Source organism: Podarcis liolepis (genome assembly GCF_965112155.1).
Source record: "Podarcis liolepis genome assembly, chromosome: 9".
In the NCBI taxonomy this organism is placed as follows: Eukaryota; Metazoa; Chordata; class Lepidosauria; order Squamata; family Lacertidae; genus Podarcis; species Podarcis liolepis.
The window spans coordinates 40,871,957-40,990,818 of record NC_139564.1 but is presented as its reverse complement, the minus strand read 5'-3'; the positions used below and the strand labels follow the sequence as shown (position 1 = coordinate 40,990,818).

The window sequence follows — 118,862 nt, the reverse complement described above, 5'->3', positions numbered from 1 at the left end:
AGTAGTAGAGCATCTGTTCTGCATGCAAAAGGGCCTTAGGTTTAATACCCGCTGTCTTCTGAAAGAGCTAGGAAAGACTCTTACCTGAAATCCTGGAGGGCCTCCGCCAATCTGTGTAGACAGTGCTGAGCTAGAAGGAACAATAGCATCAAGCTATATAGCCCTGTTCCCATGTGGAATTCTGTCCTTAATTACAAAAGGTATGCCTCAGGGAGAAGCTGAAGTAGTGATACAGCTTTTTTCTGTTAAAAAGAAAAAACAAATCCCCCAACTACCTCATCTTCGAGGACAGGCACACCTTCACTTGAAAGTTCTTCCATTCCTCCTCTCCCACAAAAAATAAATATTATTTCACTGAGTTGGTGTGGGTGTGTATCTGGCCCAGCTTGAGTTGTAATACCTTTAATACTTATTAACATTTGATCCAAACAATCAAAGTGGCATCTTGCTCTGGGCTCTAAAAGACACATTTCTTCTGAATAGCCAGATGCATAGGGACCTGGGGCAGGAGAATACTCACAGGAACACATTTTCTTGAGAGCGGTTGACATTTTTAATTGCTTGGATTTGGATCCTAATTTTTATTATCTGTTTAGAATACCAAGTGTTATATCGCATTCCTTGCTGGGAACCACATATACACAAAGGCTGGGTGGAGGGGGAAGAAAGAAACAGCTGTTTCCCCAAACTTACAGATATGTAAAACATGGTGTCTTTTATTGATATCACAACCATCAGTCCTCTTCATTTTGATCTGTGTTGATGAGTATCTACCAAAATGCATGCAGCTGCTAAAGGGAGCTGTTTTAAAGCAACATTTCTTCAGTCTCAATAATACCACAACACATAAAATTTAAGAAGGCATTTCTTTAAAAAGTTAAAGCCTGGGTTATTAATGCAGTGTAAATATTGTTGCAGCTGTAGACATATTGCCTTCAGCAGTGGAAGCAACTACTGATAACCTTGTATTTGTTTGTGCAATTTGTCCAGCCTAGTGGCCCTAACTACCTCTTTCCTTTAAGAAAACCATTTTTATACTGAATTCCAAAATCACTGGGCCACAAAAGAGGCACAAGACACGAGACTATCTTGTGATTAATTTCAAGAAGCATAAGGACTTTGTTCAATACCACCGACCGTACAAGGGACTCTGGGGATGGCACCATTCCTCAAAGTGAACATGCTCCATTTGCTGTACCTAGGTACCATTTTTGCTGTGATCTTCCCAAATACAGTGGTACCTCGGGTTAAGTACTTAATTCGTTCTGGAAGTCCGTTCTTAACCTGAAACTGTTCTTAACCTGAAGCACCACTTTAGCTAATAGGGCCTCCTGCTGCTGCCGTGCCGCCAGAGCACAATTTCTGTTCTCATCCTGAAGCAAAGTTCTTAACCTGAGGTACTATTTCTGGGTTAGCAGAGTCTGTAACCTGAACCGTATGTAACCTGAAGCATATGTAACCCGAGGTAGATATTTCCTTGTACCCTGCTGTTTCTCCATGGATCTCTACAATGTTTCCAGGTGCATGCAAGCCTGTCAAACCCACATAGCTTCAAAGACAGAATTTAATCAAGAACATACAAGGCTATCTTATTTTGGTCTAGCTAACTCTACACCGTTATAAGCCACCCCAATCTCTGAGTGGTGCAAGATTCCAGGAGTTGCAGATGCACTTCAACCCAGGGTCTGTGTTTCCTTTTGGACAATGAATATTTATTTATTTATTTATTTATTTATTTATTTATTCATTCATTCATTCATTCATTCATTCATTCATTCATACCCCACCCATCTGGCTGGGCTTCCCCAGCCACTCTGGGCGGCTTCCAAAAAAATATTAAAATACTGCAATACATCAAACATTAAAAGCTTCCCTAAACAGGGCTGCCTTCAGATGTCTTCTAAAGGTCTGGTAGTTGTTGTACTCTTTGACATCTGGTGGGAGGACGTTCCACGGGGAAGGCGCCACTACCGAGATGGCCCTCTGCCTGGTTCCCTGTAACTTGGCTTCTCGCAGTGAGGGAACCGCCAGAAGGCCCTCGGTGTTGGACCTCAGTGTCCGGGCTGAATGATGGGGGTGGAGACGCTCCTTCAGTGAGGCACAGTGGAGACTGTGATGTCTTTATGATTTATTTACACATATACACAACCTAAGTCTACCATGGAGGGATCTCCAGCATTACATTCCAAAAGACTTTGGCTTCTCCCACAGCCATAGCATTGGATTCAAAACAGACATCAGCATCCTACTTTTTGACTCTCTCTCCAGCCCCTGCTTAGTAAATCTGCTGCCATTCTGAACTCAAATGTTTCTCAAAACACTGGCATTGTCTTTTAAACTAAACCCTCAAGTTGAGGGAGGGACAAAACCCACTCATTTGCAAATGAGATTTGCCTAAACAGCTCATCCCCAGGCTATCACCTCAAAATGAAATTATCTTACTTAATTAGCTTTTACACTTGGCTCACTTAAAGGATTAACAAGGTCTAGCACAGGCTTAGATACATACTGGCTCTGGCTTAAATACACACCAGTCTAGATATCACCTCCAAGCAAATTAGCTTTCACACCCCAAACCTTAATTAAATTCTAGCACCCATAAGGCTATAACTATGCTGACTGGAAGTAGCCGTCCAGGGTTTCATGAATGAATCTTTCCCACTCCTGCCATAAATTACCAGACATGGAACTAAACCTGTATCCAAAGCAGCTACATCCCCTTCAAGAGGGTTAGGTAAAGGTAAAGGACCCCTGGATGGTTAAGTCCAGTCAAAAGCAGCTATGGGGTGCGGCACTCGTCTCACTTTTCAGGCCAAGGGAGCCGGCGTTTGTCCACAGACAGCTTTCCAGGTCATGTGGCCAGCATGACTAAACCATTACTGGTGCACGGAGGACAGTGACAAGTGCCAGAGCACACGGAAACAACCATTTACCTTCCCACCACAGCGGTACCTATCTACTCACACAGGTATGCTTTTGAACTGCTAGGTTGGCAGAAGCTGGGACAGAGCAACAGGAGTTCACCCTGTCGTGAGGATTTGAACCACTGACCTTCCAATCGGCAAGCCCAAGAGACTCGGTGGTTTAGACCACAGTGCCACCCACTTTACCTTTATTTGAGGATTATTATTATTCCGTCCATATATTTTCCATTACTTTCTCCTGAAGGAGCACAACATGATGATGGCATGCAGGATGTGTGACTTATTTTAAACTAGTAAGTGGTCTGGCTTTGCTGTTTTTCAGCTGAACAATCAGTTATTTGAAATCCTTAAGGAACAATGGGAAACATGATGACAGCCTACGGCACGTGTACAACAGTTAGCTTGTGGAGTACACTGCTGCCTCTTGAAATGTAACAGCACGGCCTGTGACTTTCTGCCATAGTTTAGCTAACTCAAAAAGTCACACAAACATAACCAGTGATCAATGGAGCTTACTGTTTACTGATCAGTTAAAATAAACAGATTGGGATCCAAAGGCCAGGTTTCCCACAGAAGCTATTTACATACCCTGAAATGTTGCTCCTGAAAGTCAGGGTAACTCCAAGAGTGGCATCAAGTGCAAGTCAGAAGCAAACACCAAAAAAGTCCCTGTGTGCATGCAGATGCTATAGGTGCACACAAGGGCTGTTGGGAAATATGCAGGAAGGCTTCAGTCTAGTAGATCATCCATTTATTTAAATACTTTCTGGTTTCAAACAAGCCAGTGCACAGTTCTGTTTATATGGAGAATTGTCTTTATGACACAGTTTGTAATATCAGCACCAAAATCTGAATCACCAGTAAACACCTCACCACTTCAAAATAGTTTAAATTACCCATATGTCATGCCAATTTTGAGGTACAAACATTGTACAGAAGAATTGATTATGCCAGCAAGAGCACACAGCAGAAGAACACATCAACTAATGGTTAAATACCATAATGACAACTCAAACAGGCCAGCTGAATAAGAGAGAACATGACTTTTACAATAGGTATTGATTCTAGCCGGTCCTCCATTCTAAAATGCCAATATGCTTTGAATAGATTGTCTGCTGGGTCTTTTACTGACTTTTAAAAATCCCGTTAATTATATAATATTATGGCTTCAGGACAATAATATATCTTTCCTTATTTAGAAATGAAACGGAGTTTTTTGTTTTGTTTTGTTTTTGTTTTGGCTTAGCAACCATCTTCACTGAAACTGCCTGATCTCACCTCAGAGTGTGAACACATGTCTGCATGTGGTTTTTCACAGAACTTCTCGAAAGCAGTGAGGAAATGACCTTTCAAAAAATTCAAATATGTTGTGAATTGATATCAGCTATTCTCAGTATCAGGCTTCCCCATACCTCTAAACTTAACTTGCATTTTCATAGCAAGAACCTAATTATTACTGGAAAGTTAGATATGCTCCAATTTTAAAAAAAAGTTTTCACAAGTATGCACAAGCTCTCCCCATTTGCTGTTATGCATATCCTTTTCTTCCGTTCCTGTGAAGTGTACTGTTTTAGCTCAGCACAAAGTCCGTGGAATCCCAGTATCTTGACATGACATCTATTTAAACGCTGTATGTCAGTTATTGTTTTATTTCCAACTTTACAACCCACTCACAATCAGTATTTTCACGTTGGCTATTAATTTATAGACAAGTGGCTACCTGTGAATTTTTACAGAAATGAGGGAAAGACCCACTTCTGTTTTTATATTGCAAACAACTCAGCCAACTGTACAATTAGGCAGAGTGAGGCAGATGTTTGGGGGTTGAAGGCAGTGGCAGCTTTTCCCTGGCTGGTCCTCCTGAGGTCATCCTCCGGCAGCTCTTGTGCTTGTGGACTAGTGGCCTGGTAGCAGCAATTCTTACTTGTTGCTGTCCAGAACTGGCTGGCTGTCTCACTCAATTGCCTGCTGAAGAACAAGTCATCAAGCAGTGATGAGTTAGTGGTGGTCTTAAGAGGACAGAACTGAGTGTGCATCACGGGCAGCACTGCAGAACCTAAGCTACTTTGCTGCCCTTGGATGTGGAGGACGTCGATGTCCCTATCACCACTGTTGAAGATTTTACTGCCACCCTGGGTAGCTTCTATTCCTGGAATGTGGGTGAGGGAGCACAATTTTCTCTTCCTGCAGGAAAAGTTCTTGGGGTGCCTCTGCATAAGGCACATACCTTAAACATATCAGTGGTTGCTTTCTTTATGTGGCAAGGGCAGCATGATTGGTACAAATTGAACTGAGCAGCTCTTATGGGACACCTGACATCACAGTTAGCACTGCAATTTATGCCATGCTACAATGAATCTGATTAACAGTGCATTTCTATATACACGTAGTTCAGAGTTGGCCCCATTGCACTCAAAATGATTTATTTTTAAGCGACTATTCATAGGATTGTACTGTTAGCTCTATCGATGGCATGGTTCAGACTGTTGCATGCAGGAATTTAAAATGAGAGTGGTGACCATCTTTTTTTCAAAAGCAATTTAGTGCCCCCAGAAGCATGGTTATAATTAAGAAGTGTGTAATAGATTTGCACCAATGTTAAAGGAACGATGGTGCTGGAAACCTTAAGGCTCTTCGTATCTTGTACCCGCCATGATTTGTCTCCAGCAGCTACCATTCCTGTCATTTTAAAGGCTTTGAACAGTTGTTGATAGCAGCTGTTTCTGGCATTAATCAGCTCTGCAGTTCTGATGCAGTATTATAGATTGTAGTGCTGGAAGAAAAGAAAATATACTGAGCTGGTTTAACTTTTATAGAAACTAACCTTATGTGAGTTTCTTTTTTGATGCCTTGTTTTGCAGGTGTGGAAAATTCTAGTATTTGGTTCTAATAAGGTTTTCCTTTGGAACATAAAGTACAATGAAAATATGGACCTCAGCCAACATAGCACACAAATGTGAACACTCAGACGTCAGTCCCCTAAGTAAGTGTGTTTGGGGCTGGAACGTAAATGAATAATGCAAAATGAAAGTTGTGTGCCGTTACAGTACAAATTTAAGCTCTATTATAAACAGGCTGGATTTGAAAATTCTACTAAAGTAGTGTGGAGGGAAACCTCCCCTTCCTAGGAGATGCAAAAGTGGTGACAGAGAAAGCAGGGGTCACATACACTTTCCTCTTGCTTAGCAGAGCATCCAAATAGACCCTAAAGCAAATGCAGCATGACATACACTAGCAGGCCCAATCTGGCCTATAAAATTCTTGAGATTTTTTGCGTGCATGATTCACAGATTTCTGGAAATCAACCATCAAAACCTCAGCTCTACGGTTTGCAATGGAATGCAGCCTATGGATTCAGTGAGTCTGAGATCAAGCCATGGGCTACAAGAGGGATGAATATAAACCTTCTTCAGCTTGAGGGCCACATTTACTTCTGTCCAATCTTCTATGCGTCATGTGCCGATGGTTGGTGGGGGCAGAGGCAAAAGTGGGAGGAGCAACACATGTAAATGTTCACCTTTCTACAGCAGGCTAGCTTCTATGCAAACTCACAAACGGCATCCGAACAAGCAAGAGGCATCACTCAAGGACACATTCCAGCCAGGCAAAAACTCTTGATGTGTGAGGCAGGGCCTAAGACTCCCCACCCTTGGATTATGATCTACTTAAATAAGGGAGACTCAGTTCAGAAGATAGGGGATAAATTGTATTTATTATACCGTTTCCAATATTAACATATGGTTTTCCACAGGGAGAAACCCTTTCAGTGAGAAAAAGCCCATAATTTAAAGACCTTCCTTATACATGTTGACATAAAACATTTATACATATATTTTATGTTGGTTAGATATATATATATATTTATATAAACTAGAGACTGACAAATTTTATACATTACATTCATATTTATGTATATATACATATATGTACATGTTCATATCTTATAAAGGTATCATCAAAAATATGAAATGAATTAGGAGTCAATGTATATATTCCTACAATGTATCTAAACTGAGCTCATTAATTCTGACAGGTTTAGAATACAAGATAATCAGAAGTTCATAAAAATACAAGTGCAGCTCACATTTACACTGGTCTATGTAGACACACATATGATGAACCTGGATAATCAAGGTTCTTTATATAATAATGGACAAACTTTTTTTTCAAGCAATAAAACAAGTCTTTAAAAAAGAGAGGCTAAAAAAAAAAAGGTTTTTCTTGATAACCATATCCAAAACATGTCTTTCACTTATAGGGAAATAGTATAAAATAATACTGTTGCCTCAATTTCACCCAAGAGAGCAGTCTGACCAGATCCTGGGGAAAGCATATTTCAAGGGGAATCTTCAAGAACGCACAGCAGGTTTTGCCACCATGCTAATTGTGGAAATAGGCTTCTTGCATAGTGCACATCTGATCATTCCTGGTGCTCTGCCCAGAGGGACAGGGCAACGGAAAAGACTGTATGGTAGAAGCCTAATGTTTTAAAATTCCTAGTGCCTTTGGAGAGTGACTTCTTCCTTTAAAAAGTACAAAGCATGGCATTTTCTTCCATAACAATCTTACTTGTATTCTTGGATACTTTTGTGGAGAGGAGCAGCTATTTGCCTTGCAATTTAGAAGTACCTAATCCATGCTTTGTAGCCTAACCATGCTGTGCATTCAGGGTCATTTTGCACATGCCTATACTGTATATGTCACATGGGACAGTCTTTGCCAATGCCTCTGTATGGGCCTTGCAAGAAGCAGAATGTCAGAGACCTGTGACTTATTATAGGTCCCCTAATTTCAGGAAAAAAACTTGGTCAAAGCCCCAGAAATTCTTCATTATTATGGACCTCAAGGTTGGGTATCCAATTTTTTCTTTGGAATGTCCCCTGGTCTAAAAAGCAATAATATCATTATGCATTATATTAAAAGTTGTCCAACAACGTATTATGCAAGTATGCATGAATCATCTTTACCCCCAGAATTCAGTAGGAGAAATAGGAGAGAACACAATTAGATTTAGAACAGAAATTGACTCACATTTCCTACTATAACATAATATTAAACAACCTACCCTTCTCTTCCATGTACAAAATGCGTATGTTGCATCAGCAGACAGTCAATACATAGTAAAAGAGCAACCACCAGCGTACTGAAGCTACCTTCTAGAACAAACTGCAATATTTCACAATAGCAGATTGGAGGAAAGCAGATGGATTAGTATAAACTTTACAACAAAATGCCAAATCACGGCTATAAAAATATCAGTTCTCTGAGCTCATGATGCTTGCTATCAATTGGAATTTTCCCCTCGCAGAAACAGTTTGAGTTACAGCATCATAAAGATCGTGGTGATTAGTCACTAAAGATGTAGATGAGAAGCATATGTGTGAAGCACTACGTCCCTTATGGCATGTGAAAAAGTTTATGTTAGATAAAGAATGGGAGACCAAAGACATTGAGATACACAGACCCACAGAAGACCTACTACAATATCAAAAGGGGAGTGACCAAAGAGCAGCACGGTGGGGGGGGGGGGCAGAGGAGCTTAGTGAAAATGTTATTGTTTGGCACAGATTGGATGAACAAACAGAAGAGACACAAATGTAGCAACAGCAGTCACATCTAATTACAAACAGGCTGTATTAGTGGCAGGACACAGTGTTCCACTCTGTTCTTTGTCCTCTTGCTTTTCGCCTGGCTCAGTTAGCATCGTGCGTTACATCCTTGAAGGCATGCGAGAAAAGTTTGAAAAGGAAACAGTTGAGCTTGTGGTAATAATGTGTAATAAGTTAAGATATATTCTCACATGGGTGAAGTGGAACAAATTAAAACGGTGTTTGAGGAAGCACATACTTTATGTATCTTGGTAGTGACACTAACCCATATTTAACCATGGGAGTTACTCTCAAGTGAACTTGATAGTTTCAATTCCTATAAAATAAGAAAATACCTCCAATTGCCTTGTGGAATCTGGAACATTCCACAATATCCCATGTAATGCAATTCAGTACTGATGTTTGAGAAAATTCCCATTTTAAAACAGGACTCTGCCAGCAATAGGACAGCAATAGGCCCAATTCAGGCACGTTCTCTGGGAGCTGGTGCAATGAAGGGTCATTTTATTCCTGCCACCCCCTTCTTTTGCCTTGGGTGGCATAAGTGCTAGGGATGGAGCACTGGCTGTGCAGCTTCATCAAGCCCCCATCCCAGCAAGCCAGGAGTTAGGATTGCAACCTAAAGCAATTAGTTAGCTACTTCTGCTAGTAGTTCACAATCTGTTAGAATATAAATCTATTGCTCTATAGTAAAGCCTGCTCATTAGGATGCCATAATTACTATGCACTTTACCAATTTAAAACAATTTATTTGGAGTGAAGAGTTTTCAACTTTAGAGCTTCAACAAATAGTGGCTTTCAATTTTACGTCAGGCTAAATTGCAAATATGTTTTGGTAAAATCAATCCGTTTCTGAAAACAAATACTAAGGGGATGTTGTGTGCATATTACAGGTGACTGACAGCAATATCGTTTTAAATGAAGAGAAGCAAGGTTAGAAATTTCTGCTACTCCTAGCCACAGACATTGCATAATACCAGTTCCAGCAAAGTAGGACGTAGAAAGTGTGTGAGATTAAAATTTAAAGACTTAGCGCTCTCTCGTTGACTTTTTGAAGCAGAAAGCCTGATTTCTAACAAATGCATAAACACCAGGGACAAATTAATATATTGTCAAGAAATATATTAATGGGTTTAAAAAAGAAGGTTAACTTATTCGAGGGAACACTGAATTTTGCAAGAAAAACAATGTCTGTCATGAGTCTGACTGTTCATACATATTCTGTGCGTCTTCTTTTTAAAAGCACTTTTTGATTAGTCATACCTCTGTCTCTGTGCACTTTCTGGACAAAAACCAAACTTGCATTGGTTCTTTTTTACCCTTCATGGAAACGGGACCTCTGTGTTCCAGATGGAATTGTGGGTCTGAATTTTCAGGAGCCATTAGACACCTGCAAATAAAAAGAGATATAACTGAATCATTAACTGCAAAATACACTTTCATGAAGTGCTTTCAGACCAAGACTTGCAATACAGTAAAGATGTCAGAATACGTCTTAAAGAGACTATAACACCCAGAGTATCTGAAGGTGACTCTCTTTCCCCGTATGGAATAATTGCTCACACTAACAATGCAACTGTAACCCCCTGATCTTTGTAGCTGCAGGGTTTTCGGATTTGGAAGAGTTGACCTTCTTATGATCTCTGATGACAGGGGAGAGCTCCATCACTACGGAGGTCCTCATTGTACCCAGTCAGATAGGAAGCCTCCAGCAGCATTTTTCCTGCTTGTGGTAGCCTTTGGGAAGGCCCACAGTGCCAGCAATTTTGTATCTCCCAGATCCAAAGTTTTATGGATCTATCAAAGGTCACAATTTATGTACCTCTTAACTGTGGTAGCCTAGAGTTGGTACAGCAAAAAACAAAAATCTCCCACCCCGTCAGATATACTCTCTCCACTCTGTCTGACTGTTCCCCAGTCAGGGGTAGAATTGCTCTGTGATGCAAGTATTGGCAGTGTGCCCCCCCCCCAAAAAAAACCAACTGATATAAGGCGCTGTCTCTAAAATCAATGAAAAAGTGAGCCCATTGTTCTAAGAAAGCTGTTTTCTGGATATTGCAATAAGCCATCTGTACACTCAATTTCTCACCTGTAAGTATATTCAGAGATATTGATTCTTCCTTTCTCTCCAGTAGTTTCTGTTCTGCTTGTTAGATTAACAGTGTTTCCAAAAAGACAGTAACGGGGCATCCTTTGGCCAATGACACCTGTGACTACTTCTCCTGTGTGGATGCCTATTGTTATCTTTTAAAATGAACAAAAATATAGATGAACAGTAACAATAATAAAAAGATGTTACCAAGTTGTTTGAAGTGAAATGCATACAGCATTTCAATTTTGCATTTGCACAATAAACAATTACATAAGTAGTGGGTAGATGGCTTAGCATTTGTGGGAAGATAAATGTAGCCATTGCACAACTGCTTCTAAATTGTTTTACTGATAATTTTAATATTTCTGTAAACGACTTAGAAGCTTCACTACAACAAAGACTTTGTTAAAAAAATAAAACAAACGAAGCCACTACCTGAGTGCTTGTTAAGCAAAAGAGCTTCCAAAAGACAGAGTTATCCTACAAGAGGATGGAACAATGTTGCTGTATTATCTCAACCCACATTCTCCTAATGTCCCCTTCATCTGTCCCAAGCACCAGTCTTGAGGGAAGGAACAACCTAATAACCTCAGAATGATCCAGACCACCAATCTCAATGCACACTATCAAGGGGAAGGGGAACCACTGATGAGAATGGTGGGAAGATATATGGAGTAATTCTCTCATGGAAGTATATTTAGTTTGGTGGTATTGCTCAACCATTCCCTATTGCATTCTGCATCAGTGCCTAATACTGGTCTTGTACGATCTTGCCCCATGGTTTCTAAGCTACACACACCTGAAAGTTGGCACTCAGATATGTTTGAAAAATCTAGGTATGAATTCTTCTTGTATAAAAACTCCCTGAGGACCAGTAGCATGTTGTCAATTACTAACCTGTACAGACTCTCCATCAACTTGAACCTGTCCGGCAATTTCCATCATATCCAATGCTAAGTGGCAGATAGAACGCGCATGGTGGATGCATGGCTCTGGCAAGCCACTTACTGTCATATACTTGTCTCCAACTGTCTCAACCTAATAAAATGTGAAGTTGGAAGTTATTCCATTTTCTTGGTTACATGGAAAAAGTGTTATTACAAACACTATTCATACCTTTGAAACAGAAAGGGTCCTTGCACTAGCAGATGGTACAATTTAAAGGTTGCACAACAAAGGAATCCAACACAACAGTTGCATTGCACATTGTTGTGCAATCTCTTGTGCAACTATCTTTGGTAATGTGCTTGTGTTTTCCCTAGTGTATCAATGTTCCAGCAGCACAAGTATACCGCCAAGTGACTTTAACTTAGCACTCCATTGGATGCAACCCATTGATCTGTGTCCCATCGCAGGATACTTTCTAAAAGCAACATATGGTATAAATATAGAAGAATCAGAGAAAAGTACATTATTTTTTAGATGGGTAGCAAGTGTAGAGGCCTAGAAAGCTTAATGAAGAAGGAAAGGAAGGGTGGCACCAAAAAGCAAACAAAAAATGAAACCCAAGCAAAATTTCAGATTGGAAAATATAATTTATTATAGCATATGATATACCCAACCAAATACATTTAGAAGACAATCTTCTTCAGAATCTTGCTCTATCTAACTCACTATCAGCTAAAACACTTGGAGAATGTTCTAGCTATTGCTGCATCAAACAAACAAAATAAATTGGGGGGAGGGGGAAGGAGAGAGGCCCAAAGTGTGAACAAGTAAACATGCAGGTTCCTGGAGCAAAGACTGTAGTGGCTGCATTCCTCTCTCAGTCCTCCTACTATCACACTATCCAGAAGTAAGCCATGGTTTGGCTTAGCATCTGAACATGGGCTTATGGTTTGTTTCTCAAAACATGAGTAGTAAACAAAGAACAAACCTTGGCTACAGCTGATTTCTTGTCTTAAGTGAGACAAATCATGACTTGGACATGACACTAAGAAATCACAGCTTAGCCTCAGGTATTTGAATTCAGAAAGAAGCATCAGTAAAGTGCTTTGGAGTCAGGAACTCACTTTCCCCAATTTCTGTAATCAATATTGATGCAGCTATTTTGTCTTCAGAATAAATTTATTTCAGTGCAATGTTTTCTCTTGCCAAGAATTAAACCATTATTGCGTCAATAGGAAATTCTAATACTCCATAGAACTGAGCTCAGATAATACACCTCTTTCATAATTTCATCATTACAGGGCTGTTTCGACATTAATTTTCATTTAATGCAGCATTATCTCAAACAAACAAAAAATCAGAAATGAAGCAGTGGTGCTTACCTTATAAACAAAGGGGTTCCTTCGTGAATCAGTCAGGATATCAAATCTTGTGTAAAGGTCATTTAAGAGATTGACAATTTTCATGGCTCCCTCTCCAGAGGCATGTTTACTACAGAAGGCATTAAACCCAACAATGCCACTAAAAAGTATGGTCACATTATCATAGCGCTTTGCTGGCACAGGGCGCTTGTGCCTCAGCTCATTGGCCACAGATGGAGGAAGGACAGAATACAGCAAGCTACATAATGTTGGACAGTAATAGTAGAGAAAGAAAAAGGAAGAGAGAAACATGAGTCATTTTTTTGTGTGTAATAAGGTTCTCATGTGAGAGCTGATTTAATACATTTTAGGTTTCCAACAGTCACTTATTAAAAAAAAAATATTAATGGCAGAAGTAATACTCTTTAAGCACCAGACATTGGTGTGCATTAAAAATGTTCCTAGAATACTGAAAGATAAAATGGGCAAAACTATATAGGTATGAGAAAGCACTGCTAAACACTTAAGGACGTGTGCTTAAATCACTGTAGTTGAAATTGATGGTACATAAAAATACGTAATGTTCCATGGAATGTGCCCTTAATCTTTTGCAAAGAAGTCACATACTCTAGATTTATCTGGAGAATGGATGGGGACAGGCAATAGCTTTAAGAAAAATGAAAATGGCCCACAGAGGCAGAGTTAACCATGTTATATGTATTCATTTCCCTTGTCACCAATGCCTATGGTCAAACAAGCAACAGTGAGATGAATATACACACCCACAAGCACTTCCAGTCTGGATAAATTGATATTTCAGCAGAGATATCCATTATCAGCTAGAGGGTTATAGGCTCACATTTTATTATTTACTGTCTCCCCGCACCCAAAAAAATTGCAAAGCACAATATTCACAAAAAGTGAAATGTTTCATTCTAAAGACTACACATAAAAGGTACTTAGACTGTATGATTCAGATAAGATGAGATGCCATTCACACAATTAGGAATTATATGAATGGCTTTTTAAAAGCAAATTGGAAGTGTGTGGGCCCTGATACAGATCAGAATCTTGACATGCAGCATTAACCTTTTACCCCTAATAATTGCTAATTGTGTGAATCTCGTTTAGCCCTTAAGTTATGTGCATGCAAATTAAACAAAGATCTCCCGAGCCACCTTTTTCCTAGGTTTTTATGGTATCCAGAAATATTTTATTATTCTGAAAGCTCAACTGATTCAGGTTGTGATAGATAGATTATGTGCCAGTAAACAAACATTAGGATCCAAGACATAAAAGCTAATGAGACGTTGAGGGAAAACAGACAGAGGGAAGAAAACAGAGGGAAGAAAGATAATGAAGGGAGATAACAATCAAAGTGGATGCATTTCCTTCAAAGACTAGTACATGAAGTCTTCCAGAATTTCGAGCCCATTGAAATACAGTTTACACAGCTATTCAGTGACTTAATATAGTATTCTGAATGAGTTTAATAGGTATTAATTTTAATTTAACTTGTTTGTGTCCTAATTTTCACATACCAGCTCCAATTTGTAATCATATTCAGATTGTCAGAAGGCATAAAACTATTAAAGAAAATCAGTGACTATGTCAAATGCTCACTACTGTAAACAGTGACTCCTGGCCCACCTATGACATTCAGAACAGCTTAGAATGTGGGTGGCCACCATTACAATAAGGACCCGCATGCACCTGCTGGAATCTTCTGGTGGCTGCTATCTCTACAATCAGTGTGATGTGTGAATCAGCCCCACATCACTGATACCAAGACTGAGAAGGCTATCCTGTCTAAGGTAGGAACTCCTTAGACCAAAATGTCAACATTTCCAAAACGAAACACCATAGTTTCATAATAGTGATTCATAAAATATTAACTATTCCACTAACTATTCCAGTTAAACTGATAATCATTAGCTCAATGGCTGCCTCATAATACAGAAGGTGGGAGGAATAATACAGGGACATGCATGATCTAAAACTTTTAACAGGTCAGAATCAGATCTTAGACAGAGGTTGACATGGACATCCATTCAAAAAGTTCATCTTGCACTGATAAGAATTATGTAAGAATTATGGCAATAATGCATGTGGCAAAGAGTCACTAACTAACAGGACAATTCAAAATAAGATGTGTTTGTGAAGCCTCAAAATACAGCTTAAGACGGAAAATAATTCCACTACTTTCTACTGTTTCTCATGTAAACTTGAGAGATAAGCTCTTACGTGTCTGTCTTTTTCTTCTCATCTTCCAGTGCTCTTAATGTGTGCTGAAGCCTGTCTGTTAGTATCTCCAGCTCTTGAGTCAGCTTGTATTCCTCTCTGAACTGCTCTCCCAAAAGGACCAAATCACGGGTAGCATCATGCAGTGGAATGTCACTCAGGTATAGCCCTCTTCTAGTTAAGTCATCCAAATTCATCACACTGTAATGCAAATAAACAATCAAAAGACCAGATGGGGAAATGGTGGGTTAAACCTGGCACTCAGATTTGCCTTGCACAGCCATTAAAAACACTGATCAAGTTAATTTGCAAATATATTTTGACACCACCCCAAAGTAAGAGAGAACCTCAACCTCATTATTTAATATGCACTGAATATGCCGCCTTTTCTACCCTGTCAACTCAGGGAGGAGAGATAAAGCTGAGAATGGAGAAGTGCGATCAAACAATTAAAATCACTACAGAAACATCCATGATGTGCTAGTGCTGTGAGTTTGCCTGCTACTCAAAGACCTTCTTTCACATATCATAACAGAGGATTATAGGGAATAAGAAGACACAGAGCAGATACAGATCACTATATCTGAAACTAGCAAGTTCTGCCATCAATGGGCTTATGTTACTGTGCCAAAAGAATGTTGTCCTGGAAATGTTTAAGCCAAATGGCCAAAACAGAGGTGATTAAGGAGATCCATGTCTAGACCTCCCATCAGAGCAGTGGTGGTGAGAAAGAGGCTTTGACCGTTTTCCCAATCTAAATCATTTCATGAAGCTCCTTGAGGGGAGGGGGAGCAGTGGGGTCAACAGCACCTTGAGAAACAAGCTTAGATTAGGCAGATGGTGCAGGGTGAAAAGGGTTAAATACTAAGTACAATTGCTCTGCCTGAATGGGCACCCCCAATGGCTTCATTAAAATAAAGTGTTGTTGTTGCTGCTAATACACACACAACCATTTGCATTATGGATATTTTGGCCCAAAGAGTCTGCAATACAGGTAATTCGTATCTGATGCTTATTTAACTTAAGTGATCACAGATCAGGTTGGGGGGGGAGGTTAAATAAATAAATAAATGGAGAGCAGAGGAAGCCCACCCTACATTTATTTATTTCCCCCTGAACCACCTGCACAAAGCTGTGATTGTGGGCTTACTTGGCTTAGGGAAGGAACTGTAAGGCAATGCCCCCTTCCCAAATCTGGGCAAGAACTTACTGGGCATTGGAAAGTAGGTAGGGGAGGGACTCTAGGTCCCTACCAGAGCTCTCCTGCTTCCTTCCCAAAGTTGAGTAAGCAGCTCTCCACCTTGCAGAGGACCTGGTTCTGGGAGTTCCTGGCTTTATGCATTTTTAGGGCCCTTGGACGGTTAAGTCTAGTGAAAGGCGACTATGGGGTTGCGGTGCTCATCTTGCTTTCAGGTCAAGGGAGCCAGTGTTTGTCCACAGACAGCTTTCCGGGTCATGTGGCCAGCATGACTAAACCACTTCTGGAGCAATGGAATACAGTGACAGAAACCAGAGCGCATGAAAACATTGTTTATTTTCCTGCCACATCAGTACCTATTTATCTACTTGCACTGGCGTGCTTTCAAACTGCTAGGATGGCAGGAGCTGGGACAGAGCAATGGGAGCTCACTCCATTGCGGGGATTTGAACTGCCGACCTTCCAATTGGCAAGCCCAAGAGGCTTAGTGGTTTAGACCACAGCACCACCCACGTCCCTGTGCATTTTTAGATATACATGTGGACTCCTAGAACCAAACCCTCATGTAAGATGTGAGTTACTGTACAAGTTTTTGTAACAATGCACTGCAATATACACAAATTGTGTTTGCTTACCTTGGGGAACAAAGAAAGAGAATACTATCTGCTTCTGGTAGGTAGATCATTTGACCCTTAAGGCGTAAGCAGCTAATTTCTGTTCCAGTTAATTCATCTTCGCACTCTAACTTTTCCACATCCAACAGCCCTTCCTTGTAAAGAAAAAACCAAAACCCATAACTGCAGCTACAGGTGCCATAGTTATGTCTGTATGTTTTCATATCTTTCCACAAAACTACTTTAATGCCATCCACAGTCTAATGTTGTTTTTACTTCTGTTTCACCCAAGCAGAAACATGTCAAAATGTGGTAAAGAAATTTGAGGTTCTATTGTTCATCCAAGTAAAACATTATTATCCATTGAAAAATGGCAGGTGAATAGTGTGGTTACCTTGCTCCTCAGCACAAAGACTGTGTTGATATGTGAGAGGATTCCATGGAAACTAATATCAATATGAGGCCGAACCAACGAAAACACTGACAAAAGATTGCAATACCCTGGCTGGAGCTGAAATATAAATGAGACAGACAAATTTCATTTCGATGACCTGACATTATTTATACTCTATATAATGTGTAGCATTTGAATTCTGTTTCCCAATGCTCTAGCTATGCTAATTTATCAGTACAATATTGAGGAGTACCCCCCCCACACGCACACATACACAAACACATATGTACAACACTAGATTTTACCATATTAGTAAACTGTCTGACTAAAGACGGTCAGTTCCAATCAAGGAATGATTTGTTGCACCATCTTGAGATGCATATTCCACATGACTAGTCATATGACTCAAATTATGGAAGGATTTGGGACCTATGTGGACTTTTGATCAATTCCAACAGATGTAAAATAAATTAAAAATAAAAATGTTGAAATATTGGTTAAAAGGCTGTTGAAATGAAGGACTGTGATACTTTATGAAGACAAAGATGGAATTAGTTAAAGACATTAATGTAAAATGTCTTTTGGAGTTCTAGCAGTGCATACAAAATTTGTCCATACGTAATAAATACCACAACCAATATAAGTTAGTGAATAGCATTCACTAGTTCACCGGGTGTGGTGGTGGGAGCACAGAGGAATAAAAATGTATACGGTTTTCAGGAAAAATAATAATTCTCACCTGTGGAAGGACTCTGTATATTGCATTGCCACACTGGGTGACAACTAGATATCTATCAAATATAATATGGAAAGGGAAAGCTTTGCAAAAAGTATAAGGACTGATGCGAGACTCTTGAGTGCCATTCTCTTCAAATCTGTCCAGGTCTTCATAAAAATCTTCTTCCTTAGACTCCTTCTCTTCAATTAAAAACTGAATGTGGTCACACTCTTCATTTCTCTGTTGAATAACCTGAATAAGAACAACAAGAACAACAACAACAACAACAACAAAAACCTGAATTACAACAATAATTATGGGCAATTTTACTTTTAAAAACATTTTTTTAGGGTTATTCTTCTATAGCAAGGAACAAGAGCTATTCTTGATTTTCATAATTCCAGATTTTGACCCTGGATTTGAGGGTCCATTGACCACAACTCTGTTTCATTGTTTTTTCGAGCAGGATGTCTATATAGAAATATGTTCATTTTTATTTATTTTTTTAATGCAAACATAGCAGAGAGGAAAAAAATATCAATAGCTGACATTAATACTAAAAAATGCTCCATCAATCCTGAATTAAACATACAAATTAATATAGACAATCAATGTGTACAAATAGGTATCCAAAGAAGATTGACACTTATAAGATTGACGCTTATGTTCAAATGTAGAACGGGCAGTGAGAGCATCAGACCACTGAGCAGCAGAAGAAATAATAAATACATTCCAGGCCATCTGAAGTCCAAGGCTGGTTTGAAATGAAATGGAACCCTAGGCAGTGCCACAACTTTAAGAAGTCTTGACCACTATGCATGGCATACCTGTCAACTACCCCGATTAAATTGGGACAAGCAAGTTTTGGACATCGTGCTCTCAGCATGGCATCCTGAAACACATGAGACTGTGACCTCACAAGAGATTTGTGATCTCGCACGGGTCAAGTGACTCAAGTGGGAGCAGGGCTGGGAAGATGCATGTCCTGGTTTCCAGCGTCAATGTATTGGAGGGTATGACATGAGGGCCAGGTGGATTAAAAGTTACCCCAGTCTTCTGAGGTCAGACTCTCAGTTCCTTTCTCAGAATGGAGAGGAGCCAAGGGTAGGGATCCAGTTTACAGCACAGGAGGCTACAGAAGCACAGGGCTTTAGAAATTAACGGGCAAGACCAGTTCCAAAATTAACTAAACCAGTTCCACCTGTGGTTCACTCCATTGTAGTCAAGTCTCATAATTAGGATTGTGGAAAAGCAGACAATGCCCTTTTAAATGCCAAGATTTGAAAATCAAACAATTCATCTTATCAGGCAAGATATAACTGCCTTTAAAAAACCCCTCCTGATTATATTTTTATCCCTCTTTTAATAATCCATTAAAACATAGACTGCCACTTCATTAACAGAATCTTAGTTGACTAACTATATAAATTAGTGGTATTATTAACTGATCAATTTATAAAATCTGCAGAGACTTGTATATTAAAATAAAGCTACTGAAACACACTTTCATAGTTTTTAGGTAATCATGCACATGTCACAGCTTCTACCATCTTATTATTCTGGGATATAAAAAGGGGATGCATTTACTAAGATGGTGCCTGCCACCCACAGCTTTTAATAATATAAAAACAAGAAATGAATAAGGGTTTTAAAATATATAAAGAATCTGCTGCCTAATTCACCGGCTGCACCTTTTTAGATAGACGTGGGTTTATTGACTCTATTAATGCAACCAATTAATTTACTAAATACTGCAACCCTAATTAAAATAAAATAAAAACAATACAAAAAGCTTTTACAAAAACAATATGGTTGAAGTGCTTAGCCTGCAATGTTAACAAATATTGCTTATTGGTGGTAGGTCTCTTTCTATTCAAAGTCCCTCCCTCCTGGGATAATGCTGAAAATATAGCGAAAGAAAACATGCAAGCCAAATGATTTGTACATTATAAAAGCCCCTGCAGAATACTAGCAGCATCCCCCCCCCCCCGCGCGCCACTAAACTTATGAATCTGTCTAGTCTGTTTCAAAAAGTGCCACTATTAAATAGCAGCAGGTCGCCACAGTTTCAGAAAACCAATCTGCTGTTTCGTGCAAGTGCTCTGCAGTCTCCAATGACCTCTACCGAACGAGTATGTGTCAATAATAGCACAGTTGCAACTGTAATTCACAGTGCTGAATTGAAATGAATAAGAGCAATTGAGATAAAGGAGGAGAGGGAAGAACATGAAGGAGTCGGAACACTAAAAAATAAGTAAGTGCTTGAGCCAAAGCACAACTGAAATCAATAGAAACATTTCCGCTGTATTCTGGAAAAAAATGAAAGCAGTTGAGTGTCTGTTAAAAAAGATTATGTGATTGGCAGAATACACGCTGCTGGGGGGGGGGTGGCTCTTAAAACCTGCAGCTTAAGTAAATAATGCCTCTTAAAAAGAATACTCTAGAGTTGAATGCAAAAATGTGTTTGAAAACTCACTGGGGGGAAATTTGTATTTTCCCTCAGGAGTACAACGAGTTTCACATCGACTTCATTCTCTTGCACTTTCTATCAAGAATAATTATTGTTAACTTCATTTTAAAGACGTATGTGCCTGTGCTGCTTACATGTCTACTCAGAAGCAAGTTCCACTGAGTCCAATGAGGCTTGCTCCTGCAAATACTGAATTTCTGCCCCAAACCTCCTCATGTAGAACACCTGACACTATTATTTTTATTAGACTTGTTACTTGCTTATTATTCAAAGATGTTCAAGTAACTAATAACATTTTCTTTTTTAAAAAACATAAAATCAAAACACCTAAGTTACACACACACAAAAAAATCTGAGGTTCATAGAAGCAGAATTAGATAGCTCCTTGCTTCTCAAGTTTTATATGACTTCAAATAGGTCCGGGAATTTGCTAAACACCCGACTGTGGAATATTAAATAAATGAAAGAGCATCACCAGCAGCGACACAGCCAGAAATAAAGTTTGATTTTTGTTTCCCTCTGTGGACCTAGCTACCAAGTTACGTCAACCAATCATGCGTACGTACTCTTTCACCATGGTAACAGCAATAAAAATGAAGACAAATCACTCTTTAAGTTTCAAAGAGATATCTAGCAGATTCTTTCTCCTGTGCTTTGCAATAAAATCTTCTGCAAAACTGATGTTCCCACTTGGCTGTGTGAAAAGTGGCATTTATAAGGGAGAGAGTTTTGAAAATGCCTTCAAACCGCTATACAAAAGGCCTTCAGAACAATTTTTAGATTTTGGGGAAACATAGATAGTTTATATAGTTTCGTGCTTATGTCCATTGTGTTGCATTAAAGTTAGCTTTTGAAAATGCTATGCAATAGTACAGTATGTTCTATGTTTTCACTTTTTTCAAGAAAAACACATTAAGTAAGATAGGTATATGATTGTTTACCATCATGGAACTGGAGATTTGTGGGGGAGGCAAGGATATATGTGAAGCAGCATTTTTACGTGAATGCATTTCCTTTGAGTGTGTGTGTGTTGCAGTGGAGGGAATTCGCTTGCAAAGAAGGAGCCCTGTTTAGGCCAGACATTTTTATTATAAAAATTATAGCCCACCTTTCCTTAACATACTCCAAGGCAGCTCACTAACAAATGATGGTGGTGTGTGTGCTTTTATGGTTTAAAAGAACAGATATGCCAACTAGATTTTGAAAGAGACGTTATGCTCCTGGCTTATACAACCAGAACAAAGCTCCTGAGCTAAATTTAACTCAGTTCTCAATTGTAGTAGTTTAGATCAATGGCAGCTTTAAAAGAGGCCCAGCACTAATGAAACACTTCACCAAAATGGGTGTCCTTTGATGAGACAAAAACATCTCATCAGAGGTTTTTGTCTTATGGGCCGTAAAGACTTATTGATTTATCATTGATTTAACACTACATAAGATAAAGTGGATTCTAGTCCACAAATGCTTGTATTAGAATAAATCCTTTGGACATTATGGTCCCACAAGACTGTCGTTTCAGCTGCAACAGACTGACAGTGGTATTCCTCTGAAATGTCATGTGAGAGGGCATTCAAACATACTGTAACAATAAACTACAGTTTATCATTATAGGAATGAACCTTCACAAACTCTCTTCCCCTCTTCCAGAGACACCTTGAAGAAGAGAAGCACTTCAATTACATCTGAAACCATTATGTCTGTACTATGGTTTACTGTAGCAAACCAACTACAAACCTTGATTTATGAAGCTGATTTGTTTCAAAAAATGTTAGTTCTGATTGACCATAGTTTATGGCTCACATGTCAATAACATTGTTGTTTGCCTGTCTGCTTCCTTCAGGTCAAAGATGGTCAGGGTCCCTACCATAGGAGCCAACTCCAGGGGGCCGTGGGTGCCTGGGCACCCACAATAATATAATTATGGGAGCCGGGCACTGACAAAGTCATTGAGAAAAGCCGGCAGGTGGCAGTGGTGGTGCCTCCAAGAGAGAAGTAGTTCAGCTCTGTCCTCCAGAGTCAGCCAGCGAGGCACCCTTTTCTGGATGGGGGAACTCAGACATGGGGGCAGAGTCTGCCTCCAAGTCTGAGCACCTCCCTGTGGAAAAGGGTGCCTTGATGGCTTCAAAGAGGAGCCACTGCTGCTCCTGCCAGCCGCTGCAACGTGAATGTGCGATGTCACACACACACACACGCCTGCACATAGTGTGTGTGATGTCACATGTCCGTGTTGCGGTGGCGGGCACCCACATTCCCTACGTAAATCATAAGTAAAGGTAAAGGTACCCCTGCCCGTACGGGCCAGTCTTGCCAGACTCTAGGGTTGTGCGCTCATCTCACTCTATAGGCCGGGAGCCAGCGCTGTCTGCAGACACTTCCGGGTCACGTGGCCAGCGTGACAAGCTGCACCTGGCAATCCAGCCACCTGGCAGCACACGGAATGCCGTTTACCTTCCCGCTGGTAAGCGGTCCCTATTTATCTCCTTGCACCCAGAGGTGCTTTCAAACTGCTAGGTTGGCAGGCACTGGGACCGAATGACGGGAGCGCACCCCGCCGCGGGGATTCGAACCGCCGACCATGTGACCGGCAAGTCTTAGGCGCTGAGGTTTTACCCACAGCCTAGCAAGCCCCCAAAATATGCAAAGAAAATCAAATGAATAAAAAATCAACTATTTTGGCAATCTTCCTTATACCGTGATAGCCTGTCCTTTTGCCCTTGCATGTCTCCCATCCTACAGCTGCCTCTGTTCATTTTGCCTGAAGCTAAAGGTGACAATCAAGGTGAAATGAGTATCAAGCATTCTGATTTCTAGGTGTCTTGTCAGGCTAAATTTTTTTTTGCAATTTCCCCGAGTTTAGTGCTATTGGGATAATTTTCTTGACATTTAGCAAAAGAAATGAATAAATCCCAACCTTTTAAAAATAGAAATCTATGAAGGCTGTAGACAAAACAAACTCTTTGCCAACTGTGTGAAGAAAAATAGGAAACCAACAAAGATAGGAGTATGTTCCAATCTTTGTACAGCTCCAATGCAGACTTTTTTTTGGTTCCTTTAATTTCTTATCCACTCAAAAGGCTGTGTGTGTTTACTTCCAGATCATACTGACTAGTATTTCTGTATTTCCACAGTTATGTGTCACAATTCTATAGATTGAGTTATTAGACATACTTTGACTTTCACATGGCCTCTGTGTTTGTGGCAGGCTGTAATTTGATTTTGTCATAGCTGTCTGGTACACAGTTCATCTGGCGTGGAAAATTTGAGCCTTGCGATCATACAAGCTCCTCTGCCTTATATTCTCTATATGAGCTCTCTTCTTTGTGACACACTATGATTTTGACTATATATAAAATCCGTTTATATGCATTAAGATAAAGGTAAAGGGACCCCTGACCATTAGGTCCAGTCGTGACCGACTCTGGACCGACTCATCTCGCTTTATTGGCCGAGGGAGCCGGCTTCTGGGTCATGTGGCCAGCATGACTAAGCCGCTTCCGGCGAACCAGAGCAGCGCACGGAAATGCCATTTACCTTCCTGCAAGAGCAGTACCTATTTATCTACTTGCACTTTGACGTGCTTTTGAACTGCTAAGTTGGCAGGAGCAGGGACCGAGCAACGGGAGCTCACCCCATTGCGGGGATTCGAACCGCCAACCTTCTGATCAGCAAGTCCTAGGCTCTGTGGTTTTACCCTGCTGAAAAATCTACAAAAAAATCCGAACATGTGTCTCTTCCCTCCTTATCTGCAGCATTGGTACCACATTTTATGATACCAGAACCTAGGACAAACCAGTTGAGCTCCAATCCAATGTCAGTGAATGCTGGAAGATTCAGGACAGGCAAAAGAAACTTCTTCCCGCAGCACATAGCTAAGCTATGAAATTCATTCCCACAAGATATATAGTTAGACAAATTAATGGAATATAAAATTAACAATGGCTACTAGTCATGGTGGCTGTGTTCTACCTCCATGCTCAGAGTTGGTATGACTCTGAATACTAATATCTAGGATATTAGGAGCTGTGGCGCTCATGTCCTGCTTATGGGCTTCCCATAGGCACCTGGTTGGCCACTGTGAGGCTAGATGTGCCAGATCAGTCTTTCAGCTGGGCTCTTCCTATGTTCTTTTGTTAGTCTGAAAAAGGAATACAGTGGTACCTCCTGTTAAGTGCTTTATTCGTTCCGGAGGTCCGTTCTTAACCTGAAACTGTTCTTAACCTGAAGCACCACTTTAGCTAATGGGGCCTCCTGCTGCTGCCGCTCCGCTGGAGCCCGATTTCTGTTCTCATCCGGTTTATATAGGAAGCAAAGTTCTTAACCTGAGGTACTATTTCTGGGTTAGCAGAGTCTGTAACCTGAAGCATATGTAACCTGAAGCATATATAACCCGAGGTACCACTGTACTCTTCTTACCAGGTGAGGATACACTGCAACACTTTGTTGCAGATATCACTTTTTAACATTCCTGTTGCTATTCCTTTGACTTGGACACTAGTTTAAGCTATGCTAAAGCCATTCTGATCCACTCTTTCATAACCCCCCCCCCCAAGTATCCAATTCTACAATGGTGGGTTGTGGCGAGTTGCCAAGCTGCCATAAAGTGGATACTGGAGAAAATTGAACATTGTGAAAAGAGTGTGGAATGAATAAATATTCTGCATCATGACCTAGGACTACTGATGCTTCTATAAATCAGTTCTTGAACTTTTGACTATAATAATTAGAGCAATGGAAACAGGCATGTAACACATAACACAGTGCATTTTTGTGTCTAACAATGAGAAAACAGCACATTGAGGCTGTGGTGTTAATTCTTTTTCCCTCTGGGAACAAAATATTTTAAGTTAAACAATATTAAAGCACCTGTGGAATATATATTTGTGGCATGTGGAAAGTTGGTGAAACTTACCTTCATATCTATTTCTGTGCCGTGAATTTGTTGAGCGACTGTTTTGATGATTCCAATTACAATGTCTTGGAGTCCTTCTCTCTCGGAATAGTAATGCAGAATGAGTCCCTTCCCCTTTTCTGCATCAGTACATCTAAAGGAAGGGGCCCGCATACCTGGGTATATTGTAGCAAGGTGGTCATGAAGAGCATCAAGGTTCTGCAAGGAGATTATTTAATAACACAAAACGATTAGAACCTATTTTTCCAGCATTTTCACTGGAAAAATGAATAGTGTGTGAAGGCAACATAACTGCCTGAAGAATATTTGTACCAAATTCTGCTCCATACAGTAGCACAAGCACTGTTACCTGCTCTGTCTCGTCCTTCGGCATTTTCTAATGCCATTAATGTTCATAGGGGCGCTGATGTTTTTAAAACATAATAGATGATGACAATGTTTTATAAGAGCAAGCTGTATTACAGAGCATCTGTAGATCCTCAAAACTTTGGAAATAGCTTGAACTTTATTTTCTGTGAGAAATGAAAAGCCTCAACAGCTGCTTCTTCTCTTGGGAGGTCTCCAAAGGAAATGAGTATCTTGTAAATTAATTCCTTGGGCTAAACTCAGCTTAGAGCTTCCTGGTTTACTTTATTTGCTTATTTGAAATTTACATTTTATTGAGATGGTTTTTATCAATAGCCAGCATACTAACCCATGCATTTGTCTGAATGGATTACTATGATGGCTGTAGGGAAAGATCAACCCATTCCAAAGGCCTGTTTCAAGACTCTTTTGTTACTGAGAAATTCAGCTCTCAAGACTACGCTTGTACGTTGGTTTTGTCTGGCTAAGGAGCGTGGCACTCTTCCAAAGGAGTCAGAGAAAGTGACCATATTTCAAGCTAAACCCTTCACAATAAAGAAAGCTCAAACTAAGTATTATGGGATAGTCCAGTGGCTCCTCTCAAGAATCCTCCTCAAGTGTTGCCTGTACAGGAAAATTTGTGTATATGGTTCTAAGATGCTATGAAGAAATAACTCCACGAACATGGGTTCAAGATAACAGGTTCATGTACACATGTGTATAGACACTCAGAAAGATATGTTAACAGTTTCTTAGGGCTTAAGTGGAATATGTATGACCATGCCATGTAAATACTTCAGGAAAGCAACTTCCAGCTTCAACGGAGAAATGATGGGAGAAGGGGCTAATTAACTGTTTCCCTTTCTGCCATTTGAAAACTCAAAATAATAGCAGCTCTTTAGGCTAGCTTCTTTTCCCCATACAATGGGGGAAAGTATACGGGGGTCTGATATATCTTCCTCAATGGGTGGAATAGCAGCTTGGGAAGGTGCAAATTTTGAATGGGAAAATGGCAGGAAAGGGGCTGGGTTAAGCAGCACCTGCTCCTTTTGCTCTTGAGTTTCCAATAGCAGCTTGTCGATCAAAAGGGGAGGGTAAATAAGTAGGAGGTAGGAGTCTGGAAGGGGGATAATGTAAGAGACATTAGTAACAAACCAATGGAATATTTTGGATACAGTTCTTTGAGCAAATGCAAATTACGACCAGTGAAAGGTGAAAATGTGGGGAGAAGAAGGAAGTCAGTGCCCCATGCTCTTATTGGCTGGTGTTGAATGGAGCCAGTAGGGCAAAGATGTGGTTAGAACATCACCTGGGTGATAAAACTCACCCCAAGCCATAGCAGCCAGTGGGGTGAAGTCATGTTCCTTACCTGGCTTCCCAACACGGAGTTCACTGTCAGTAAGCAAGAGTACAATGGAACCTCGGGTTGCAGACGTAATCCATGACAGAGGCACGTCCACAACCCACAGCGTTCGCATCCTGAAGCACCGTGTTTGTGCAGGCACCGACACGATTCAATGCTTCTGCGCATGAGCAAAGCGTGATTTAGAGCTTCTGCGCATGTGCAAGCAGTGAACCCCGGAAGTAACCCGTTTCGGTACTTCCAGGTTTCCCGTGGTCCATAACCCAAAAACACGTAACCTGAAGCATCCGTAACATGAGGTATGACTGTACTTGCATGTTCACACTTAGCCATGGATTCGTGTTACACATAAACTGGCCAGTGTGTTCCTTAAGTAGACAGGTTTGGGGTATATGCAGCGAAAAATGGAAAAATAAGCTCTGGGGCACAATGTTGAACATATACTGCAAGCAATTCTTTTGCGTGCTGTAAAATGCCATACAACATATACTGCGTTGCTAATTTTAAAATATGAGAAGGCAAATAAACTACTCCCTAAAGTATCTTAGGTTAAGCACCACTTGGTGTCTGATTGATTTTTGTGTGTGTGGTTATAACATAATAATGCCCTTGGGATTTCTCAAATTGCACTTATCTAAAAGCTGCCTCTCTTTTACATTCTGCTTTGTATTTCCATTATTAATGCTTTCAGCCCTACATAATATAAAAATGAAGAATTGTATATTAAAAAATACTAACGACCGCTCCCCACATCAAATGGGGGGCGCCTTTTGCATGGTCACGTGCAGCCCCCCCCCCCCACGGATCCCATGCGGCTCCTGGCAATATGGGCTGGCTTCGCCCTCCCCAGGCTGGAAACCTGGAGGTATCCACCTACCTCAGCCAATTGCCCAATCCCACCTGGGGAGGCGTTGCCAGGGGATGGGCCAAGTAGGGCGATGGACCGCCCTGCCCACACAACAGAGGGTGGATCTTACCTGGGAATCATCAGTTGGCTCCAGAATTGTATATTTTTAAAAATAGTAATTATATTTCTTTCTTTCTTTTTGCTTGCCTTTCAAATTAAGTTTCACATATTTGTATTCCTTTTAATTTAAAGAATGTGTTCATGTGTAATTTAGTGTGCAACTGAAGCCTTAACTTGAGATGGTACAAATGCAAACTGGTAGGTAGGTTTTCCTGAATGAGTGTGTTAATTCAGTTCTTAAATTGTAAAATCAGTTTATTTATGGAATAGAAAGTGCAGCAAAGCACTAATTATTGCCTAAGAGAATAGCCATAAATAGATTTCTCATTTGAAATTCTATGAACATGTACTGCAAGAGTTAAGTCCCATAGAACTCAACAGGCTTGGTTTTACTAAACATACAGGCCCAAACACAACAACCCTGAGGGGTATAGGAAACAATAAATGACGTGGTAACCTTTGGGGGATTGAAATGGCCACAACTTTACTAATTACAGTTGCAAGAAGGCTTTGGCTTAGGCATCGGGTATATCTCCTGGATCAGCCAAAAGTAACTTCCATGGCCCATTAGCCCACATGTGGGCATATGGACAGAATCCTTCCCCTTGGACCCCTTTACTGGCTGGGGCCGATGATGCTGACCAACCAGATGCTTGGAAGGTTTTTGCCTCCCCACCTCTAGTTTGCCCAAGGGCACACTGAGCCACAACTGCTGCTCCCATCGAGAAATTACACTGGAATTTGACCATTAATGGTTTGCCACAGATTTCTTACCTGCAAAAATTCTCTAACATTGGAGCCCAATACACGCAAGATGGTGTCATAACCAGATTCTTGGCAAAACACAAAAAACATCTTCCCAAACATCTGAAGGATTTCTCCAGCGTTAAGGTCTAAAGAAAACATGAAATATTATATAATACCTGAAGGCACTGAAGCCCTGCAGAACCAAAAAATAATAATCACATTTAATACTTCCTAATCACACTGAGGAACATGAATGCATTGGGCTTTTAATATTTTATTGCAAGATACCACTGTCAGAATTCTGTGCGCTGTATTTTTGTGTACTTCAATTTTGTTTTGATGCATTTGAAATGCAAGCACCTTCTCTTTCTTTTAACAATGAAAACTGACATTCCCAAGAGGCTTGTGTGGCATGAAAAACTACAACGCAATAAATGCATTAATGCAAATCAACAAACATTGTGAACTAACTACACGTAAACTTCAGCTTTTCCTTAAATGTTAATCAGTGCTGAAGGAAATAAAAATATACTTACTAAGGACTTTGCTTGCCGCAGCAACCAGATCGTATGTTTTTGAATCATCATAAATAATTCTAACTAGAAACTGCCCTTCTTCATCCAATTGTGCCTCCCTCCTAAAACAAAGCACAGCAAAAATATAAAATAAATCTATGTATGTGGGAAACATAGCCAAATAATAAATATTGCAGTTGCTTATTAGCTGAGAAGGTTCAGAGCATGCTAGGTATAAAGATACCATACAATCCAGAGACAGCAATCTTAAATTATTTGAAGGCAGTCTGGAATAAACAAACTACAGAGTTGGTTTTCATTTTATATCAGCAGCTAACATATTAAAAGGGTGGCACTGTGGGTTAAACCACAGAGCCTAGGATTTGCCGATCAGAAGGCTGGCGGTTCGAATCCCCATGATGGGGTGAGCTCCCGTTGCTCGGTCCCTGCTCCTGCCAACCTAGCAGTTCAAAAGGACGCTAAAGTGCAAGTAAATAAATAGGTACTGCTCCAGCGGGAAGGTAAACAGCGTTTCCGTGCGCTGCTCTGGTTCACCAGAAGTGGCTTAGTCATGCTGGCCACATGACCTGGAAGCTGTATGCTGGCTGCCTTGGCCAATAAAGTGAGATGAGCGCCACAACCCCAGAGTCGGTCATGGACCTAATGGTCAGGGGTCCCTTTACCTTTAGCTTTAACATACTAATTGCTCAAAACTGGAAGATGCTCCCTCAATAATACCTTGAGAAATTATTTTAATTTTACCAATTTTAAAAAGTTTGGATAGTGAAAGAGATAGTGTGCTGATACTATAACATTTTTTCAATATAGAAATGAGAAATGGATAATAGTTGGATTGATTTTCTAATTTTGTAAGTATAATGAAGTCTGCAATGTACTGTTGTTCTGTTTGCTGATGAACAGATAAAAGGAAAAAATAAAGTAGGCCAAGTCCCGGCTCTTTGGTACTATTAATATCTTTATCCATCCCTATCCTATGGACAGAAAGCAGGTTTTTTTGCAGCTAGAAGGCAAGTTTCTTAATTCTCTCACATGGAAGATGTCTGTTCAGAAACATCCAGGTTTCAACCAACTGAAGAAGAAATGGAGGAACAGAAACAAGTCTCAAAATGGCTGTATCCCATTTTAGCATATGTGTGTGTGAATAGTTATATGAGCCACCCCGCTTTTCAGGTGCTATAACACAACAGCATTCAGCCTCACCATTAAGGAGAATTACCAAAGTAACAGAATCTAAAACTTTCCCAAAACTACAGTATGAGGAGTTGTTTCCTTAATCACTTGGCTGTATTACAAATGTCAAGATGTGCTTAGGAGCTTCACTCATCCATATCCCAGACATTCCACATTTATCAGCTGTGCAGGGCAAGGAACTTGCATTTTTCCTAGCAACAAAATGCTGAGGAAATGCTATTTTCCTAGAGGAGTGTTATGATGGAAAAATACATGTTCACCTCATTGCATATCCTATTTAAGAAATATTTTCAGCCATATTATGTTCATTTTGGTCAGAAATGACCTTTTTTATATATATAAAAAGAAAAAGATACTTTTAAGAAAGCAAATGTTAAAAACAATAGCCACCATAAATGGAGTTAATTATTAACTTGCAGGCTCCTGCACCTGCTTCCATTGTTTTTTTCAACCAATAAATCAGAACACACAGGTAGCATGGTATGAAAAACCACAGCTTTATTTATGCAAACATTTGGGGCTGAAAGTAAGGCAAGGCAGCAATGAACCCAGAAAAACATGCCACTCCCAAAGAAAAGGAATCCGTTGTAATCATAGTAACTAACTTTTTTGTTTAAGACTGGAACACGTAGATGCATGCCATCTCCTCCAAACATGTTGCCCTTGGGCTTGGAAACCTAATAAGCTCCATCAGTGATTTCATACAACTCACTTCTATGTAGTACTTGAGCATCAAAGAACTCTCATCTGACAAGCAAAAAGTTGTTATCGCTGGAAAGTGCTCATCAAAAAGGAAGGATTGCTTGAGCAAATTGTCAATGGAAAAATTATTTCAGTTTCTTGGATAAAATGCTGGCCCAGAAACCATCTCAGTGAAGCCTGAGGAATTGCATGCAGAACTGCACAAATGAGCGATGCCCCAAGCAGAATAGGAATACATGTAGAAAATATAATACAATTCTATAGAATAGCTAGAATGCACAAATCAGTGCTGACAAAGAATGCAAGACATAAATAATTCACTGCCCTCCAAGTGTTGCCAGGAGTGTGGAATGAGATGAGCTTCCTTTCCTTTGCAATGGGAATGTCCAGAGAGATCGTGGTTTGCAGTTTATAGGAGTTTCTCAGATACGATTTAAACAAGTGCTCACCTCTGAATATTTGCTAGCATTTCTGTCTATCATGGGCCATTGAAAAAATATCTCTACATGAATGTGGTGTTATTACTTTAAGAGGTTGGAGGCATGGAGGCAGCATGTGACTGGGAAGTATAAGCAGGTTTTGCTGCCACAGGCTGGCTTGCCAGGACCTGGCAACTGACACTGTCAGAATGATTAACTCATCAGAATAGGCTGGACAGAACTTCTTAGAAATATAGAGCGGTATTCAGATATGTTTTACTGTGTGCATCTTTCCACACTAGAAAAATATCTTTGTAAGAGTTGTGGACATTAGCTGTTTGTTGTTATGCCCCAAAAATATAATAAAATGCATTGGGGGAAACAAAAGAGAAGGAATGAACAGTTATCACAAGCAGGGTGGTTATGTCTATCCTCTCTCAGTGACTCCTGAACCTTAGCAGACTGTAGACAATCTCATCCTACGTCATCACAAAGAATATGGGACTAACATATCATTTAGGCCAACCCTTCATATCATTGTGTCTGCTTTGGAACGAGCGTCACAATGCAACGAATCAAGGGCACTGTTTCTCAAGTAGATACACACTTTCTAAATATTTTTAAATTGTGGGAACATGTACAGGGACAAGAAGAATTAATTGTTTGCAGTAAGGGTTTGCATAGATAAAAAACAGTGGGCGGTGTACCAAGATCCTGCAGAATACTTAGGGCAGGCATTGCGGATTGCTGAAAACAAACTTGTAAAGGATGACTGAACACCTCTGCTTTCCACACAATCATGCACACATATGATTTCCCTTCAAACATCCTATCTAGTCCATGGATTAGAGTGATCAAGGGGAAAGCATTTGTGTGTGTGTGTACACAGGAACAGGAGGGAGTTAGCATTTTTTGGCAAAGGGTTGCATCTCCTTCTGGAGGCTATGTGCCAAAGTGGGTGTGGCTCCCCCATGTTCTAACACACACACATCAGGACATCAATAACAGGACACACACAAACACACACATGTTCAACTTTCTTCCCACCCCACCACCATTTTCTCATCATACCACCTGGGATACAAAATAAGTCCAGTGCAAGACCAGGTGGCTGTGAGACCTCAGTTGTGAGCAACATAAATAAAAAAACTTGGTCTTAAACAAATTAAAATACATTTACACTAGTTAAGTATGGCTATAATAGTACTAACTTTCTGTTTACGTGTAAAACGGCCCACAACAGAAATCCAGTGGCTAAACCCAGCAAAGCCTTTAATTTTTATTTCATGTACAATCTGCTTTGGACTTTCCATGGGAAAAAGCATTTTTGTTTGTTTTGAAATACATTGCAATGTTTCTGAAAAGCTACTCTTGGGAACATAGTGCAATTCCCACTGATTAGAATAGGAATTGCAGACTAAAATGCCAGTCTGGCCAGTTGGCTCATGTGGTCCTGTTGATATTAATACATTGGAGCAGTTATGGATATATATTCATAAGAAATTGAAAGGGATAAGTCAAGATATCATGCACAACAGAGTGTTTGATTCAGGCCTCATGAGTTTTCAAAACCTTGCTTGGCCACAACCACATTGTATCTCTCATATTTGGTATCTCATTGTATCTCTCATACTCGGGATTAAAAGCAGACTCGCTGGGGGCAGAACACCAGAGAGTGGATACTTCCAAGGGCAGAAGAGGAGATGGCGATTCCTGTCAATCTCTCCTTCTCCCTGAAGCCCCCTGTAACTCTTGATATCTCCTTTGTATGATTGGGATACCCCTAGAACAGTCTGACAGGTGATGGAAGGAGCAGTAGGGAACAATCTATGAAAAGCATCTCTCCCCGGGTCCTACTTCCATAGGGAAGCTCTAATGGATCTTGAAGCCATTTGAAATGAAAGGAGCCCTTGAACCTGCAGAAGGGGAAGTCTAGATCCAAACCTAAATACTGTATTACAAAGAGAATATTAGCAATATTACCACATGGAAAGATACATGAAAAAAGCTTGTCATAGAAAGTAAGGCTGAAATCTCAAAATAGAAACTTTTGTGAGGGTCATAGTCTTCTGAGATTTCATCCATACTTTTCAATGCAAAATATCTTCAAAAGTGAGTGATAACTGTGGTGAAATATTGGAATCCTTATACACTGAGGTAATAAGATCAGTAACTGTGATTGTCTTAAGATGCTGGTTCAAAATTAGCCTTGGGCAGTAATCTTTGGAAAACTCCCATCTGCAGCTGAGGTTGGTTTCTCATAAAGTTCATCCAGTATAGTAGCAAGCTTTTAATGTCTACGTGTGGGAGGTTTTCTTTTAAAATGGCTGCCAAGTCAAACAAATAGAAAAACAATGTGATTTATGATTGGTGTCATCTTTCTTTTCAAAACAGGGTGTGCTTCAGTGCTTAACTAGATTAAAGTACCAAAAAACCCAGTAAATGTATATGGAAGGGGGAGGGAGCTTAACAACAGCTCTAGAAAGGCAAACAAAGGAGTTTAACTCCAGATCTCTGTACATAATCAACTTGTTTTTTGAAAACACATCTATTTTTGAGAATATACCATGTTATTATGATAACCATGCTGTAACTAAATACAATGCATTGGCTCTCCACAATGTACAAAATACCTGCCAAGTATTAGACTATATATATAGTGGAGGTATTAATTTACAACCATGAATAAATAGTTCACAACTCTTTTCAAACCCTGTAATGCTTTTATATGTCACAAGAAGATGAGAATGAAAAAAGTAACAGGACCTGATTGTTTTCGTAATTGCCTTCTAGTTTGCAGAATGTATCTGCTAATACACTAACAGGAATTAGCCATTAAAAGGACACTGGACTAGCAAGGCCAAGAGTAATTAGGCATCTTGCAGACCACTTCTAACTCATCAAGGCCTTTTCTCTTGGCCCCCACTCTCCACTGCAGGGGGGGGGGAGAATTGTTCATTTAGCTTTGAGGATTTGGAGACAACAGAGTTCAGTTGCAAGTTTGGATATGCAGCATAATTTCACTATGTGCAAAAAGGATGACCTCAGGTTTCAATCCTAAGTACATACCCTGGGAAATAACCTAATGAGACATACTCCTTCTCCACATCATTTGTTCAGCATCCAACCACTTTTTCTCTCAGTGCCCAGGTGATTTTGCTGCTTGAAGCAGAGCTCCAAATGGCAACCCCCACAGCCAAGAGAAACTTTCAAAAGTTCAAACATCACTTTCTACCTTCACCTGTTCCCTAAATTTTATCACACATAGCAAACTGTTTCTTCTTACTGTATGATAGGGCTATCCTCATTTTCTTCCAATTTATCTGATTTCTTCCCTACTTCTAGATGTTTTGAAGCTTACTCTGGAAAATGCAGAGAAAGCATGAGGGTGTTTTATCTGCTGGAGGTTACATGTTCACATAGTGGTCATAATCTCCTCTCCAGAAACCATCACGCTTGTGCATTTGTACTAAGCCAAGGTCTGGATAAGCATTATATGTAAATCAATTTGCACAACTCACTTCAATGGACACAGTTCAGACAAAGCTAAGCTCATTTAAGCTGTATTAAAGTCAGTGGGAGAGCTTTAAAATATGTGATCAACTCTCACACTGTAAATATGGGACTGAAAAGTTCTTAACTTTGGTCGGATGAAAACATGGAAGGGGGCTGCAAATACCATTTTCAGCTGAGGTCAAGCCACTCTGGTTGTTTTACTGTAAAGTAAAACTTTACTGCAAGTATCCAAACACACAAACAAGATCGCAATATAATTTTTTTGCTGTACAAATGTCAAACTTCAGAGCTTGCAGTGTTTCTCCTTACTGTGATTTATGGTTATGTTAGAAGCTTTTCAGTCTTGTGACATATAACCTTGACATTTTATCTATAATACATTTCCTATTCACTGTGAAACTCCCTACAATAAATGTTTAATATAAAGAGGAAGAGCTCATTTGTAGCAATGCTCCCAAGAGGGAAATTGCAACATAGAATGGCTACAATGTAAGAAGGGTAAAAGAAAGTGCTACAAACTTCATAGATGTGAATATATTCAAGCTTCCCTGGAAAAACTTACGTACTATGCTGCCATGAACAATTAAATATAGCACAGAACTGTATTCCCTTGCAATTAAACTTTTCCTGCGTATGTGTATGGCACTTAAAACACGTTCTTTTTAAAAAAATAAATAAATAAACCCAAGGTTGCTTTTATATGTCAGGCATTGTTTCTGTTGGGCTTTTTGCCACTATTGTGTGTAAGTAGCCCTTGCTGTTCAACAGATACTATCATGCAGCCATTTCAAATCAGGTTTCTAAAAGTCACCTCAATTCAGATTAATGTTCACCTCTGAATAAACCCCAAACAGACCCAGATGCATGCATCTAACATAACCTCACGTGTTACAGCCTGGCTGCCAGAAGAATCCAAACTCACCACATTGGCTGATTATCTTCCTCCTTTGTACAGAAGCACAAAGCTTTGCATCTCACTGTATGTGCATGGCACTATATTTGGATCTCACTGATTTACCAACAGCATGGTAATCCAGAAAGTGAAACGATGGAGGCACAGCACTTAGAGGTCTTCAACCATGGGAAGATATGGAATTTGAAAAACTTTAACGTTGGTCACTTAAGGTCTCTCTCTGGGTTCACATTGTGAAATATTTGGTGATCTCTGTATATAGCGTGCTGGAGTAGGATACCAGTGCTAACACCATAACAATAACACACACCTAAAGGTTAATCATTCTGTTAGAAAAAAAGTTTCTTTTCCTGCCACTCCAATGCAACTGTTCCAGACCTTCCTCAGCATGTTGCTGCAGCCAAGGCACTGAGTTTCCACATGGACAGATTCAGGACTTCCCCACTTGAAGAAGCTCACACTGGGCAAATAGGTCTGTCAGCCTAACTGATCCCAAAGTGCTGTTGTAAAGATAAAAAGCATATCTCTGCTCTGAGCTCCTTATATGAAGAACGGAATGCAATTTTAATCTTTTTTTTAAAAAAAAAAAAAACACCGGTTTAGCATCATCAAAAAAGAAAGCAAAAATAGGGCTATGCACTGATTTGCATCACCAAGGTGCAGAATAGAGTGAGCTGCCCATGACATGTCACCATCCTTTTCTTGCTTACTAGAGGAACAAACTGCATTCATTCATTTCTGTGAGAAAGTAAAGTGCTGCATGTCTGGATGCTTTTGCGATGAGAACAAAACTTGACCTCTTCTCAACACTGGGCTCCCCAACTTCCAACGCAAAGGACACCTCAATGGGCAGGGAGCACAGAAGCCCAATGGATTGCAAGCCTGCATTCCTCATCTGTCAAAATGGCAGGCATTTTGCTTGCAACTAAAATATGAGAGTAAAGCTTGAATTCTACATGGCAGACATATACTGGAGGTCACAGTGTGGCCCTGAATCGATGCCATGGGTGACTCTCCATAAATACCACTTGGGGAATTATGCTGACAAAAGCAAAGGATGGCAGGGTTTCAGTACCTGCCATACTGCGTAGAAGAGGGGAATTCAACTTCTATCAGTTTGATATGACAAACTGCACCAGCCAAAGCTCCCTTTATACAATTGTTATAGCTACAGAAGCCCTGTTCTCTTTCACCTCCAGTTTCCCCACTGGTAGGTCAAACACAAGGTCATATATGTTTCATAAGCTGGGTGTATTGCCGGCCTCATTCCTAAAGGTTCTGTAAATATTGTAAACATTCAGTTAGTGGAAAAAATTATGAGTAACAAAATTAAATAAAAATGGGAATCTGTCCAAGGAACTGACTTTCTGCATAAATAGTTCTATTTATAACACTCAGAAGGCATGGCTATTTTTGCTGGTTGTCTGGACTGTGCATGAGTGTGCTTAATGTCGGCTTTCAAAATCATATACTGTAATTTATTGATCATTTAAAAAAAATTAGATGTAACATATAAAATAAACTGTGTGTTAATATTCCAAACACACATTAGCTTCCTTTATAAAACAAATTAATTTAAAATAATGCTTCATTAAAGAAGAGAAGAGGAGGAGGAAGAAGAAGAGTTTGGATTTGATATCCCACTTTATCACTACCCGAAGGAGTCTCAAAGTGGCTAACATTCTCCTTTCCCTTCCTCCCCCACAACAAACATTCTGTGAGGTGAGTGGGGCTGAGAGACTTCAGAGAAGTGTGACTAGCCCAAGGTCACCCAGCAGCTGCATGTGGAGGAGAGGGGAAGCAAACCTGGTTCACCAGATTACGAGTCCACCGCTCTTAACCACCACACCACACTGGAAACCATATTTATAATTCTTCTGTAACAATAGTAATCAGTTTGCAAACATGGTGAATATAGGAAGAGCCTGGTGATGATGCCAATGGCCCATCTAGCCTAGCACCCTGTTCCTGCTGTGGTCAACCAGAAGCCAATGTAAAGTGCAAAACCAGGGTCTGAGTGCAACTGCACTTCCTCCATCTGTGGATCCTAGCAACTGGTTTTCAGAAACACACTACCTCTAACAGCTGAGGTAGAAGCTCACCGTTGTGGATATTAGGCATTGGTAGCCTTAATTATCCATGAATTTGTCTAACCTTTTAGAGCCATTAAGCTGGTGTCCATCACTACCTCTGGTAGGAGTGAATTCTATAGTTTCATACACACTGCATGAAGTACTTTCTTTCATCTGCCCTGACTCTTCTAACATTCACCTTTATGGGATGTCCCCAGGTTCTAGAGTTATGAGAGATAAAAAAAACTTCTCTGTCCACTTGCTCCACCATGCATACACACTCTTTCATGACTCATCTTACACTCCTTTTCTCTAAATTAACCCCCCCCCCCCAAAGATGCTGCCTTTCCTCACAGAGAAGTTGCTCTATTCCCTTGCTCATTTTTGTTGCTATTTCCCAACACTGCAAGATCCTTTCTAAGGTGAAGCAACCAGAACTATACACAGTATTCCAAGTACAATCACACCACAGATTTATATAATGACATCATGATACTGGCAATTTATTTTCAACCCCTTTCTTCATGATTCTAAGCATGCAATTTGCCTTTTTCACACCTGCCTCACACTAGGTTGACATTTTTATTGAGCTCTTCACTATGACCCAAAGTCTCAATCCTGGTCCAACACCACCAAATATTCACGAGCATTGAAAATTTAGCTCTCTCTTTTTTTTTTTTTTTTTTTGCCCCAGTGTGCAGCACCTTAAACTTGCTTACACTCAGTCAGAAGAATCTTTTTGAAGTTCTTCACAACCCCTTTTGGCTTAATCCACCCTAAGCAAATTTTCTACCTCACTGCTCACCCCTAACTCTAAATCATTTATGAACAAGTCACAGTATCCACTCTTGGGTGACACCACTTTCTACAATAATTTTCCAACTGGAAAACTGTCCATTTATTTCTACTCTCTGCTTCCTATTTCTTAACCAATTACTGAGCTAAAAGATAGCTCAGCAGTTGTGGAATAAGAGGAAAGGCTAACTCAGGAAATATTTGGTAAGGTACTTTGTGTGTGTGTGTGTGTGTGTGTGTGTGTGTGTGTGTGTAGAGAGAGAGAGAGAGCGCTTTTTGAAAGTCTAAGCAGATGGTGTGAAGTGGATCACCTCTATCTATATGCTGGTTGACAGTATCAAAGAACTCAAATAGGTTACCAAGAAAGGACTTCAGCAAGACTTGTTCTTCTATATGTTTGAGAGTTTTATCTTTGTTAATACAGTACTTTTCAGCAGTTTTCCTGAAAGAGGCATTAATTGGCCTGTAATTTCTGAGGTCCCTTCTAGTTTTCATGTATAGAGGCTGATCTTAGGAACAAGCTACAATTTTTTGTTAGAAGATCAGCAATTTCACATTTGACTTCTTTAAGAACTCCTGGGTAGATACCATCTGGACCCAGCAGTTTGTCTGTTTTGTCTTTTAAGGCCTATAATTTCCATCTATTGTAACCATTATTTGCCTCAGTCCCTTAGACTCTCTTCCCCTGAAAGTCATCTTCCGGTGTGAGGACAGAGGCAGGCAAGAATCCATCCAACTTCTTGCAATCTACTTTCATTTCTTCAGCTAACTTTTGATTCTATATCATCCCAAGATGGAACTATTTTCCTAGTCAGTCTACTGTGACTAATGCAAGCAAAGATTTCTTGTTTCTTTATTTCATTGAATCATGGAGCTGGAAGGGACCCTGTGGATCATCTAGTCCAACCCCCTGCAATGCAAGACTATGCAGCTGTCCCTTATGGGGATCGAACCTGCAACCTTGGCATTATCAGCACCATGATCTAACCAGCTGAGCTATACTTGCAGGCTTTGTTTTAGCAATGTGCTCCTCAATTTTTAGTTTATATTCCCTTATTGTCTACTTGCATTTCTTTTGCCAAACTTTGTGTTCCTTTTTGTTCTCCTCATTTGGAAAAGATTTCCATTTTCTAAAGGAAGCCTTCTTGCCACATGGTGTATTTTATCTTTTTCAATATCAGAAAAATGCAAAGTGTCACTTGGAAAAAATTCATCCAACAAAACAGGCAGGTTCATAGCAAAGCTTTGTGTTGAATATTTATTTTACTTCTTGGTGATTGAAAACATTCAACCAATGAAGCAAAGCTGTTTTCCTACACCAATATCTTACGATAGTGTATAACATGTAGGGAATTGCGAATTTTTTTAAATTAAGGAGCGGGGGAAGGTGTTGAACAATGATATAAAACATTCACAGTTTACCATGATTAAAGAATGAATTACCATGCCTGAACCCAAACAAACATGTTTTTAAAAAGTTTCTTTTAATGTGCTAAAAGGAAGTTTTGAGAGGCTGCTGGTAGGTAAACCTTTCAATCCCATGCACCCCTTTCTGGGCAAGAGTGTTTTCATCCCAAATTTCATTGAACCAACTGTCCTGATTCAGAGCTTCATAAATGCTGCTATGAACAAGAGACCAGATATGTATATATAGGTTATCTCAAACTGCTATTGCTGTATACTGTTTTGGGATTTCTAGTTAAAAGACGTATATAAATTATATGAAATGAATAAATCAAGTGATAGGGATGGAAAAATATTCACCTTGTTAGCTAGGTGCTTTAAAATCTAGTAATGCTACCTAAGAATTTATTTATACAGTTTCTATTCCTGTATAAATTCCCAGTATTGAATGCAAACTCATATATATATATCTATATCTATCTATATCTATCTATATCTATCTATCTATCTATCTATCTATCTATCTATCTATATCCAGTGGTGGGAAAATAGGGGGAGGGGATCCTGATCTGTGGGAGAGTCAACTCTATGAATCCATCATTTCCTTCTGTGCCCATGATAAACTGCAAGAACTGGATAGTTGGCAAAATATCCCCTATTAATATGCTCATGGGTAAGACTGATTAGACAGATAAATGTAAAGTTTAACGCCTTAACCCTAACAGATGCTCACTAGTAGCTAATTAAGTCAAGCAAGAGCAGCTCTCTGCAGTCTGTACCAGTTAAAAGCTAGATAGCCATTTAGTACATGGCTTGTAGTCCCATGGAGAGTTTTCTTACAGTGAAAATACAGGAGGTTGCCAAACTGTGGTTATTTATAGCAGGTTTCTTGTGCTACAGGATCAAGTCAGGTGCAGCAAGCAAATAAAGCTCAGCTGCTTAAAAGCACTCTTTGTTACGGACATCCAGAAGCAGAATGGGGTCAACAAGCAATTCTAAAATGTGAATGAATTTGATGCTTCTAGGGCAGTGTGACCCATCCAGAACGGGCAACCCAACCTCTTCAAAACTGCATGTTAATATAATGCTGAACACATTAATATTACGTAATGGAAGCTATCAGCAACTGTATGTTCTCTGGCTCAGTTTTCATCTGATCATAGCCTCCAGGTACTGGCTTAGAACTACCAATAATGCTTCTGGATCAAGACAGCAACAAAAATACTTGGTGTCATCAGCATACTGATACCACATTCCGAATTTCTGAATGATGCCACATAGGATACATCACCTGTTGTGAAAAAGTAGAGACCGTAAATGCAGTCCTCCCCAAGTCCAACTCAGCTATTTAAATTTCATGTACCAACACGGAGGGAAAGAGGAATATTTCCCCTGCCCTTGCTCTTAGTTTTTACACATTGTGATTCTGCAAAGAATTTTGAACCTCTGAACATGGTTCAGAAAGAACCCAATGACTGATGGTATCAACTCAGCTCTTTAAGACTGCAATCCTATACACACCTACCTGTAAGTCTCACTGAAATCAGTGGTGCTTAGCTCTGAATAGACATACATAGGGTTGCAGTGCACATCTTTAAATGTTTAAAGTTTAAATATTTAAACTATTAAAAGTTTAAAAATGGAATTAACCACATTAATTTAATCAATATTTTATTGCTGAGGAATCAGAAAATGTGGCTCCTTTGTTATACCCTAGTAACTTTTCTAGTCATTATGAACTTGACTGATTAGTTAATATATCTGTTTAGTAAAAATAATTACAAGTCAAGGAAGACCACAAGTAATATTTTTTACCAAAGAGCAAAAACATGTATTATATTGAGCCTAGATATACATTTTCATCTTTTATAGCTAACTGCTACAATGAAATGCAATTTAAATCTACTTTCTTTCTGCCATAGAGAAGAAATGAATTGTTCTATTGATGTATTCTGGATGGATTATTCATAGCCATTAAAACTGCATTTAAGTTGGGCACAAAGTAAAAGACTACAGGCAAAAATCCTACTCACTCTCAGTGCATGCAGATAAATTATGCTGGGGAGTAGTAAAAGGAGCAGTTCTTTAAAATTCAGCTGAAACACTGACTTCTATAGTCCCACCAAAAATACCCCTTTGTAGATGAGAATTGCAACAATATTATAAACATCAGAAATTGGATAGTTTTTGTATCTTTTTAGTATCCTTTAGTATCTTTGAATTATCAAATATGCAAGATGCCAGTCACAAGAAAAGGGAGCTTCTCCCTATGCAAATAAATTGCAAATGCAGGGAGCCCAATCCAGATTTGGACAACAATGCAGTCCTGAAGGCTAAAACTTCCAACTACTGTAACCATGTGAGGGTTCTGATACAGATTCCTCCCCATGTGTTTGCAATTTACTATAAGAAAGCCATTCACACAACTGAGTGGAAGAGCAAACTTTCACTTGTGTAATGGGACTTCTCCTACCTCTGCTGTCAATCCCTCCCCCAACCCTCTGCAGAAGATTGCAGGGGATTCACAGGCAGGAATCCATTCCACCAACAATGTCCACTCCATTGGTTGATAAACACTGTTGTATTTCCTCCATAGTTCTGAGATTGCTGCAGCATACAGATGAGTATACTCCAGTAAATAAGAATTGGTTATGCTGTCACACTTTTGCACAGCTGTCAACTTTTCCCTTTTCTTGCGAGGAATCCTATTCAGAATAACGGAATCTCCCTTTAAGAAAGTGAAAAGTTGACAACTATGCTTCTGTCAATTTCTGTGTGCTTCTAAAACATTTGAGACACGTCGTGCAAGAAAGTTCTCAAGCCTTCACACAAACCCCCAAATGCACATCTTACTGCAGAGCATCATCTTGTCATCTACATATTGCTGAGGTTTGTAGAAAACACAGTTGTGTTAGCAAGACTTGGAAAATCTAAACACAGAACTATTTTGCATTTTCAGCAGAAGCAAAATGTTTTCTATGTATAGAAGTCTAAACCTACAGACTATTACAGCTGGGCAAATTTCCCCAAGTTCCTAAAGGTTAAATATGACAATTGTACTTTAACAAACTACAAAGATCCAATCATACATATCTCTGTTATTTTGGGAAGTGAGCAGGAGAGGATGCTAAATCACTTTTTATTACAATTACATTTTCACTATGGTCAGATTTATTTTTTAATGAAGAGAATTGATTGCTTGCCCTTATCACTTAAAAAGGCATGAAAACAAAATTCAGTATACAGTGGTACCTTGGTTTACAAACTTAATCCGTTCCGGGAGTCCGTTCTTAAACCAAGGCATGCTTTCCCATAGCAGTGGGGGACTAAATTTACAAATGGAACACACTCAACAGGAAGCGGAACATGTTCTGCTTCCACGGCAAAGTTCACAAACCAAAACACCTACTTCCGGGTTTGCAGCGTTCTTAATCCAAGTTGTTCGTAAACTAAGCTGTTCTTAAACCAAGGTACCACTGTATTACTATTATAAACATCAGAAATTGGATAGTTTTTGTATCTTTTTAGTATCCTTTAGTATCTTTGAATTATGCTAAGTGGTAAATTAAGCTAGTCTCAACTGGTGCCAAGTAAGCAGTGTGCACTATTCTGCAACTTTAGGCTAAAAATAACAGCTACTGGTACCAAATATGCAACAGCCCTAGAATCTACATGGAATCAGGGCCATTCTTGAGTATGATGAGTTTAGCACTACCAAAGTATTAGGCCTACTCATGTTCAAATAACACATGCAAGGGACGCATGCTCTGCCCCACCCCCACCCCAAAATTCCATCTGCTTCACTCCCAACATTCACATGATGATTTTGAACATGCTTAGAATCTTCCTTCACATCTTTTTGCATTCAGAAGTGGAGCTACCAACAGGATTAAACGTATTTGACAGGGCTGGTGCATGCAGCCCTGCTCTCCTTTCATGTGTTCTTTGAATACATGCAGACCAATTATCTGAATAGGACTTTCAGATAGTTGTATCCAACTAAGTTCTACATAGAGTAGACACACTGAAATTAATGGATCTAAATTAGCCACTTCCTGGTTTAACTATATTTTAAGTTGTCTGACACATAGAGGTAGCAGGGGAAGGAACATGTGAAGATAGCTTACTGAAAAAAGCTAGTTAGGACAAGATGGGATCTCTTTGCTGGCCATGTTTCATGGTCAAAAAGAGCAGAGTACCAAATCAAATGAAATCTTCAGGGATTCTGTTATGAAACTCAACCCTGGATGCTACTGCTCTAGCCAAACCTGATTGCTATGTCTCCGCTATTTCCAGCCTTCCTTTCTGAGAATGTTTCTTGGCAAAATGGTTGTTCTGTGGTTTCACACATCTGGATTTAATCTGTTTTCTGGACCTTTGCTTGCATGCCTTTGATCTTGATGTGGCACTTCTTGACTATGGCTAACTATGTCCAGCTAGAAAATTCTAGGAGAAATTCTAGCCTTTGATCCAGCTACATCCTGATGCAGTGAGATCAGGTGGACTATAAATATGAAGATATAAATAAATACAATTTTGTCATGAACTTCCATGTACAACACTTCAAAGACAGAGATACACTGATATTCCTTCTTTTAAAAATATGATTTTACATCATGGAAAAGGTTCGGGGGGGTGGAAATCAAGTGGTGTATAATTTTTTACAAATAAGATAAATAAAAATTTATTTGCAGCAAGATCAAGTCTAGAAGAAGCCATCAGAGTTCTTAATTACAGGATGTGTTCAGGCAGAAGAGAAAGACCAAAGAATGAATCTGGAGAATACTGAAGTTATTCCTGGCCTGGAATTCCATACAGAGACAGCCATCTTGGTAATGGGATCCTATTGCTAGTAAATCAGATGTGCTTTTGGACTCCATATGCACTATCAAGACCAAATGACTTTCCAGCTCTTGAGGACAATGGGCCAGGGAACCTCTAGACCAGGAGTTGTCAACCTGGTCCCTACCACCCACTAGTAGGTGTTTCGGGATTCTAGGTGGGCGGTAGGGGGTTCTACAGCACAAGCTGAATCCTCCTTCCATCAAGCAGTGGTGGGCGGTAAGGAAATTTTACCATCGAGAAAGATGCATTAGTGGGTGGTAGGTATAAAAAGGTTGACTACCCCTGCTCTAGACCGTGACTTGACTTTTGAGTCCTGAATATTTAATAGTTGCATGAAGAAACTTTGTGGGGTTTCTCCCATTACTAAATGGAAATTTAAGAGAGACCATTAAGGCTAAGAGGCAGTGGAGTGAGAGTACAAATTAAATTTACTAATTGATAAAAACTAACTAAGCTGCAACTTGGCTATAGACATTCAATATGAAATAAAATTTGGTATCATCATCTGTTGTGTGTGTGTTTGTGTGTGTGTATCCATCTATCTGTGTGCACACAGAGCTAAAATTCTTGATTTATTGTAATTTCTAGATAAGTAACTCTGGTACCATGATGTAAGCCCTAACTGGGGGTAAAGCAGACAGTCATGTTGGACTTCTAGGGGGGGGACCCTGAAACAAACATCTTAGTCAGTTTGAACATGATGTATAAGGAGTGGCTATTATAGGGGGGGTTTTAAGTACAATGTTTTATTTCTGCCTTGGGGGGAATTCTTTGTTAGTGTCAATATTGGGTATGTTCTTGTGGTTGGTCATGTCTGAAGCCTGAAAACTGCATTATTTTGTGAATTTTAATGAAATTTAGGCTACACATCTACCTGGAAGAAAGCCCCACTGAATTAATGTTATTTCAGAGAAAACATACATAGGATTGTATTGTTATTTCTTATGCTAATGACAGACTTAACCAGTTGAAAATATTATCATATTATCAACTGTAATGACTACATTCAGCTATAGCCAAATGGACATCTCTATGCATTCCCTCCAAGAATTAAGGTAGCATAATTAAATCTAATTTATACCAGGCTTAGCTCAAATTTAGTTAAGAAAACTGAAGTATATATCAGAAACATGTCAGTTCTTGGCAGGAATTAAAGCCATACACACTACTTCATTACCATTACAATTCACATCAGGAAAATGAGAGTACAAGAGTTAGAGACTACATATTAGAAATATACAGTATAGTTCACTTACTGTGGGGGGGGGAATAACCTCTCAAAGGTGCTTATTCAGCACACTGCTCACAGCTACAATAATACATAGGTGTTATGCTATCACAAGAGAAATAATTTGCCTTGTCTGCCCAAGTGACATGTGGGAAAGAGGGGCACAGTAAATAGTATATAAACGCTATTAAATATAATAAATAATAAATACAGTGTGTTTCTTTTGCTCTTGTCCAGCCTCCTGCACAATCTGGCAAAATCCTTCCATCTTCTCTCCATAATTCCTTCTCTTTCACCTCACCTTTAGTGTCAGGGGCCTGACAACTTTTGATAGATTGTAACTGTGCTTTATGAAGGAGGGTGGGAGCAGTCTGACTTTAGGAAGAAAGGTTCCCAACTTGATCACCATGCAAATCATGGGCAAGCTTGGTAAAATCAGGGAAGCATGTGATGGAGCAGCATCCACCTATTCTTTGCCCTCTTCTGAAGAACCTCTGTAAGTAGAAACAGTCATTTGGTGGAACTGAAACAGGAGGACATGAGGCTGCATACACATGGTTTATTCTAGACTCAGTGGAGACTGAGTGCTTGTTTTTTTTCTACATAGTCCACACACAATCTTGCATAGTTTGCCCCTGAAATGCACATATCGAGAAATGAGTTTTGTTCTGAAAATAAAAGCTCACTGCAGATTGCCCCAGTGTGTCCATTTGAAAACAAATTAAGGCAATGGGTCTCAGTATTGGGAGATGGGCCAAAGGCATTTTTGGTGGGCATAAACCAAGATGTTGTGGGTAGACCTATACCAAGACTGCAATCACCAGTTCCTTCTTTGTTTACCGGGGGTATGTGTAAGGAGGAAAAGGCATGGATAATCTAATCAAGGGGAGCGTTATAAAATGCACTGTATATCAAGTAACCACATTACCCTTGTTGCCGGCAGGCTCTAGCTCAATTTTGATTGAAAGCAGCACATTCTGAGGATCAGAATGATTTCAGAAGAACTACAGTCGTACCTCAGCTTACGTATCCCTCTGGATACGTAAACTTCGGGATGTGAACGCGGCAAACCCAGAAGTATTTTTCTGGGTTTTGCAGTGCACATGTGCAGAAGCACTAAACCACACTGCGTGCATGTGCAGAAGTGGTCCTCTGGTTGCGAATTCCTCGGGATTCAACCAAATCTCCAGAATGGATCCCATTTGCAACCGGAGGTACCACTGTACATTTTTCTGCTACAAATGTTAGTATGTATGGAACTGGATGGAGTCAAACAAAGTCCTAAGCACTTCCTATTTGCTTTAAATAATAAAAAAAAGCTTTCTCTCTTCACCCCCTGCCACTCTCTTGCAGGATCATGATTGATAAATGGAGTCTGCTGAGATTCTGGGAAGGCAATAAAAGCACCAGGATGGAGTAATTGCTCTTCCATTCCTCTTTTCCATCCCTTTGGATGAAAAAAAGAGAAGTGAATGTGATCAGAGTAGATTTGAGAGAGGGTGTATCAGTTAAGTTCTTCTCTTTGACACACTTTCCCTGCATGATATTTAAAGTAAGCTGATATTTTTGTAAAGCAAGGTTGGCCCCGCTGGACTGACTGTGCTCTAGTGGCTGACTGGTATTAGACATGCATTCTGCACATGACCAGAGGCACTGATTAAATACAAAATTGTGATTCTGAGAGGCTAGATGCATGTGTGTGTGAATTCAAGATTACGTCTTTATTTATAAAACTATTTCTGTATCACTGTTCATAAAAAAAATTCAGAGCAGTTTATAACAACTTTACATAAAACCATACAATAAATATCTTGTAAAAAATTAAATTCAGAAATCAACTAACCATGGTGGGAAAATGTATTCTTAATTGTCTGCATGAGGCTGATGGAATAAAAAAGTTGTCAGTATCTGGAACAGGTAACTTGCTAGACATAGGAACCACCCATTGAAAGAGCCTCTTTCTTCGCAGAATTCAAGCAGGTTATTGGCCCTCATCCATTCCACCATTGTATTTAGACAAAAACCCAGAGCTTTCACAGCCTCTGAGTCAGATGTTATGGAGATGTAGAACTGTATGCCATCAGCATACTGATGACAATGTGCTCCAAAATTCCATATTTGTTCACTGTTTCAGTATATGCTTCTGAATGATGTCAAAGAGGTGTTTTTGTTTTAAATTCAGTAATGGGGAAATGGAGATCATTCTTGGGAATTAATACAGAGAACAAATCTGCAAGGCTGTGCAGATAGCATAATGCATATAGCACAAGAATACCTCTTCACCCTTATATATGCATAGCAAACTCACGCTTTCAATTACTCATCTCACATTTAAAAGCCCTTTTCAATTTCTGTGAACTGTGCAACCTACATTGACGGGAATGTGGATTTGATTGAAAAGCATCCTCTTATATGCTTATATTGTCTTGGTGATAATCTTCAACACTCACAAAACATGCGTGAAAATCACAGAGGTTGCTGAAGAATAATTTACAGGCCAGTTCTATGAAGAGCCCAAAGTAAGATAATAATCACGATCAGAACCAACTCAAACATCATTAAGGTTCCAAATTCTCCCAAACTCTTTTTTGTGTACATATTAAACAATGGAAGCCCCTCCTTTTTAAACACACGCAAATACGGCTCCCCGTTTTGCTTTGAAAAACTTCAAGAAGAGTTCCAGAGACCCTGCAATCCTTGTGTTTATGCCCTTTCCTGTGTTTTTGATAAGTAAGGTATGAGTTTACTGTGACTTTTCAAGGCATCTTTTCCTTCTCAGGTGTAAATGAGGTGGATACTGTCATGGATACTTTAGCTGAGATTCCTGCATTGCACAGCGTTGGGCTAGACGACCCTGGGGGTCCCTTCCAACCGAGCACAGCGGGACTTGCGCTCCCCACCAGACTTGCCCTGCGGTCTGGTGGCCAAGGCGAGGCTTTGGGTAGTCGACGGCCCTCATCTCCTGGAAAACAGCCGCCGTGGGAAGTGCGGCAAGTCCACAGGCCTCCTACTCCTCTTCTTCCTCCTCCTCGCGGCCCACTTCGTTTTCCCACCAGCTGCGGAGCCGGGCCTCGTGGAGGCGGCTGGCTTCGCCTCTTCCCACGGGCCCGCTGCCGACTGCGAGGACCCGGGAGACCAGGGCCGCCCTGCTGGCCCTTCGTCTCGTTCTCTCTCTCCCCCGGGAGAGGCTTCCCTCCCCCGGCCTCCTGCCGGCGCCCCTTCGGAGCGTGAGAACCCGGCGAGGAAAAAGAGTCGCCTCAGGAGGAAGGCGGCGGGAAAGGTCGCGCCGTTCCCTCACAGGGCGCGGGAAGAGGGAGAGGGGAGCCGGCGCGCGCGCCCTTCGGGCAGGTGAAGGCGGCGCCCACTTACTTGATGTCCTCCCAGACCTCGGGGCCGTAATTCCGGATCACCAGAAGCTCCAGAGCGTGATTGACGAATCCGTACTGCCAAAGAGGGGGGAAAGCGGGAAAGAAGCGTTGGTGGAAAGATCTCAAATATGCCAAGGGGGCGAAGCTTATGATGTGCTTGTGCGTGGAAACACGGGGAGGAATCCGGGTTGGATTCGAGAAATGGGGAAGAAAGGTAGGGATGGCGGCGATTATTCCCTCCCCCGCCTCCCCCCCCCCGTTTCACCTGCTCCAGGTGGATGATGCCTACAGGAGCGCCTAGCTTCAGGCAAAACCACAAAGCCAAGGAGGGGGGTTTGGAGATGGGTACCAACCCAGGTACTTCCTCTGAAAGGGAAAGGAGCGGGGTGCCAATATTCCCCCTTCACACCCCCGTCCCTGTTCCAGGTGGACTGCGCCCAGGAAAGAAAAGCGCGCGGCTGTGTGGGAGCCCCAACTGCGGCCGCATCTCCCCGCTCGCGACCCGCTTCGCACTCCGAAGCTATTCCCGTCCCCTGCGCCACGCTCCTTATCACGCATCCTTCCCTTCCCATCCCTGCCAGAAGAGCCGCTTCCCCCCCTCCCCGAATAAAGGCGACCTGGCAGCCTGTGGCGCATCTGCCTCTCGCCTCGCACTCACCATCGCGCCTGCCGGAGCGGTGACGCCGCCTCAGCAGCAGCAGCTCCGCGCGGGGATATAGGCAGGCGAGGAGGAAGACGAGGACGGCGGCGAGCAGGCAAGCAGCGGCTTCTCGCGCCGGCCTCCCTCGATGCGCCCTCTTGAGTGTCACCCGAACGCAGCCAATCGCGACGGCGGCCCGGAGGGTGGCTTCCAATCGGAAGCAGAGGAGGGAATTCGGATGCTGCCGGGGTGGGAGGGGGGAAAGGGGAGGGGGTGGCGAATGATGGGGAAGGCAGGGCGATGCGGGCTGGTGGCGACAGTGCTGGGAGAGGCGACACCGGAGGCAGAGACGTGATTGCCTTGACAATGGGGGGACGAAGGAGACGCTTCAGCTGATGCAAACCAGGCTGCCCTGAAGTCATCCTGAGGGATGTGCGTGTGCGCCCAGGGCCAGATTCCTCTCCCTCTCTCCATCTCTGTTCTTGGCTGCTTCCCAGGGACTTGCTCACCTGTTTGCTTTACTTTGATTAATACATCGACTCACCTTTCTAGTCAGTGGCTTTTCTGAGACTTGCATGGTAAATATTTAACAGGCACGATTGCTCTTCCCGTTCCCACCGGCTTCAGCATTTTGGCTCATCATTCGTGCGTTGTTATTAAGCCTTTTCTAGAGCCCCCTTTGTATTTCGGAAGAGTGGCAACTATCCTCTCTATCCGAAGAAGTGTGCATGCACACGAAAGCTCATACCAATAAGTAACTTAGTCGGTCTCTAAGGTGCTCCTGGAAGGAATTTTTTATTATTATTATTTTGTTTCAACTATCCTCTCTGCATTTTCACAGCTTATAACTCCATTTAGGATTTTCGCTGTTGTGATGATGATTCCGATTCCAAAATAATTACCCAAAGGTCACCCTGGCTGTGCTGAGAGCTGTCACTCCTCTAAACCCACTAGTCAACTGTTATTTTCCAGATTCCATTAGAACAATTAAGGGGTGGATTCTGGCAAAGTTGTCCAGGGTGGCCCAAGCCATTTTCCCGCCTGATGTGAAGGACAAGATGGTGCATTCCCCATTCTCTGCACAGAATCTAAGTAGAAACCAGACTGGTAGTTGATGGTGATGGAACTGAGGCCTCCACCACACCCTTAGGGCAGCAAGCTGGCTTAGAGGCTGCAGGGCAGACCACATGGCACACATTTCTAGCCATTTCCCACCCCTCAGAATTTTCTGCCTGAGGCAGCTGCCTCGCTCTGCCACATGGACAGGCTGGCTCTGCTATTGCCGGTGTTCCTGTCCTTTCAATAAACTGTGTATCTGTATCTTTCCAATTCCACATCTTCATCCGGGGTGCTGCCCTTGCCACTTGGATGTGGTACCCTCATCTCCAAATGAACATTATGAAAGTAGAGTTTATAAGCTTTCTGCCCACATCCTTCCTCAATCTCTGAAGATATTGACTTTTTAAAAAAAACAAACCCAAAAACAATTCCAGAAGAAAAGCTGTATTGGGACTAATAATAATAATAAATAACCAGTGGCAGTATTGCAGCTGGATAGTTGGGGCTTAAAGAGCAAAACTGGCCAAGATTCTTCCTATGTGAAAAGGAATGATTACAGTGTAATCCTTAAATTGGCTATCAAAAACTGGAGGTGATAGTTAGCAATTCTAAAACTAGGCTTCTGTAAATGGGGAGAGGGCCAAAAACTGCCATGGGTATTAAAAATGCTTTCTTAAACTCCCCCTTATAAGAAGATTTAAAATAAAAATTGAGACAATGAAAAACAGGATGCTCATTACCCAAGACAGACTCTTAAGGAAAGGAATTAATTACTGTTTTCTTGCAATACATCCCCGCAAGAGGCCATCATGATTACTGGGAAATGAAGGTTAAATAAACTCTTCTCTTGGCAGGAAATGTACCAATAGGGAAGTGATCCAAACTGGTGCCTTCTGGTGTTCAAATGTAATGGATAAAGGTCAGAATGGTCAAGTGTAGTAGCAGGAATTCAAAGACATGTGAGCGTGTGCTTTGAATATTGGACTTGCATGCAGATTGTAGTGATTAACACTGCTGACCCACCCAGAGTTATGCAGGCTGAATGAGAAAAGATGGATTGTGAAATATATTAGATTCAGTCAAAGCAATTACTATGTGCTGTTTTGAGAAGCTCAGCAGACCCATCTAGTAACCATCCTTAACTGAATCTGCACTATTCAAATTTCTAATTGAGTTTGTTATATCCCGGTGTGCACTTAACCATGCTTTAACTTATATGTATAGAAATAATAGATTTAACAGTAGAACAATGTGGAGGAATTATTGAATTAGATCAGCAGGGAGGGGGTTTAAAGACAATGTTTCTGGACATTTGCTGGATAAAGCAAATTTTAGAAATGGTTAAGTTATATGGTGATCATAATTCTTAAATCATCTCTGTAGAATCAGTGTGACTTACCTGGAGGAAATATATTTGACAATTACAGAATAATCCAGATCCACTCAGAAATAAGACCCACTGATGCAACTAGGACTTACTTCTAAGGGTGCGAGCATGGGATTTCAACCTAATCCTATGCACACGTACTTAGAAGTAAGCTGTATGTAATTCATCAGTATTTATTTCAGAGTCACCATGCAAAGGACTGGGCTGTAAGATAAGTATATTTTATTGCAAACAGCTTCCTATAAACAGGTAGTACAATTATCATCCGATTCATTGCAATACATGTTTTCAGTACCCCACCCTTTCCCATTGTTGCACGCCTTGGCAGTTAGGAGCTCCTTTTTCCAACTTCAGTTGATAAGACAACTGCAGGCATTCCTAGATCAGGATAACTTAACCACAGTTTTCCATGCATTGTGAACCTCACATTTGGATTACTGCAATGCACTCTATATGGGGTTAGCCTTGGGGAAGGTCCGGAGCAGAGGCTGCATGTCCCTTTTTGCCACCTGAGGCAAAACAGGAAGGCGATGTTCCCCTGCAACCCCACTTCCTCTGCAGCCTTCCTTACCTGGGTTGCACAGTGGTGAAGTGGCAGTGATGACAATGGGTTGTGGTGAAATCTCACAAGATTTTGGTGAGATTAGGGGAAGACCTCTCCAGAAACTGCCACCACTGTTTCTCTGCTGATGGTGGAGATGGCAGGGCCCCCCGTGGCAGCGGCCTCAGTTTTCCTCCTGGGCAGGCAGGTCTTGCTCCAGAGGCTGCAGCTGACACAAAGCACAGCGGGTTGGTTGCATGTGGGGCCAAACTAACACCAGCAAATAACACCCTGCAAAAAACACCCAGGCCAAGTTCAGGATGTTGGTACTCACATGTAAGTCCCTATGCAGCTCAGGACCAGGTTACTTGAGAGACTGTCTTATCTCTTATTATACCATGGGTCGGCAAACTAAGGTCCGCCGGCCGGGTCAGGCCCAATTGCCTTCTGGATCCAGCCTACGGACGGTCCAGGAATTGCTGCGTGGATCGCCAGCGCGCGCGTTCTTTCCCTCTCCCTCACACGACGGTGGCGGCACCTCCCTCCCTCCTCCTGGCTTCTCTCCGCCCTGCCTAGAGGAGGAAGGGGACTGGGCTTTGTTGGTGCCAGCAGCAGCAGCAGCACTCGAGCAGATTCCATTTTAAGCAGCCCTTTTGTGTGCCGCTCATCATCCCTCCACCGCCACTTCCAGCCCCTGCTGCTAGCAAGACACAGGTAAACAGGCACTCATGGTGCACTCATGGTGCTCTTGCATCTTTCTTTCTTTCTTTTCCCCCAAAATATAGTCCAGCCCGCCACATGGTCTGAGGGACAGTGGACCGGCCCCCTGCTGAAAAAGTTTGCTGACCCCTGTCTTATACACCTCTGCAGTCTGCAGAAGAGTTCATCCTGCAAGTTACGAAGATCTCAGCAGCCTGCTCTGCTGTAACTCAGAGCAGGGCTTTTAGTGTGGCTGCTCCTGTGCTGTGGAACAACATTGCTGTCAAAATATAATATCTGTACTTTCTGAAAGCAATTTTTGTCCCAACTGGCTTTCCCAGCTAGATAAATGGGTCTACCACAAGTGTCCACTTGTTAGGGTTTTAGTCTCGTTTCAAAAGCTTTGCTTTTGTACTTTTAACTCTTTATAATTATCTGGTGTATAAATCACCTTGAGATGCTGCTTTAGAACATGATTAATAATTCAATAATAACAGTGAATTGTATCATCAGAGCAGTCTTTAATTCAGGAGAGCCTGGAACTGATCACAGATCATGCAACACCTTCTAAACAGACTGCCTTCAGCATATCCGGCGTATTAAAGGAGAAGCCAAAATAGTCGCTGCTGAAATGCTTGAGAAAGCATCATTGCCAAGTCAATTACTCTTCTCATTCAGACATCTCAACTTGGTCATCTGTACCGGATGGAAGATGAATCCATTCCAAATGAACTTCTAACCAGAGAACATGCAGATGTTCAAAAGCCATCGAATCAAACAAAGATCAGGTTTTAAGGATGTTTGCAAGTTAAGAGGGGCCTAAGGCTGAAAAGGAACATTGTAAGCTGGGAAATTTCAGCTGGCAACAGGCTATGTAGAAGGTCAAAATTCAGCAGACAGAAAAGAATAGAAATAGAGAAGAGAGAGAATAAAGGAAAGGTCCACTGTGAAGTCTTTCCTCACCATACCTTCAAGGTATATAAATACCTTGAAGATACAATGTCCAGTATCTGTGTCCAGGATAACTGTGCATAGGTCAGTGATCCATATGTGCCATAAATATATTTCCCTTATCGGGGAAGGGCCATAACTCAGTGGTAGAGTATTGGCCTTGCAAGCAGAAGGACCCAGGTTCAATCCCTGGTGTCTCCAGGCAGAATTGGTAATGTCCCCTCTCTGAAATCCTGGATAGCCACTGTGAGCAGTATAGACAATACTGAGATGTATGAACCAAGAGCCCCTATATTCCATAGTCCTCCTGCAAGCCACAAGAACATAATGCGTTGTTCAAGTGCCATCAGGAGACAGCCTTGGTGGAAGAGGACAGTGGTTCTGAGTTTGATGCTTTAGAACTGACTCAATGTATGTTCCTCCACAAAGTTAGTAGAGCAAAGTAGTTTTCATCTGAGCTGCAGAAGAACTGTATCTTTACAGTAAGCAGAACACAACCCAACATTCCCAGTTTAAGTCTCTGAAAACTGTTTTGTTGCAGTGAAGACTTTAGCAGAAGTAAGGGTTCATTACCATTTGCTTGTGTAAGCAGAAGAGATTATTTGGCTGTCAGCATCAAAACCTCTGAAGCCCATGGGACATATATCTTTAGAGGATTGTTTATTTTATTCCAGATTCCTGCACAGTTTATTATTTCTTTGACTGTATGTCTAACCTCATGTTCCAGCACAACTGCATATTTAACATTCAGATCCACCCTTTGTATTTGGGAGAAAACACAGCTCAAACCACTGTATCTGGATATGATGGGGCATTCAGAGCAGTGGATCATCTGTGTGTACACACTTTGGCATCCTTTTAAACGAAGTAGCATCATTTTAAACAACCATCCAGCCATGCAGTTCAAGGGAAACTCTGTTAATGTGATGGACACCATTTCCATGTAGGAAAACACATTACTAACAACCAGAACTACTGCAACTATGACTCTGGCAAACACAGATGATCCACTGCTCTGAATGCCCTTCCATATCTAGAGACAGCAGCCTGAGATATGTTTTCTCTTAAATGTAAAGGATGGATCTAAAGGTTAAATATGCAGTTATGCTGGAACATGAGATTAGACATACCACCAAAGTATTCTGCAATGTGTGATGGAAAGCACACATGACACAGTGTGTGGCAGGTTTTTTTTGGGGGGGGAGCAAATTCCATGCTAGAGATCATTAGGAAAGGAACTGAACATTTAGACCATGTTCCTGTTACAGATGTGCCCGCCTGCCCCATGATTAGGTGGCAATGATAGATTTTATGGGGACAGGCCAGCAGGCATGGATCTGCTCTTCCCCTTCAGTAAGTACAATCATTCTGAGATCTACTGAGATCTTATACTGTCATTGAGAAAAGTCAAAAGTGCAAAACTGGTATCAAAAGTGCAAAGATCCTAGTTGGATAGCTCAGTCAATAGTTCATGAGATTCTTAATTTCAGGGTCATGGGTTTGAGCCCCACGTTGGGCAAAAAACCCCTGCATTGCAGGGGGTTGGACTAGATGACCCTAATGGTCCCTTCCAACTCTACAGTTCTGTGGTTCTATAAATCTAGCTTCAACAGATTTACCTCAAGTCATAGAATAAGACTTTGGCTTAAAACCATTTTTTGAAATCTAATTTTTTTCCAGTCCTATTACTGTTAGAAATGAAATACAGTCTCGAAAGTATGGTCATGCTCAAAGGCTTTGACTTAAGATCCCTAAAAAAAAATCTGCTCCATGTTAGAAGTAAAAAGAGAGAGAATAAAATGCAAGATGATTCAGTGACCTGATGTAAGCCTTACTATAAATGGCAGCTGAGTTTCTATTTTTGGAGTCTCACACTCTAAGGAGATACGTTTCCTGCCTCTCTAAGCCTGAACCCTCAAAACAATTTACACTTGACTAGTCTCTGTTCAGTCACCTGGAACTGGTCCAGAGTTAAGCGGTTTCAGGTCTGCAGCCCTTTTATGCAAATAAATGAGGTGGGAAAGCAGCTATTTCTGGCCACTGTGAGGAGAGACAAATAGGATCACCAAAGTAGGCCAGGCCATGCACATGAAAAAGCAGTCAACATCTGGGCACAATATTGGGTTCTACATACAACAGAAGCCAGCAGTGTATCTTATGGCAAGAGTAAAGGTAAAGGGTAAAGGGACCCCTGACCGTTAGGTCCAGTCGCCGACGACTCTGGGGTTGCGGCGCTCATCTCGTTTTACTGTCCGAGGGAGCCAGCATACAGCTTCTGGGTCATGTGGCCAGCATGACTAAGCCGCTTCTGGTGAACCAGAGCAGCGCACGGAAACGCCATTTACCTTCCCGCCGGAGCGGTACCTATTTATGTACTAGCACTTTGTGCTTTCGAACTGCTAGGTTGGCAGGAGCAGGGACCGAGCAACAGGAGCTCACCCCGTTGTGGGGATTCAAACCGCCAACCTTCTGATCGGCAAACCCTAGGCTCTGTGGTTTAACCCACAGCACCACCCGCATCTGGGCACAATATTGGGTTCTAAATACAACAGAAGCCATCTGTGTATCTTATGGCAAAAGTACACAACAGGAAAACAATTCTGTATGCTTGTTTCATCAGTAGCATTGCAAATCTATGAGGTAGCCACATTTGGAATACTATTTACAATTCTAGTTGCTCCATCTCAAAAAAGAGATAGCATAGAGCTATAAACGAGCAACCAAGATTGGAGCATCTTCCCTAGGAGAAAAGGTTAAAGCATTGTGTGTGCAAAGCAGGGGAGAGGAGTAATTTAGGAGGGAAAGTGACTGTGGTTGTGGAGTTTCTTCTACAAGTTCCAAAGATCTTAGAAGCTCACTCTACAGTAACTTGGAGGAGGGCTGCCCATTTTCTGTGGAATGATGTTGTTGTTTAGTCGTATCCGACTCTTTGTGACCCCATGGACCAGAGCACGCCAGGCACTCCTGTCTTCCACTGCCTCCCGCAGTTTGGTCAGACTTATGTTGGTAGCTTTGAGAACAGTGTCCAACCATCTCGTCCTCTTTCATCCCCTTCTCCTTGTGCCCTTCATCTTTCCCAGCATCAGGGTCTTTTCCAGGGAGTCTTCTCTTCTCATGAGGTGGCCAAAGTACTGGAGCCTCAGCTTCACGATCTGTCCTTCTAGTGAGCACTCAGGGCTGATTTCCTTAAGAATGGAGAGGTTTGATCTTAGCATTCTTGTTGAAATATGACAGGCATCCACTATCTACACTTTCCAGAAACAATTGAAGACATCTTAGTTCTGACAGGCTTTCCCAGCTGGATAAGTGGGTCTTTACCACGAGTGTCCACTTGTTGGAATTTTGGTCTTATTTTCAATGTTCTTTTTTCTCACTTTTGTACTTTTGAGTGTTTAACTGTGTTTAATTATTTTATATGTAAACTGCCTCAAGACAGTGATTAATACATCAATGCATGTACACACACACACACACACACACACACACACACACTGTCATTATTTAATAACACTAGAACTTACAGGGTTGTTTAATGAAAATGGACAGGTAGTAGATTCAGGACAGATGAAATGCAGCACTTCTTCACAAAGAATATATTAATCAAATTTATGGAATTCACAGGCACAAGATAAAGAGATGGCCACTAGCTTAGATAAATTTAAGGAAGGTTTAGACTAATTCATGGAGTGTGGAACCATCAGTCATCAGGATGGAGGGATAGGATGCTTCTAGTTCAGGGGTCAGCAAACTTTTTCAGCAGGGGGCCGGTCTGCTGTCCCTCAGACCTTGTGGGGGGCCAGACTATATTTTTTGGGGGGGAATGAACGAATTCCTATGCCCCACAAATAACCCAGAGATGCATTTTAAATCAAAGGACACATTCTACTTATGTAAGAACACGCTGATTCCTGGACCGTCCGCGGGCCAGATTTAGAATACGATTGGGCCAGATCTGGCCCCCGGGTCTTAGTTTGCCTCCCCATGTTCTAGTTACTGTATCCTAGGGAGCAACACTAGATGAGAGCTACTGACTTTATGTTCTTCCTTGTTGACTTCCTGGAAGCATCTAGTTGTCCATTTTGGGAAGGAGAATACTGGATCTTTGGTCTGTTTTTGTAGGGCCCCTTTGACATTTTTATCATGCTGTGGGTTCACCTACTGATTTTCCAGGTCAGCAAAGTATAACTTACAATCTGTACCCATGTAGGATCACTCTCACTGGAGTTTAGCAGGGATATGCCATGGCCTGACATGGAAAACCTTTCCTTATGCAGACTGTGCCAGAGCCCTGGAATTTAGCACCATTCTGCTCCATAAGTGTTGGGCAGGATCCACAAAGAGTTGAAGGAGAAGGTTGAACTTGAATTACATGATCTTGCTGTCTTATGATTCAACCTTACCGACCTTTACTAGGACAAGACTGGCAGGCTTCTTTATACATTTATTATGCAGTTAGGAGCTACTGCCCCTGTTCACTTCACTCAACCTAAGCCATCCAACCCTTTTGCCACCACCACCCTTCCCTCAAACTTGGCCAGCTCCACTACCTCACCCATTCCCTCACCTATCCCTCCACTTCAGACAGTAGTATTTTGAAGTGCCCTTGTTAAACCTCACTCCAGCTACATTGAATGGGGGTGGGGACTTCACAGAGTAGTTTTCCAAATTGCATCGTGAAACCCCTCCTTCCATTAAACAACTTGGATAGCCTGCCTTCCACCCTGTCATTATGCTGGAGTTGGCATGGCTGTTTATGCAGCATGATGACAGCCTTACATTTTTATGCATATAGGAAAAAATGTTCTGTACATTATTCAAGTGTTTTTCCTTTTATTGAAGTCATCATATATCAAAACATGAGTACACCATCCATCCATACACACACACACACACACACACACACACACACATACACACACACATATACACACATATATACACACGCACACACACACACCTTACACTTCTGTAATGAATGCAATGCAATTTGTTTAGAAATGGTCGATACTGTGGAATAGTTTGCTTTACACTTTAATATAAACTTAAATAGCAACGAAAAGAAAACATTTATTGCTATAATACATAACAAGGGAGATTTGTTCCCCTTGAAATCAGATTTATAAGTTTGATTACAGAGGTTTTAGCATTTGATTATAATCACACACACATATACACACACATTGGTATAATTTATTGACAGTGAAAGAAGTTCAGGAAGCAGTAAGTGACATATCTGTATACTAGCACTGAAAACAGCTGATAACCATATATGCATGAGCAATCAAATGTAGGCCTACTCAAAATTAAGTCCCATTAACTTCAAAGGGACTTGCAGGTATGTGTGCATAGGATTGCAGTCTAAGTGAAATGCTTGGCCTTTTAATATCTCATTAACCTGTGCCTTTCAGGAAATGGTTAATACTGAACAGAGCTTTACTTAAAATGATGCAGCAATGCAGTGAAAAAGGATGTCCCATATTTTAAGACACTTTGGCCTGGTTATGCGTTTGTTAGCTGGTAAAAGAGCATGAAACTCTTAATCAAAAATTGAGGTTGTGCCATCATGTCTTTTCCTCTCTTTCCTAATTCTTTTGATGACACATATTCACGATGACACATCACATGAGATAAGAAATAGGAAACTGTAGGAAGTAGAGAAGTCAGAGCAGTAAGTTTGAGAAAAAATAAATTCCATTTCTAGACAGGTATGTCAAGAATAATTTCAGGGAGTTGTATAAATGAAGAGGAACATTTACAAGTCTTGAGATGGGGGGAGAGAAGGACAGAGGAAGGAGATCTTACTACATAGACTTGCTTGGACCCAAAGTGTGGCAGAAAAAGGGTTTCTAAAAGGAAAAATTCCTCCTAGCTTAGTTTCAGAATTGGTCAGTATTTTACCAAGAATTTTACTCTCTTTGTTAATTGCCAGGACTGAAGGATGCAAAGGAAGAAAAGAAAAAATCCAGCCAAGCCATTTTTTGTCTCAGTGCGAATGCATAAAGTATCACAGTGTACACATGGGGCCTAGTTCCAGATCTGTAGTGCATTCTGTATGCATGCAACGTGAAGGTCGTGCACTACAAATGCATTCTGAGCTACCGTGTGAAAATTCACCGCATAACAAAAAGCACATTGAGGTATGGTGCTGGAAGAATTAAGATTAGGAATAGTTCAGATTCATTTAAAATACTGTAATGGGGCTACTTGAATGTCAACTTTGTTTCTGCTATACATTTTAAAATACTACTATAGTAATAACGGGCTGTAAATGGAAACTAAGAAAAGGTTCGCTGCATGGCTTGCAGTGTGCAGTAACTGAGATTGGACATGTTTTCGCTTCCCCTGCTCATGAACCAAATAGCCTTCTCCCCATCAAATGAATGGTGGCCTGTAGTGTCATTCCAGGCTACTCCTTCGGTGGTACTGTAGCATCTGTGAGCCCCCCTAGGCAGAATGAGAATGAGAGGCTAGACACCAATTCCACTTGCACCTAGGTAGGCATTCTCTTTGCAATGTATTCCATGTGCATGTTTAAAACTAACAGTGGGCAATGTGGCATTGCTCACCTGGCTTCCCAATGCCAAGCATCACTGCTAGTTACCAAGAAAGAGATGAGGAGGTAGAGAGCTTGGTGTGGTGCAGACATGGCGATGGAAGCATTGAATTGGTTCTTCCAGGCATGCACTACACTCCCTGCCCACTTTGCCGTTCCCCCATCCTTCTTGGTGCCAGCAGTGGCACTTGGGTGTTGAGAAGCCTGGTGAGCAACACCTCCCCGCCCACCACTAGTTGGTACAACTTGGTTAAGCAACTCTATGTAACCCGAATACAGTGGTACCTCAGGTTACAGAGGCTTCAGGTTACGCGATTTCGGGTTGAGCACCGTGCTGAACCCGAATCGCAACCTGCGCATGCGCAGACGCGGTGCTGCAGGTTGCGAACGCTGCAGGTTGTGAACGTGTCTTCCACACGGATCACGTTCGCAACTCGAGGTTCCACTGTATATTTCAAGAAAGAGCAGTGCTACGTGTTATGCTGTTCATATAGCAAGCAACTCAGTTCTGCTTATTTTGAATGCTGTCCCTCCAGAAGTGATTCCTAAAGACTGGGAAGTCGAGAGAAGTGTCAAGCACATACTCTAGGGAAGTAGGGGGCCCTTATCAGACTCACCTTGGTAAAGCAGCTGTTTGCAAGAGGAAAAGAAATATTAGGTGCCTGGGCTTTTCCACTTTTGTTGTTACATGAGGTGTCACTAATATGGGCCGCTCCTGCCTCTCACCCTTCCAAACTGCCACTGACTTAATATATTTTTACATAAAATAAAAATTAAAAGTAGTATGTAATATCCCTTTTTTGGTAATTTTAATACTGGCTTTCAGGTGTTAACAAGCTAAAGTGCTGTCATGTTTCCTTTTTTTGAATGTTCAGTTCATACAGAACTCATCCTGAAAATGCAAGAAAGCACAGCTTAGTCTACTCCTGTTGGTGTCCCTAAGAAATTTGCTTTTCCATCTTCAGTGTCTTTCTTTTGAAACCAGGGCTTTGAATTTGTTCCTTGAAGGTAAGCATCAAGAAAGTAACAGATCCCGGGAATATCACTTGGAAAGTTGGGAGGAAGTTCCTGCCTTGAACGAGGAGTAAATACAAATCCTGGATAATCTTTTAGTAACCTGCAAGAAAAATTGAAATGCGGTTAAATATAATATATATGTAACCTTTAAATAATGATGATCAATATTATCAAAACAAATTCATATTTGTTGCTTTTTTGCATGGGAGAGTGACAGTTTCACTCTTAACTAACTGCTGCAATGCAAAGATCTGGAGAATTTCTTCTCAAGCTTCTAATATATGCATATATCTGTCTCTGATATTGAAGAGAATGAAAACCCCAGGACATGTGAATTCTGCACAGCAAAGCTTTATGCATGTATTAAACTACTGCATTGGTGGTATAAATGCAAGTGACATAACGTCTTACGTCACTTCATTATGGATCACATTGTGCTGCGATCCCTAATTTTTTATGCACGATGGTGTGCTGTATCTGCCATCAATACAAACAAATTGCTAGTTCATATAGGCTTCCCATCTGAACAAGTTTTTACTGGAATCAAAGGGTATCTGCTTGTTTTTAATTGTTGTATATGCTTTTTTAAAACAACGTTTTTCATAGAATAATAGAAGTGGAAGGGACCAACAGAGGGTCATCTAGTCCAGCCCCCTGCAATGCAGGAATCCCAACCACATGGTCCCCCATCCAATTTGAAATCATAAGGGACCCTGCTTAGCTTTTCAAATGTGCTACGTTTATTCTTGTATCTGGAATTGTTTTATGTAAGCTTTTATTGTACTGCAAATCATACAATTGTTAATAAATGCAGTAAATAATAGGTACTATGACTCTATTGTTTGTTATTGTTTTGCTTGTTGGTTACAGAAAAAAAAAAGTCTCAAAGTGACTTACAATTTAAAAGGAAAAGGCAAAAAAGCATACAATACCAAATTAAAATACATCACTTTTTGATCATTTTATTCAACCTTCCATAACATTCAGGTTTATCCATTCCTGACACTGGTTCTCTTGCTGAGCATTGCACAAAGCCAACACGCACAAAATCTAAATACAAACAGTCTCTTCCAACCTCTTCCCCCCACCCCACAGTTCTGCTAATTCAATAGAACCATGTCATAAAATGCAATGCGGTACTTTGCACAGGGGGGGAAGCTGCAGATAAATGTGAAAGTGATTAACAAGCCACCACTTGCATAGTATAAGAACTTTGCATAGTAAACTACTGTACCTATAGGTTGTTGGGCTGACATTTATTTTCCTAGGTACGCTGCAAGACTCAAACTTGTTGGCAAGCGTTACGTTGTTTCCAAATAGGCAATACCGCGGCATTTTAACACCGACGACTCCAGCAAAGACGGAGCCGGAATGCAGACCTATGCGCATCTTTTGAAAACAAAAGGAGATATATAATATTGTTTGATTGTTACACTTGACAAAAATCAAACTATCAAAGATGCAGTAAGTTTTATTAGCTCATTTGCAATCATTGTGGATTATGACAGGAATATGAGCAGTGCAATTTGAAGAGCAGTAGTCAGATGGTAACAACAGAAAACTTCTTTTGATGCTTAATCTGCATAACCATTAGTCTAAACAAAGCATGTTTGTGCAGAGATGTCTGAGTGCAGTCCAACAGGCACGGCTGATGCAGAACGTTAGTTTTGGTTTTGTTCTTTTCCAGCAAACCTTGCTGGGACAAATGGAGATGGTGTTCTGTGGACCATTTTCTGAGAAACGAGTCCATTAACCTCTAGCTTAGGAACTTGTGGGAGATCGTGTTTCTCAAATTTTAAGACTATTTCAACAATTCTATCATCTTGGCTTCCCCTCAAATCAAGCACTTACCATGACTTACGATCCTGTTCTGTATTCTACAATTACATTTAAAGGATAAATACTATGCAGCCAATTTATTCTTCCATGTCCAACAAAATACTTTGCAGCATGCTGCTTGTTTACAGCTAGAAAAATTAGTTATTTATATTGTTTCTTCAAAAACAAACACCTCTCAAGAGTTACATGCACACTGTCTTCTCTTTGCAGTTTGTTCATAAACAAGGGCATATTGCATAGTAGAAATTATGTACAAAGCTGCAATCAGAATACCATTACTGTTCAAGGAATAGTCTCCTAATTTACAGGCTGGCGTTGGCAATCACTTGAAAGTTCTTTACACAAGCCCAAAGGATCAAGAGAACGCCTGCACTGACTGATGGATGCATATTCAACTCTCAACTCAAACTTTTACTAATATAATCCAACAATATACTCTGCGATGCATACATGTTTTCCAGTTCCTAGAAACCTAAAATCAATAGATAAATATGTAAATGTTTCTCTCAACTAGGATCCATCCACCTGCTAGTGAAGTGATCAAGCCCAGAAAGCAGAAGGCATGTTGTTATGTACTGAGTTGAATAGGATTCATAATGCAGCAGTCTGATTGGTCCACAGGAGCCACCCAATCCAGCTCCAGGTAGAAGTGAATCCACAACCTGATTGGCCTACAGGAGAATCCCAGAATTACCGTATTTTTCGCCCTATAGGACACACTTTTCCCCCTCCAAAAATGAAGGGGAAATGTGTGTGCGTCCTATGGGGCAAATGCAGGCTTTCACTGAAGCCTGGAGAGAGGGGTCGGTGCGCACCGACCCCTCTCGCTCGCCAGGCTTCAGGAAGCTCTCCGCAAGCCGTGGGAGAGCTGCGCGACTTCGAGCAGCTCTCCCACGGCTTACGGAGAGCTGCCTGCACCCCGAAGCCTGGGGTGCGCTGAGCTCAGAGCCCCCCAGGCTTCGGGCTTCGCACAGCTCTCCGCAAGCCATGGGATGGCTAGCGGAGAGCTGCCTGCACCCAGAAGCCTGGGGCGCGCTGAGCTCAGCGCCCCCAGGCTTCGGGCTTGCGGATAGCAGCCTGTTCTAGGGGTAGCCAATCATGTGGGGCCCATTGTGTAAATAATGTATATAAATCAGACATTCTGGGAGAACTTCCATTCCTCTTCACACTATGAGCTGAATAAAGAGCATGAAATCCACTCTCGACTCCAAGTGTATTTCACAGGTGTTACCCAAGAATTGGAGGGGTCGGTGCCTTTGGAATTTTAGAGAACTGGCAAAGCCTCCCATATTATAGTGAAACCACAACCAATTAAGGATTTGCTGAGTTGTAAGGTACAATATCTCATGAGGCACGAACTGCTGTTCTTCATGCTATGCCTAAAACTAGACAGATGCTTCATACTTAGTAGGCCACAAGAAAGCAAGGGATAAATAATAAAGTTGTAGATCTGTAGAGTTGGAAGGAACCATGAGAACCATCTGCTCCAACCGCCTGCACTGCAGGAATCTTTTGCCCAACGTGGCGCTCGAACCCACGATCCTGAGATTAAGAGTCTCATACTCTCCCAACTGAGCTATCCACAGTGACATTAACGTGGTTTTATGGGCACCCAGGGGACTTTCCAGAGGAATGCTGATTAACAGTAATGAAAACCCAATTTAGGATATTAGTAGTTTGCTTTTGAGATAGCTTTTGAGATAGAATACAATTACACAGCAAGTGTCAAATATTGTAAGAGCTGACTATTATTAAGTGTGTTGAAAACATTGTGTGTAAACAACCTCTACTGATAAGGTCCAAGAGCTAAGCCCATATGCCAGCTGCTAGGGATAGATAACACACAAGTCCCTTTCTTGGAAAATCTAACATTATGGAATAGGACTGTGGAGTCTAAGGGCTACATTTCCCAATAACACTATCTATGACATGTACTGCTAGGTTGCATTGTGGAACTATAGTGGAATATAGTACAAGTTTAGTGCTCACTTCCATGTAATTTACTTCCAGAAGAAACCCATTTGTAAATAAAATGGGCATGAATGCTAAACATGTGCTGTATTTGACTATAGTTCACTATATTCCACTATAGTTCTGGAAGTGGCTCTTATGTTGTCTGAAATCTCACCGTTAAGAAAGCATCAAGGACATGGTATAAGCTGCCATGTGAATGCAGCCTCAGGGCGGGAAACTGCCCTGCTGGGGAAAGGAGATAAAACAGAGGAAGAGACAGAAAAGTAGAGGGGATGTCAGCCTAGGATCAGGTCTGTGAGGGCTGATGAGACACCAGTGGAAACTCAAGTGGAAAAGAAGATTAATTCTAGCAGTCTGGGAAGAAAGATGGCCCTGAGATTCTGGCTAGACAAAGTGTCTTTGTGAGAAAGGCCATTGGTAACTGTACTGGACGGCAAGAACAGTGACTGCAAGATGAGCTTAGCACACCAGCTGTGCTCTCCCGATTTTTATTAATGTCCACTTGGTGATTCATGTTCACATGCTGCCTGGGCTGAAAATAAATCTTCCAAACATAATTTTTGGAAGGCATATTTATCTTTTCTGTAGAATCTTGCAGCCAAGGAAAGTGGTGTGCAGTTCAGATCAATATTGAAAACTCAGTCCTTGGCCCCTTTGGGGCTCTCATTACTCTCTAAAAGTTGCCAGGTGATAATGCTGCCATAGAAACAGCAGCTGGAATAACTCCTATGAACTCCACACCTTGGTATGGCTTTCTTTAGCAACCCTGCCCCCTGACCTTACCAGTCCTTTTGGACAGAGGTAGCCAATAGTTTTAAGCAGTTGACTTTAAACAGTGACTTTAAGCACTGTGGTCCCCCAGCCATAATTTCCTTCAGGCTGCTTATCCTCTTCTTCTCTCAGTTCCATCTCTCCTGCCCTTTTCCCAAGCCACCTATCATTCCTTCAACTTCCTGTCTTGGTTCATTTCTTACTCTGCTCTTTTTCATTTTCTTCAGACCCCTTGGTTTGGGGCAATCTATGTCATAACTTGCCCACATCCTAGGACTCTTCCTTGTCCTCAATCTGACTCCATGTGAGGGTTTCTTTTTAGCCAAACACAACTTTCTCTTTCTTCACAGAATCTGTATTTCAAACTGCTTTGTACTCTGAGCGACTGAACATCCAGTGGCAACACATCAGCTAAGCCAGTATCAAAGGTGTCACCGCCACAAATCAAGTATTTGTGGGGCAAATAGAAACTTTTGTGGGAAAGTAGCATGAGGGAAGGGTTAAAGCCACCTTCTCCAGCCCTCAAAAGAGCACCTCCCACTGTACAAATACTATGAAACAAATTCTAAAATATAGGTGGTTTGATCATGGATCTTTCACATCACACCTGGTTTGGTCCCAATTCTGCACAGAAAAGCACAAATGAATTTAGAGCACTGGTCATGAGGTAAATTGAATCATTGTGAAAGAAAAGCATTTTAGGTAATACTTCACTGAAAAATGAAAATAAGGAACATTTTTTTCTACCAGCTAGTATTTAAAATATCAGTAGTTTAGTGAATGTGAGATAACATGCTAACCTTGATGAGCTCTCCATGTGGAGACATCACTTCATTGGACAGCTCCATCATTTTCAAAGCCATCAATGCAATCTGAATAGCATGGGTCTCACTTTCCTTGTGTAAGCCTCCAGCCACACAGTATGCATCTCCAATGGTTTCTACCTGAACATTAAAATACATAACTTAGAACACAAGTAAAATCACATGAAGAAAACACAGAACACACTTGGAAGGGTTGCCCATAACTCTGTCCCCTCCAAAGCGCACCCACCCACTTGAGATTCACATGAACTTGAGTTCTGGTGTGCTAATTGCACGATGCAACTTGCCAGCTGCTGGAGCAGATTATTTTGAGCTGTAAAATCTGGTTTACTGTGGTGTTTCATTATGACAAAAATGTCAAAATATTTATCTTTCATCCACCATCCCTGAGGTTCTATCATCAGTCCTAGAGGCATTAACTCATAAATAGTGCCAATGAAGCTAGAAAATTTACTCCACACTAAATGCACCGAGGATTGCATTCTGAGGTATATAATTTGTTAAATGACTTATTCCAGATTAACACCATCCCCTCTAAGTTGCATTATATCACTCAAATAACCTTACAAGTTTGATTCCCCTCTCTAGGAGGACAAATTGGTGCAATAAATTCTCTACCTTATAGACATCCAGCTCTCCACACTGGTAATCAAAGAGAGTGTAGAGCTCATTGAGCATTGTGATAACCTGCATAGGTGAACACTGGGAACAGATAGCAGTGAACCCTACAATGTCAGAAAAAAGCATTGTCACATTATTAAATTTCTTGGCCTGTACAACTTGTCCTTGCCACAGCTGCTGTGCAACCTCTCCGGGGAAAATAGAGCACAGAAGATCTACTGTTTTCTTTTTCTCCTCTTCAAGGGCTTGGTGTGCCTGCTCAAGAGTAGCCTTAAGTTTTCCTAGCCTTTTCTTCAGTCCATCTTGAGCTCGGGCTTGTTCTCCTATTAAAACAACATCCCTAAGTGCATTATGAATCGGAATATCTGAAAGATAGAGGCCACGTCCTGTAAAGTCTTCTAGTCTATCCACACAGGGGGATCCCAAGAACAAGATGGTACTGGACTCAAAGATGTAGATCATCTGTCCTTTAAGGTCCATAACCTGAAACAATGAGAGAACGATGAGGTGATGTGAGACTTCTGGAGCATTATGGAAGTTTACTAATGCAGCGATAGCCAAGTTATTAAGCCATAGTACCAAACTCTCTCCAGACAACCTGCTTTGGGTTAGAAGCTCAATGATTATTATAAAATCACAAATCTCAACACCTCTGAAGAGCTTTAGATAAATAGGGGCTGTCCCTCTACTAGGTGGAACTTAACAACTATTGTTCCCACTGGGTAATTTGGTAAGGAGAGGCACCTCACATGCACAAATAGGGGTCAATAGGAGCTAGAAAACTCAGAGTAGGGTCTGGATGCAGCTTACATGCTATCCTACAGATTTTCTGGCAAGGGCCAATACGTTTACATGCTCTCCTGTGATTGTTTGCTTTTTAAAAAACCTCCTTATTGAAATATATCTTAAGGTGGAGTTTTAACCTAGCTTTCTCCCTGACATGCTTGTTTTCCATGAGTACAGACTTTTCCTCATGAGGTAATGTTAAAACATGCATTCCCTTCACCTGCAGTCCAAAGTGGAATGACCCCAAAACAAATGTAACAAGTGGAGAATAGCTTACTTCAAACAAGCATTCCATTGTTAATGGGAGCATTAACAAATAAATGCAAGAATTTTTTATGCTTTCATTTTTGCGCTTTTGCTATGAAAAGAAACTTACATGAGGAGAAACTTCAAATTCAAAATTCCCGATGTCAAAGCCCCCCAAAATGGGAGGAGGAGTCATTCATTGCCTTGTGTAATACTTCCAAAGCTACTATTGCATTTGCACACTTGAATTAGAGATGGGATGAAGAAATAAGAAATATAAATATGATAAACCTGTTCTTACCCCTGTTGACCTTTTAAGAGCGCTGTCCCCTCGTCTCACTCTTATAGTAAACTGCATGTTTAGCATTGTCATGATCCCACTAAACGTGGAGTTTATTTTAGGGGCCAGGATTTCGAACCACTCATCAAAGTTTGGCTTTGCTTGAAATTCTCTCCTGCTCAACAGTCTCCTTATACCATTGCCAACTTGCAGAATAGCCATATCCTTGTCAAACATGCAATGAAATGGGAAAGTCTTGCAGAACATGGAAGCAGGAATCACAAGAGAAGACTGAGGTTTACAGGGAGATAAAGATGGCTTTGCACTTTTGACTTGCACAGAGTACAACAAATATGGCTGGTTAATAAACTCAGCGCTATCTTTGCAGAAGCAAGGGGGCATCACCGTCACTTCAACCTCTGTTTCATACAAAATGTGAGCTGCTGCTTTGATAATGCCGGACAGGATGAGGCTGGTTGTTTTCTTGGGAAAGAAATAGTACACGTTTAAGAAATCTGGGTCCTTTTCCAAGCACAGTATTGAGACCTCTTCAAGTCTACCCTTTTTTTCTGCTTCGTGGCAGTGAGCACTCTGCTTCAGAAGAGTACTGAAACTGTTCAAAAAGTCTTTCAGGGATCCCCCAACAACTCCTAGGATATGTTCATCTTCTTCATAGCATATTTTGAAAAGCTCTTCACCAAGCGATTCCTTCATAATGTTTACTGGAACTCCTGCAAAGTTAAAACATTTTATACCAGCATTCTTCTAAACAGTATGCCTTTGATTTATTTTTTTAATCCTTCTGCACTTCATTTTCTTTCACCCCAAACCTGTTTTCCACTATTAAACACCTTCAAACTAACAAAGCCATTTCAGATCAGTCTCTGGAGGCATCTCCTCTCATTCTCACAAAACCTCATATGGTAGGAGCAAAGTACTTGTTGACTTTGCTTTGCAATTTTATTTTATTTTAAATATTTTAAACTTTTAATTGTTACGTCTTTAATTGTTTTATTGTATATGTTAACCAAGGAATTTTTATGTTAGGTATTTTAATTATGGATTTATTTTATAGTTGTAAGCTGTTTAGAAATCATTTGGACAAGTTATAACAACTTTTCACGTCTATTTGTTTTGAGCAAAAAATTGGTAACCATTTCCAATGGAGGACAATGAATAAGAGTCCTTCCAGATGGACAAAAAAGAAGTGGATTAGAGTTTACTAAAATCTAAGAGCTGAACTAAGCATTTGGTAGCAAACATGGATTTTGGAGTCTGAGGTGGCACTTGTCCACTGGAAAGCAACACATGTGGTATGCGTGCAAGTTCTAGAGGAGAAATGCCAAAATGTTCATGTATCACCTCATGACAGAGAGATGACATTGCAGAGGAGGTGTGTACAGTGGTACCTTGGGTTACAGATGCTTCAGGTTACAGACGCTTCAGGTTACAGACTCCGCTAACCCAGAAATAGTACCTCGGGTTAAGAACTTTGCTTCAGGATGAGAACAGAAATCATGCAGTGGTGGCACGGCGGCAGTGGGAGGCCCCATAAGCTAAAATGGTACCTCAGGTTAAGAACAGTTTCAGGTTAAGAATGGACCACCAGAACGAATTAAGTTCTTAACCAGAGGTACCGCTGTACTCCAATACTAACGAGGAAGGAGTGTGCAGCTACCCATCCAAAAAAGCAAAATAACAAAGCAAAAGAGATCACCAAATGACTTGGGGAGGAAGGGAGATTTCTTTATATTTAACCCCTTTAAGTATTATGGGGCTGCTTGAGAGAGTGCTCTCCTTCTAAAGCAGGGATGGAGAATCTATGACTCTCCGGATGTTGCTGGACTCCAGTTCCCATCAGTTCCAGGGCAGGGATTATGAGAGTTGGAGTTTAAGAATACATTGAAAGCCATAGGTTTCCCATTCCTGAGCTATATATATATATTTTTAAAAAAATGAAGCTTGTTTTTAAAGGCACATATGCTCACTACTGCAACAGATGTGCTTGTTTGTAATAGACACAAAGCACTTAGTATCACAATAAAGCAGAAAGGATAACATTTTCTTAGCAACCAAGTAGTTTGAGTGAATGCCTAGAAAATATAAATCCTCTGCATCACAAATATTTTCTTAAACTAAGCAACAATTGCACTAGAAAATATCTGCTCGTATTGTCAACCTCCCACAGTAGCCAAAGCCAGGTTGAATCAACACCATATAATGAAGACTGCACTGTTAGCCCTGAAAGTAATTTATTATCTCCTACTGTGTCCTCAAAATATGAACTGCATCAACATGATCCCTCACTATTGCTTGTTACAAATGTGAGTGGTGTGTGCAGAACTTATTCCACTTCAAATGTTTAATAAGCATCAACTAATTGCATTAAGTGGAATTGCTTGCCATAGATATCTCATTACCTGATGCATTTGCATGGTCAGTGATTAGCTTTTCAAAGTCTTCTCTATCCTCAGAATTCCTATAAATGATGCAAAACAGAATTTTAAAAACTACCTAATCCACAGTAAAAATTAATTTTCAGGTGATAAAACCTGGAAAAAACAACAACAGATAAGCAACCCAATTTGCAAAGTTAATTTGAGAAAACTTTATAGATTCCCATTTACTCAAAAATTTAGTTACTCTTTCTTATCTGCTAACTAAGCAATTTTGCAGAAAAACAATTAAGCAAGCCAATGCTTTTGTGTCTCTTCCTCATACAACCTATTCTGTTCCTACACAACCACTAGCAAAAGAACTAGCATCTTTCTGTATCTTCACCACCACCGCCAAGTAATTGGAAGCAAATCCTACACTCGAATATCAGTAGGATTCACAGCTGAGTTAGCTTAAAATCATAGTGCCACAGTGTTCAAGTTCTACAAACTCAAGTTATTATGAAAGGAATTTTAGCTTCCAAGAGTAGCAGGATCAGAGACTAGGCAAGACTGCTATGAAATTTTGCCTCCTAGTCCAATCCCTGCTTTGACCTGAATTTTCATTATAAAGATTCATGACTCCTATGCAACCCCCTCCCCCTTTCTTAGGTAAAATATATAGCTGAATATATTTTTAAATAAAAGTAAAAGTCAGCTACTTTTTAAAGCTATTAGTTCTCATGCCTAGGGACAACTTTGCAACTCCCATTTGTAGGAACAGGCAAACACAAAATGTCTTCGTAATAGAGAGAGGAAAACTCTAAAGGGAATACTGCTCAAAATTCAGTCTTGGTACAATGACAAACTGATAAAAGTTTCCAGTGTCTTAATGTTGAATTGTTGTTTGATACCTTAATACTTAAGGCTGTGTTTGGCATTTATGGTACCTGATTTCACTAACATAGGGATTTGTTATATAATCTGTGCAGTCATTACCGTAAATGGGATCCAACTTCCTATTTGGTTTTTGCCCTTGTTATTGGTTGCAAAAAGTTAACTTATTTAACTTACCTGATTTCTTTTATTTTATTATTTGCTAGTGTCCTCTGAAATGCAAGATATAACCTTTCATACTGAAAGGAGAAAAGTCATATTAATTCAAATGTCAAGTTTAAGCATTTCATATATTAAAATTTCATATTAGAATGAGCTGCAAACCTTATACTAAAGGTAGAATGCAATTCTATCCAAAATTAGAACACACCTATTTGTAGATCATCAGTCCCCAACTTGTCCTGTCTACATTATGGTATAGTGTAATGTGACTGATGTTTTCAGATGGCCAGCATTCTGTGCCAAAGCACCTGCCACTAGACTAGATATGGATCAGGGAGATCACATTGTAAGTTCCCATACTAACACAACAAGCAACTGTGGGCCCGTATCACTGTTATGGAAATTTACTACACAGCCCATTCCATTGATAAGATGCCCAGCTACAGATGTTACTCTCCAAATACTGTCCATATTCACATGCCACTGTGGACAAATGAAGATGCAGTGTGCTCATATCCACTGGTTACACTTCGTTACTCCTCAGCCCTTCCAACTCAGTGATTAATCATGGAGTTCTCTGATGAGCACACATAGTTTCCCATTTGTATGTGCCTGTCCATTTATTTCAATGAAGGAAGGTGATCTGTGTCTGTATTGACTCAGTTCATTGAAATGAAGGATAGATGTCACATATGAAAATGGAACACATGGAAGCTTTCAGGACGGAAGTATTTATTTGACAGAAAGATAATGCTGCAATTCCCTTCAGTTAACACATAATGAAGTTTGGTCAACTGTATCTCAGGACTTATATATGTATCAGAATGCCCAAATTATACAATAATAGAGTTGGAGGGGACTGTGTAAGTCGCCTAGTCCAATGCCCTGCTCAGTGCAGGAAATCCCCAATGGAGGATTGAACTATTTATCTATTTAGCCTCCTAATATGAGAGTCAGTATATATGAGCATATTGTGAAAATGACAGGATCTCCAAGCTTGGGCACATAATGTTTTAGTGTCTTTCATTAACCTTGTTGTGTGACACACAGAACTTTGTAGACAGCAGTTTTATGGGAGGAAGAATGGAAGTATGTCCATGCTGCCTCAAGAAAAAACTACACTGGTAATGAAGGCTATGTTCTACATTTGAAATAAAAAGAACAACTGAACGAATGTTATACTTTATTAAAACAAGATGTAATTAATATTTATATCTAAACAGAAACAATATGTGCAGCGCTTTCCAACTCCTTATTTGAGTCTGGACTTACAATCTTCTTAAAAAACAAACCAACCAACGAATTAAGAAACAAACAAAGCCCCACATGAATTTGCTAGTATCTTGAATCTCATCAAATGCTATTTTGGGCCACACTATACACTCCCCATGATATTTGCACACAACCTTTCACTGACGTCAATGGAAGCAGCATGTGTTGATCCAGAGCACGATAGTCACCTTCTCAGTTTTTTGAGTTTTCCATGTGGAAACTGCGTACATCCAGTGACGAGAGATAGTAACTTTTAAACAAATCTAAGACCATCTAAGGCAGGGGAAAGAAAGCTGGTCACAATCTACTGGGAGATCTCTGGGTGCTTTGCAGTAGATCAACAAGGGTTTCTGCCTCAGTTATTTAATGATAGCAACAACTAAATGACTCCCTCTCTCTAATTTAGGATGCTGAAATAAACAAAGCTTGCTGGTAAATCCAGCAAGCCTGAAATCTCCCCGCCCCAGTTTTTATAGATAGGCGTATTCCCCCCCCCCCCGCACACACACACATATAATGCAGTCAATCCCTTTGCAACAATCTGCACCTTTGAAAGCAATGTTGGGACATTTTTCTCAGTCAGTGTACCAGTTCAATGAACTGCAAGCCAAGTCTAGAGGTAACAATGAAGGTTCTATGGTTATATCTGAATCCTATCATTTCAGTATATACATTAACAGTATGCAACATTAAATATAAACAAAATGAAATGTCTCTTTTAGTATATATTTTACAGCACAATCCTATATATGTCTATTTAGAAATAAGTCTTATTGAGTTTACACTCAGGTAAATGAGCTTAAGCTTAAGCACCCTTAATTAAAAGACAGCAGCATGAATATTATACCTTACTCCTGGTAGGCAGTATACTTTGCATGTGGAAGACAACTTGCCCAATCGCTTTTTTAAAGAACCCCATACACTGGTGCAATGAAAAAGATCTATGCTTCAGTGAATCCCAAAAACTGATGATATTTGGGCTAGACTGCATTGAAACAGATGAACCACTAGTCTGACTCAATGTTGGGAGGCTACTTGTCTCACTAAGGAATGCTGCATTGCCCACTAAATTTGATTCTTGTCACACTCTCCCATGGATTTATAAACTGTTTTTGAGTTATGGATGCCTTTCCTACAACTACAATGGGGAGAAGACTAAAAAAAACAGACATTCCATAAAAAGCAGGGGCTGAGATGTGTAATAAAGAACATGTAAAGATTTGGCATCCAATTAGCAAAATTGCCCTTGCCCTTAATAGTGTATTGGATTTCTGGATTGAAAGTTTGTGGTTATAATCCATAAGTTTTCATTTCCCCCTTTTCAGTTTCCATAACATTATTATTATTATTATTATTATTATTATTATTATTATTATTAACCAGCAATTCTCTACCCACACCATGGCTTTAGCAAGCATCATTCCTTCTGCAGTGCTCAGTAGATGAGATGACAGACACCACCCCCTCTATTGTGCTCAGTGCAAGCCACACTTATCTGCACATCAATTTTTCAATATTGTACCAATTTATATGTAGGTTGCTCCAACTGTTTTCCATTAAAACTAGATGGTTTCCAGTAGTTCTTTTCCATGCATCTTTTCCAACTCTACAATATCTTTTGTTTTTTGTGATGTGGTCTAAAACATAACTTAGTGGTTGGCTGTGATAACGGGATTGCAATCCTGGGTTTTTCATTTGTTACCACAGCTGCTTCCCCATGGCTTCCTATTTTGTCATCAAAACATTAGGAAGCCAAGTGCAGCAGGCCAGTTGCAAAGATCCTTCATCTTACGTCTTCCTTACAGGATATGTTTGGTTGGGAAAGACCTATGTGATTGGGCCCACTCACATGGTTCCAAACTTTCACATGTTAGTATGCCAGAATGGCAATAAGCTCCAGAAAGCATCTCTCTCATCAATGCTGCAACAAATTCACTGCTATAATAAATTAAGGTGCCCTGACATGGAATAAATCTGGGTAAACCTGCTCCATCTAGATGTTGCCATGGTTCATCTGGCACAAAGTATTATCCACCCTTACTTCGCATAGGTTGCTAACCTCTTTAAATTTTGCTAAGTAACTGCTAAATCAATGTGTGAGTAAACATTTCATATTTGAGTTGCTTTTAATCATCCTTCCTTTCCTTTCCCTAAACACAGAATATGTAGTAAAATAAGATTAAATAAATGCAAAAGGTTTCAAACTACAGGATTAGGCATAATTAGAAATGAAAACAGAACCCAACGTCAAGAACAGAGTTTGAAAAGGAGCATTCATCAAGTGAAAACTGTCTTGCTTTTATAATTATTGCTTAAAAGGCTTTCTTCTAAAACCTCCCTTAGAATGGTGTTTTAGACTACTTTCATCAAAGCATCATAATAATTTATACCTCAGGAGAGATGAGTTTGCAGATGCTCTCAGCTAAAGTGTGCAGATACACTCGGCTCCTGCTGGTTTTCCTTTGTGGAAGGTTCCCGTGCGTAGTCTTTTCTCTGCAAATTGGCAAAGCAGCCTTGGAACTATTTGGCACTTCTGCACATTCATCCTCATTTTCATCTGAAATCCCACTTTGGGTCAATAACGAAAAAGGGCACTCGCCAGTGATCTTCAGGTCTTTCAGTTTGGTACAGAACATACTGCACAAGTCTCTGTTCACCAAAGTTGTGAATTTCTCTAGTTTGGGCTGGACATGTCTGTTCTATTAACCGACAGCAGAAGATGACAGGAACAACTGTGGCTTTATATCCCTGCAACAAAAGATGAAACAGAAAAGAGAAGCACTGCATTTGTACATTTGTTGAATTTGGTTCAACTTCAGAAACATAAGCTTCCTTAATTCAGCAGGCTCTGGCTTTGCAACACACAAGCATGACTTCACAGTTGACCTTATGTTCAATTACTTCATACAACACAGAGCCAAATGGTAGATGTAGTGTGTGAACAAGAATACACCCAGTCCAGTACTTTGAAAGGTTAGGACAATTGCACAAAGAATTAAAAATCCACAAACCCACCTTCAACACCATATACTTCAAAATGGCATTTATGTCAAAAGGTAGAGGGATTGTCATTTACTCCGATTCAATTTTTAAGAATGGGTTTTCATGGGGAAAACTCTTGAGCAAAAAAAAGGAGGGGCACTTGGACATGGAGCTTTAAAGTGCAGACCACGCCTGGAAAGGGCGGAGGAAAGGCACATGTGGATAAGCCCCAAAAGAAAACTACATTCACTCGTGTATCTTTCCAGGATTCCATTCAGTATCACTCGTCTTTTCAGTACAAAAAAAGGAGGGGAAGGTTAGATATAAGAAATACGGGCTTCCAATATACCACTGAGAATTAGGTCCTCTTATTCTCCTCTGGTGGATGCATATTATTTCAAAAGAAATTCACCTGGAGATCAGCTGGATAAATTACAGCTTCTCCAAATTAATTGGCACAATCCTAGAGGACCTTCACTGACCATAAAGACACTTCCAGACTTTGTGTTCTTTTGTGAGTGAGTGACAGTGTGCCTGCCATGTCCAATGGGGACAGTACCAACCTCTGCAATGATCGCTGCTGGGGGGCGAATTAACTAGCAGCATCAACTAGCACGGCCATTATGGTGCAATTACAGGGAGTAATGGCACTAAGGACTCAGCTACACAGCTGCAAATAAAATGTTTTAGATGTGTTGCAAAGTGCAATATACAAATGTATATTGGATGGCAACAGTGAGCTATGAAAATTCAATGTATTTTTCAAAACATTTTTTAAAAAAGCACTTTCACAGAGTTTTTTTTATATGTGTGTAGATTCCACCTCTGTAACTAAAATAAGATAATATGAGTAAAGATTTAGTAAAGATTGGTATCTTATTTGTTGCTGGAGGCTGAAGAGCAATATTTGTCTAGTCCTATGTACCTCTATGTACAGAAAATTTGGAACGTCTCCAGATCAACAACAAAAATAACCTCCTCTATTTGTGAATATAACTACTTTAATACCCTGTAAGGTAATGTACAAAACCTAACTCCCTACTTTTCTTTCGCATGTTTTGGCAGTAGGTTATATTCTGAAAATAATGTGTAAAACAGATGCTAAGTACCAGCAACTACGTGCCTGGATTCTTCACTTTGCAATCATCTGGATGCATCAAAGTTTGGCTAGAACATGATTAACGTTTCTTATGATCTAAATGTTAATGTGGTAGAATCATATAATTATAGAATTGCAAGGGACCACAAGGGTCATCTAGTCCAACCCCCTGCAATGCACATATTTGAAACATTATAAAGGACATTATACATAGGACTGTATCCAGTGCAACACTAAGTTAAAGTCACATAGTGCTGGCGGAACATTGTGGTGCAAGAGAAAACACAAGTACATGACCTAAAAGTATTCAACAAAAATCTGCTGTTGAGTAAGAAGTTTCTGCTAGTGCAATTCCTAGGTGGAATATTTTGTTGTGCAACTTTGCCCATCCATTAGCACAAGGACTCTTGCACTAGCCACTGGATATCACCCATACTACTTTGCTATGTATTAGTCAAACCATCACTGCAAGTGTGATCCACTCACTCATTCCCAACCTACGCAAGAGATTTTAGGTTGATTTGTGCAAGGCACAGCAAAAGACATTATCATTGATATGTGTAGATTGTCTTCTGTTGTGTTTAAAATGTGCTTTTTCATAGAGGCAGATATACACAGTACTGTACAGCACTGGATATACAAATAGTTTATTTTTGCAAAAGAAGCCAGTGTAGTTGTTTGGTTATATCATCATTATGTCTCCCAACCAATCTGATTATAGTATTAACAAAGCAAAAGCACAGCCAGCCAGGTTGGCGAAAGATCTACTCATACTGAGAATATACATAAGCAAACAGAATCACACACAACACTCAAAAAGCACAAACTGACAAGTACTTAGATTATATAAACAAGTTGGCTTAACTTTACATGCCAGAAGAGAATATGGAGTGTGTACTCCATATGAGCTTGATATTATGTGCAAGATCCATTTGAGAGGGTGGGATAGAGAATAAGAGGCTATGCATGATTTAAATAAAGAACAAAACTCAACAAACTGAAGCACATTGTGTATCCAAGATAAACACATTTATTTATTCTTTAGTGAACTGGTTTCCACCCCCACCCCCCTCATTTTTGCACCCAGTGTTATAAGAGAAATAAACAATAATGGACTCAGATAAACAGGACAGTGATAGAACCATAGAAATGTAGAAGAATTTGGTCTATTTCCTCTATCAAGATGATCCTCTGAACTCAACACTCCAGAAAAGATTCACTCAACTTATCTAGGTTTCAGCCTGCCACAAGAGAAAGAACAAGTAAGGGCAAATGAAGCCGTATTTGTCACATAGCTACTTTCTTTAGCCTTAACTCCACCTCAATCAAACTAATCTCTGTTGAGTACCAAGCTACCTTGCTGCTTGGAGAAAACAAGCATCTTCTCACCAAACCCAACTTGCATTGTCTATGTATCACAGATCAAAACTTACTCATTGTCTGACAAAAGGAGGTTGGCTGGTACACTGGGGTTATTATTATTTCAAAGGAGTTCTCAAAGGGTTACTTTTCGTTGCCAAGTAACTGGGAAATATTCCTGGAACAAGGAGGCAGAATCAAACTATTTTGATCTATCTGGGCAACAAGTATTACAAAAATGAAGCCATTACCTTTATTATTAAGATGTGTAAAAGAAAGATTTCTTTGGCCTTCTTTGAAAACCATGGCTGAAGTCATTACAGTCGACGGCAAATAATTTCAGCTGGGTACGGATTGAACGCTAGGTAAACTGAGTATAAGGTAAAACACAGTAGTTCATGGGGAAAACTGCAATATTTACATCTATTGCTGTGTTCTATGCAGTGTTCTTTTTATTTAAGTTATGAAAATCAAGCTTCTGTCAGTGTCAGTAAAACCTAGTCAAGAAAGGCAGCATATAGAAATGGCAGGAGATTTCAGAAGGTATGAAAAAATAATTGCCATTCTTCTACGTGTAAATATCTACACAAACAAGTATTCTGCACAGATAGAAATGTGGTCATACATGTAGGATTATAATAAACTAAGTTATACTCAGAATGGACTTAAATAACAAGTCAATGAATTTCAAGGGATGAACACTACCCATAAAATAGACATCAGACCTTAAATGCCAGGGATATTGGAGGGTTCAAGCCTTCCTTACTTCTCAGTAGGTACAAAACAAAGAAATGTTAACTTAATAGCTGCTTAAATAGCTGTTCTTTTATTATTAAGGCAGTAGAGTTCTTAAAAATGCTATACGGTTGCATCGGAAAACACCCAAAGAAAGAAAGTATTCATAGGCAAAACATGGTACAGTGTAACAAAGGAACCATTTGGAGGATAGTGAAGTATGGTGTTGATAACTTAAAAACAATTAAGGGCTGCTTCCAAGTTAATATTTTGCAAGCCTGCAGGGGCAGGGGAGCTAAACTGAAACAAGAGTATAAAAACAAACAAAAAAAGAGTATCAAAGCTCTACATACATAGTTATCTCTTGTGCATGCATAACATCTGTTTGTATCACTGTCTGTTCATAAATCAAACCATTATGTTTACTCCATATAAAGCAACTAAATATAGAAACAATGTCCTCATCGCAGGCTCAGTGCGATGGTGAGACTGCCCAATAGGTCCATCCTTTCTCCCATGCTAATGTTACTACCACATGGTGTGGTAGAAACTTTCTAAACAACAGACAGGAACAGAATATGAAAATACATGACAAGTAAAACATGAAATTAAGGAACTCTCCAGAATTCATTTTGATTCTGTCACCACAATGCATGCAATAATTTTTATCACGGAAGAACATCTTAAGACTATTTTTCAAGGTTTATCAAATTCAAGACTAATCTGTAATACTAAAATTCACACACAAAGCCTCTCCCATACCTTATTGATCTTTTGTACTTACTTCTTATTTTTATAATATAGATTAGTCATGTTCTGGAGGCACTTATTTAATTATGTATTAGGCAGAAAGTTGATTTCCAGAAATCTGGAGTCTGGGCTAACATGATTATAAATGTCTGAAGAGTGCTGTGTGGAGACAAGTCTTAAGGAATCATGACAGGAACATAAACTTAACGTATATCTAGTTTTTCATTTAAAACTGCAAATGCACCTGTTAGCAAGTGGAATACCTCTGGTGAGGCAGGACGAACGAGGGAAGGGGGGCTTTATAAATGGGTGTTGGAGATGGGAGGTACCTGTGCCCGCTCCCCATGTTGCTGAACCACAACTCCCATCATCCCTGGCCATTGGCCCTACTGGCTGTGGCTGATGGGAGCTGGAGTCCAAGAGCAACAGGAGCTCCCCATCTATGGTATAAAGTGTAAAATATCATTGCTTCCACTTCCTGTGTCACATTGGCTATTTGAAGCAAAGATCCTCTGCCCCAGCAGTACCCTCCCAGCCACCCTTCTCCTAACAGGCTGGCACAGGTTTCATATACCAACCAATGGGGAGGTGCATCCCACTGATTTAACTGCATCAGATGCCTGCTTTTGCTCATCTCCCCTGCTTATGCAGACTTCAGTCTTTCACATCAAAATCTGGGTGGATCAAACCAGATAATTGTTATTGTTGTGAGTTTGGGAGGGTGGGGGTTAGTCTGTACGATGCCAGAGTCCCTTCTAATTTGGGGCATCCTGGATCCAGCAAGAGCTAAAATCTAATGGAGGATTCAATTGTTGGAAGTATCCAGACCAGCTTCTTGATGCGTTAATGGGCTTAAGCATGGTAGTTAGTATAATAAAGGAAATGGCTTTGTGCCAGACGTCAAATGGGTGGGCCCCCTGGCTGATAGTGAGAAGCACAATAGGTAGTGTGTGAAGAAGCTGGGCTAGATGCAGGCAGAAGCTAGAGAGTGAGGCCAATGCTTGATTTGTGCATGCCTCCAACGTTGTGGCTATGGGAGAAGCTAGACCTTCTGGGGGTTTTAATGCTGTAATCCCCTCCATTTTAGGCTCAGGTTGTATATATGTAGAAATAAACCATATATTGAAAAGACACCACAGTGTACCTGCTCTCCCTCATTCCAAGGAAACTGAACCCTGGGTAAGCTCCTGGAACCCCCGGGAATCTTGCACCACTCAGAGATTGGGGTGGCATATTATCATTCTTAAAATGCCTAGTAAATCTATGTTTTGGTATGCATTACTTCTGGGGATTTGGATTATTTCCTAGACAGGAACACAACTGGAGATGAACTGGGGTGGGGTGGGGAGTGGAGATGAATGATACACCACACATGTCTAAGCCTTAATGTTTTCTTTTCAACTAGAGCCAAAACATGGTGAATTCTTTTTAAAGAACTTATTTTCTATGATACTTTTTTTTACTGAAATAAAAGAACCCAATTTTCTTGGAGCATTCAGGAGCTTTGGAGAAGTCAATGTGTTATGGAAAAACAGTATCACTATAACATGTTTTGATAATTCACACACCCATCCCACACCCCACACTGGGCACAGAATCTTTAAACTTTGTTTGCAGCAGAGAATTAAATCCTACATAGCAAGCGATGCATCAAGCTGACAACAAGAGCAGATTCCAAAGCGACAAGACGCTGTCACTAAAGTAGCAAAGCTGGAGCTGAGATGTGAGAGCTGTTAATATTTGACTTAGAATGTCAAAGGTTTCCCACCGCCTATCCAGTTACTCCTGAAATGAAATTATGGAAATACATTATAAATGCACACATTTTGCCTCACACATTTTTCTTTTAATATGTGAACAACAGTCAGCTAGAGAACATAGAATAGAGCAAGCAACAGAACAATTCTATAGAAACCTGCACACACCATTTAAAGGTTTGTCCCATTTTAGCAGCTGAAACTTACAATGTAATGAAGTCAGTATTGTACATAATACTTCTGGCCTATTAGCAAATATGTTATTCATAGACTGAATTTACTATCCAAAGTATGGCTTATTGGTTACAGCAGAATTTGGAGTTTATTGAAAGAAAATGAGTCCAAATGACACGTGACTGCAGGAGATCTTTGATTAAACCTCCCAATATTTTCGTTTTCAGTTCAAGGCAGCCACAGGCAGCTCTAAATTAGTTCAGAGCTGTGGCACAAAGGAAGGAGTCAGCACCAAAACTGCTGGACTGCCCCTCCCACAGGGCCATTGATCCAACTCAAATCAAAGCACCCCATGGCTATTTTTAATTAAAAACTAAAAGTGAGAACCAGTCACAAATCTCCCACATCCCATGCAGTTTAGCTTCTGTGTCATTAGGAATAAAGTACCTTAAGATTATGCTTGTGAATGCATTGGTCTCGAAATAACTGAGTTTGAAGTTTAGAGTGGCCCCTGGGAACAAGTGAATTAATATTCATTAACTGCCATGCTTGCTCTGTGACATTAATATTAATATTAATTTGTAATCCATAACAAGTTATACAATGTTTTTAGCCCCCTTCATTGTTCAACAGCTAGGGTGTTGACTTGTATCAGCCACAATGGGCAAAAACAATAGGGTGTCCATATGTTCTCCTTTACAGAGGACAGTCCTTTGTTTGAAGGAATCCTCTAGTTGGTGAGCTGTCTGGTTTTAAAGATAAAGACCCATAAGAAGGGAGAGCAGGGACCTTGAAGTTGCCCATCAAAAGCAGCACCTGGACAGCAGATTGAGCAAGCACACAGATCACCTGTTCAGTCTTTCTCACTATATTGTACATCTATTAAAATTGTAGTAATCAATTCTACATTTGTATCTGTACATACGAATTAGTGGAAGGAAACTTTACACAAATCAGTGTCCTCTTTTGTGGAGAAGTGTTAAGTGACCACCCTAATAAGCAAACTGTTGTTGCAGGTTGCCAATTAGTTTCCGGGCTATATTCCAGCTGACTGTACTTACATGGACAAGGGCAGAGGTACAAGAAAAACTCCCCTTCTCTTTTGTTTTTTTATCCACGTTATTATGAAATTTTTATATCCCACCTGCCACCTTAACCAGGGCTCTCTTTCAAAATTTGACAGCACAGGTGAAACCATTTAAAAGATCTTGCTACTTGTCACTATCAATTTTGAAACCCCAAATACCTCCCCCAGTTGAGTTTAAAAGGATGACAATGACCTGTTTGTATTATCTGGTTATTTTAAACAAATACTGTTGCATTCCTATGCACAATTTCCTGAGAGTAAGGACCACAGAATTCAGCGATATTTACTTCTGAGGAGACATGTATATGATTGCAGTGTTCAGTGTGTAAAACTATAATGAGGCTTGATACTGTTTCCTTTTTATAAACCATCAAAGGGCAGCATACAGATTTTAGAAATGAATGAAATTAAACGAACACAATTCACATCTCAGTGTAGGTAAAAGATGAAGTATTTTGATTTACAATTATTTGCTCTTACTCATTTCAACAGAAAAAAAACCATTTTCTTAGACCCAAGGAATCTGCTCAAGTTTCTTGCAAATTATGGTTTACAAGCAGAGCCTAACAATCCAATATTGGAAGCTTCTGCACTAGAACTTAATAGGGTGAAGCACAAGGATCCTAAAACTTGTGCAATTTCACAATCTACACTTTGAAGGGAATTGAACACAAACTTCAGTTTAGCACAGTACAGCTACCAGCAGCCACCATCACTGTCGCAGTCTCCCATTCCAACGCAGAAGAACCTCGTTGTATGCACCCTGGGCTGTGGTTCAGTAGAGCACATGCCTTGCATGCACAAAAGCCATGTTCAGTTCCTAGCATCTCCAGTTAAAAAGGATCTTGGGTAGCAGAGATGAGAAAGACCTTTCTCAGACACCCTAGAAGCACCACTGCTAATCAGTGGAGAGGATAATGGGCTAGATGGATCAATAGTATAAAAAAAACCAGCTTTTTACAAGCCATTTTGTCTCACTAGAGCTGCCGGTGTCATACAGGCTGTGCCAGACACAGAATACAGTTTTAGCTTTTATGGAGAAGGTCAGTGTTTGTTCCATAACAGGAAAGCAGATTTGCAGGATCAAAATAAATCCTCTCCAATCTAAACAACTGTTACATCCCTTTAAATAAGATAACCATGCAGAACAATTTTCCAATATATACTCAATCAGTTTTCTTACTTTTCTAACACAAAAGCATGTTGTTACACCCATATAGTTCCAGTGCTTTGGGGGGCCCAACAGGTATTCCCCTTCCATATGATTAATGCATTGTATACAGTTTGTACTTTATAGTAGCTCCTTCCTTCCTTTTTTCATTCAGTCCACTTTGCTGTCCTTTTTCCTACTTAATGTTTTATTGAAGTTTTCACACACACACACACACACACACACACACACACTATGCACTCACTGTGAACAACAATGCATGCACAAAACTGAACTTCCTTCTTTGCATCCCCATTTCCCTCTGTACAGTTTTCATATACTAGAGGTTATAAGGCAGTACTTATGGAAATATAAAGCCACGATCGACATCTTGCCTAACTCCCTCATCTATCTTTGTTCTGTCTTTTGCATTATAAAGCACTTTCTTTCCCCCCACCACCCCAGCCAAGACTTGTGGGGGGAAAGGATCTCACCAGACTGAACTACATTGCATTGGACCGACTGATGCTAAATGTGTCTGTTTGAAACATATATTTAGCAACCCCTTTCTCTCCTGAAGGGCATATTAACTATATTAATCATCTCTAGGTCACTGGAAGCCTTTGGCTTGGAAAGAGGTTATTTAATTACTATTTGCTTTGTCTAGGCCTCTAGACAATCAATGTGCTTTTGATTCAGTGCAAGCATTAACTCTTTTATAACCTTTCCTTGAGCTCGAAATGCTCCTGTTTACTGGGTACACATGAGCAATCATTAACATTTTGGGTTTTTACTTGAGGTGATGAATTAGTGGTGCCATGCCTTCTACATTGCCATGTAGATTTGCTCATGTCATTTCATAACATTGTCATACTACTTAAGAAGCTTGTGTGTGTACGTCTCATTGAACCAGCCACTCCACATGCACATAACAATGTAATACATTTGATGGTTTTCAAGATGCCACAAGACTGTTGTTTCTACTGCAAAAGATTTACTCCTCTGAAAGCATATTGTCCTATTCAGAATAATCATTTGACATAGCACTCTTGAAAACTGTGCCATTTCAAACTATATGTGGAGGGATTGCACATTTGAATACTGTACTCCTCAATGTTATATTTATGTAAATGGTGGATGAAATCCATGTAGAAATCCTTACATAGTATCTGTACTACCAGATTCATTTTGAGCAGTTTCAGTACACTAAGGAAAAAAGGGAAAGTACAGCATATTAACTGTTGGAACTCATCAGCATGCCAACTAGCATAAATTGCTTTGATTATAAATAGCACTTTTAACTGACATTTCAATCAAATTCTAGTCTGTTTGGCCTCTACTCACTTCCCTTCCATGTCACAAACACACACACAGTGTAACCTTTCTGCTGAATTTTCTGGTGTGTTTTTTAGAATCTCACCCATCCTGTGATTTTTTAAATTTTTATATTTGTGTTTGTCATTCTAGAATAAACATGCAAAACATTATTGTAGTCAGTAGAGGCTGCTAACTCCCCTCAGCTTGATTTGGAACTAGGTCAGCAATTATAAGACTCACTGGATAGCTAAACTTTAAAAACTGGAGGGAAACCCCCCAGACTCATCTTTTTCTAAGTTATCTAAAATGACCCTAACGTCACCTTGGCAAATTGTCTTAACATTTCACAGACCTTTAATTCACCTTTTTTACACCAACCTCATCTCACACAAACAGCTTCAAAGGATGATATCAAGGGATCAATGGAGAAGATCAAAACGTATGGAAAAGAAACCATCCAATTTCTGAATTTGTCTAGCCAAGCTCTAGGAAACTTCCCAGCCAAAGTAGTGCTTAACGTGTGCAACCGTTTCCCCATTTTTCATCGGACACTGACACCAAAAAACATTCCTTCCATAAGCCACAGTATTTTTTTAAAAATAAACTACATATATTAAATTTGTAGTTAGATTTATGCTAAATATTTCTCATTAGTTATGTTTTTAGCTGTTCCTATTTTATCTGTAAGCTGAATTTACAGGTGGGGGAGGCAGGCAAATAAACAAATGTGAACAAGCTTCTCCAGTTTATTTACTAACTTAGTAGCACTGGTCCATTGGTTACTTGAAATATTGTAATTCTCTTCCACAGAATGGTGGCACAATTCACTGATACTGTGAAGCTTTTGGGTGATAAAGTTTGTGTTTTCATATTACACAATAGTGTTTCGTGTTGCCCAATTTCCGAAGCCATAGAACATGCCAGGGAATAGCCTTTCACAGGGTCAGGGTCCTTGTGAGGAAAGAGTCCTGGAGATTTGTACTGCTTTTGTATCTTCAAACAAACAAGTTATGTTGAATGGGAAGCAAGTATATAAACAGGCATCAATTGTCAAAAGCAACAGGACATCCCTAAGGCTTATACCAGTCAAGTCCAAAAACGTAGCAACTGTATCTCTCTATGTCTAAATTCAAAAGTGTTTCTCTTTTCCCTTTCTTGGCACTACAGATGGAGAAGAATTTTGTTCAGGTCACATTTTTAGGCAAACTGACCTAATTTACACCTTCTGGACTAATGCACAGATCAGAATGTAATTATCTATTGGATTTCATGCTTCTCTGAAATAGCTAACATAGTTCTCAGCTTTAAAAATGCACCAAAATGCAAAAAGTATACATTTTTGTGATACAATATGTCAAGAAATGTGTACATTGAGGTAGATGTGTACAAATATATATTTTATAAAGTATTATTAAGTGCATCTCTAAATACATTTTTCTATGGACTTTAAAAAATGCAATTAATGCATGAATGGGGCAGAACAGACTCATGAATGAACACATGCAAAACTGACATGGACCAGATGTGCACTGATTTGTCCATCCATACTTGGCAATACATTCCCTGGGTGTGGCGGGGGGGGGGTGATCTCAGACCCCACTCTGAGAGGTATAGATATAACTAGCATTCCAAACATCTGGAAGAGCTAGCCTAGTTTAGTAAGGATCAGTAGTAGCTGAGTATGTCCAAGCTTTGCAAAAGGTAGCATATTTATTGCAATGCTATTAACCTCCTTGAATTCATGGGAAAGGCAATAAAGATAAACAAACACAACTAACCTTTTTGTGAACTGTATTTCATAGCATTTAGGGAGTGCTGTCTAAAGCATTTTAACAAACTGGGCAAATGGAAATTTCCATCCAAATTCTATCAATGTAATAAATTCATTACTGCAATATTTTTCTTGCATAATTATATAATTAATGTTATTTAAGCAATCACTTTCAAGTGGGCATGTCTGGGACCCTGGGCACTTTGAACAGAAGGACCTAAGAAATGATACTTTGTCCCATTCTATCTATATAGATATGTGTGTGTGTGTGTGTGTGTGTGTGTGTGTATTTATATATATATCCACCCACACATAAACAAACCAAATTATTCTCCAAGATTCTCTGTGTTACAATTGACCTAATTACAATATGGGCTAGACTGTTCTCAAGGGATATAACAATGCAAGTGACAAATCTGCTTTTCCAAAAACTGTTTATGTGTATTATCCCTGACTTTTTACATATGGAAACATAAAGCCATTATTCTCTTAACCTTTCATATACATATCCATGCCTATCCATGCTCCCCACTACTCTACTAAAATAAACATAAAGTGGAACTCAGATGAATTATATTGAACCCTTGTTGGTTTTAAAACAGTTCAAAAAATTCAAAACTATACTTTATTTAACTACTGTAATCCTCTACATGTTCTGCCTTCATACTCGCAGGAAGCTGTAAAAGTCCAGCTGTGACATCTTCAACAGATTTATTTCAATGCCCATTAAGTATGCATTTGAGGTGAGAAAATCCATAGTTGCACAAGAAAGAAAGGGTGGGGGGAACTCAGGTTACAAACATGGCTTCAGCTGCTGCCAAATGTGATTGCTGCAACAGAAGCACTTAGCAGCTGTAAACCCTGTGCAATGAAAGAGACCTCTACGACAGCATCTGAGAAAGGTACATGGGCCTCCACTTTGATTTATTCTCTCTCTACACAGAAGGCAAGAAAGGTTATATCCATGAAATATGTTGCTCTTTTTTTTTGGCAGGACATTTTGCAAGATTGGTTCAGCTGATAGTCGGTTATGATTAGCTTGCTCCCTCAGGGACGCAATCCTAAACATACTTCTCTGAAAGGAAAGGCGCATTCCTAATATGCCACAGCATTTTGGCTCCACGTGTGCTAGGATGGCTTCTCCCCTGCCCTGTGTGTACAATGTGATATGTGGAATGCATCCTGTCTGCATACATGACACAAATATACTAGGGTCAAATTCCACATATGCAACAGAAGGGAGTAGTTGCAGCATGTGGATGAGGCATATATTCTGTATTTTGCAGGGAACATACACAAGACAAAGGCTCATTCTACTTTATATGTGGAATCTAGCCATGTGTGGAGCCTACCTACTGGTGTGAATTGGCCCTAGGCCCCATTGATTTCAGTGGGGTATGACTTCCAAGCAAACAGGGGTTTTTTGCTTGGTGGGTTTTTGCAGCTTTGAGATTCCAAACAATGCCCTCCAAAGCATTATAAGGTTTAATAAACCCAGTTATCAACTTTGTTTCTCCGTGATGGAGACCGCATCTTATGGGGCCAAGGGAAAAGAAGGCAAGACAAATGAAAATAAAGAAATGTACCTATTGCTATTAAATAGCAATGTAACAAATGTTTGTGCCACAGGAGCCACATTTGTGCACTTCATGGATTACCTCAAAGAAGTTCATATAGCTGATAAACTAATAAAAAAATAATTACTCAATATATTTCAAATAACTGCTCAACAACTGCATTATACTCTAGTCTACTGCAATGTTAGCTTCACATTCAGTTGTCAGGGGCGGGGGAGCACCAAAATAATTATCTGTCTATTATCAGTTAGTGACCTTTTCCACTTTGTTTCTTCTCCTTCCCAACTGTAGAGTGAAAGGAATCTTCTGACTGCTCTTCTATTTAGAGATAATGATCAGTTCAGCTGATTGGGGTATCTCTGCCTGCCTTTTATCTAGCAGCCTATCAGGTCTACTCATGATTGACAGAGTATAATAAAGCCTAATCTCAGTTTCAGAATCACAGCAATACACATAGGAACAAGATTTCATTCCCTACTGTTTGATAAAAAAGTGAAAACAAATTGACTGTTTCACTACTTTTTGATAGCAGTGAAAATATATAATATATGACTTCTCCTTAATGGCATAAAAAGTATACCGGCCAATGTAACCATTTCAAACAAATATTAGTTTTATTACATAAGAAACCATATTTTCCAGCAGCTGCCCCCCCCCATCAGAGTTGTTGTCATCACCAATCTAGAAACTGCAATCTAGGAAGGCAGCACCTTCTGGTTTGTTCTTTTTAAATTTATTCATCCCACTCCTCTGTATTTTCCACAAAACTACTATTCATTCATTTATCAAAGAAATGTATATGCTACCTTTTAAACAAAGTGTCCCAAGATAATTATTTTTTAAAAAATATACAAAACATCCAATTACAAAACTATAATTACTACTGACAATTTTATGTCAACAACAGTTGAAAGATCCATTAGGTATTCAAAACTCACATCAGAATCCACAGCAGTGAATTCCACAGACAGATACTTGAATTTGCAACATTTCAGGTTTGATCTGTTTAATTATTCTAATCAAGTATCAACCAAAAATGTAGTGGTAGTTGTTCACTCAAAGTTCAGGCTGCATTTTGTGTGTGTTGATTTTATAACATTAAAAATGCAGAATTCACGATATTCTATGAACTCAGACAGTTGGAAGCATAACTATAAACCCTTTATCCCGACTGTCTGGATTTTAAAAACAAAACAAAATACATTGCAAGCTGTATTTTGCACATCCACATTTTTATTTTGGATCTGACATGAAAACCCATCAATAAATTATATACCTTGAAACTGATTATCTTAGTCGTCCATTAACGAAACTGTTGCCTTCCAAAAAGAATTATTAACAGCGTTAATTGTTGTAGTAGACACCTTTATCCTTAACCAGTGAGAGAAGGAGCTAAACATTAAGACCTTCTTTTGTGACTCCATAAAGATGTATCATGAAATAATTCTCATTAACCTCACTTTCTATATTGTTCTGGTATTACACAATGTACTTTGAAAGATATTGTTCTTTCACCATGCTTGTCTAAAGTTAGTAGAATAAAATACATGCAGTAGGTGGCCCAGATGACAAGATCCCCACTCTTGACCTAATTGATGTGGTCAAATGAAAGCAGAGCAATATGTTTGGCACCAGCTTAGCTGCAGGAGGTGCAGGAAGGACCTCCATACACAACTGCCCAGGCCTGTCACTAAGGTTTGACGTCCTCCCAGGAGGTGTAACCCATTGCCTCTTGAGACAGATGGATGCCAACAACAAGTAGGTGGTAAATTACAACCCATAAGGAAGTATAATAAAGTCACAAAGTTTCTGGTGGTTTCTTAAAATTTATCAAATACGTTCTGGCATAGGCTTTTGTGGACGAGAATCCATTTCTGTCAGATGCACCTGACAAAACAGGGACATGAAAACTTATGCCACAGTAAATATGTTAGGCTGCAGTCCTATACCCATTTACCTGGGAGTAAGTCCCACTGAACTCAGCAAGACTCCCTTCTGTGTAGAGATGCAAAGAGCTGTGCTGTCAAGTCTTTAAAGTGCCACCTAAATTCCAACCACTCAATAATACAGTTAGATAATTAATAAAAACCATACTAATTTATTTGTTTTTTTACTCATATGCCAGTTGCATGTTTTCATACTGGATTAGAAAAGGGGCAAATTGGCTAAGAAACTAAGAAACTTTTAAGATTTTAAACAGTTCTTAGTTTTTGCTTCACAACCATGAACACAAATGGCAGAAACAACAGAAGATTCAACAATGGAGCCTTTGATAAACATTAAAATACTGTCCCCAAGTGCTCAATCATAAATCAGAAAAGTAATATATTTCTAACCTGTAGTGATTAATTCTACTTTAACTCTGCTTTCAACAGACATTTCCAAAGGGCAGAGCATACAATAGATTCATACCAATAAGTCCAGTTGGTTTTAAAATAAGAACTTATTTTCTAAACTTGCTGGAAGTAATGTAGATGAGACCGAGGCAAAGAATTCATAAGGACAAGAAAGGAGAGTTAAAACAAGCAGCCTTTTACATCATGCTCAACATTTCAAGAGTTGGGATGGGGGGAGGATGTTTCTTTATAGAATGTGAAGCAAGTATCAATAATTTAATGTCTGAAATCAGTCTGACTTGCACTCTAAGATGCACCCTGTGCAACTATATATTTTAGAGCTATCTCCAAGAAAGGTGGTAATGATAAAGCAACTGGGTATTGGAGTTTTGTTTTGTTTATTTTGCATACTCAGATACAATGGCCAAATAACCAGAAAAAAACAGCCTTGCTCTGGTTTGTGCTTGATTCGCAAAAATCTACAGATGAAGTTTTCCACAGACCAGAGATAGGGTTGGTGCCAAAGCATGAAAATGAGCTAGTACATTTCCTTCTTTCTTCTCTAACGGGAATAAACACCTTATTTTGGGTTGTGTCATTTCTGATTAATTTTTCCTGATCGTTTTGACACTATACCATGGTTTCATCTGCTGTTTTCCTCCTTGTTTCTGTTAACTACTGATTCTAGTTTTAGTTTCCTTATTTTAATTGATAACTAGAGACAAAATTTAAAAAATCCTTCCAGTAGCACTTTAAAGACCAACTAAGTTTGTTATTGGTATGAGCTTCCGTGTGCATGCACACTTCTTCTTTTTTTGTTTCGACTACGGCAGACCAACAGGGCTACATACCTGTAAGATAGAGAAAGTGTGACATGAGTGGCTACAATGCTAAAGTTGGGGACATTCAGATCCAGCCATGGAGCACATGAAATGATTGATCCATTCTGCTCTCCTCCACACATTTTTTTTTTTTTTTTAAAATTATTTACAATTCTATCAATAGTGTGTCTTGCCTTCAAGGAGTTAAAACTTGTATACATGGTTCTACCCTTCCCTATCTTATCTTCACAATAACCCTGTGAGGCAGGCTGTGCCGAAAGACTTGATGGCCTAAGGTCACTCATTGAGTTTCATGGCTGAGTGGGGATTTTGGCCTTGATCTCAAAGTGACAACTGTGAAGCTAAAAGCGAAGAACCTCGGACGCCATCCTGACCTCGGAAGAAAGGGGAGTTATGATTTAGTTTTGTTGGGTTTTTTTCCAATGCAACAGATCCTTGCAAACTGCTTTGAGAACCGTTACAGTTGTAAGGCACCGGGCAAATCTTGTTACGAAACAATAACGAACAAATAACATTTAAAGAAGCAGCCATCCAGCCTGTGCAAGTATTTGCACAGCATGCGAGCTGCTTTTCGGGGCGCAGCTACGGTGGCCGCTGAGGACAACTCTGGACAACTCTTGACTCGACCCGAGGAAAGGCCGGCCCGGCCTCGGCAGCAACCTTCCCTCCAGCTCCTGACAGGGTGAGGGTGGAAGCAGCTCGCTCCGCCTTTTCCCACGAACCTGCCCCGCTGCCGGTGCCTGGAAGCCCCGAGCTCGTCCTGACCCCGCTGCCCTGACCCGGGACGCTTCGCCCTCTGCCGCGTTCCGGAGGCCGGAGCGTGGGAACCAGGCAGAGCGAGAGCGGGACGGGCGCGCTGAGGGGGAGAGGCGGGGCCCGCAGGCTCCCGTTCCCTTCAGACCGCGCGAGCCTCTCTCCGGGCGCAGGACCTGCCTCGGCAGCAGCAGGGCGGGAAAGGAGAGAGCGGCCCGTCGCGGCCCGTCTTTCCTCTCCGGAGAGGGTAGGGAGGTCCGGAGAGGAGTCCTGGCTGAGGAACCCGCTTTGCTATTGGCAGGACTTTGCGGAGCTTCCAAACCACCAACCGCGTGCGGAGGGGGGGGGCAGTGAAGGAATGGTGCGCATAGGAAGGTGAGGGAAACGGCAACAATACCCCTCGCTCCCCCCATCACCTGCCTCAAGTGGACCATGCCCAGAGAAAGGCATCCGCGAACCAATTTAGGGCAGAAGAAGGAGGAAAGTGGTGGCGCGCGGTGAAGGTTGGGCTAGACCGAGGGAGCGGCGCAGGCACCGCTTGAGCAGGCGAAGAAGGGCGGGAGAGGGCCACACCCCGGCGCGCCAGGCAGCGCCAGCCCCTCCCCTCCGCGCCCTAGCGCTGTCCAGGGTCCCCATTTGCCCCGGCTGGCGGCGGCGACGAGACGTCTTTCTCCTCGACGCCTCAGCGAGAGGTGGCCGCGCGCCGCCGACCCGAGCAGCCCCACCGCCGCGCGCTCGCCCCGTTGCCGCCTGCTTTGTGGCGCTCGCCTCCTCCACTCACCCCGGCGCGCTGCTTCTCCCCTTTCGCTTCGCCCGGCGCTCGAGCGGCAGTCGGCGGCTCTTGCTGCTGCTGCTTCTTCGGCGGCGGCGGTGCCTGAGGGGAAAGCGCCGCTCTCCTTCCCAGCTCGACAGCCTCTCCCCGGCGAACTCATGTTGGAAACGTGCGTTTGGACAGCTGGCTTCAGCCGCTTCTTCTGGCCCCTCCCCGGCCTCTCGCTCCAAGCGAGGAGGCGCTTTCTTGGGCGCCCAATCGGAAGAGCCGCCGCGGCAGGAGCGGAGCGCGGGGGGGGGGGGAGAGCAGCCGAAGCGACACAAAAGGAGGAAAGATAGCAAGGTGCGGGGGGGGGAGGGGGGAGAAGAAAGAGCGAGGCGCTCATTAGGTGGCACATTTTAAGACTTCCCATCATCTTGGGTTCTACTGCGTTCAATTGCCGATTAAATACAAACACGGATAGGTTCTTGGCTGCCACATAAAGCCTTCCCCCTTATTCTGGAATTGTTGGGAGTTAACTTCAAACACCTTCATTATTACTATTACTATTGCATTTCTATCCCATCTTTCCTCCAAGGAGCTGAAGGTAGCACCTGTCGTCTTCCTCATTTTATCCTCAGAACAACCCTGTGAGGTAGGTGGAGCTGAGAGTGAATGAGTGACTGAACCAAGGTCATGCAGTGAGTTTCATGATTAAGCAAGGATTTGAACCCTGGTCTCCCAGGTCCTAGTCCAGCACTCAAACCACTACACCACACTGCATCATATGTAGCTTGCCCCAAACAGATAAACATACCTGGATGCCGCTGGGAACTCTTCTATTCCTCCAGCCTGCGTTCCTCCCCGCCCCCAGCATCCACTGCCTTAGCCTATGTAATGAGAAGGCCAGCCCCGTTAATCCATCTCTTCAAGTTATATGGACCTTTTCAACTTGGCATCATGCCGGAAACTTGCTTCTGAGCCGGGAGCGGCCTGCCACAGCACTGTCAAACACTTTGCAATAAAGACTATGCTCAGGAGAAGCAGAAGTGGAGATGCTTCTGGGGGCCTACAGATGAACAATCTGCTGGGTGCTATAGATGAGACGCAAGCTGTCATGAATTACCTGCTATTATTAGGAGTTCTACCAGGATTGGAGAACCTCAGTCCCAAGATCCAAATGCAGCCCTCCATAACTATATGGCCCTCAAGACTCTCCCCATGGCACACACCTCAAGCTCTGCACCCCCAGTTGTTTTTGACTGGCTGTAATGTGATCATCCCTTTTGGATGGATAGAGGATGGAGAAGTCAGTGTGCATGTGGAAACCCCTGATTTTCAATGGCATGTGCTGAGTAAACTTCAGGTGGCTACCACCCAACATTTTTCCCATGTAAGGATAACCAAACGTAACTAAGGCCTTTGATTGCTACCAAGAAAATCTCTCTTCCTATATAGATAATACCTCTTTCCCCCTTTTCTTTCTAATAAAAAAATAGGGCAGCTGCTCATGAAAATGTCAAACTGATTTGTGTAGGATACAGTTTAGGATTCCTTATCCTAAGTGTTGAAATGGGTGCACACACATTAATGTGATAAGATGTACAGTAAATATTAAAAATACAAAAATGCAGGTGCAAGCATTATGATACTGATATATTTGGTTATTCATATAAGTAGAGTTGCAAACACAAGAAAGAAAGGAAATGCTGTCATTAAAGTGAAAAAATGCATAAGGCAGTGCCTTGAAACTGATCCTTCTGTACATCTTTACCAGTATCTGTTTTTCTCCAATGGAGTTGTATGCATGCAACAAGTTTTGGTTTCCTCCTCTTTGGAAAAGCAGCCCAGTTTTGGCTTACCCACACAACAACACATTATGCTTTGGCTTGTGAATTTTACAAATATGGAATTGTTCCTAGCTTTTTATATTGATCCCTGAGCCCTCATTTTGCTCTGGATTTTAGCATGTTCTTTTGTATGTTGTATTTTGTAACTTTATAATGCATTGTGGCTTGGCTCTAGCTGCATATAAATAAACAAATGTAAATATTCAAGAAGCTGATCATGAAATGCCTCCTTTTTTCTTTTTCTTTTAAAAACATCTGGATCCACTCTTCACTTTATGGGAAAATCCTCTGTGTGTGTATTTAAAAAATCATTCATTGTAAATACATGCACACAAATTGAACACAGATGAAATCCTTCTCATTCAGGAAGCTGAATCATTAATTGGACTAACATTTGACTGGTTGCAGTTTTGAAATTACTCTGATTTATACAGATGAAAAACCTTATGTGGTAATAAATGCCAAAAACATTTTGACATCAAAATTGTATGTCATTATTATTATTGTTATTAGAAAATATTTGTTTTGAACTAGATTTTTCCCCCTGCTTTCAAAGTTGAACTCATTTATTTCAATCTGACTCTGTGTTATTTATCACATCTGTAATACACTGTAGTTTATAAAATGGTTTATCATTCTTATCTTCAAAGCAATCTGTGAAGTAGGTTAGGATGGGAATTATTATTCTGCACCAGTCTGCCACTCTTCTTCATGGCTAAGCAGCAGTGGCGTAGCGTGGGGGTGCAGGGGGGGCCAGCCGCACTGGGCGCAACATCTGGGGTTAGGGTTAGGGGGCGCAAATCCACGGGTTAGGAGGCGCAAATCCACGGGTTAGGGGGCACAAATTACTTGCCTTGCCCCAGGTGCTGACAACCCACGCTACACCACTGCTAAGCAGTAATGAACCACCCTAAGGAAACTTCTAAACAGTTTTGTTGGCTGGCGGTTGCAAAGGAATGAATTGGGGGGAACCAACTGAATCTTAATTGAAACTTAATACAAATAAGAAGGGGTTACTATTGGGCGGAGGAGTTTGTGGTCCAGGAATGGATTAGACCAAGGCCCATTGAGGCCAGCATTCAGGTATCACAGTGGCCAAACAGATGCCTATGGACATACTGCAAGCAGGACCTGAGTGCAGTAGCACTCTCACCCCTCGTGATTCCCAGCAACTGGTAATCAGAAGCAGACAAAGGATGTGGGTGGTGCTGTGGTCTAAACCACTGAGCCTCTTGTGCTCGCCAATCGAAAGGTTGGCAGTTCAAATCCCCATGACAGTGTGAGCTCCTGTTGCCCTGTCCCTGCTCCTGCCAACCTAGCAGCTCGAAAGCACGCCAGTGCAAGTATAAATAGGTACCGCTGTGGCGGGAATGTAAACAGTGTTTCTGTGCACTCTGGCTTCTGTCATGGTTTAGTTGGTTTAGTCCTGCTGGCCACATGACCTGGAAAGCTGTCTGTGGTCAAACGCTGGCTCCCTTGGCCTGAAAAGCAAGATGAGCACCACAACTCCATAGTGAAGTATGTCCTTTACCTTTACCTTTTACTCAGAAGCAAATGGCAAGGTAGTGCATGAATTCTGTGTTGCTTTTACCAAACACATGATAGCCAAAATAGAAATTAAAATGCATCCAAACAAGGAGATTGCATTGCTGGATATCAGATCTAATAGGTACTTGAAAAATTTTATTAAAATTTACGCCACCAATTTCAGTAGCCATCACACCATCCCTGCCAATGAATCCCATAGGTAATTATACTTTCTGCAAAGAGCTGCTTCCTTTATTTAGCCTTCCTGAACCTGCTGCCTTATCAATTTAATTGGATGACCCTGATGCAGTTCTCATGTTTTGAGGCAGTGTGCAGATTTTTCTCTATTCATTATTTCAACATAGCAAATGAGCCTACCATTAACAGTTCTTCTTAAACACCAACATTGATTGGAATGGGATTTTTTAAAACACACACACACACACACACACACACACAAATGCTGCTTTTGCAATAAACATGCAAAGTTCAAAGATGTATATTTTATGATGACAATAGCCACAACTCACAACTTTGTTTGGGGGCGGGGAATACAAAAAAATGGTGCCCACCCATCTAAAGATGATTTTGTAGGCACTTCATAGTAAAATTATGTCATACTGTCATTGTCCATTTGTTTTCTAGATGTTTAACAATGAACCATTTTTATGCTGCCTTCCTCCTGTTATTTCTTTCTTGTATTAAGAAAGCTTTTTCTTAATACTGTATCCTTGTACATTTTATTTTAAATCTTTAATCAGCAGATGGTGTTAACAGGAGAGCCTTTAAGGGAAGAGAATAGAGGATGGTGAGCTAGATTCCCTCTTTACAGTGGTACCTCGGGTTAAGAACTTAATTCGTTCTGGAGGTCCATTCTTAACCTGAAACTGGTCTTAACCTGAGGTACCACTTTAGCTAATGGGGCCTCCCGCTGCCGCCACACAGTGGTGCCGCTGCTGCAATTTCTGTTCTCATCCTGAAGCAAAGTTCTTAACCCGAGGTATGATTTCTGGGTTAGTGGAGTCTGTAACCTGAAGCATCTACAACCCGAGGTACCACTGTACTTCCCAACATCCCATTTTCACGACCTTCCTAATACCACTCCTGCATCTGAGTCGGCTAGGAGGAAACCTGTTACTTCTCAAGGGACCAGAGCTGTCCTTTGGGAATTATCCAATTGCTGGTCTCTGCCTGCAATTTACTTCTTTTTACCCTTGTTTTCTCTGGGTTGTTTTTATTAATTAAAAAAAAAGCTTTTAAATTCACAGCGTTGTAGTTGATTAATAGGCCCACTTAGCAATGTAAACTGTTGGCAAAGACTGTTTCTTAACAACTGCTGCCACCAACGAGTCCTTGGGCAAATCTGGACACCCTAAAACAAACACCGGATGGGGAAAATGCTTTGAGACTGGACCGCTTTGTTTGACTCAGCCAAAGTTCTGCGTTTCATTTGCTAACCTGGGCATGACGTCCTTTCATACATAATCATGGATGCAATGCAGGGTCCTCATTAAATAAAATGGCATTACTCTAGAGAGTAAGTAGACAAAAATAGCATGAAAATATAAAAAAATGCAAGATTATGTAGGTGGACGTGTTTCTTCACCACTTAGCTAAGAAAGGAATTAGCAAGCAAAGCTGTTCAATTTATATTCCTGATCTGAACGTCCTAGGTCATTTTTATAAACATGAAATGTTTTTGGCTGCATGTTATGCATGTTTAAGCCCTACTTTAACATTAGCCCTACCCACAAATTGATTCAGGGCCCGATCTGGGGTGGGGCAGTGGGTCTCTGCATTGGGCCTGTCAGCAGGCTGTGCATAGCCAACATGGCCAATGTAAGTACAGTGGTACCTCAGGTTACATACGCTTCAGGTTACAGACTCTGCTAACCCAGAAATAGTGCTTCAGGTTAAGAACTTTGCTTCAGGATAAGAACAGAAATCATTCTCCAGCAGCGCAGCGGCAGCAGGAGGCCCCATTAGCTAAAGTAGTGCTTCAGGTTAAGAACAGTTTCAGGTTAAGAACAGACCTCCGGAACGAATTAAGTACTTAACCCGAGGTACCACTGTATAGCTCATTAAAGATACACCTTCTAATTTAGAATGTAATCTTTGGAATACAACACTGTTCACTTATAAGAAGAACTTAGTTCTCATTTTTATAAGGGTGATATCTGCAGGCATACTCAGACTGTAAAGGGCTATAGAACAAAAGGAATGTTAAAACTGGAACAATGCTCACTTCTAAAGTGAATTCTTCTGTAATTACATGCAATAACCGTAAAAGGAAAATGACAGCCTTTCTCACCTAAAGAGACAAAAATAGACAAATCTGTACAAAAATGTGACATTCTGAAAGTCACTTTGGCTTCTTAGTACAAGCAAAATAAATAGATTAAACCAAATTAAAGGTTAAAGTGTTACATCCCTAAAAGCTAGATAATTGAGAGTCTTCGCACTACAGATTTACTTATGCCAATCAAATGCTGGCTGGGTCTCCAATGCTCACCTTACCTAGTACTCGTCACTTATGGTTATATAATAGGCCCTCAAAAGCTTAGGAAGCTGCCTTATACTGAGTCAGACCACTGGATCCATCTAGCTCAATAGTGTTTACTGGCAGTGGCTCTTCAGGATTTCAGATGGAGTTTCTTCTGAGAGCCAGTGTGGTGTAGTGGTTAAGAGCGGTAGAATCGTAATCTGGGGAACTGGGTTCATGTCTCCGCTCCTCCACATGCAGCTGCTGGGTGACCTTGGGCTAGTCACACTTCTCTGAAGTCTCTCAGCCCCACTCACCTCACAGAGTGTTTGTTGTGGGGGAGGAAGGGAAAGGAGAATGTTAGCTGCTTTGAGACTCCTTAAAGGGAGTCTTCTTCCAGCCTAAATTGAAGATACTGGGGATTGAAACAGGGACCTTTGGCAGGCAAGGCAGATGCTCTGCCCCTGAGCTATGTCCCTATTTCCTGTTTGCAACAAACATGTGTCCAAACCAATAACTGAGGTGCTGAGTCATTTTCAGAGCCAGTTCTACTTCCCTAAGCAGCAGATGCTAAGCAGTGGGCAGCAGACAGAGAAGTGACTTAGAATCTGGTGCAATTCCACGCTGGCGTAAGAAGCTATCAGCCTCACTGTTGCTGTACTGCAGGAGCCGTCATTGCTGCTAGAACTGTCCAGGATGGGTTTAATTCTTGTAAATCTGATTAATCATAGCAAAATACAGATTCTGCAAACAGCGAGAAAGTTCAGCAGACATTGGGGTTTGACTGCTTTTGCTAATATCTAACTAGGAGGTTACGTATGAAATGTGTTGAAGACTTTACATGCATTTGAACCCAGTATGCATTAACCAGATACATTTTCTTATCTATTACAGTGGTGGTTGTTAAAGTGAAGTACATGTCTGTTTGGAAGCTATTTATGAGGCTCCTGGTTTTGTGTGTTAAAAGTCACCAAAGGGCTGGCTGAGAAGTCTCTGCAGCAGATCAGTTCCTGTGTACACCATAATACTTTTAGATAAACTCAAAACAACTAATGTATACTTTAAAGCAACTTTAAAAATGTAAACAAATTTTTAAAAGGAGCAAATACACAAATAGCAGTGGAAGAAATTGAAAAATAGAATCGCTCATCGATGCAGTAATCAGGAACCCCAAAGCAGCAGCAATGCAGAAAATAAACCAAATAGCTTCAGCCAATCCAAATGCCTTCCAACAAAAGGCCAGGTTTTCCACCTGGCACTTGAAAACATATCGAGTGTTGAGTTGTACCTTTCTGATGAAAGCATTCCTAAAGTCAGAATCATCACCTCTCAAGCTTTGCAGGCACTTACCAATCCGGCAGGTGCTTAAGTTCGTATACATGACACTTCCTTCCTTCTTATCCTTGGACAAGCCTATGAAGCAGGCTGAAAGAAAGTGACAGGCCAAGGTCCCCAAGTGCAGACCCTCCTAGTGTCCCTATTTTCCAGGGACAGTTGCAGATTTACAGAAGCCATCCCAGTTTCTGATTGAATCCCGGAATGTCCTGTTGTTCCTTAGGATGTCCCTATTTGCACTGGAGAAATGTTGGAGGGTATAGAGTTATGTGACCCCCAAGCCCAGGAGAGAAGGAACTATACAACCTTTAGAAGACATCTGAAGGCAGCCCTGGAAAGGGGAATTTTAAAATGTGTAATATTTTATTATGTTTTTATATATGTTGGAAGGCACCCAGAGTTGCTGAAGCAAGCCAGTCAGATGGGCAGGGTATTTATTACTATTATTATTATTATTATTATTATTATTATTATTATTATTATTAATGTACCTATTTTCACTGGAGAAATGTTGGAGGGTATGCAAGTGAACTACATGGACAAATATGGATTTGAACATGGTTGTTCTAAGTCCTAGTCCAGCATCCAAACCACTACACCACACTTTGAGTCTTCATGGGAATATGTGCATTCTTGGAATCCAAGTCACTGTACCTTAGCACAGGCTGAACTCAGTGACTGATCAGAGATGGGGAACTGAAGGCCAAATGCAGCCCCCAAGGCCTCTTGCTGGCCCCTGTGATTCTCCCCAAGCCATATCTCCTTTTCCCAGGGTACACACCTCCCTGGCCTTGCTTTGCATTCTCCTTGAGTATTCTTTCCTGGCTGCAATGTGTCATTCAACTCTGAAAATATCTCCTATCTGGATGGTGGCTATAGAGCATGTGTAGAAATTAGCCAGCTGCATAACAGTGAAATTCACATGAGTTGCTCTGCCCGTCTTTGCCTCTGGCCCTGCCTACCTCTGGCATGTGGTCTTTGTAAGCTTGTCCAGAAAGCAACATGGCCCTTGAACTGAAAATGATTCCCTATTCCTTCTCTGGATTTTTCGGCAAGTAACTATTCTTTATGTTTCCAACATATGGGCAAATAATCTAGCCTAATGCGAAACTAAACATCAGGAAATGAAAATAACCATGGTGACGGAAAACAAAATTATAACACTTTCTAATATATGGCAATCTGTCATGACACATTAAACAGAAATGTCGCATCCTGGAAGATTTAGTCCTGAGAACAGAAGGGAGGCCTTCTAGCTGTCTTCAAGCTCACAGATGGACAAAATTTGGAGGCTAGTGACTCGCCATGGCAACAGAGGAGTTAGCTAGAGGAAGTGGGATAAAGTTGCAGGAAGAAAGATAAGTGTAAGAGAGAGTTTTCTAAACATAAAAATATTTAGGAAATGGAACAAATTGCAAGGGAAGTTGTAACGGCCCCATCACTAGAAGTGGACTCTTTAAAAATAGCTTATTAGATAAACATGTGTCAGAGCTGGTTTTCACAGTGCAAAGACCTGGATGACCTGCTATGGCACTCACTGCTGCGTGTGAAGTTGTGCTTCAGTCATCTGGCCTTTTAGTTACTTAATATGAAATCTAATGCTTATTGTACAAGTGACAGTCATGGGCGGAATCCACATGGAATACCTCCCATAAATCAGAGGTGGAGGCTCTGTGTGGCCCTTCAATATTGCCCAATTCCCTTCAGTCCAGCCAGCATGGCCAGTGGTTGGGAATGATGGACTCTGGAGTCCAGCAACATCTGGTAGGCTAGAGATCCTCCCTAAAAAAAATAAAAATCCAGTGAAGTGAATGGAGAAAACTTTTGGGGGAATAGCAGGGAGCATAGCTCAGTGGTAGATCACATGTTCTGCATGCAGAAGGTCCCAGGTGCAATCTCTAGCATCTCCCATGTCTAGCTGGGAAATACCGTAGTCTGAACCTAGAGAGCTGCTTGGCAGACCACCTTCCCCAGCTTGGTGCTCTCTAGAAAGTTGTTGGACTGCAACTCACCACAACCTCAGCCAGCTTGGCCAAAGGGACAATAGGAGTTGTAGTCCAAAATATCTGGAGACACCAGGTTGGAGATAGCTGATGTAGACAGGACTGTGCTAGATAGACAATGGAAGACTAGCTTCCTGTATTCCATAGAAGTTGTTTTATGCCTGCTTTGACACAGGTGAGTCAGTGCTGTGATCCAGGGTGCCAATTTAGGCTACTCCCTTTATGATTCTCATAAATAAAAAGTTGGCTTTTGCTTAACCAATGGAACTTTTGACTCCTCTCCCCCTCACTGAACAGCAAATCTTCCCCTCCCTTTGTTGCCCGCTAAAATACAAACTGCTTTTGACGCTCCCCTTGCATTCAGAGGTCTTTTGTTGCACAGCATAGAGGGGCTGTCATTCACAAAGCACAATTCCAAAGCACCGTTGGGAACACAAAAGTAGTCGGATGCTGCTTGAAAACTCAAAATGATGCCTTGTGCCCAAACGTGTCCAGTCTAGGGAATATGAGCCACACAGAGTGCCATTGAAATAAACGGGGCAGAGGACACTGGGGATTGCATTCATCATCCTTCTGCTTTTGACTTGGATGATGTTATCTATAATCTTGGTGTGATCTCAGCCTGCTGTGAAGTTCTCTTCATGAAACGGAATAACCTAAAACTGAACAGATTCCCCTGCAAATATAAATTTGTTTTCAGCTATGCTGTTTGGAAGTGTATCTTCAAGCTACTTTTGTGGAGAAATGCCTTTCTTATTATGAGGAAACTTAAGGTGCTATTTGAGTTCCAGCCTATTCCAGTCTCCTCTTATACTCTGCAGATTTATTTATAGACTGTGAACATACATAACCAAACATGGATAAAGCTATTTCTAGACAGTTTGTGTGTTTACCTGCCCCCTCCCACCATTTTGAAGAAACAGTCTTTTTTCAGGAAGCCTTAGAATCAGATATTACGCAGTGTACTGGGAAAGATGGTCCATTTCTTTGAACTCGCAGAAGATATGAATGGCATATTGACCTCAGCTGTGTGGGATTCCATTTTTATGGACGTACGTTAAATTGTGTCAAAATGGAGTTTGTGTTCTAGTATTAAACTCACTTTTGTAACCACTGGAAGAATACCTAACAACTCTTCAGGGGGGAAAGAACAGCGCAGACATTTTCAAAATTTTGGCATGACTTCTTCAGTGCCCTCATGACTGGAATACCATTGTCAAATTTAGCATCTTCATATTCTCCTATCATAGCCCTATCAGACAGTAAATTCTTCTCAAAGGTTTGGGGAATCTGCATTCCTCCTGGTGATGCTGGATTAAAACTGCCACTTCGGTTGTTGTATTTTGCTGTGTTCGCCCCCCCCCCCCCGCCCTGGCAAGTGTTATATGGAAACGCACTGCTTTTCAGTATGTATTTATTTAGAAGAAGAAGAAGAAGAAGAAGAAGAAGAAGAAGAAGAAGAAGAAGAAGAAGAAGAAGAAGAGTTTGGATTTGATATCCCGCCTTTCACTCCCCTTCAGGAGTCTCAAAGCGGCTAACATTCTCCTTTCCCTTCCTCCCCCACAACAAACACTCTGTGAGGTGAGTGGGGCTGAGAGACTTCAAAGAAGTGTGACTGGCCCAAGGTCACCCAGCAGCTGCATGTGGAGGAGCGGAGACGCGAACCCGGTTCCCCAGATTACGAGACTACCGCTCTTAACCACTACACCACACTGGCTCACCGCCAGACTTTCACACCATGTTTCAACAGAGTAGTGGTGCAATGGATGGGGAACATGGCAGAGCACAGGTCCAGTACATTTTTCATAGCATGAGGAACAGCACCATCTTCCAGATATGCAGGATATGCAAGTGTTATAAGCTTGCCAGTGTCTGTATGTGCAAAACCGGACTGGCTTGGGACGTGGCCATTTTGTTTGACATGGACTATAGCAGGTCCAAGATAATCCAGGACACTTCATGTCTGATCAGGGATGTGAATCCCCATCTCACCAGCCAAAGACTTGCATGCTAACCACTACACCTCCCTTTGTCAGCTTATTATTCCAGATTTATCCTTTCAGTGGGGAGGGAAAACCTTGTTGACAACTACCCATTTGTAACATCTGAACAATCTGTTTGCAGTATTAATGCATTCATTGCCCCCACCTAGAAGCAATCTATAACTGCTTATTGACCCTAATCAATTGAGTATTATGTTGTGTGCTGCTGCTGCTGTTTGTAATGGATCAATAGAAATGTCTGCTCCCCCCCCTCCCCATTTTACTTATGGGGATGGTTCTGGGGCAGTCATTCCTACACATCAAAATTGTCAATTGCCTCACTGCAATGGATTGCTTCTCAAGGCATCTTACAACATGTTGTAATAATGTTCCTTCCCAAAAGATTTGACATCCTTCTGCAGGGCCTGCAAGACGGAGCTGTTCCGCCAGGCCTTTGGTCAAGGTTCAGTCTGATTCATTTTCTCTCTGTATAAGAACAACCACGAAGGAGGCTTCCCAGCCTGCTTACAGGTCCTTATAGTATCAATGGAAACAGTTGGTCCTGGCAAGTATTAACAGCTTTCAATTTTAACCTGAGGATTGTCATTTGTCCAGTTTTAACTTTAACTTTAATTTATTTGAATTAATTTTGGGATGCATTTTAATTGATTGATTGCTTGTTTTCATGCATATCGTATTATTTATGTGATGCTTTATATGATTGCTTGTTTTTATGCATTTGTCTTATTTATATGATGTTAACCAGGGAGGGCGGGGTACAAATAAAATTTTATTATTATTATAAAAGAGCAACACATATAACAATCCAGCATCATTGCTCACCTGGCTCCCTAATGAGCTGTGAAGTGACAGGGAGGTTGATGCAGTACAGGTGTAGCATCAGGAGTACGTGGATGCCTCAGCGCTGGCACAGCAACAGAGACAACCCAATAACAACAACAATACCCCACCCATCTAACTGGGTTGCCCCAGCTAAACTGATGCACCCAATGCTGACCTCATTCTGAACTGACCTCCCACCTGCCCCATCCCTCCTTCTCATCTACCAGCACTGAGCTCCACATTAGGAAACCAACTGAGCAATGCTGCCCCAACATAGTCTGCCCTGTCCTGCCAGCCACTACTGGTTGGGTCCAGACTAAAGGCTCATTGAAATCACTGGGACTTACATCCTAGCTATATGATGCCAACCCATTGCTTAAGGAACCAAGACACTATATGTGGTGGGGAAAGAAATGGATGCAAACAAGAAATAATGACAACATATGGATGGAACAGAAGGAAGACAGTTGCCAGGAGTAGAATGAGATGTAATTACTCAAAGTGGAAAAAAGTAAGTGCAGATGCACTCAAAACATTAACAGAAGGCTATAAAAACAGTAAAAGGAAGCTGGCAACATATAGAAGGTCAGTTTCCCACTGGTACAGCATAAGCTATAATACAAAGAGTAGCTACCGGTACTATATTATTATTGGTGTATTTTCTAGCGTATGCCATCGCCTTCTTTGGAGCCTTGAGGGTTGGTGAGGTAGTATCCAATGTCCAACAAAATGGGACCTCCCGTGGCCTCCATTTAAATGACATACACTTATCAGAAGGTCGGCGGTTCGAATCCACACAACAGGGTGAGCTCCCGTTGCTCGGTCCCTGCTCCTGCCGACATAGCAGTTCGAAAGCACGTCAAAGTGCAAGTAGATAAATGGGTTCCGCTCCAGTGGGAAGGTAAAGGGTGTTTCCGTACACTGCTCTGGTTCACCAGAAGCGGCTTAGTCATGCTGGCCACATGACCTAGAAGTTGTATGGCGGCTCCCTCGGCCAGTAAAGCAAGATGAGCGCCACAGCCCCAGAGTCGTCCGTGACTGGACCTAATGGTCAGGGGTCCCTTTACCTTTACCTTTATTTGTGATTGGAGGAGCCATGGTTCCATCAACTACTCAGTCTTTTTCTTCCCATTCTTTAACTACTGTGCGCACACACAAGGCCACACCTTTAAATTCCATACTAGTTGATCTAGACATTCTATTCCCAGTAGTGGGTGGTATGTTGGGGTGGTGGTACACACCTGACCTCACAACAGCCGAGTCACTACTACTAAGGAGGAAGGAAAGGGGTGAGGCAGCTGGGAGGTCAACATGGTGCAACTGCACCGGCAGAACCAATAAGTGTCATTACATCTGCTATGGTTTATCCCTGCCCCCATTTCTGTACAGTGGTACCTTGGTTCTTACACTTGATCCGTTCTGGAAGTCCGTTCCAAAACCAAAGCATTCCAAAACCAAGGTGAGTTTTCCCACAGAAAGTAATGCAAAACAGATTAACCCATTCCAGACTTTTAAAAACAACCCCTAAAACAGCAATTTCACATGAATTTTACTATCTAACGAGACCACTTATCCATAAAACGAAAGCAATATTCAATGTACTGTACTATAAAATAAATAAGACAGTATTGTAGATGACAAAAAATAAGTAAAAAACATTTCTTACCTGCACTGATGATAGTCATTGTTTGGATGGGGCGCTTTTATCCATTTCCGCAGTCGCACAATCAATCAATCAATCAATCAATCAATAGCTGAACTGGGTTCCACACAGTCACAAAAACAAATTAAATGAAAAGCCTGAAAACAAAAATGCAAAATAAATGGAAAAAACAAAAGCGTCAAATACAGTGGTACCTTGGTTTTCGAACTTAATCCGTTCCAGAAGTCTGATTGACTTCCAAAATGTTCGAAAACCAAGGCATGGGTTCTGATTGGTGCAGGCACCCCGGAAACACTAGCCGACAGCCACATTAGACGTTCAGCTTCCAAAAAACGTTCGAAAACCAGAACACTTACTTCTGGGTTTTTGGTGTTTGGGAACCAAGGCATTTGAGTACCAAGGCATTTGAGTACCAAGGTGTTTGAGAACCAAGGTGTTTGAGAACCAAGGTACCACTGTATTTAAAAACACCAACATGAATGATTATGGAGTGTTTATTACTTCACCCATAACATGAACGGAAAGGGTAAGGGAAAAACTTTCTATCTTTTAACCACTATTATTATACATTAAACGTAATTTTTAAAGGGTACACGAGAGGCAAGATGGAAGGTAATTGTTCTGAGGTCTGCATTATGAGTATAAACTCAGAACAATGGCTCTTCACACACGATCCCCATGTCCTTGTATCTTTTTCTTTGTCTGGCTAGTTGACAAACCAGTTTAACATTTGAGCAAAAATAAAACAACAGCTATATGAAATATCTTAGGGCTAAGCTACCTCTGCCTTTTTTGTATTGTAATTACATTTCAAACCTAAAAAACAAAGTTACAATTCCCTTTGCCTGTCCAGTTGAGGTCTAAATGCCAACTGAGCTTTGGTTCCAAATGTTAGCACAGGAATTCACAATGACAAGTGAGCCATCTGAAAATGGCAAAATGCTTATAAGATTTCATTTAGAAGGCAACAAGTGCACCACCTGTATAATACATCTTCATTAACTTTGACTGCAGTTCCTTTACATTTATAAATTCCATTAGTAACATGTATAATATCCTTATCATATTTTGTTGTATGAAGGTCACCTTTCTGCAACACTGCATAATCAGCTTGGGTTTAAAAGGACTGGACTGATTCCAGAGTGTCTTTCTGACCGCTATGACTGTACTCCAGCTTTCCTCAACTGGTTGTCCTCCAAAAGCTTCAAACTACAATTCGCATCATCCCTAACATTGGCAATACTGGCCAGGGCTGATGGGAGTTGTACTGCATAACATCTAGAGGGCACCAGATCTAGGAAGGCTGCTGTGTGCTGTTATTTAGATATTTCTATCATGGTGTGTTAATTCTATGCCTCCAGCAGCCGTGCGTTGTAAGTATCCCATGGTGAAGGAAATTAAATACTCTCTTTACAGAAACATTTCTACTATTTCATTCACCTGTTTAAGATTTAGAATATCAAGAGTGAGCAGCAGTAAAAAATGATTTTCGGGGCTTATCAATGCAACATTGTGTTTGAAAAACACGTGGACATTCTGCACATAGAGAGCGCAAAAGGAAAAACAAAATTATATTTTTTTTTTAAACATGCACATTTTTACTCAACCTTTTTTTGGAATTCTGATTGTTTACCCTTCTGTTCAGTAAATTTATACTGTCTCTGCTTTTAGTGATTTTATTTTGATGCTTAAAAAAAACAACAGATTGTGACATGGTTATTTTTTTTTAATTTGTAACCAGTCCTGGAACCTTTAGATAAAAGGCAGATAATAAATGTATCTAAGAAATAATACAATAGATAAATAAATTAATATCTGGCTTTGAGGAGATTATGGTCTGCTCCTATAAAATAGTTTATTTTTCACTACAGCCTTTCCTCTCCACTTGAGGCTTGGAATTACTATTCTAGAAAAATGCTATTTTTCTAGAAAAAGAAGTGTGGGAGCTCACCATAAACTTCTGCCTTATTCTCTTAGAATGGTAATGGTGCTCACCTGAGAGGTGCTGGAGCTGAGCTCCTGTGAGCTCCAGCTTTAAAAAAGCTCTGGTTGTAAAACTAGCATATTTTTTCAAACCATATTTTTTCTCCAAATAAAAATAAACTGTTTAAGATCAGGAGGTGTACCTGTAGGTCAGGAATAGGAAACCTGTGGTCCTTCCAATCTGGTAGACTCCCAACAAACCCAGCCAACAACATCTGGAAGTCCAATGGTTTCTCACCCCTGCTGAAGATGAAAACAGTCGATGCAGGTCTTGAAATAATCTTACATCATGACTGCTGATGAAAACAGTTTCTGAAGGCACTGGTCTTTCATAGTCTGTCATCAGCTCCAAAACAAGGACTCACCAGCACCACGACATCACATCTTTGCAGGCTTCTCATAATGAAAGAATGTGTATGCCAAACATCTTTCATTATTTATCCTCTTTTTCTTTGTTTAAATAATGAAAGACAAGATTTTCTCTCATAATGCTATAATTCTGGGGCATCCAACAAAGCTGATTGTTGGAAGATTTGGGACAGACAAAAGGAAGCACTTTTTCACACACTGCGTAGTTAAACTTAACAATCTGCTCCCACAAGAACTCAGGGGTGCCAACTTGAATAAAATATTGGGGGTGGCAGGTAAGCCCTGCCCCACGATTTGAATGGCCATGCACATCAACTTAGGAGGGGGGCCCTCAAAGGTTTTATTGGGAGGACTGAAGTCCCCTTGGTCCCAAGGAGTTTCCTTCTATGCAAGAAGTAGTGATTGCTACCAACTTGGACGGATTTTAAAAAGGATTAGAGTCCAGTGGTGTCCAAACTTTTTTTCAAAGAGATTTGATGAAGTGAAGGGCCATGAGGGAAGACCAAAGGACCATCCAATGACCTTTTTAAAGGATTTTACCTCAAAGTTGTTGAGTTTTTTAAGGATTTAAGTTGTTGAGCTTTTTTTAGGATTTTACCGCAGGAAATAAACTGCCTCAGGGGCCGGATTGAACCAACTGGAGGACCGTATTAGGCTCCCGAAATGGATTTTGGATTAGACAAAATAATGGAAGGTAAGGCTATCAATGGCTACTAACAACAATATTTGCAGGCTGCCCATGGGTATCTAGTTGGCCAACAGGATCCTGAACTTTGGACTGATCCAAGTTTCTGCTATTTTTTCCAAATGTTCAGACCATCACTCTGTATAGGATTCCACGTGAATCAAATATCAGCTTCCTGTCTGGTGAACTGCCTTAGCAATCCAAAACTGGCCAGCATAAATGAAAGAGTGATACCCAAGCATTTTAATGAATATCTTACTCACAATGAAGCTTAAGAATAAAAGAATTTATTTCCTTGATAAAATAATTTTTAAAAAAATTGTGAAAATTATTTGCAATTATCTTCCTTTATAGTTTTTTTCTTTCTTTCTTGGTGAGATGGATGATTGCATTTGGTAATTGGACTGAAAAACAAGTGAGGTATGTTACATTACCTATTGTTAATTTCCCAAAGGATATTGTTCAAAGAGAGATAGATGCTTTTTATCATGCACAAGGAGTGGAATAAGAGACTAAAATTAAGATGAATAAGTTTTTCTGCCCCAAATTTCTAGCTATAGAGAAAGTTACACACCCACACATGGGCAGTTTCTTTTATCGAAGAGTATTATAATTCCCATTTCTGACTAAAGTTTGTGCTAATGGGCTTGCCAAAACCTTTTCAGGGGTCAGCAAACTTTTTCAGCAGGGGGCCGGTCCATTGTCCCTCAGACCTTGTGGGGGGCCGGACTATATTTTGAAAAAGAAATAATGAACAAATTCCTATGCCCCACAAATAACCAAGAGATGCATTTTAAATAAAAGCACACATTCTACTCATGTAGAAACACCAGGCAGGTCCCACAAATAACCCAGAGATGCATTTTAAACAAAAGGACACATCCTACTCATGTAAAAACACACTGATTCCTGGACCATCCGCGGGCCGGATTGAGAAGGCGATTGGGCCGCATCTGGCCCACGGGCCTTAGGTTGCCTACCCATGACTTTATGATGATAATCAATGCAAAGGGAATGGAGAAAAAGTCACCAGCTGTGTTTTATTTTGCAGTCAGAAGAGCTTCTTTACCCAAGCACTTGCAACAAAATAAGTACTTGTTGGAGCCCTCACATGCCAGTATACACATTTCCCCTCTACACAGATATTAAACACGTGTAGGGCATAATCATATGCACATGCTTGCCACTGCAAATTTAAGGTGCAGTCATGAAAAGCTTGTGGGTTCCTTTTTAGAGTTTTCTTTGGAAGATAGAATTTGTGGTTCTCTTTTTAAACAAGACTAAACAAACACTCAACTTTTTCATTCTTGGTTTGTTTAAATGCACAGTTATGGTTAGAAGAGTAATGCTTTTTTTGGCTTCCTGTACTAAAAGAATATTTGTTAAACTCAAGAGTGATGAATTGTTTATTCGTACTCGCTGTTGCCTTGCTTTATTTAACTTAAGCCGATATCTATCTCCCTATCTATTTATTTCTTAGATTATTCCCCCCCACCCACCCATACACACAGACAGACACCAAAAAGCTAATCACGAGCTGTTAATAGAACTTCCTGGTCAATATTCTCAAATGTGGAAAATACTCATTAATCTTGGGAAGGAAATATTTTGCCTCTGGGTCCCGGTATATGTGCTTGTTATTCTTTTTCTTTTGTAGCACCAACAAGTCTAAAGGTCTATAATTGCATTGTGGAACTTGGCTATCTCTCTTCTGAGATTGTGCAGATGTGGCTTCCCAACTGCTGTTTCTACTTTTATGTCTTCTGTGCTAATTAAAATGCAAAAGGTTGGAAATTTGTAGGAAGTACAGTTGAGAACGAATAGGTGTTGTTGCATTTTTTTAAAAAAAGGTTTTCTAATACACCTTATCTTAGTTACAAATCAACATTTCATTTGTGATGCCCAATGCATTGTAAGGAAGTCCTACTTGGAGCATGGCTTGCTTGCAGTTATAGATCAAGATAATCTAAGGTGGGTGGATAGTCTGTAGGCCCTTCACATGCTGATGGACTTGCATCATTCCTGAGCATTAGTCATGCTGGCTGGGGCTGGCAGAAGATGGAGCCTAGCAACATCTGGAGGGCCACCTAAGAGATGGTAGTTTTTTGTTCCTTTTTTTTTTTAGTTTGTCAATTGCTCTACCCTGCCCATGGCACCCCAAAGCGAATTACAACCAAACAAATAGACAATACATCCCACATAGATACATAAAAAAACCAGAAAAGACAAATACATTAAAAAAACATCTCACCCATTTCTAAAAGGCCACCAATAGTTATAGACTAAATGCCTGGTTATAGAGGAAAGCTTTTGCCTGGTGCCTAAAGATATTGTATGTTGATGTCTCTTGCTATGGCCTCACATGTTCTGGACACGGACTGATGGTTATATAGTCCTTTGCGATTGAAAATGTTCATTCCACGTGTCCCAACTGCATCTCCAGTAGGAAGCTTGCCAGTTGGGTTTTGCTCAACCATGTTTTGTGTTTGAGATCTGAAAGGTAAAAGATTTCAGTGTGTGTATTCAGCAAATTGTGGAAACCAACATCAAAATTTCTAGGGAGTTACGTGCATAGGGAAAAGCAACCCCCTCACTTTAGTTTTTCTCAATTTCTAATTTTCCCAACCTTTAGTTCAGTAGCCCACATTTCTGCATCAATCTGCATTTTTTTTAAAAATCCTCATGAAAATTCACCAGTATTCTAGTGCAAATTTGTATTATTCCTCTTTTTTTGGTATGAATTTTGCCTGATACATGCATTTTTTTCATGCAATTGTCCCCAGTATAATGCATTTTAAAATTCTATTTTCATCAATATATGACATTTTATCCATGTATTTTTGTTGTTGTTTAGTCGTTTAGTCGTGTCCGACTCTTCATGACCCCATGGACCAGAGCATGCCAGGCACTCCTGTCTTCCACTGCCTCCCGCAGTTTGGTCAAACTCATGCTGGTAGCTTCGAGAACACTGTCCAACCATCTCGTCCTCTGTCGTCCCCTTCTCCTTCTGCCCTCAATCTTTCCCAACATCAGGGTCTTTTCCAGGGAGTCTTCTCTTCTCATGAGTTGACCAAAGTATTGGAGCCTTAGCTTCAGGATCTGTCCTTCCAGTGAGCACTCAGGGCTGATTTCCTTAAGAATGGATAGTTTTGGACAACTACATCACAAAATTCAGAGAAGTGTGAGTTTTGAAGGATTCAGAGAAGTGTGAGTTTTGTTTCGGTTTGTGTCTTGTTTTCAAAAGCAAAAATTATGTAGGTTTGCATTAAAATATTAACAAAACTGAATTTCCAGTTGTGTGTGGCTCTGATGGACCCAGGTGGTTGCAAGCAGCTCTAGTGTGGAAACATCCAGCACCTAGGAATTGAAGTTTCGTTTTCTGTTCTTGGCAATTTAAGAAGTGTGTGACATTTTCTGTTTCTTGTAACAGCTTGCATAGCAGTAGCTACGGTATAAATCGTGCTATTATTCTTTGTGACAGAAGAAAAACCTAAAGAGCTATATAATATTTTGCTCATTCCCATCTTCTTCTCTAAGCCAGTTCTGGAAAGCTTCAAGGAGGCTGAGTCAAAGAAGAAAAATAAGGGGTGTATAAAAGGGGGGGACTTTGTTGCAGTATAAAGGAAATAAATCAGCCTTTCTATCTGCAGAAAGCTGCTTTGTGATGGCAACAGCAGACAAGCAGGGAAGTACTTTAATCTTATGCAAGATTGGGGCTGGTTGGGGCTGATTGGGAAGTACTTTTAATCTTATACTCAGAAGTAAGCCCAACTGAGTTCATGGGGCTTGCTCCCAGGCAAGTGTACACAGAATTGTTCCTTAACACTTTTGCATGATTTATTTGAAGTATTAGGGCACTATAACTCTAAAGTTGTGGAAAAATGTTTTGACCTAATGCAATTGCGTTTACTGGCAAAAATGTGAACTGTTGTTTGACTTGTCTTATGTCCTCACATGACATACTGGGGGGGAGGGGTGTTTGCAGTTTATTCCCCTTAGATTGCTCTCCAGAAAATCTTTCTTTGTTCTGTGTTTAAAATAGAACACAGCGCACCAGTTTGCAATGTGCCATCAATGTTTTAGTAGCTCCCTCTTGACAGCAATGAGAAGCCCATGAAAAATTGATGGTACAATATGGTCCTTAAGTATGCATAATTAAATAATTTTATTCCATGAATTTCACATTAGTTACCAACCATGTGTCAGCGTCAGTCAACGGGACAAGTGAATGATAGTCATAATAGACGCATTCTGGCAAACTATGATTGTAGCCTGGTGGTCTGAATTACCCTATTTTCAAAACCTGCAGCTCTTAGGAACTTCATCATGCATAAAGCATGGATAGTAATGTGGTGTTCAACTCCAACTCAGCCCCAACCAGTCCCAATGAGAAAGGAAGATGGGAGTAGCACTTCAACAACACATTTGCTCCCCCTGGTTTAAAGTATCAATGGCATCAATAATCATTAAAAAAATATATGCATGAAATGTGTAGCTGTTCCAAAATAAACAAACCTTTGTTTAATACTATACATAAATAATATATCTGCAAAATAACACATATGCCTTGCAGTGTCTTTCTAAAAACCAAATGTCCCGGGCACAACAGAAGTTGGGTTTCACAAAGAGAGACGTTTGGTTTTCTAGACAAAAGTCCATGGTACAAACCACTTATTCCCTCAGTCAAATCTGAAAGAGCCTTTGTTGCATTTTAGCTGTCAGAAGGCCAAAACCAGTCTTCAGATTTAGGTCTCCCAGTGATGTCAGTATAAATGAAGTCAGGGATTACAGTGCACAAACATAAATTATTTTATTTTAAAAAATCTACCCATATGTTTAACCCACACAAGGCTCTCAATTTAGTTCTCTTTAATCCAATTTGTTTTTCAGGGATGCAAGATGATTTTGTTTATATTAGAAATTAGAAATGTAAGGTTGCTTACTCAGAAGTAATTCCCACTGTGTTCAGTAGGGCTTAATCCCAAATCTTGAGAGCCTTTCCCTGCAGATTATCATGTTCCATGGGCCAGTGCTAGAGGGTGGGGCTAGCTGGACCATGTAATGCAAAGGGTATGGATGCAAGGCATGCCCCCCTATCTGCTCCCATGTTGTTCTACAGAGGAGATATAACACCTGAATAAAGCACCAGGCTGCAGCCCTAGCTCAGTTTATCTGGAAATAAGCCCCACCCACTTACTGCATGAACATACATGGTTAGGCTTGCATAGTTAGCCTGGCTCCAATGCAATACAATCTGACAGGGAAAAGAAACACACATGGATTTAAGGTGGCGTTTCCATAAGGTCACATGCAAAGTGTTTAATGGTTCACAATAAACTGAACATCTATAGAAATATAAACAGGAAAAGAAAGACAAATGATTTAAATAATTAACAGTAAATAAAAATAAAGCACAGTGTTTGTTTATTATTATTTTATGTTAACCATTTGGGCTTCATGAGTGAAAGGCATTGGGGGCAACCTCTTCACATTCAACCAATCTGGCTTCATTCAGGGGGTGTGGGCTTGGCTTTTTCAAGTTCTCTCATTGTTCTCCAATGGAAAAATTGCCCACAAGAGCGGCATAGCTGTCAACTTTTCCCTTTTTTGAAGGGAAATTCTATTCAGAATAAGGGAATTTCCCTTTACATAGGGGAAACGTTGACAGCTATGAAGAGAGGTGAGAATGTTCAGCTCCGCCAGTATTTTCAAAAAATTCTTTCCAGCGTCTAGGTTTTCTTTTGTCAGTGACAATATTTTTTTCTGGGTGATTGCTTTGACCAGATCTAGAATGTTAGACCCCAAAAGAATCACAGAATTGTAGATTTGAAAGGGACTCCCAAGAAAAAGGAGGCGCACATCTCTTGCTAGAAAGAGAGAGAGATTTTAAGCCACCATGGCCTTCATCCACTTCAACTCTGAGGAAAGTACTAAATCTGAATTAGATCTATTCAAAAAAGGACCTACAAAGTATTGCGAGAAGTTTGCTTATTGAAGTGCTACCCTGTCTTGCCAAATGCAAGGTGGTTCTTTTAATGAGATTCAGAAGTGAATGAGAAGATTAAAGAATTTATTCTAAACAGCAAGCAATATATACATTACCAAGCAAGCACCTCGATCTGCCACTTGGAAGCCTTCAAGAAGTGGTGAAGTGACCCCCAGGTAGCTTCAGTTTGCATGGCCCTGCTGCGATCAATCAGTCCATGCACAAGGTTCCCACAACTCCTGCCCAACACTATCTGATTTATAACTAACTAGCCTGTTAGCCTACGTGTCTTGCCCGACTAGCTAGTGTAGATTATTAATTAGCTAGCTCCCTCTTCCAATACCGCATGTTCCTCCAAACAATGTCTAACATTAAAGAAGGTCAGAAGCTACCCTGCATTATCACTTCCTTCCAACAAATGAAAGGATGTTCTCAGCCATCAAAGAGCAAAACGATAGAGAGGGGAAGTAAACAGAGGCAGGAAGAAATGACCATGCTAGATAAACTAACTCCTCGAAATTACAATTGTCTTCCAGATAGATTGCCCCTACATACCCATGGCCACCCTAACTGAAGGAGCACCACTAGAATTCTTCCTTCCTGGAAATGGTGAAGGTTATATGGATTTAAACAACGGCCTGTTATATGTGTGCTGCAAAATTGTAACTCATGAGGCAACAAACCTTGCCAGAAATGTTAATGTAGGCCTTTTTGGGTCTGTTTCATTTTTAAAAGATGCCAGATTATTTAAATAAATGCATCACATTCTAACAGATTTCTCGTTTATTAATTTAAATTCAAGGCCACATGGCTTTTGAAATAAATATGAGACATTTGTTGAAAAGGGGGGAAATGTTAATGCATTTTTTAAAAAAATAAATGTGTTACCTTCTAGCAGATTAGAACCCTTTACTCTACAGTTATGGCATTTTATTGATCCGCAGTGGCATATCTTCACAGACGGGTCAAATGGGGTGTGGATGTGCTTTAA

The 118,862-nt window shown here is 40.7% G+C and overlaps 2 protein-coding genes across 2 annotated transcripts; both read right to left on the bottom strand.

Annotated features, from left to right (window-relative positions):
• Positions 1 to 6,617: 6,617 nt before the first annotated feature.
• Positions 6,618 to 50,639, bottom strand: GUCY1B1 (guanylate cyclase 1 soluble subunit beta 1). The gene is made up of 14 exons (XM_083520028.1): positions 50,488 to 50,639; positions 49,831 to 49,904; positions 29,377 to 29,477; positions 28,868 to 28,986; positions 25,419 to 25,616; positions 18,061 to 18,291; positions 17,322 to 17,438; positions 16,949 to 17,082; positions 15,119 to 15,316; positions 12,896 to 13,133; positions 11,523 to 11,663; positions 10,623 to 10,777; positions 9,797 to 9,923; positions 6,618 to 8,641 (listed from the first exon to the last, which is right to left on the bottom strand). The coding sequence occupies exons 1-14, from the start codon at positions 50,488 to 50,490 to the stop codon at positions 8,618 to 8,620; spliced, it is 1,860 nt and encodes a 619-aa protein (XP_083376154.1). The 5' UTR covers positions 50,491 to 50,639; the 3' UTR covers positions 6,618 to 8,617.
• A 9,482-nt stretch (positions 50,640 to 60,121) lies between these two features.
• On the bottom strand, positions 60,122 to 95,455 carry GUCY1A1 (guanylate cyclase 1 soluble subunit alpha 1). The gene is made up of 9 exons (XM_083520013.1): positions 95,194 to 95,455; positions 77,114 to 77,471; positions 73,467 to 73,528; positions 72,438 to 72,496; positions 70,039 to 70,748; positions 68,703 to 69,188; positions 68,061 to 68,204; positions 63,911 to 64,065; positions 60,122 to 62,776 (listed from the first exon to the last, which is right to left on the bottom strand). Exons 2-9 carry the CDS (start codon positions 77,357 to 77,359, stop codon positions 62,575 to 62,577), a joined length of 2,064 nt encoding a protein of 687 aa, XP_083376139.1. The 5' UTR covers positions 77,360 to 77,471; positions 95,194 to 95,455; the 3' UTR covers positions 60,122 to 62,574.
• Between the last annotated feature and the right edge of the window lie 23,407 nt (positions 95,456 to 118,862).

Coding starts and splice junctions, on each gene's coding strand:
- GUCY1B1 (XM_083520028.1), bottom strand. Junction 15,317..16,948: donor CTCTTTCTTTGTTCCCCAAG/GTAAGCAAACAC, acceptor TTTGCATTACAG/TGTGATGAATTTGGATGACT. Junction 10,778..11,522: donor TTGATGGAGAGTCTGTACAG/GTTAGTAATTGA, acceptor TCATTTTAAAAG/ATAACAATAGGCATCCACAC.
- GUCY1A1 (XM_083520013.1), bottom strand. CDS start 77,359: ATGTTCTGTACCAAACTGAAAGACCTGAAGATCACTGGCGAGTGCCCT. Junction 73,529..77,113: donor GCAAACTCATCTCTCCTGAG/GTATAAATTATT, acceptor TTCTCCTTTCAG/TATGAAAGGTTATATCTTGC. Junction 68,205..68,702: donor GAGAGCTGGATGTCTATAAG/GTAGAGAATTTA, acceptor TTTAATGTTCAG/GTAGAAACCATTGGAGATGC.